This window comes from Mustela nivalis (assembly GCF_964662115.1).
Source record: "Mustela nivalis genome assembly, chromosome: 1".
Taxonomy (NCBI): domain Eukaryota; kingdom Metazoa; phylum Chordata; class Mammalia; order Carnivora; family Mustelidae; genus Mustela; species Mustela nivalis.
In genome coordinates, this window is record NC_139020.1 from 73,735,041 (window position 1) to 73,859,616 (window position 124,576).

At 38.6% G+C, this 124,576-nt stretch overlaps 2 protein-coding genes across 13 annotated transcripts; one reads left to right on the forward strand and one right to left on the reverse strand.

Annotated features, from left to right (window-relative positions):
* The first annotated feature begins 13,021 nt into the window (after positions 1–13,021).
* Positions 13,022–47,323, forward strand: GYG1 (glycogenin 1). The gene is given in 10 exon segments (XM_082682143.1): positions 13,022–13,354; positions 13,356–13,380; positions 15,729–15,864; positions 17,720–17,894; positions 18,187–18,349; positions 30,149–30,275; positions 43,204–43,423; positions 45,331–45,381; positions 45,642–45,854; positions 47,133–47,323. Coding segments are annotated over 9 exon segments (1,401 nt in total). The 5' UTR covers positions 13,022–13,024; the 3' UTR covers positions 45,816–45,854; positions 47,133–47,323.
* Positions 47,324–52,129: 4,806 nt separating this feature from the next.
* On the reverse strand, positions 52,130–106,716 carry HLTF (helicase like transcription factor). Of its 12 annotated transcripts, none has more exons than XM_082749804.1 (26): positions 106,474–106,716; positions 105,131–105,338; positions 95,685–95,851; positions 94,076–94,209; positions 93,203–93,300; positions 91,478–91,552; positions 90,707–90,898; positions 88,177–88,272; positions 84,239–84,314; positions 83,120–83,210; positions 81,488–81,567; positions 81,360–81,401; positions 80,435–80,521; positions 78,126–78,223; positions 72,477–72,620; positions 71,972–72,110; positions 71,167–71,302; positions 69,523–69,702; positions 64,007–64,131; positions 63,340–63,518; positions 61,435–61,560; positions 60,582–60,694; positions 60,084–60,264; positions 56,834–56,914; positions 54,122–54,293; positions 52,130–53,289 (listed from the first exon to the last, which is right to left on the reverse strand). In XM_082749804.1, exons 1-25 carry the CDS (start codon positions 106,491–106,493, stop codon positions 54,141–54,143), a joined length of 3,021 nt encoding a protein of 1,006 aa, XP_082605930.1. In that variant the 5' UTR covers positions 106,494–106,716; the 3' UTR covers positions 52,130–53,289; positions 54,122–54,140. The 12 variants fall into 12 exon arrangements, with proteins under 12 accessions (XP_082605930.1, XP_082605931.1, XP_082605939.1 ...); XM_082749805.1 differs by having other exon boundaries at positions 54,127–54,293; positions 106,474–106,713; XM_082749813.1 differs by having other exon boundaries at positions 54,127–54,293; positions 80,435–80,524; positions 106,474–106,713.
* Between the last annotated feature and the right edge of the window lie 17,860 nt (positions 106,717–124,576).

A 124,576-nucleotide genomic window follows, 5' to 3' on the forward strand; every position in this document is an offset into this window, starting at 1 on the left:
AAGCAGCCAATCTGAAAGATCAGTGGTTGCCCAGGTTCGGAGGAAAGAGGGATGAATTGGCAGACATGGAGGAACTTCAGAGCACTGAAACTGTTCTGTACAATATTGCCATGCTGGATACTTGTCCTTACACATATGTCCAAACCCATAGAATGTACAAAACACCAACACCACACCCTAATGTAAACGGTGGCCTTCGGATGATAACGATGTGTCACTGTAGGTTCCCTGATGGTAACAAATGTGGTACTGTGATGTGGAATGTTGGTAGGGGGAGGCTGTAGGTGTGTGAGGACAGGGGGTATATGGGAACTTTGTACTTTCTGTTCAATTTTGCTATGACCCTAAAACCACTCTAAAAAATAAAGTTTGCTAATTAAAAAAAAAAGGGGGGGATACCATATAACAAGATGTATAGGATGTTCCCCTTACATAAAATTGGGGAAGGAGTTACCTATATATTCATTTTTCTTATGCATGAAATTGTTACCTGTGGAGAGTAGGACAGGAGTTGCAGAAAGACTTTTCACCATAGAGCTTTTTATACTTATTTTTGAACCATTAAATACTTACTTATTCAAAATATTAAATAAAATAATTTAAAATATATGAAAATGGTCTATTCTATCCCTTTCAGTTGAAAAAAAAAATAGTATTGAAATACTGCCTCGACCAGTTAACTTTTTTTTTTTTTTAAGATTTTATTTATTTATTTGACAGAGAGAAATTACAAGTACACTGAGAGGCAGGCAGAGAGAGAGAGAGAAGGAAGCAGGCTCCCTGCTGAGCAGAGAGCCCGACACGGGACTCGATCCCAGGACCCTGGGATCATGACCTGAGCCGAAGGCAGCGGCTTAACCCACTGAGCCACCCAGGCACCCAACCAGTTAACTCTTTTTATCTTTTTTTTTAAACTGAGACCATCACACAATGGCCTATTTATCCTAACCCTAAAAATTTGAACCCAATTTTCAGTCTTCTTGAAACCAATAAAAGTATAAAGAAAACCTTAAGAAATCTCCAAAAGAGAAAAATCAAATCTTAAAAGAATGTGGATTCCGATATGAACCTCCACCATTTTTTCTCTTATCTAAACTTTACCTTAAACATCAGCCCATTAGTCTTGATTATTTATCTACTGTTTAAGGTCTTCACTGTTAAGCCTCCAGTCTTTAAGGCTCCACAGGCAGGAATATATTGTGTTTTGTTGTGCCGTGCTGGAAACGCCCAGCTGTCCTCGCCAGCTGAGCATATTCTTTGGAACTGCTAGTTGCAGGGCTTCTGGACCTTTAAGTAATTTTTCTTTTCACCTCAAAAAAAAAAAAAAAAAAAAATCCAGACACCTATTCTGGACAAATGCTGTTTCTTTCAGAACTGATTCGTGGGGTTCCTGGGTGCTCAGTCAGTTAAACGTCTGCCTTGGGCTCAGGTCCTGATCCCAGGGTCTGAAGATGGAGTCCTGGGTCAGTCTCCTTGCTCAGTGTGGTGTCTGCCCCTTCCACTGCTTGTGTGCTCTCTCTCTCTCTCTCTAACAAATAAATAAATAAATACAATCTTTAAAAAAAAAAAAAAAAAGAACCAATGTGTCCAGGAGATCTGTCAAATTCCTGTAGCCAATATGTTTGATACAAACTATTCTTCTGCTTGTCCCTCAGGTAGTCAGTACCTTTCCTACAGATATGCCTTTATGAGAGTCACATGCGGTACTCACAGACTTTCTTGAATTTGATTCTAGGAGGTGGCAGGGCAGCGCCACCTCTCCTTCCTTTGGGAGAACCCACTTGCCTTCAGAAAGGGTTGCCCTCAGCTGACACAAGCAGAACCTGCCAAAGAGCTCACATGCTGATTTTCTGATAGGCCCAGCAAGGTTAGATGCTATTACCGCTCTTAAGCTTTTGGCCAGGCCAGAAGCTGGGTGCGTCCCAATGATGTACCATGACCAAACATTTTGGGCTATAGCACCCTCTCTGGCGTAGAATGGTGGAGTATCAAATTCTGGCAACAGCTTTCAGCTCTGTAGTATTCAAGGAAGATCCTGGGCTGCTGGAGGGGTTTTCCTGATGCAAACTGACAGTGAGAAATTTTCAGCTCAAGGTCAGTCAGTCCACGCTGCACAAGTTTGGCTTACCCACCAGCCCTTGAGCTATTGATTGCAAATGTTTCTGAAATATTGAGGTTAGTGGACAATCATTCCTAAATACTTGCCAATGAAATTTAATGTGGTGGATACTTTAGAACATTTATTTTAAAAAAAAGATTTTATTTATTTACTTGACAGAGATCACTAGTAGACAGAGAGGCAGGCAGAGAGAGAAGAGGGGAAGCAGGTCCCTGCCGAGCAGACAGCCCAATGTGGGCTCAATCCCAGGACCCCAGGATCAGAGCCGAAGGCAGAGGCTTTAACTCACTCAGCCACCCAGGTGCCCCGCTTTAGTACATTTTTAAAGTTGTATAAATCCAGATAAAAAATGGAATCCAGATAAAAAATGATCTCAATCATCTGACCAAAAAAAAAAAAAAAAAACTGAAATACTTTGGGAACCAAAGATTTATCTAGTTATAACACAGCCCCCCTCAACCCCCCCCAAAAAAACCAAAATGAAAATAAAGAACTTCAAAGTTCATCAGAAGCAAAATTGGAAGCAGCCAGGAGCAATATGTTTAAGAGCTATGTAACACAAAACAGAAGTGGGAAGTATTTTAAAGCTTGAGGGCTGTATTGATTTGTTTGGAATAATAAAAAGTCTCTCATTCTGGCCTTATGTTAAAAAAAAAAAAAAGCTTAAGGGCCGCCTAGGTGGTTTAGTAAGTTAAGTATCTGCCTTGGCTCAGGGTCCAGGAATCCAGCCCCCCCCCTCCTCCCCCCCCCCCCCCCCCCCCCCGCCTTGCTCAGCAGGGAGCCTGTTTCTCCCTCTTCTCCCCTCTCCTGCTCTTTCTTGCTATCTTTGTCACTCTCTCTCTGTGTCTCTCTCTCTGAAATAAATAACCAAAATCTTTAAATAATAAAATAAAATAAATACTTTAAATACTTATTTGGAAAAAAACCCTTAAATATCTCTTGAAATTTTTAATTACAAGACGGAGTAAATTTCAGTTTCTACATAAACCCCTCTTTAATGTATAAATGACCACAAAAGCACTAGGTATTCATGGTTCTAAGAATTATATGTTACTATAATTGCTCTGTGGGCAAAATAGGCATACGTCAATGAATGGATCTTCTGAAAGCATGTTGCTTATCTTAATAAAGTTTGGGTTGTTTTTTTTTTAAGATTTTATTTATTTGACAGAGATCACAAGTAGGCAGAGAGGCGCACAGAGAGAGAGAGGAAGGGAAGCAGGCTCCCCGCTGAGCAGGGCTTATAATCCCCTGAGCCAGCCAGGCACCCCTGGTTATTTTTTTAAAAAAAGAAGTTTGTTTGGGGGGCGCCTGGGTGGCTCAGTGGGTTAAAGCCTCCGCCTTCGGCTCAGGTCATGATCTCAGGGTCCTGGGATCGAGCCCCATATCGGGCTCTCTGCTCAGTGGGAAGCCTGCTTCTCTGTCTGCCTCTGCCTACTCTCTGTCAAATAAATAAATAAAATCTTTTTTTTAAAAAAAAGAAGTTTGTTTTCAAATATCTTCAGTAATCATGTCAAGCAAAGCTGTACCCACAAACTGTATTCATGTATGACAAAAATACCTCCAGACACGGAATCTATTTACTGGCTCATGAAAGGCATATTCACACATCGAAAGTAAACAGTTTCCTAACCTCTGTGTCTCATCATTTTGTGTGCAAAATGGAGGTAATAATATCTCCTGCACAGGGCTGTCGAAAAGATTAAATGAGATTATGTATGTGGTACCTATTCCTTACTGTGCCTCATAAAATTAGCTCTTCAAATAAATGTCTCTTCTTAACCAGAATTTATTTTTTCTCTCTAATTATAGGTGAAATATATTGTCCTCTATAAAAGGAATTTCAGAACGGTAAAGATATTTTAGGAGTTTAGGACACTCAGAGAAGTCATTAAGCCTTTGTTCCGATGACCCCTCCCCAGAATGAGAGTAAGCGATAGGATCTATTCTAGAAGCTGCTTAGGAATTACTAAGAGTGAAGTGACATATGTCCTTTGACAGCAGCTTTTTTGGGACCTTGGAACCTTCTTGGCTCTTTTTCACTTGAACTCTGACTCCTTCTTTGCCTGCTGTGGGCTAGAACCTCTTCCAACATTCATCTATCTCCTACTTTCTGCCCCCTTTTTTTTCTTCTTAGAGATTCTTCTTCAAAAATCCAATACCTCATTGACTCCTCCATCTCCTCCGTGTCAAAAGGAGAAGCAGATGTGGATTGCCAGAACTGGCAATGAGTGTCTCTGAGGTCTCAAATTCTGAAGAATGCTCTGATTCCCACTCAAATTCCAGGAAGGCAGCACAGTTCAAGAAGCTCCAGACATTTAAAAAAAAAAAAAAAAAAAACAACTCCAGACATGTAGTCAAATGACCTTGAGCAATTTTCTTACCTCTCTGAGTTTCAGTTATATCATCTATAATACAGGGAAAGTAATTCTGCATGAACCAAAGAAGGCCATTTTCACCCAGTGGAAAAGAAAAAAAAAAAAACTACAACAAAAACCTTTTTTGTTTCCAAACATTGTGTTCAACAGACATCCCTCAACTTCACACTCCCTTTGGAGATTCAGGGCTGGGATCGAGCTCAGAGATGTGATGATCCTGAGGGACTGGCTGTAGTTCAGTAATGTAAGAGGGCTCAGGGCTGGGCAGCCTTTAGTTTTGTTGTTGTTGTTGTTTAAGCTGGAAGTTGAATGCTTTTTAGAAAAAAGAATAAAACTATTGCTTGAGTCACAATGGCCTTATAAAAATATCATGTAGGTGATCTGATAGGCTAGATGACCTGATAGGCTGTTTTGAAGATCAAATGCTATAATCCACAAGAGAGTATTTTCTATAATATATATCGTGTCCTAGATGTTTGGTGACAGTGATGTTCTTCAGGTAAAAGCCTGCAGTCCACAGATCACTAAGACTCTGAATCATAATGACTCTTGGGATCATCTTTTCTAATCCTCCTCAAATGAGACCCTAAGCATACACATGCCGGACAGTTAGAAGCAGATGGCATTGGCATGCTAAAGGAGGGTCATTCTCCAGTAACACAAGTGGGGACTTACGTCCCCTTCCTTCTCGGTGTACTATGAATGGACATCACATCATCTCCACAAACAATTTTATATAAAAATGATCACTTCCATTCTTCATGATCTCATCCAGTTTTTACAATGAACTTTGAAAGTCAACTGCCATTCTTACAAACTTACATATACAATACTACACAATCCAGTAATCCTGCTCCTTGTAGGGGTGCCTGGGTGGCTTAGTGGGTTAAAGCCTCTGCTTTTGGCTCAGGTCATGATCCTAGGGTCCTGGGATTGAGCCCCACATTGGGCTCTCTGCTCAGCAGGGAGCCTGCTTCCTCCTCTCTCTGCCTGCCTCTCTGCCTACTTGTGATCTCTGTCTGTCAAGTAAATAAATTAAGAAAAAAAAAATCCTGCTCCTAGCAGTTGAATATTCATGGCAGCTTTATTCATAAAACCCAAAGTAAAAGAAACTCAAATGTCCATCTGCTGGTGAATGAATAAATACATGTTGGTATATGCATGCAAAAGAATTCTACTCAGCAATAAAAAGTAATGAACCATTGATACTCAGCAAATAATAAACCTCAAAAGCCTTATGCTGAAAGAAGCCAGACACAAAGACTGTATACTGTATGATTGCATTTGTATGAAATTCTACAAAAGGCAAATCTATTTGCTCAGAAATCAGAGCTGTGTTGGCCAGGGACCAGGGTAGGGGGATGAGATTAACCACAAAGGCACTAGAGGGAAATCTGGGAGGTGATTGTGTTGATGGTTATATGATAGTATATATTTGTCAAAGCTCATTGAATTATAATCCTTTTTAAAATTTTTTTATTTTATTTTTTTAAAGATTTTATTTGTTTATTTGTCAGAGAGAGTGAGCACAGGCAGACAGAGTGGCAGGCAGAGGCAGATATATATACACACATATATGTGTGTGTGTGTGTGTGTGTGTGTGTGTATCCCCCCCCCTCCCCCCCGCCGAAGAGTTCATGGTTAAAGATGCTGGACAACTGTATTTCTGCTTTTTGACCACCATCATGTTGCTATTGTGTTACTGGTAGACTAAATAATAAAAGTAAGATTGAAAGATCAAGCAATTACTTTGTCTTGGACTAATTACAGAAGGTTATTCCCATGTCTGGATCCATAACCCTGAGTCTCTAATCTATGGAATCTTCATTTTACTGAGAAAGCACCACAAAACCTCTAGAGTCACCCAAATTGAGCTGAAATTTCATTTTCTGTGCTCTACTCCCACTAGAAACCTCTGATCATTTAATTATTTACTAATTAATTCCACATGCCTCCCCTACTTCCAAAGGATCTCATGCAACTTCATGAATAAGGCAAGCGTAATAATGAGAGTAAGTAATGCAAGTAAATGCAGGGTGCAGAGGCCAAATAACAAGAAGTAGCTGCAAATTTGCCATAAGCTTCTAAGTGGACCAAAAAAGGGGGAAGTATGTATAAATTTCAAAATGCCTATAAAATAAAGAAAAACAAAGTATTAAGGAGACGCAACATTCTTTCTGATTCTAAGACTAGGGTGAAAATTTTCCCATGGATCCTCTGAAAGAAGAACTTGTGTGACACAGCAAACATCATCAACAGCACATCAGAAAAGCCAAAGTGAGTTTTCTGTGGCATCCTTAGATCCACAGAAAGAGCCGAGAACATAATGCCGCTCTATGCAGGGAAACACAGCGGCTGTAGGGAAAAGGCTGGAGGGGACTGACTCTTGACTGCACACATCTCCTTTCACAGCTTTTGAATAGTACACAACCTGCACGCATAACCAAACCCTGGTTATTGCGCAGACTGGGGAAGCACCTCCACAAATTACTAGTTGTATAATGTTGGGTGAGCTCTGTGTCTCCAATCGACATTGGGGATTAGAGACTATCTACCTCATTTGATTGTTAAAGGTTAAATGATTAATTTTAAGGTTAAATGATTTAATATGTACAAGCCTAGCATCAAGTGAGTGATAGCTATTACTAATGATAATGCCAAAGTGGAGTTTGTAAAGGTTTTCTTGTGATGGAGCAAAACAATGTTGTTCCTTGTATAAAAGTTGATGATAATCTCATTTTAGTCAAGAATATAAATTTAGAGTATCTACTAGATATGAAAACCAGATGTGTTGGTGGGAATGCAAACTGGCACAGCCACTCTAGAAAACAGTATGGAATTTCCTCAAAAGGTTAAAAATAGAGCTACCCTCTGACCCAGCAGTTGCACTACTAGGTATTTATCCAAAGGATATAAACATAATGACTCAAAGGAGCACATGTGCCCCAATGTTTATAGCAGCAATGTCCACAATTGCCAAAATATGGAAAGAGCCCAGATGTCCACTGACAGATTAATGGATAAAGAAAATGTGGTGTGTGTGTATATATATATATAATATATATATATATATATATATATATATATATATGAATATTATGCAGCCATCAAAAATGAAATCTTGCCACTTACAATGACGTGGATGGAACTAGAGGGTCTTAGGCTAAGTGACCTAAATCAGTCATAGAAAGACTAATGCCATATGATTTCACTCATATGTGGAATTTAAGAAACAAAACAGATGAACATAGAGGAAGGGAAGGAAAAATTTAAAAAGAGGAAAACAGAAAAGAAGGCAAACCACAAGAGACTCTTAACTATAGGGAACAAATTGAGGGTTGCTGAAAGGGAGGGGGTTGGGGGGAAGGGGTACCTGGGGGATGGGCATTAAGGAGGGCATGTGATGTGATGAGCACTGGGAGTTGTATGCAACCGATGAAATCACTGAATTCTACCTCTGAAACTTATATGCAATATATGTTAATTAAATTGAATTTAAATACAATTTTAAAAAAATAATTAAAGATGAAAATTACTGGGATAAAAAAGAAAATCAGGTGTCATGACTGTGGGGTTTATGCAGTTAACAGACCTAGTTTGTTTGAATTTTGTTATGTGCTTTAAAAGGCAATGTACTACTGGGCATTGTTGAAAGAAATTAAGGAAAATCTAAGTAAATGAGAAGACATCTCATGTTCATGGATCAGAAGTTTTAAGTTTTTAAGTTGTCAGTTCTCCTCAAATTGACCTAAAAATTAAGTGCAATCCCTATAAAAATCCCGTCTTCCCTTATTGGAGAAATTAAAAAAGCTGAACCTAAAATTCATATGGAAATACACGGAATCCAGAACAACCAGAATAATCTTGAAAAAAGAACAAAAATGAAGGACTCACTCTTCTCAATTCCAAACTTACTACAAAGCTGCAGAAATCAAGGCAATGTAGAATTAGCATTAGGATAGACACATAGATCAATGGAATAGAATGAGTTCAGAACTAGAATTGTCACACTGATGGTCAACTGATTTTCAACAAAGGGGCCAAGACCATTCAATAGAGAAACAATGGGCTTTTCAATAAACAGTGCTGGGACAATTCAATATCCACATGCACAAGAAAGAACCTGGATTTCCACTGCACACGATGCACAAAAATTAACACAAAATGGATTATAGACCTAAATTTAAGAGCTAAAGCTATAAATCTCATAGAAGAAAAAAAAAGGGCAAATCTTCATGACTGCAGGTTAGACAATGGTTTCCTAGACATAATACTAAAAGCACAAGCAAAAAAGAAAAAACTAAATTGGACTGTGTAAAATTTAAAACTTTTATGCTAAAATACTACTATCAAGAAAGTGAAAAGTCAACAAACAGAATAAGAGGATATATTACACATTATTTACATATGTCATATATATATATATATATATATATATATATATATATATGACTCAGGGGTGCTTGCATGGCTCAGTTGTTTAAGTGTCTGCCTTAGGCTTAGGTCATGATCCTAAGGTCCTGGGATTGATCCCCACCTTGGGCTCCTTGCTCAGTGGGGAGTCTGCTTCTTCCTCTCCCTCTGCCCTTCCCTCTGCTCATGCTCTCTCTCTCTCTCTCTCTCTCTCTCTCAAATAAATAAAATCTTTAAAAATTTTTTAAAAATAAATAAAAATCATACATTATACAATATATATCTGATAAGGGCTTGTATCCAGAATACATAAAGAAACCTTATAACTCAATAACAAAAAATAGACTCAATTTAAAAATGGGTAAAGTCATTTCTCTAAAGAAAATATGCAAATGGACAATAAGCACATGAAAAAATGCTCAACATCACAAGCCATTAGGGAAATGCAAATCAAATCCACAATGAAATGCTACTCCAAACCCATTAGGATAGCTATAATAAAAGATAACAACATTGGTTAAGAAATTCTCATACTAATCAGAATGCAAAATGATGCAGACACTTTGGAAAGCAGTTTGGCCATCTTAAAATGTTAAACATACATTTAGCATAGGACCCAGCAATTCTACAGTTGGTATAGATCCAGGAGGAGACAAATATGTATTTTTAAAAATATACGTAAGTGTCAAGCAAAAACTTGGATACAAATAATGTTCTTAGCAGCATTATTTGCTGTATCTAGAAAGTAGAAACTACCCAAATGTTCACCAACATGTTTATTCATGAATGGTAACTAAAACATCATATATCCACATAATGAAATATTATTTGCCAATAAAAAGGAATGAAACACCGATACATGCCCTTACATGAAAGAACTATGAAAACACTAAGGTAGTAAATGAAAGAAGCCAGTACAAAAGACCACATATAGGCAAATCTTTCTAGACAAATCTATAGAGACAGAATTATTAGTAGGTGCTGAGGGCTGAGGGAGAGCGAGAATGAGGAGTGATTGCTTATGGGTATAGTTTTCTTTTGGGGTGATGAAATGTTCTAAAGTTAGATCGTGATGATATTTGCACAATCCTGTGAATACACTCAAAACCCTCTAATTGGATACTTTAAATGGCTGAATTCTGTGGTATGTGAATTATATCCTTTTTTAAAGATTTTATTTATTTATTTGTCAGAGAGACTGAGAGAACAAGAGAGCACAAGTCAGGGGGAGCAGCAGGCAGAGGGAGAAGCAGGTTCCTCACTGAGCAAGGGACTTGGTGCAGGACTTGATCCCAGGACCCTGGGATCATGACCTGAGCGGAAGGTAGGCGTTTAACTGACTGAGCCACCAAGGTGTCTCTGGATTATATCTTAATAAAGTTGTTGGGTCTTTTTTTCTTTTTAAGGCATTAAAAAAATACCCTAGTCAACAGGCCCTTGCAACTTGTGGAGTTTGAGATTCTAGCTTTCAAGTGAAGAATGAACAACTTTGGGCCTCCAAGGATAACATTTCTTGAATAAGCTTTCAGTTGGAGTTAGACGGGGATGTGATCACTGGCAACAATTCCAGGTACAGATTTTGTGTGTTACCAATTAAGGGCAAAATTTTAAGTAGTTAGTTAACTAGTTAGTTCCTGTGTCTGGGCAGATGTGGTATATTGATTTCATGGACCGCCCGTGGGAACTGTTTGTCTTAGGCCAGCAGGTTGCCCTCTGGAGTATATTTCAAGGTCAGTGGCTCCCACCATCAATTAGTGTGTGTTCTCAAGGGAATGCAAACTGATTTCAGCATTATCTTAAACAAAACATAATTAGGAAGGTTAAGTATCCTGCCAAAAAATTACACAATGCATTCCAAAGCCAACTAAAAATGAATTTTGGAACAACCGTGCTAAATATACACATTCAGCATGGGTTTAAATGGTTAATAGTCATGCTAACACTAAGTTTTTAGTACCCATGTAAGTTTTCTTTTTGAACTTATTTAAATCTCTCTTTAAGGATTTAGAAATTCTGCTACACAAGTTTCACTGGGAAAAAAGTTAATAAATTAAATTCTTAGACATCTGCCCCACTACAACATTGTCTGTCTTTCCTCTACATTTGACTCCTTCTAGCATGTTCAATCACCTTGCTATGCAAAATTGGTCCACAACCTGGACATCACCAGGGAGAGCCACTCCAAACTGTTGAGTCAGAATCTGCATTTTAACAGGATCCCCAGAAAATCTGTGTGCCCGTTTAAGTTTGAGACGCCTTGCTCTCATACCTAACTGAAACTCAATGTAAAACAGCCTCAGGAAAACTGGGTGGTGCGTCACTATTAGTAATCTCAATTGAGACATTGTAGCAACCTCAAAATCCCTATTTGATTGAGGTGGTGAAACCTATAAACGTTCTCTTACTGTAAATGTGCATAAAACACAGGAAAGAACGCTGTGATGACCACTCTTGCTTAAACATCCTGGATGATGGAGCAGAGAGGAGCTTGTTCTTAAGGAAATTTTCCCTCCTGTTCTAGTTGTCCCCAGATCTTCTGCTGGCTTTGCCCTTTTGGATCCAGCATCACGCTTTGTGAAAGCCCAGCCCGGACACTGCTGTCAAGCAGCAGGAGGTAAAGAATCATCAAGGGCAGGAGGGTTCCAGAGTGAAAGATGTACACTTCACTATTTCCTATTTTCTATATCAGTATAGAAAGAAGCAATTTAGACCTGGAGCACCACTGTTTTCCCTCACCCAGGTGGGTATAATTCACACACATGTGCCTTCATATTCCTTAAAGAGCATCAACTCTTCTGAACCCACAGGGTCTGAATACATGAACACCCCTCCATTGTACCTTTGCCCCCACATTTCCACTTCCTATAAATGAAGTTTATAAAGCTAAGTAACCAGGAGGTCTTTCCGAGCGAATCAGCGGTCTCCATGTCATGATGGGAGACTGGGAAGGAATCAAGAGAGATTTCTGAAGAATGATAATTAAGATGCTGATTCTTAGATTCCACCCTTAAGATTCTGATTCAGGAGGTTTGGACTAAGGACCAAAAATTAACATTTTAACAAGTGTCCTAAGCAATTCTAATGTAGGTGGTACAGGCCTATACTTGAGGGAACCAAGATAATGGGTTTAAGGATATCAATACCACCTTTGCAATCAAACACTTATTCTTATGCATCTGTTTCATTTTATTTTTAAAGATTTTATTTATTTATTTGACAGAGAGAAATCACAAGTAGATGGAGAGTCAGGCAGAGAGAGAGAGAGGGAAGCAGGCTCTCTGCTGAGCAGAGAGCCCGATGCGGGACTGGATCCCAGGACTCTGAGATCATGACCTGAGCCGAAGGCAGCTGCTTAACCCACTGAGCCACCCAGGCGCCCATCTGTTTCATTTTTGAACTGATGTTGTCAGTTTCCTATTTGGCCTCCATGCAGCATTTACTGAGCAACTGTTGTTGGCAGAGAATTGTACTACCTATTCCTTTCCTGGTATGTTTGGGCTGGGTGGAGGGGATGGGGAGACGAGAAGGGTGTGATCACAATAGAAAGCGATTTCTCAACTTCCTAGCAAAATGGCAAATTCACCTTTTCATGATTTGTGAAACAGATTAACCTAAACAACTATATTACTCAACCAGAGTTACCATCATTTGCTAATTTTTTTAGGGCACCAGCTACCTGGGATGTCCTAGCCTTACCGGTAGGAAGGTCAGTTCTGTAAACCCAACTGCCCACCTTCTCCCCTTGAAATGACCACAGACAAGTAACTCAACCTTTCTGTAACGCAGTTTCTTCATCTGTAAAATAAGGCTACCACCTACTTCGTGGGGATGTTGTAAGTAGTAAACAAAACCTTATCTAATGGATGCAGAGGGCTCCAAGAATTTGAACAATACAGTGAAGAATTCATTCCATTTTTCAGTCAAAGCTACAAGACCATTGTGAGAATACCAAAAACTGTTTCCAGAAGCTGATTTGTAATTCTCGGAGAAGAGTGAAATTTAAACCTTGTTTATTTCAAACAGTTCAAGTGAATTATCGTCAGTCGAGTGACCTGAGATTTTTATTTTATAGAGTTCTCTAACCCTTGGCTTCTTCGGGGAGTTTGTCCTGCTGATGCCACGCTCTGCCCCAAAGTTCCGTTCCAAATCCCCGCTTGAGGCGGGGATGCAGAGGCGCGAGGTCCCGGGCAGGTGCCCCTCGGAAGCTGGCCGGGAGTCCAGCGCCGGGGGTGGAGGGGCTGGGAGCGGACGGGGGTCGGCGGCCCCCGCCCGCGGCTCAGCGGGGAGGATGCCGGCAGGCGCCGGGAGCGTGCGCGGCCACGTGACGGCCGCTATAAGAGCGCTCCGGGCCCACGCTCGGCTCCCGCCGCGCCTCCTCGCTGGCCGCGCTCCCTCCCGGCACCCGGCTTCTCCCAGCCAGCAACCTGCGGCTGCGGCGGCCGCCCGCCCCCCTCGGCAGCACCATGACAGGTACGCGCCGCGCCGCCCCCCGCCCCCCGGACTCCGGCTCCTCGCCCCGCGCTGTGGCCGCCAGCCGCCTCCCCGCCCCGCAGCCCCGGGGGAGTTCCTGGCAGGACGAGGACCGCCGCAAAGTTGCAGGCTGGCTGCAGTCGGGCGTGCCGCTTCCTGCGTCAGCCGCTGCCCCGCCGCCCCCCGGCGCCGGAGCTGCGGCACGGAGCCCGGGACGCTGTCGTGGGGGTGGCAGCCTGGCGGCGCCGGGGCCCTCTGCCGAAGCCCCCGTTCCTGCTTCCGTCTCCGTGCCCTTCCTCCTGCTCTCACCGTGAAGGGCGGGCGGAGCAGCTGCGGCGGGGCCGGGTGGGGGTGGGGAGCCGGTTCCTGGGGGCGCCAGTCCCGCGCCCTGGGGCGCGGCGGGGTCGCTTGTTGGCCGCCCCCGCCTCCCGCAAGCAGGAACACTGGGAAGGGCCGGCTTCGAGGCCCGGACGGCGGCGGCCCCGGCCCGGCCCCGCTCCTCTCCCGGCCGCCGGGGTGCTGGCCGCCACGCCGAGCCTATTTTTAGGCCTTTGGGGCCGGGTTGCGGAAAGCTAGAGCTGGGCGAGCGCCCCAGGGGAGCGGGCCGCAGGCGGTGGGCGTGTGCCGGCTCACTTGTTGCAGGGGTTGACTCTGCCGGGAGTAGGGGAAGCTCGGAGATAATTGGTTGGTCTAACGATGTTGCTGAAGCTAATAGCGCGGTTACGAGAGCGGCTGAAGTGCCGAAAGATTGCAGATGTAGCCGAAGGTGTTCTTTTTTACCCAGCTGTCCCTGGTCTCTCCTGTTCCTGTGTAATGTTTGCTAGGTGTTCCAGTTTATGTTCCTAAGCATCTGTCCTGTCCCTACTTCATCTTGGACAGTATCCACATCCTTGCTTCCTGAAGCCCTTGAGTCCTCTTTACCTTATTAAACTTGAATCCAGGTTCCCCCAATCTGGACTGCTTTGGAGTTAAAACATTAATCCTCATCCCCCAGATTACATACTCCTGGGGCAGACTGTCTGAAATGTTGCCATCTCATCATGGGTTGAAGGAACAAGTCAAGGCAGAGATTGATGGGCACGTCAAAGGACAGGTTACTGTTCTGAGCTTTCCTAGGTGGGAAGCCGGTGCCCCTTGAGGAGTGGGGGACACCAGTCTCTCTACAGCTTAATTACTATCCTGTTCAGGAAGAGTGTCCTGTGGGATGTGAAGATACTCTTTGGTGTGTGGCTGGCTCGCTGGCTCCTGCTGTAGCCCCCTGACAGCCTACAACTTTCTTTGGCTTCTCCACGGAATTCACTTTGCCTCCATCCAGCCTCCAGATTGGAAAACGGGCAAAGGGAAAATGAGACAGAGCGTGACTTCATGACAAAATGTCCCAACTCCTGGGTTGGGCAACAGTGCCCCCAAGTGACCCCTGCCACTGTTTGATCCTAAGTATCCTGTACATTTGGATGCCCACTGCCTTGCTAGAATCCCCGCAGATAGAGTGGACCTCAGACTCATTCCAGGGAACCGGAGAACTGGAGGGAGGGGTAATCCTTGTATTTGCCTTCCCTTCTGGCAACTCGAGATTGAGTGTGTGTGTGTGTGTGTGTGTGTGTGTGTGTTGGGGGGGGCAGGATACAGGTTAGGGGTTGCTGCTTGGTTTTCCTAAAGAAAAAAAAAAGAAAAGCAAGTTTGTTAGTGGTTTTGAGGTGGTCCCTAAAGCCGGCTAACATGGATTGGCTGCTGGTTAGATAGAAGCACTAAAGAGGGAAGGCCTGTCTATCAAGGTGATATTTGAGCAGACACTCAGAGTGACTTGAGATGTGGTGGGTGGTGTGGGTGCCTTTGCTTCAGGTTGAGGAAACAATATATAAAGCCTGAGGCTTGGCAGAAGCTTAAGCATCAGAATGAAGAATATGGCCTCTGCTTTCAGATGCTGTCAATTGAGGTCATTAGTTGCATTTGTGCTTGGCTGAAAGTACTTGTAGGAAACAGAAAATGTGCTTCTTGATGGCGTTGTCACCTGTTAATTTCCTGAGGTTTACTTTCTGGTGTTAAGCTACTATTTAGTCTGAGAATTTTGTGTGTTCAGACTCTAAATTGGGTTTAATTTTGAAAGCTAATCAGCCTGTTGGAGATTGCCAAAGATGCTAAAGAATGGTCTTGAATCATTCTTAAAGTGGGCACTTGGGTTCTTTCCTTACTCCCAAAGAAGCTGCTCCTTTATTAATAGAGAAAGTTGATCTCAGAGGAGCTGATTTTGCCAAGTTAGTGGTTGAAAAGGGTCCTGGGGTAGCTTTTTCCAGGTAGGATATTATTAATAATGAGTGTGTTGTTGTTTTCTTTCTCTTTGTATTAAGATCAGGCCTTTGTGACACTGACCACAAACGATGCCTACGCCAAAGGAGCCTTAGTCCTGGGCTCGTCTCTGAAGCAGCACAGGACCACCAGGAAGCTGGCCGTGCTTGCCACTCCTCAGGTCTCCGACTCCATGAGGTGAGGACCTTCCTGCCGGTCTGTCCGTGGAGCTCTGAAGTCTTTATCCCATTTCTGGCATCACTGGGCATTGAGGCCATACCATTTACAGGGCTTGAGCACTAGGTGGAGAAAGATCAGAATTGCTGAGTGATGGATTTCTGGAGCTGAAACCTCTTCCTAGCTCTTGGGAACTATTTCAGCTGAGCTCCCTTCTGGAAGGTGTGGTTCTGATCCATGCTTTTACTGGTTCCAGCTGTGAGAAGGACCCTCCTGTAAGCAAGGCCTCTAGGATGACCTGAGTGAATGTTTTAGTCCAGGCATTCCTTTTATGTCCTCACACTCCACTTGCATTTCTTTCCCAAATGCAGAGGGGCTACTTTGTTTCCTGTTTCTAACCAGGGAAACCTCAGATGACCGAAAGTAAGTAGCAGTTTTCCCCACTCTCAGTTGGCATTTGTAATCTAAAGAACTGTATTTATCATTTAATAGACTAGAATATTTTCCAGGATTTTCTGAACTAGGGATTGTGTGAAGAAAGCACCCTGGGGGTGGGGGTGGAGTGGGGATGGGGGGGGGCACAAACTGCTGGTTGGTTGGGTTAGTTCACTTTGATTTGTTGGTATTAAACTTTGAAATATTTGATTGAACTACCTAGATCCTAATACTACAGAAATATCTGGGCACACTAGCAGCTCTGTAGGTGTTTGTTTTTGTTTTCCCATGCCTCTTAGAAATTGAAAATGCCCTTTTTGTGACTTTTTTTTCTCACAAGAAATGAAAGCACATGCCAAGGACCTCTGAAAAGGCTGCTGTATATTGGGAGATACTTCTCACACTAATAACCTTATTCAAAAAGGGTAATTTAGGAAAATGCACAAAAGACTGTTTCCTAAAGTGTACATTTTAATTTGTAGTCTGTTTAGTGAGGCTGTGTGCAAGAAGACACATGTAGTCTCCCATTCCTCCTCTACTGTACTAAATGGCTCCACTGACCATTTATTTTCAAAAAGCTGATGTTTACTGTGTGAATTGGAACATCTTTTTCTACAGTGTGGACACAGAATACAATACCAGTTTTGTTCTGCATGTTTCATATTGTTATAAATGTGTAGTGATGATGGGGCTTTATGGTATGTGTTCCCCTGCTCTGAGCTTAGTGTTCTATCTAAGTATACCTCCACTTAACCCACCTCAAGATTGCTTTCTAAAATAAATCTTGAGTTAATTTGGGGCCTGGAGAAGTGTTGCACCTCACAAACCAAAGTGATTCTCTCATTATGCCAAAAGTGCTAAGCATACTGTAAGTGTTGGTTATATTTGATTCTAATAACTGGCAGCTGAATAACCAAGTCCTTTAATGTCCTTTGGGACACATGACTCGCTGTCAACTGCTTCGGCAAAAATGGTTATTTATAGGCTTTATTGCAGGTATTATATGCACTTAGCATTTGTAAAACATGCAGTAATCGGCAGAAGTAATTAATGAAATACCATTGTTAAATACATAGGTTGTTGTAAAGATGTGCTTTTTTGAAAGGGAGTCAAATTTTGAGAGGTGGTTTCTGTAATTTGCCTGGTATTCAGTGATACAATAAACAATAGAAAAGTGCTGCTATAATAATGTATAAGACAAGTACTTTATCCTCACCAAAGCAATTTTTATTAGTGAAGTTAGCTGCCCATGCAAATTGATACAGTTTGGCCTGAAGTAAATTAAGACCACCTATTTAAGAGATTGTACTATATCAAAGTAACAGATTGCTCTACTAGTTGATGTGGTAGACTAATAAGAATACAATTTTACATTAGATGGGTTACTTGTTACTTATCTGAAAAGACACTAAGCGCTGTTTTCTGGATTTGATTTTGGCAGAAAAGTTTTAGAGACAGTCTTCGATGAAGTCATCACCGTAGATGTCTTGGACAGTGGCGATTCTGCACATCTAACCTTAATGAAGAGGCCTGAGTTGGGTGTCACATTAACGAAACTCCATTGCTGGTCACTTACGCAGTATTCAAAATGCGTGTTCATGGATGCAGATACTCTGGTGAGTGTGGCTTTGGTGACTGGAAAGATGTATATAGTAACTGAGACCAGTTAGGCATTTGAGGAATGCTCTCAAGATGTGCCGGTGAAGTTCAGATAAAACCACTCATTGAAAGTATCAGGTGATGGAGGAGACTGAGCCCAGGCTACCTGACAGCTGTCATCTGAATGGTTAAGATCAGCAGCAGATTGCATCTTTTGTGTTGGATAACTTAGGAAGAACTTAAGAGTATGCTGGGGCAGAACATTTCTGTAATGCTTTCCCTCCCACCTCCCTCCCCCCTTTGAATTAGGTCCTAGCAAATATCGATGATCTTTTTGAGCGAGAAGAATTGTCGGCGGCACCAGACCCAGGGTGGCCTGATTGCTTCAACTCTGGAGTCTTTGTTTATCAGCCTTCAGTTGAAACATACAATCAGCTGTTGCACCTTGCTTCTGAGCAAGGCAGTTTTGATGGTAGGTATCTGTTATCTTTATATTTGATGAAATGGTAGTAGCTTCTAGAGGCTGCTCTTCTCCAGGATCTAGTTGCTTTCATTCCTTGTGCCTGGAAGACAGCAGTGCATGAGGTGGAGAAAACATTTTCATTTGTGCTCTTGTTGGAAAGACTGTTGTGTGTCTATGTGTACATATGCATTTTTCTTTAAGTATATAAGATTGAGCTAAGAGACATTTTTATACACCTGACTTTAACCAGCTTCCTTCTTAGAGTGATAAATGAACCATGATTGTTCAAGAATTCAAAAGACTATTAAATCAAGAACTTTAACCACTGTCTTTAAATCTAAGTAAACTTAACTAAAGGAGCTAACAGGAGGACTAGTCATTGTTGTCATAGAAATTGGAGGAATAAACCTGATAACTTGGCTCTCATTCTCTTGGGAAGCATTGGAAAAAAAGATAGAAAATTAACTGATTAATCTCTCTCTCCAAATTCTCATTCCCTGTAAGGCTGCACATACGAGTGGTATTTGCAAGGTCAAAGAGTAGAACATTGGCAAAGTCAGCATCCATTTTCCATAACACAGAATCATATCTATTTACATGTATATAGAGAAAGGTTCTGACTATTCGTGGATTTAGGGTGCCACAGCCTTTGGAGAAATTTGAACAAATGAATTAGGTATGTTTCCATTTCAGGCCAGTCTCTGAAATAATAAATAATCTTTTTTTTTTTTTTTTTAACAACAAACTATCCCAAGACAGAACTAGTTAATGTGCAAAAGCAGCATTTTCTAAAATTAATGTTAATACATCTTTTGAATAAAGAAGAATGCCAGTTACATTAGAGAAGAAGGATCTGCTCTAAGAAGGGACTTACTCTCAGATACTTGACATTGTGGCAAAGATCCCTGAGCTCTGAAGCAGATTTTGGGCACCAGGAGGTTCTTTTTCTCTCTCTGCCCCTGTTCCCCCAAGAGCAGATCTGAGATTGCAGAGAGTAGATCTTTTGAAAGTAGCAGAAATAGCTTTCCTCAGTTGACAAAAGGTTTGTTCCTCAGTAAAGATATGAAGATTCATTTCTATTAACTAGTTATAAAGTTAAAAGGCTTAATCTCAAATTTAAACATTTTATTTATTTTTTTTAAAGATTTTATTTATTTATTTGACAGAGAGATCACAAGTAGGCAGAGAGGCAGGCAGAGAGAGAGAGAGAGAGAGAGAGAGAGGAGGAAGCAGGCTCCCTGCTGAGCAGAGAGCCGGATGTGGGACTCGATCCCAGGACCCTAAGATCGTGACCTGAGCCGAAGGCAGCGGCTCAACCCACTGAGCCACCCAGGCGCCCCTCAAATTTAAACATTTTAAAATAAAAGATTAAAAGTTTGTCAAATTGCTGAAGTTAAAACATTTTCAGCTATATATAAAACTGAAATTGTATTTGTTGTTGCTATTCACAGGAAATAAATTGTTTGATCACTTAACAAAGGATTTGGGATATACAACTATTGAAATGTCATGAAGAAGATTAAGAAAATTCAAGTCTCCATCTCATGTGACTATTTGGCTAGTTTAAACTCTATGCCAGGAGCCCTCACAGTGGGGTTGATTTGGCTTCCTAGGGGACAGACCTATATGGTTGTCACAACTGAAGGGTGCTGCTGGCCCTAGTAAGTAGAGGCTTGGGTTGCTGCTGAGAGTCCTACAGTGAATGCGGACAACCCACACAGTGAAGGATTATCAGGCCCTAGTTGTCAGTAAGGCCAAGGCTGAGAAACTTTGCTCTGTGCCAAGACCTTATATGCTCTACATGAGCAGGAGTGTATACATCATAATGAATGACGACACCTGATACAAAGTAGTCTTAACTTTAAGCACCCTTAAATAGGAAACTGTGTTGAGGTTCTACTGCGGTCAGGACCAAATGCAACTTCACTTCACTGGCTTATTTTTTTTTAGGTCCATAGAAGAAATGAAAGAGGTATTAGTACCTGAGTTCAAAACACTTACTCTTTATTTCTACTGCTTATACTAAAACCATGACCTTTGCATAAAAGGAAGGTGAGAGTATTTTTAGCAGAAGTCCATAGTTTGTCTTAACCTTCCTGTCAAAATAGAGCTTTCTTCACCTCCTCCGATCAAATTTGAAGGAAGTAGTGTAATCTGCCAGAAACTCAGCATAAATGGTCCACTCCAGTAAATAATTCACATTAGAAAATAGACCCAGCAACCTGAAATCGAAATGACTGTAATAGCATAGTCAGTCCAGTTTCTAATCTACAAGAGTACTTGGTTTTGTTGTTAAGAGTTTGGATACTAAACAGTAGTATGCCATGGCAAATTACCCAGGTTATAATTTTAGAATATAAAACTAATTGATTAACTGGTAGAGACCCCTCTGGATCAATCTTTGAGAATAAAGAGGGACTGGAGGAGTTGATGAATTCATTGTTAAGAAGCCCAGGATGTGTGGAAAGTGCTCAACTAGAAAGCACTTTCTGCTTTTTTGGGCCAGAATCTGAAACCACTGAGCGATTCTCTCTGTGCCTGGTAGCACATTTCATTATTCAGCAGCAGGGTTTCCAGGAGCTGGTCTTTCTATAAGGTGCTCCATTTAGCTGACTTGTTGGTGGTGAAGCATTGAATTTTTTTGGTTAATAGAAATGCTTAATTGAAGGAGTTGAAAATTTCAGTTATGCAGATTGAACTTACAGTTATTCTCAATATGCTATTTAAATTCAGCAGAAGAATAGATTAGCAGCTTTTAAGTGAAAGGTAGTTTTCCCTTTGTGTTGATAAGCTTTAACTTTGTTGTTGTTTTTTAAGATTTTATTTTTTTGACAGAGAGCACAAGTAGACAGAGAGGCAGGCAGAGAGAGGAGGAAGCAGGCTCCCCACTGAGCAGAGAGCCCAATGCAGAGCTTTATCCCAGGACCCTAGGATCATGACCTGAGCCGAAAGCAGTCTTTAACCTGCCCAGGCCCCCTGTTGATAAACTTTGCTTACCAGAAAAAGCTCACAACATACTGAGGGAGCTGTTTCACTCTAGAGGAGTTTACTATCCTATTGAATTAATACCTGTGTGACATAAAGACTTACTGGACTGACACTTAACATTTCATCATGAGCTACATCTTTTTTCCTTTTTTTTAAAAAAAATTTTTTTTTTTTTTTTTACTCATTTGAGAGAGAGAGAGAGACAGAGACAGAGCACAAGCTGGGGGAGAGACAGAGGCGGAGGGATAAGCAGACTCCCCGCTGAGCTGGGAGCCCACTGTGGGGTTCGATCCTAAGACCTGGAGATCATGACCTGAGCAGAAGGCAGATGCTTAACCATCTAAGCCATCCAGGTGCCCCTACATCTTTTTTTTTTTTCTAACGGCAGTAGTAACCTTGCTTTACTTTGAGTTTTCAGCAGTGCACGGTTTTGTTTAGATGTCCTGTCACAGGCACTGAGATAGGAACGTTTTCAGGTGTTTCACATTTTCTAATATCTGCAGATACTCGCCATCCCCCTCATCACCCAGTTTTACTGAACAGAGGGCTTAGGTTCCAGTATTTTTAGATTGGTATTAAAGGAAACCCATTTGTAGATGATTGTAGCTCAGTTTGAATATCTCCCAAGTCCTTCTTAATCTCTTGCATACGTTCAACAAAAACTATGGGGCCGGGTGTCCACTGACAAGCCAGGCAGGCTGCTGGTGGCTGAGTGTTTGCAGCTGCGTTTACAGCCCTTCTGCTGCAGAGGAATGTGGCTGGAATGCTTCTAATCATCAGCCCTCTAATGGCTACCCCTCCCCATGCCTCTGGCCAAAAGAATAACAGTACCATGGCCAGTCCTGCTAGATACCTTGACTTCTCCTTTCCTTCCAAATATATAGAGTATTAGAATTGACAGCTAGAGACCATGCACCTCATTCATGGCTGAATTCTAATTTTCTGTGAAGTGTCTAAGTTCCTATACTGTTATTTGTGTTTGCAGACTGTCTTGGCACTTATTTCATAACTGAAGTTACATGTTTCCTGGAAGTTGAACAATAGCTGTTGTGAAATATCTGCACACAAACATTTTATAGAATGTGACAAGATCAGGTTAATTTGGGGGTTGTTAGCAGTGAAAGGAAGCGAGGGCGTATGAGATACTGATCATCAGTTTTGTCTCTACATACTCATGTACAACAAGGATGATGCACTTGGCCCTTTAGGAAATTCACCTGAGTGCAAGTTGAGGTTTACTTTCTTTTCCCCTGCTACTCTAAAATATCCTAAATTATGGGTGCTTGTACAGTTGAAAAGTTTAGTGCTTGAGAATTGCTGTATGTTAAATTTTATCTGTATGTGTTAGTTTCAAAAACCTAGGGCAAAAAGAGGAATGTATATTTTCCAATTTGGAGGGGTTTTTTTTTGTTTTTTTGTTTGTTTTGTTTTAAGCTTTTATTTGTCCGAGAGAGAGCACAAGCAAGGGGAGCAGCAGGCAAAGGCAGAAGCAGGCTCCCGGTTGAGCAGGGAGCCCTACATGGGGGTGAATCCCAGGACCTGGGATCATGACCTGAGCTGAAGGCAGACGCTTAACTGAAGGCAGACACTTAACCTACTGACCAACCCAGGTGTCGCTGGAGTGTTTTGTTGTTGTTGTTTTTAAATTGGGGACTTACACTGTAACTTAAAAACACTAAGGTATTATTGGAGTAAAGAAATTTTGGTCAATAGTTGGATTTTCAGAAAGAAGAGGAGATAGTAAATTGGTGATTGAATATTAGGTATGATTTTACTTTAGGCAGAATCCAAGACCTGCTGTGAGGTCCTTATACCTACATGTTCCGTATTCTAAGTGGCCATTTAGACCCTTAAACTGTAAGATGTTTTTTTCTGTGCTTGCACATATAGTAAACCAGGAGAGTATAAGTTTTTTAAACTTTTAACAGAAAAGATTGGTGGTAAATTCTTATCAAGTGTAAAACTGACCCTAATGCTATCTCCTTTAATCTTTGTAGTTACTTAGGCTTCAAACTAGGCCTGCCCCAAAAAGGAATGAAGGTGAGAGGTATTTCTCAATACCACTTGTCTTATCCAACCCAAATCAGCTCAGAAATCCCAGTGTGCCTCCCTGGGTTGGCTGACTGGGTGGCTTCTCCCTTGCCCGCCGCCCGTGGTAGGCTTGCCTCAGCTGCCCCTACATGAGGCTGCTGGTGGCCTGGAGGGTACTTCAGCAGCTGCTTTGACAACTGCTTTCTTGCATTTATGTCATTTCACTGATAGCTTGAGTAGTAAGCATCTCGAATAAGTAAAAATGAAAAGTAGAAGTCACAACATGTAACAGCAAGACAAATGAGCACCCAGGTTTTTTCTCAAGAGCTATTTTTACCTCCTTATACCCATGAGTATTTCTTTAACTTAGCCATCTGTTTGTCTCTAGCCTTGTAACCAGCAGAGCTCATGAACCCCGTGAGAAATGGAGAAAGGGGAAAAGACTCACCTATTACGTGTGTACAGGCTCTTAAACTGGCCCTCCTCCTCCACTCTCTCCCACCACGCCTCACTTGTTCACGCACTCATGTGTTCATGCGGCAGACCGTTCTGGAGGGCCTGCTGTATCACTACTCTAGTACTAGGAGACTCTGGAGTCCCGTTCAGAACAGCAGCCTGGCCCAGTTCCTTAGCTGGTGGCAGAGCCTGGGCGGAACCAGACAGTGTTCCTTGACTCTGCGTCTGGGTTGTGTGTGTGGTTTTCCCCCTTCCCTCCCCATTAGTCCCTTCTGCAGCATTCATGACCATGAATCCTGATAGCGATACAGGTTGGAGGAAAATCTCTAGGACATGGCAGATTAATTACTTAAAATTCATTTCCCTAAGTAGAAAATAGCTGATAACATTCCTCATCCTACAGATAATGCAGTGGAGGCTCAAGTCTACTCTCTCTAGCTGATGGCTCTTCTCCCCGGAACCACAATATCTAGAAGTACTTTGCCTTTCCAAATCAGTTGCACAGTTAAGGGTCTTGCATTGTTTTCTGAGTCTGGAAGTATTCTTGGAAATACTACTTTCTACATTTCTTTCGTCCTCTTAGCATTTACATAATGTTAAGTACTAATCTGGGCAAGATGCTAAGTTTAATGACCAGCGATAGACTGGTAAATAATTCCGAGTTTTATCTCTGCCTCTATAAAGCTTATGAGACCTTACAGAAATGTAAGAACTAATTATTAAATTTTTTACACAACTAATAATGTAATTAAGTTATTACATAACTAATAATGTAATTGTGATTCTGATAAATTCAGAGTGCTAAGAGAATCTAGACTAGGAAGAACTGCCTTAAATTGAAAAAGTGAAATTAGGCCAAGAATAAATGTTCTCTTGCTTTTATACACTATCTAACCCCCTACCCCCACCTGCCTCTATGCCTACTTGTGAGCGCTCTCTGTGTCAAATAAATAAAATCTTAAAAAAATTATTTATTAGAGAGTACATGTGAGGGGTGTGCATGACTGTGGGGGCATGAAGGTAGGGGAGGGAGAAGCAGGCTCCCCACTGAGCTGGGAGCCTGACTAGAGGGGTGGTGGTGATATGCAGTAATAGTGAGACCCAAGCTCCAAGTGCCTAGATTTCCACCAGCCACCTGGGATTCATTCAGTGATCCTTGGTAAACCTCCTAGAAATATCCCCAAGATCTGGGCCATTCATAGACTATAATCCTTGGCATTTTTGCTGTAGGCAGAAGTGCTGATACCAATGTATAGTGGATGTCAGTTTTAACACAGCGAGTCACATTTTCATTTCAGTGCTTGCCTGTATCACTGTAAAGTATTAAGCATATTTTACTTTAAATTCTTTGCTTGGTACTTGGTCCTCTGCCCTTTCATTAGGTTGAGAACCATTTGAGAGCTAAACCTATCTTACTAATCATCCTAGCCAAAATGCCTATATCTAATTTATGTTACTTCAGACATTTTCTATAGAAATGACTGTGCAAATTGCATTCTCCAATTAAAAAAAAAAAAGTAATTCCCTAGAAGACTCTAAACCAGTGCTTCACATATTTTAATATGCAAAGAAATCACCTAGAGGTTAAAACATGGATTCTGATTCTGTAGGTCTGGGTTGGGGCTTAACATTCTGCCTTTCTGTCAAGCTCCCCGGTGATGCCCATGGTGCTGAAAACTGGACCGCTTTGCCTAGGATGGTTTTAGAGGGAGCATTCCTGTGGCTGAGCTGCTAGGGTTCATGTTTAAACCAGAATTGACCCACCCTTCCTGCTATCCAGAGGAGGAAGGCCAAGTGCCAACAAACTGTGGAGGGGCACAAAAACAAATGCACAGATTTAAAGACGGTACTCAACTCCATTTCTGCCTTACAAGATTGAGCTTCTGACAAATGCTGTGATGTGTCTATGGTTACCGGTTCATGACCCTGCTCAAAAGACCTGGAAAATACGGAGTGGTTGCAAGGTTATTACCGTACTTGGGCAGCCAGGTGGAAGGATGAGGCAGAATCTGATATTTGCTTTTGTTTGCAAAACAAGTGCCATGTGTCACTTGTCCCATTTCCTTCGGTCTCTCACCTGTGTTGCCACGCCCTGGCCTGTGCATCATAACTGCTGGTGATGTCTCCTAATCGTGTTTGTCAGTTCAGAGATGATGGAGATTAGAAGTGTCTTAACGTGTCAGAATAAATAAAGCTGCCTCCAGAAGTCTGATTGAATGTACTGGACTAGAAAGTCCTGGGAATTTTGTGGTGAAAGTTCAGTAGTCTTCATAGCATCCCTATATGTTTTGGAGTGTGGACATGCTGAGATTTGCATTCTGCTTTGAATTGTGCTCTACTTCAGGGATTTCTCAAAACACAGTATTGATGATGCTACATAGATTTTTCTGATGCAGTTAAAACATTTGCCTGACCTTGAAATGTGGAATAGTGCATTTGAAAAAAGATTTTTGAAATGCTAAACTTAAAAATCATGTAAAAAGCTACAGACTTTTAGGTGATGTTTAATTCTATTTTTAATACACAATTTTGGGCTGGAATTCGACCCTCTGTAATCACATAATAAGGTCGGAGGCCGTGAAAGTTGTATGCTCTGTGCTGTCCCCTCTAGAGGCAAGGTTCTTGTTGACTACATAAGGATTTGCCAGTTGAATGCATATGACTGACTCACACGTCTTCCCTGCGTGTTCCACCTCTTGCTGGTTTCCTGACCCACCGGTGCTGCTCCGCCCTGCTGTGGCACACGGCTGAGGGACCGATGAGGTTTGTAAAGTACCTGAGGGTAAGCAGAAACAGCCTTCGGTGGCCAGGGGCAGCTGGCCAGGGGGCTTTGAGGGATCAACAGGGCTGACTTCTGTTTCCCAGGATCATCCTGTCCGATTGGGAAGTTCTGCTTTACAACTGCTATTCTGACCTTTACGGAATTAGATTTCTTCATTGTCCTACATGTAGTCAGTTGTACTTTTCAGTAGAAATGCTTAATTTTTAAAAAGTCTTCTAAAAAAAAAAAAAATAGTAGAAAAATCTATATAGCATGATGCCTGATTTTCCGAAGTTCAGAAACAAGTGAAACTACCGATGTTGTCTGGGGATACATATGCACGTGGTAAAACCAAGAAATCATGACCATTAAACAAAACTTTTCATTAGTAGTTCTGGGGGATGGGCAGAGGGATTGGATTAGGTAGCCCACACAGATTTTAAATAGCACTGGTAGCATTTGAGTTCTTCAATTGGGTATTGGATAGAGTTTTATAATTAATGTTTTATAAACTACACATATACTTTTTTACAGTTTATTTTGTAATGAAGATAAATTAACAGGTAAAGAATATTTACAAAAGGTCTTGGCACAATCTTGTTCTTGTCCCTCATCTATTATTTTAAAATAACAAAAATACGGCCTTACTAAGGAAAAATCAGGGAGAGCATATCTATAACACCAGTCCCCTTATACAATGACTATTGTTTCACTTATTTTCTTCCAGTCTGAATGTTTATGTTTTTAGTTATGATAACGATGTCTGTCACTGTATATCTTTATATTGCTCAGTGGACTGATGGTCATTATAGCCCTTAATTTTAGTGACCGAATAATATTCCCACCAGTGTATGTAGCATAATGTACTAACCATTCCTCTTGGGTGGAATAGTCAAGTTTTTCAACTTCTCTGCTATTAGAGAACATCTTCAAGTTTCTTGCATTCGTCCCACAAATAGGTTGTATATGTGTAAGGCATTCTGCTATGTGGTAGAATTACAGTAAAAAGCAAAAAGCCATAGTCTCTGTCCTTGCAGAATTTAGAATCTAATGGCTAACAGTTCTTCATCATATTTTGTATTTTAAGCACATTAATCCTCAGACTTATAAAAAAAATAATTTTCAGAATAGTAGGTACACATGCAGTTGTAAGAAATAATACATAAAGTTCCCATGTATCCTTCACCCAGTTTCCCCATGATAACATCTCAATTCCACAAAAAGTAAATTGACATTGATACGATCCCTAAGCTTTATTCAGATTTCAGTAGTTTCAAGAGTTTGGCGTGTTGTGTGTTTGTGTATGTGTATGGGTTTTCTATGCAGTTTTATTACATGTGTAGTTTGGTGTGACCACAACCACAGTCAAGACAGAACAGTTCTATCACCGGGACCCCTCCTGCTTCTCATGGAGCCATGGCCGCTTCTCCTCCACTCTCTCCCCCTCTTTGACCCCTGACAACCACAATTATAAACTCTGTTTATAATTTCATAGTGTAAAGGATATTCTATAACTGGCACAGTAGAACTCGTTTTTTTTTTCATGCAGCATAATTCTCTTGAGATCCCTCCAAGTTGCTGTGGGTATGCATAGTTCTTTCCTTTATATTGTTGAGTAATGCTTCATTGTATGGAGACACCACATTCCTACACCTGTGACATTTGCACTATTTCCAGTTTTGTGTTGTTATGAATAGAGCTTCTACACACATTTCCTCAACTTTTATTTTGATGATTACATGCAAAAGGAAATTAGTAAGACTTCAGGCCTCTGTACCTCAAACTCCAGTGTTTATGCCCACATCTTGGGGTGTCTTTGTAGAATCCAAAGTAAGCCACTGATGAATGTTATGGTGTTTTGGCTTTAATATTTTGTGTTTCAAAATGTTGTCAGTATAGCTAAACTCAGTTTTTGTTCATGTAACTGGTGAAGTACATCCTACCCCCATCTTTACCATCCTTCAGAATTCATGAGGGTAAAATCCCAATTTCTCTGTTGAGCTGTTTGTCCCTTGAAGAATGAGGACCCATCTAAGCACCCAGTACAGAGAAGTTGCTCCACAGACATTAGTTCAATGAAGGCCTTTGATCCATAGAGTCGACTGAGGGTAGTAAGAAATGGTGAGATACACAGAGGACAGATAAGGTACGCTTGGACTTCAGACCGAATGTTTTGATCTTACTACTTAGTTCCAAATATTAAGTGTAATCTCCAGATTTTTAAAGTCTCTCTCAAAACCAGTGAAAACCAAATAATAATGAGAGGCAGTTGGGCCTGTTGTATATTTAAGAAGAAAACTGAGTCCTGGGGCAAAACAGACTAAGGAGGGAGGCAATCACTCAGTATGGCAGCCTTGTACTTGGGAAGAACAGGATTCTCCCTGCCTGCCATCTGCCGTAGACTGCGCTTACTTACCCACACACATGTACACAAACACACCACCACCACCACCACCACCACCACCCCCACCCCCCAAGCTGCTGTTTTGCTGTATGTGCATGTTTTCCAAAATCTCATGAGCCTAACCCAGAAAGGACATGAGTTATGGGGCAGAATATGTTTTGAGTTGGCACATTAACTTGTTTGGTTACTTGTGTGTTTATGATTTAGGTTAGACACTTTTAGTTCCTTTTGAATGAATGGCCATGGTTATCACTTTGCAAGGAAGGCATAAAGATCAGGAACCCCCAAGGGCTAAGCAGATGCTATGCTATATAGTCGTGGCTGACCTTGGTCCCAGTAATGACTGACCTGGACCTGTCCAGAGGCTTGGTCAGTGGTAGGAGAATGTACCAGGATGATGTGTCTTTCTGGGCCTCTGTCGATGAGCCAACAGCTGGGGCTCTGAAAGACCATTCGATTAACCCAGTTTGCTCTCTTTTGCTTTTTACCACCCCCGCCCCCATAGTCTCTTAAAGTCTAAAATCCTTAACTGGGGATAAAATCCATGTAGTCTGAGCCCTGTGTGATCTGGTCCCTTCCCACATCTCTGAGACCCACCCTTTCCCCTGCTGCAATCCAGGCACACAGGCCAGCTTCCAGGTCTTTCCACAGCCTCATGTTCCGCCCACCTCACATCTTCGGTACATGCTGTTTGTTCTGCCTGAAACACCATCTGGCCGCCTCCTCTTCTACCCCTGTATTTGTCAGCCTCCTCATGGACGTCTTCCTGACACGTCACGTGCTCTTGAGCCACTTCCACATGCCTCACAGCACCCAGCACTTCGCCACTCTCCTTCTCCTCTGTGGTGATGCTTATTGACTTCTAGTTTGCTGGTACCAGTGTATCCTTCCTCCTCCTGCCCTGCCCCTCATGAAGACGATGGCCATTTCTCTGTTCCCTGTTGACTCTCCAGTGCTTGGTTCCGTGTTCGGCACATAGCAGCTGCTCAGTAAATACTTTTGAATTCGTGAATTAACTCCGGAAAATGGCTTTAGTAGGTTTAACACAGAGTTTCTTATTTTAAAAATGGAATCCATACCTATTTTTAAAGATCCAGCTATGTGTTCCTATAAAATTATTGACCTGTCTCTGAAGTTTATAACAGTAATTCATTTCTTTTTCTTTCAGGTGGGGACCAGGGTTTACTGAACACATTTTTTAACAGCTGGGCAACAACAGATATCAGAAAACACCTGCCATTTATTTATAATCTAAGCAGCATTTCTATATACTCCTACCTCCCAGCATTTAAAGCGTAAGTGTAAATGGTTTAACTGCTGTTGGGGGTGGTCAGGGCAGGGGAATGGGTTTGGGGGGTGTCCCTCATTGTCATTCTGAAGGCAGTAGCAGGTGGAAATTTGGAGGGAAGTCTTTCTCATATGAGAAACATGGCTATGGTGGGGAAGGGCCTTGATATTACCAGTTACTTTGTTCGGAGTAACCCTGAGGGCACTTAACCACCTACAGGAAAAAGTTCCCGTTTGTTCTTGGGGTGCCACACCCTCTGTTCAATTGTCCCTCTGTCATGGTCATGAATCCATAGCGGGCACAAACCCAGCCTCTGCATCATAGTGGCTGCTGAGCTTCAGTTCCTGTACCTCTAAAATGAGGACGTTAACAGCTTTCTCTGTGGTGACTGTGGGGGAGGAAGCAAGATGCCGGCCACAGTGTGCGGTCCTTGTCCAGGGCAGGGCTGTGGAGCCAAGCTCCCTCATTCATATTCTGGAGCAGCTTTTTCCTGGTTGGTGACTGGTTCCTGAACTTCTGTCTCAGGAGGAGTTAGACTTGTTACCAGACTTCTCTGCCTCAGTGTCCTCCAAAGCTAGTCGTGATCGTTAAGGGAGGTAATCCTATGAGGTGGGTAGAAGAGGGCACTCAGTGAACAGTCACATGATTAGTCCTTTTAGTTGGCGATGTGGTCTAGCAGTAGGCATAATCTGTGAAGCCAGAAAGGCAGGGTGTGTTCTCACTCTGCCACTTACCTACTCAGTGGTTTAGCCCTTTGCCTCAGTTTATCCGTATGCAAAATGACAAGGAAAATCAGACCTACCTCACAGAGTTGTCCTGAGGACAGTGCGAGTTCAGACAGGCATAAAGATCTCAGTGGACATCTTGGTTTTGGCAGTATTGTTTGTGTCCCCCCGCCCCCCCCGACCCCCACGCCAGTTGGTTCTAATTCAGCAGTTAATACAGCCTAGTTGTAGGGCTGGTCTCACCGAACAGGGCCCAGGCCCTGTTCTTTAGCCTCTGACTCATTTGTGTTGCATGAAGATGATGATTCAGGTTTCTTGAGTGGCGGCCAAGCTGTCAGGTTGATCCTGAGACACAGCCGTGAGCAGCAAAACTCTTCATTGAATTGGGCTCGGCTCTACAGTCTCTGTTCCGCACCGGTATTCCTGAGCCAGTGGAAAACAAAGGGCCTTTCTCTCCTCATATTTCGTTATCCAGACTCCTCTCTTTACGTCTCCCACCACAATAATGAGTGCATCTGGCTTCTCGTGGCCGAAGTGTTTCCTTTTCTGTTCTTTTCTGGTCAAACTCTGTCAGCGTTCCCCCAGATAAGGATTATAAGTATCTTGTGTTCTTTCCTCCCTAACTATTCTCTGGCATATGTCTCCAACATATTACAGCCTCTTGATTGTCTTCCCTCTCTAGAATGAAGCAGGGAAACTATCAAATATACCAACTGTCATCTGAGGAACACAAATAGAACAGGATTCACTATCAAGGGGTGGATTTGGAAAAACATTTTTTTTTTTTTTTGGTCTCTCCGTCCTTGGCCTTGTCAAGTACCAGCCTGTCTTGACCTGGAAATAGGGCCTGATTCTTTTCATTCTTATTGCCTCACAACTAATGCTGCAGCTTTGAACGGTGCTCCCACAGACCATGATAGCTCCATCCTGTAGAACTGAATTTGTGATAATAAGGCGGTTGGTTAATGTAATTGACTAGACTCCGTTGAGCAAGCAAAAAGATGAGAGGGTGAAGAGGAAAGGATCATTAGTAGTGTGAGCAGTTCCACCCACCGTTCCACTTAATGCTGCCCAGTGAGCACATGTCCTGGGGGGAAAATGTTGGGGAGACGTGAATCTCATCTCCTTCCATTTGGTCTCCGTTCCCAGAGTTAACCCTAGTGTTCAGAGATTTGTGTTTTTCTTTCATGTAATGTGGCCCCCAGTGCCTAGCAACTATTTCCCCTGCAGGTCATTTGGACTCCATCTGATTTTTACCCCAACACCAAAATTGAACACACTGCACCTTTCAGTTGCCTGGTTTGCACAGACACGGCTTGCTTTTATTTTGTTTTGACAAGAACAAGAAGCCCGTAGAGCAGAGTGAAGGTTTATCATGGGAAGTGGGGATAGACTTACTTGCAACAACCAGGTCCCCTTTCTCAGGAACCCAATTTTTATATCCTCTAAATGAATTTCCTGGAAAAACAATGTGGGGTCTAAATGACCAAAATGATTAGGATGTTTCTTTTTCCTGGCTCAACAAATTAGTGCTAATTTTGGAAATCTCCTTGGTTTACTGCCATAATGCAAGGTATATGATGCACTCGGAGGCTGGGAGCAGCTCCCTCCATGAGCTGCCCTCAGCTGGCCCCATGGCCCTACAGAAGCTCTGTGCCTCTGTGCAGCCCGCCCTTGGGGGTGTCTGCTCTGCGCTTCTGTGGTAAGACTTCTCAGAGTGCTGCTTCTCTTACCCTGTTGCTGCTTATTTGGGAATGTTGAAACCCCATCAGAGAACTCCCTTTTTCCCTTCCTCTACCGGAAAACGCTTTTTTTTTTCTTGCAGAGATCCACTTCCAGAGACAGTTTTCATACCATTGGGAAGGGTGTAAAAGACAGTTCTATCCTTTTTTTGTTCCAAGTGAATGTCAGCTTGTGACCCAATCTTTTAAGCTGAAGCGGATGATCATGAACACTCGGGCTGCCATGGCTCCCCCACAGATCGCCCCGTGGACCTCTGGGAGCTTGTCATGAATGTGACACCTTGTTGCTGGGCTCAGTCACCTCAGGGGTCTCCAGGACCCGGTGGCCCTGTGGCGTGCTGGCCTCCCCTAGGACGGCACATAGGTGGTGGGAGGTAGAATGAGAGACCATGAAGTGCTTCGGAGCGACTTGGGCTTGGCGGAGCAAGTGAAAATTTGTCTCACCAGATCCAGGCAACCATGTGCCATGATGAGGTCACCAAGGCAGTATTTAGCTGCCCCAGAATCTTAGAACCATGGGCATCTTCAAACAAATGCTGCACTTAGGACAGTGTAGCCTTGTAGTTTTATGTGAAGTTTTTGCTAAAGGATGGCCGAATATGAACCTTACTTGGCAAATGAATTTGAGTCATGAAGGCAACATTTCTCATACCTTTATCTATATACCATTGGATATTGGAAGGAAACACTTACTAAAGGAAACACTAGTTTTATTACCACTGTAAGTGAATTCTCAAACATAGTTTCTGAAAAACAAAATTAGTGCTGTTTTCTGTAATAGGAGATAGTCTTTAACACAGCATAATTTGAGAGCTGAAATGCTTGATTTAGTAACTTTTAAGGTAATTTGTAATATATGAATTGAGAAACAAGTTCATAAATGTATTTCTTTTTTTTTTTTTTTAAGATTTTATTTATTTGACAGAGAGAGATCACAAGTAGACAGAGAGGCAGGCAGAGAGAGAGAGAGAGGGAAGCAGGCTCCCTGCTGAGCAGAGAGCCCAATGCAGGACTCGATCCCAGGGCCCTGAGATCATGACCTGAGCCGAAGGCAGCGGCTTAATCCACTGAGCCACCCAGGTACCCCATAAATGCATTTCTTAATGAAATATTTTGAAAGTGCCTACCATAATGTTTAGGAAATGGTAGTCTTTTAGTTAATATGAGTTTCTTTTTGGTTTTCTTCATCTGGAGGGCCTATTTTATTCATGTAGGTTAAAATCTGGCTTATGCATAGCGCTAGGCAAAATCTCATCAGCCTTTTTAAAAATCAGTCATTTAGCTCTATTTTAGTTTTCTACTCTGTCTACTGACTAAAACCTGTTTATGGCCTTTTGTGCCATTTAAATGGGCCCAAAGGAAAGAGAGTTCTCTGGTATTGCTTTAAGTTGCCAAATTAATTAACCCTATTGATTGACACCAGAGCTTATTTTGCCAAATAATTTCAAAATATTTTAACTTTATCTTTTTACTTGAGTTCAGATATGATCTTGAGTTCAGCCTTGTCCTGGTCTAGTCTCAGAAAGTGTGTCTAGAAACCTAAAAGATTTCTCTCCATTTGCTTACTGCTTTAAATTCTTCTGAGGATATTTGTATCCACTGTTCTTTTTCAGGAATGGGGCTTATTCACTAAGACCTCCTCAAACCTCTTTAAAATCAGTATTTTCTAAAAATGAAGTGAACATTTGGCATCCAGAATTCTGTGTTCATGTATTTGATTTGATTGATTTTTTTCCTTGACCCCTGAGATACCCTTAGGTCCAGCTCCCCACTGTAACTGTTGTCACTGAAGTCATAGTTTTCTGTTTTCCTTACTTTCACACTCTTAACATCTTCACTTAAAACACTGAAACCTCAGAGTTTGGATTTATCTTATTTCGTCAGCCGTCTGTTTGTCCACTCACCTGTTTGGTTGGATGGTTGGTGGGCCTGCGGCACGCAGGGGCTCACAGCTGAATGGGGGTGCTCTAGTTTAATCAGCCTATGACTTCCTACATGTGGAGAGTTGCCCGGATGTCACGTGGCATGGTCCGTCATGATTTGAGTGTGAGAGAAGAATCCAGCAGTGGTTGCCCAGCTGTCTTATTACTTCTTTGTGGGTGTCAGGAATCCCTGTTGGGCCCCAGGTCCCCCAGTGTCCAGCATGGCCATCTGGTGCTTCCAACCTCCTCTCTGCTTATCAGGTGATGTGTCCTCTCTTCTTACTGCTGCCTGTTCCACTCCCCTACTTCACTTTTATCACCAAGGGGAAAGCTTCCCCATCAGACCGAGCCCAGCCATTAGAGGCTGCCCTGACGGTGGGCCAAAAAGGCATGAGGAGTGGTATCTCTGGGCAGAGGTCCAAGTGAGAAGTGTCCTCAGGGGGAGATGGAGCTCATAGAAGGGGAGAGGCGGTGGATTGAGTAGAAGACCTACCATCTTCCAGATCTCAGACTGCTGGGCCACACACTCTCTTTCTTTGTCCCACAGATACGTTCTGTCTTCCTTACAAAGTTTTCTTCTTTTTTTTTTTTTTTCCCTAACTACTGCTTAGAAATCAGGAAATTTCACCTGAAACCTAGATTTTCAAATTCTTTTGAAAAAAGGTATTTGGAGAAAGATGTCCAGTGACTGTTAAACATGTTAAAGGTTTGGGGCCTTAAGTAGTTGGGAAGATGAGGCCAAGCAGGTGTGTGGGGACAGGGTTTGACCAGAGATGGATTGAATGTATCCAGTATGGGATGAATTACATTTGACGGGTGTGTGATGCATCCATGGGAAGATGGGGAGTAGGTGAGTAGATGCAGGAGTGGGAGTTGAGGAGAGAGGTCTAGGTGAGACAGACCTTTGGGACTGTCAGCATAGATGTGCTGTTTATAGCCATGAGACAGGCTGATGTCACCCAGAGAGTGACTGTGATAGAAGAGTCCTGAAGACTGAGCCCTAAAACAGGAAAGTGTGGAGGAGCAGGGCCCTGAGACCGAGAACAGTGAGGCAAGAGGAGGCCCAGGAAGGTGAGGTGCTGCACAAGCCAGCCAGAGAGAATGTGCCCGGCGGGAGGGAGGGACCCATCTGTATCAGACGATGTTGTTGAGAACTGGCTCTAACCTGGAATGTAGAGGTCACTGGGTGACCTTGACAAGAGCATGTCTGGTGGAGTGGTGGGAAAAAGCCTGATTGAAATGCATCCAAGAGAATGGAGAATTGGAGACAGTGAATGTAGAAAACTCTTCTGAAGCATTTTCTTTGAGAGGGAGCAGAAAAATGGGCTGGTGGCTAGATTGGGATATGGGATCCAGAGAGAGTAGCAGAAGTGGTTTTTTCGAAGGTGGGAGATGTAAGAGCATAGTGGTCTGTTGATGGGAATGGACAAGAAGAGTAAGAGAGGGCGCTTAACCATGCAGAAAGCTGAAGGGGGCCTTTTTGAAGTCTGGTCCTGGAGTAGCTGAAAGGACGTGTGTCCTGGAGCACAGGTGGAGAGGTTGGTGTCAGGTAAGAGCCAAGACAGCTTGGTCTTGTAACGTGAAGAAAGGCAGAGTATGTAGACACAGAAGAAGGCAGGTGGACATGTTTTTTGGTTGAGTGAATGGTTCAGCAAGCACCCAGCCGGAGGGATGGAGATTGACAGGGTGTCCCTAGGAAAGTCTCCATGGTGGCCTGGAGTCATGGGGTGTCCTTGGCCTACTGGGTGAGGACAGGCCACCCTGACAGGGGCAGTAGTCGACTAGGTCCTCGTCGAGGTGGTTAAAGTCCATGCCTGAATATTGTTGTTCTGATGTCCAGGGCATGAGTGGGAGGGTTATTTAGCTTGAACAGGGGAAAAGTCAGGGGGGATCTGTGATGGCCACAGTTCTTTGCTGCTAGGTGGCAGCTATCTTTTGGTGATGCGACATGTGCTCGCTTGTGCTCCGCGGTCCCGACGCTCAGCAGATCCACCACTCCTCTGCGCGGCCAGCCCACCCCTTTGGCCGCTGTGCTCATGACGCTTGGTGTAGACCATGAGTAGCTGGGTAAGAGGAGGAATTTGAGGGTGAGAGAGGAAGGGGGCTGACTGGCAGTAGGGAAGGGACTGTGCAGGAGAGTGAGGCTGAGGAGGTGGCGGAGGCGGCGCAGGAGTGAGCGGCCTGGTGCAGGGGAACATGCGTCATGGAGGTGGGTGGAGGCCGGCTGACCCCCACTGCTGCATTTCCCAGAGAAAGGTCTCACAAGCCATGCTGTGTTTCTTCTTCTTGGCTCCTCATTGAACATCCCAGATAAATTGCTCAGTGAGACGTAAAATGGCTCCCGTACGCACTGTCACGGGGTGGTTACGTTTCCATTCTGAATACTTCTGTAGTCTCAGCCACACGTTACCAGCTGCTGAACTAGTCATGAAAATTCTATCTGATCTTTTGGTAACACCAGGTCACAGGGATTATTTTAACGGCTAACATAAGCAGTATTATTGCTGGCTCAGGTTCAAACTATGTCTTGTGATCTGGACGTCTCTTTTGAGATTCTATCAAGTTAAAATTAGAACACTTATTTTAAGAGATGTATGCAAGCTGAGACAAATCCCCATTACTGGGTCAGAATGAATGGCTCTTAGTAATTTAGAGACAATTGTAATATGTACCCAGTGTTGTTTTGTTTTTGTTTTTGTTTTTTATTCCTGGCTGGTAATTTGGTGGATAAATCAGGCAGTGAGTCAGTGAATCTTCCCGTTACCCTTGCTCTGGGTCGAGGTCAGTTGAACTTTATCTTTTGACATCAGTATTTCCCCTTCTTATTTGTCAGCTATTTTGCCTTTAGCCAGGCAACATAGATTCTGAGTGGTACCTCTGTGTGGCCCATGGTGAAAGAGCCAAAACAAGAAAAATACCTTGAGTTTACTTTCTATAAGAAATATGCCCGAATTTGTATTTAGGCTAAAATATTCTTGTAAGCAAAAAAGTGATTTCCCTTTTTACTTAGGACCTGTTCTTCTATTTCATTTTGATACAGTTATTTTGGATTTTCAGGATTAAGAGATAAAAATAATTACATGAAATTTATATGTAGATTAATTGAAATTCTAGATACAAAAACAGTGAGACCTTTTGCTCATCTTTTTTGCAAACTGTTCTATTATGAAAGCTAATAGAGCAAGCCCTTCAGGCTACTTTGCTGTGTAAGTAAATACTGTTCTGTTTGCACAGTTAGAGCATAGTTATATAGTTTTACCCATATAACTCACACACCTTCACAGAAGGTGGCCAGTGTTAGGCCTGACAGCATCCCTTCTACCAAGCCAAGGGCAGCCCTAGGTGCTCTCCAGAACATGGCTGTGTATGACGACCTTATGTCTGTCTTCTCTTCGCTCCCACCTTCCTCTCAGAGCCCCATGTCTCCCACCTACCAGCTGCCTTCCTTTGCACCCTGCCCCACCCTCCCACCGTCAGTGGGCTTGTGGGCTGGCCAGAACGTTCCATGTTCAGTGACTCAGCCAGGCCTGTGCTTCCCGAAGAATCCTTGTTCTAACACTTGCTTTTCTCCTACCCCGACTCATTTCCTTAGGTCAGCTTGGTGTGTGGTAGTTAGGTTAAAGGAATACCTTGATCCCTTAAAAAAGTTCCCATCTTCACTGTACAGAAGTCGGGGGCTTGGACCCCCTACTTGGACCATGGCCTTGACCCCATGACCTCTGAAGCCTGCACGTGGCTTCTTTATGCCCCACCATCTTTCTTACTTCCTGTCTCCTGCAGCCCCGCATCTCTCCACTGTCTCCCTCCCGAATCCCCATGAGCACTTTCTAAAGTCAGTTCCTCAGTCCTCCCAGCCGCAGTGGAGACCTAGTCACATTGTGCATTTTATGATTTGTTTTGTTTTTGCCAAAACTTGGGTAGCTGTTGGGTGGTTATGTCACATCTCCACCATCCCACTCGCTCTCGTTCCTCCCCCATCTCACTGGCACCAAGGAATTCCCTGGCTTCGAGCACAAAGGGCCATTCCATGCACATTTAGGACCCCTTATGACCTCTGCGTCTACCTCAAACAGGCTTACTGAGGATTGTCTTCAAAGTAAGACTGCTCAGTCTAGGAAAGGACCCTCCAGTGGATACAGTTTTCTCGGTGGTAACAGTGGAATAGGTAAAGAAGGTAATCTTGAGGAGGAAGGATCCTTCTAGCCACAGAGGGTGTTGATGATTTAGATTAAAGAGATGCTCAGGGACCATGGCTTCATGAAGGTGGAGCCCAGGCCTGAGCCCCAAGTGAGGTGCAGGCTGTGGACTGTCCCCAGATGGGGTGTCTGTGGACATGGCAGGGGGAAGGCATTGAACCATATGGGGTGGTCGCTAATCCGAGGTTGCACAGGCCCCTGAGCCACCGTGGGGCACAGACGGACCCAGAGACAGAAGTGTCCCCTCCTGCCGTCAGCTGAGATGGGGGTTCTGTCTCACTGGGCGGTGTTTGCAGCTCTGCAGTGGGCCAGACCATCATGCCCTTCTTTGCATGAGCTCTAAAGGCCCAGTTCCAGGAGCGAGGTGCTGGAGAGGAGCTGGGTGGCCCTTACACCCGGTGTAGCACAGTCCACGTAGGGGTCAGCTACTGATCCTAAGCGCCACCATCCATTTCTCGTTCTCCCCACCTTTCCCTTACCTTAGTGCAAACTAAACCCTTGTGAGAACAGTCTGTCTTGGGCAGTGCCAGCTTGCCTGTTTTGTAGCTTTCTTTCCTATCGGTTACTTTCTTGCTCTGTCCTTGACTATATTTGGAGTATTTCCAGGGCTCATTAGACACATCCTTTCCACTCTTCAGATTGATCGTCTGTAAGCAGGGAATTAATCTCTCAAGTAACAGATGCACTCTCAGATGACGTCCTTCCAATTCTGGGAGTGTCTTTCACTGAGAGCCTAGCTGTGGCTAAGAACCTTGGCTCTGGAACCAGACTGCCTCTGTGGAAGCCCAGCCCTGTCACTCACCAGCCGTGTGATCTTAGACAAGTTATTGAACTATTTCATGCCTTGGTTTCCTCACATAGTTGTTTTGGAGATTAACTGGGATATAAAACATGCACTTGTCAGCCAGTGTCTCGTCCACATAAGTACTCAGTAGGTGTTAGCTCTTCTGTGACTCCTGTTGAAGCGTGTGCAAACTGTCGGGAAGCAGGTTAGTTCAAGAAATAGTGTTTATGTTCTGGCCACGTCTTATTTTAATTAGCATCGTTACTCTCCTATAATGACTGTAGGACATTCATTCATATGGCAAAATCATGGATTGAAACCTACCAGTCAGTTTTATTCTAGGAGGAGCAAACAAGTAGTCTTGCTCCAGGCAAAATGAGTGAGGAGGCAGGATGTCTGAGAAGGCGGAAGCGAGTGCTCTGTTCTGGTCTCAGGGGGGTTGGTATTGCAGACAAGGTAGGGCCTGCCAACCCCCAAAACACACGCAAGTGTCCGGTCTCTGGGATGGGTCCCCCCATCACCACTGGAGCGTTTGTTGAAGGCTGTTTGTTACCTTCAGCTGCTGTCTTTCCCAGGTCTTTGCTGGGCCCTGTTCCGCACAAAGCCTCTTCTGAAAATCCGCACCTGCACTCATGGCTTGGGGGTTCATTCCCGTAGCCCCTCGTGTCAGCATTGCTGGGTCGCCCTGCTTGTTACTCATTTGTGCTGTTGTTCCTTATTTTTATGTTAGATGACTCCTTTCCCTGTTTGGGTGAAAATCTTTTGGGGTCCTGCACTGACCATATGTAATAGTTGCTTATTTAATTAATAGCCCTGTGTGCACAAATTTTGAGCGTTACCCTTTAAGGATAAAACTGAGACTACTGTGTGTGTGTGTAAAATATGAAATGAAGAGTCAGCCTGGGAATTTCCAGTATCTACTTCATTTTCAGAAGAAAGGCACTGTGGTAGTGTCCATCAGTCTTGGGAGGAAATTTACAGGAGGCTCTATTTTTCTTGCATACTTTTGGAGAGTGGCAGAGTGGTAGGATTGGTAAGAGCGCAGGCTTGGGAGAAAGGCAGAACTGTACCAAATCCCTTTTCTGCCACCTAATGGCTGTACCCACCGAATAGCTATGGGGCTCTGGCTGACCCCCTGGCCTCTAGGAGCGTCTGTTAACACGTTTGTAAGATCTCCCTTTAGACTGTTAATTACCCACAGTCACGCCCTTAAAAAGGTTTGGGCCCAGGATGCCTGGGTGGCTCAGTCGGTTAAGTGCCTGCCTTTGGCTCAGGTCATGATCCCAGGACCCTAGGATGGAGTCCTGCATGGGCCTCTCTGCTACTCAGCAGGGATCCTGCTTCTGCTCCTGCTCCCCTGACTCATGCATGCTCTCACTCACTCATTGGCTCTGACAAATGAATAAAAAAAATCTTAAAAAAAAAAAATGGGGCCCTAAACATAGGAAACTCTCAGATAATGATAGCTATGTAATGGGTCTCTGGCATTTAAAAAAACAAAACAAAAAAACTTTAAAAGATCAGAAAGGCTACAGGAATAGTTTGCATTATTTCAGTCTGTACTTCATGCTCCACCACTTTGGTTGCCTGTAGGATAAATCCACTAACATCTGACATTCGAACCCAATGCCCAGGGATCCGTCCCATTTTTCCTTTTCCCTATCAGAGTTTCATCTTTGGCTCCTGTGGGAGTACCCTCGGTCTGACTCTCATATACTACCTGATACCTGCTCTTCCCCTACCTAGAACTCGTGGCACTCCAGCTCCTGTCTGTTGTACAAGCTTTAAGTCATTGCCCCACAGAACTGACCTTTCATGACCGCCCTGCCTTTGCATTCCCGGAGCATTCACTGTTCCCATATTTCTTTTGGAACTTGTTGTATTCACTTTTATTATGTGGCTTTATGTACATAAATTTCCTTCCCACTAGAATGGGACCACCCCTAACTCTTTTTAAGAAATTATGAAATATAGTATATAAACAAAAGGGTATATAAATTTTTTTTTGTTTTTTGTTTTTTTACTTAATCCAGGCTAAGAAATGGAACACAACCAGGGTGCCTTGCTGGCCCAGATGGTTAAAAATTTGCCTTCAGCTCAGATCCTGATCCTAGCATCCTGGGATCGAGCCTCACATGAGGCTGCTGGCTCCGCAGGGAGTCCGCTTCTCCTTCTCCCTCTGCTTCTCCCCCTGCTTGTCCCCTCTCTGTCTCTCTCTCTCTCCATATATATATCTGTCTCAAATAAAAAAACATTTAAAAAATTCTTCAAAAAAGAAAAAAATCAAACACAACTAGTACCTTAGAAGCTGCCTTGTCTATCCCTTCCCCATCACAGCTTCCCCTTTCCCACAGAGATGACCAACATCATGACACATCTATTGATTACAGTTCTCTTTTTTTTTTTTTTTTTTAAGATTTTATTTATTTGAGAGAGAGAGCATGAGCAGGGGGAGAAGCAGAGGGAAAGAGAGAGGGAGAAGCTGACCTTCCTCTGAGCAGGGTGCCTGATGGAGGGCTCAGTCCCAGGTCCTGGCATCATGACCTGAGCCGAAGGCAGATGCCCAATTCCACTGAACCACCCAGGCCCCCCCCCCAGTTTTCTTGTCTTTAAATAGTACTTTTTTTTTTGTCTTGCCCTGTATAAGTGGATTCATATATATGAATTTCTATTTGAATATTTAATAAATTCATCCATTTGCTATATAATGTGTGTAGCTCTAGTTGATTTTCACTGCTATATTGTATTCCCTGATCTGAATATACCAGAAGTTGTCCTTTAAGAATGACAAAATAGATAATCTTAAAATCTCAGTGACATTCAATAGTAAGTATGTCTTTCTTGCTGGTTTGTTGGTGGCAAGGCTGGTGCAGCTCTGATGATCTCAGCAGGCTTGGGAGCTGGGCCATAGGTTTGATTCACATCCACTCCATGGGTCTCATGCATTCTTCTGCTGACAGAGGTCCCTCAGAGAGAAGGCAGGTTTTTGTTTTGTTTTAGACACACTGTTGCTTTCTCTCCTCCATTTCACTGGCAAAGGCAGGTTCTGTGAACATGCCCAATTAATTATCAGGGTGGCAGGGAAGTGTACTCCCCCGTGGAGATTGGGAAAAGGGGTGAACACTTGCTGAACAAGCTTGAAGATCCGGTCACTCAGGTGGTTTATAGTTCTGTTTCAAACAGTGCTGCTGCTATGAACATTTCGGCTGTGTCTCTGGTTCCACATGGGAAAGACCTGTCGGGTCTGTTCGTAGGAGCTGAGCGTCTGGGTCAGAGGTGCGAGCGTTTCCAGTGTCACTAGGTTATACCAAATGGTTTTCCAGGTGGTTGTGCCTTTCCTACCACAGTGGATTGGTGTTTGGTTTGTTGCACTGACCCACTGCTACTTTTGGATTTTTGTATATATTTAACGTACAACTGAATAATTTCAAAAATAGGTCTAAAAATTTTTTCAGTAAGCTCAAGTTCTTTTCCAACCACTATTTCCAGTGGAAGGTGCATCGTTAAGGCTACAAAACAAAGTGCTCAGAATCCACTAATGGTTTCAACTTGTGCTCTCTTGGCAGATTTGGTGCAAATGCCAAAGTCGTTCATTTCCTGGGACGAATCAAACCATGGAATTATACTTACGATCCCAGCACAAAGAGTGTTAAAAGTGAGTCCCATGATCCAACCATGACTCATCCAGAGTTTCTCAACCTGTGGTGGGACATCTTCACCACCAGCGTTTTACCTCTGCTTCAACAATTTGGCCTTGTCAAAGACACCCACTCATACCTAAATGTGGTAGGTTCTGTTTTTTTCTTTCAGGCAATTTAATGCTGTAGTTTTTAAAACTTGGTATACTGATAGAGGTAGTGTTTAGTGGTACTTTAAATGGAAGTGGTATTTGTAGCAAAAGGAAATGTCCATCTTACAGGGAAGGAATACTGTCCCAAAGACTTTGTAGATTTTGTGGCAGATTTTATTAGATCTGAGTGCGTAAGAAAGGACTTTAGAGGTTTATATGTATGTATGTGTGTGCGAGAGTGTGTGTGTGTGTGTGTGTGTGTGTGTGTACACATATATATCTGTATCTAGGATGTACAGAATTCTTGGCCCATTATCCTAAGATTCTGAGATTATTCCTAAAGTATAAAGAATGTCTTATTTCAGATTTTAGAAACTACAAACATTTAAATAGACATATTGTTTATTTTTGCTATCTGCTTAGAAGAATGTATTTTCAGTGAACATTACAGTAACACATGAAAACAAACACTTGCAAAAACAAATACATTTATAGTGTTATTTTGGTTTGCCATCCTTCTGCTCTTAGGGTTACATAGAATCTTGAAAAAGAAGTCTCCTTATAAGAGGACGATGGCATTAACATTTTAACAGCAACTTGCTTAGCCTCTTCCAAGTTTAAATGTCTTCCTCTGAGGTTTGTTCTTTTGGAAGCATTGGAAGATGAGAAGTTACACTTCTCTGCTACATATTAAGATACAAAGAACAGAACTGAATGGATGAATTACAGTCGAGTCTAAGGTTGTAAGAGATCCTTTCTTCGCCATGGTAGAGATTTTAGCCATTTCACTTGGTAGCACTTGTACCAATATATAAAAAGGAGAAAGGGAAATGTACACTAAGATTCTTATTTTGCTTTACATGGACCATGAAATAATACTTTGTATAGTACTCAGAACATTGCCTGGCATAGTAAGTGTGTAAGGAATGCTAGCTATTACTATGTAACCCTTAGGACTACTGTCAAGTAGGTGATACTGTTATTATGTCCTTTTGTATATTAAAATTAAGTGAGGCTTAAAGAAGTAACTTCTCTTAGTGATAAAACATATTCATCAAAAGCAGAACTGGGACGCAAATCTAGGTCTGCAAGACTCTTACCTTCCAAACAATATTATGAAACAAGAACTTTGGAAGAGCCTCCCAATATCATTGCTGTTCAAGTGGAAGCAAAGGCAGGGCTAATAGAGGGTTAGGACTTATGTTGATTGAGCTGTGAAACCTCCCCATGGAATCTGCCCAAGTATCTTGGAGTTTCAACATATTTAAACATGTTTATATATATATATACACTGACCTATATATAGCAACAAAAACCAATAATCAAAAATTTTGTTCTCCCATTTTCTCTGTTAAAAGCAATACCTGTATGCATTCATTCGCCTTCCTTTTTCTCTATTTCTAGTACCTCCTCACCTCAGAGTTTTTTGAAGGATAGCTTTGATATTCTTCTACAGTCAATTGAAGTTAATTGCCTTTCTATAAGTAATGAGATTCTGATTGAATGTAGAGTAGGTTTGCTCCATTTCCTGCACATTTCACTTGTTCCTTCCACAACCCAAGGACTGAGAATTATGAACTAAGGGAAGGGGATGGGAATTTAAACAGCTATTCAAGACTAAGCCAATCAACACGAGCTACGAGAGTAAATGCTACTTGATAACAAGCTTGAACAGGCAGAGAAGTTTGGTGCATAGTCTCAAACCATTTAGCTCCCACTTTTATAACATGACAACTTGTGTATGTGGTGTGGCTCTCTGGTTAGATGCTTTCTGAAGGTTAGCCTCTGAGGTATCATTTTGTTTAAGTTCTCAACCTTTCAGAGCCCACACAGATCGAGAATTGATCGTGAGACTGTGTTCCCTTGTCTGTCCATCTTACACTTTCTAATGAACTGTTTGCAGCTTTCAGACTTGGTCTATACACTGGCTTTCTCTTGTGGCTTCTGTAGAAAGGTATGCAGAACTTAAACATTGACCCTAATTTACTTTGTTCTCCCAATGTTTTCACTGAGTCAAGAAGTCTTCATTTCGTTAGGAATAAATCATGACCCTTGTATTTTTGTGTCTTTTGTTCGTTTCGTGTAATACTTTTCAGTTTTTGCTACTTTGCATGATAATTCATCCTGGCTTTTCTCACCTTCAACTTCTTGCGTTCTTTAAAACAGTCTGATTTGCAGCTCTCAAGGAGTCTGTGATTATGCTCTCCTTTTTAGGAAGGTGTCTCAGGAGCCGTATCACATCTGTCCCTTGGGGAGATCCCGGCTGCAGCCCAGCCTTTTGTGTCCTCAGAAGAACGGAAGGAGCGGTGGGAGCAGGGCCAGGCTGATTACATGGGAGCAGATTCCTTTGACAACATCAAGAGGAAACTGGACACTTACCTCCAGTAGAAACACTGCCTTTTTCCCATGGACACATCCACTTCACAGGCACTTGTTTCTGATATTTAATATCTCGAGCTGGGTTAGGAAAGGTCTGTTACAGTTGCTAGAAGCTTTGCTAGAATTCATCAGATAAGGGGATTTTGCAAGACAACAGGTGAGAACTGGGCAAAAGTTGTGAAGTAGCAGTTCTGTTTATGTGGACAGCGTTCTGCTTGTTAACCCTAGGCTTATTCATTACTCAGCTCTTGTCGGAAATTCTTAATTTTGTTGACGGCCAGCATACGTGGTAAGGGAGAGTCATGCTAATTAAAATGGCTGTTATCGACTCTAAAAATGTGCCAATATGGCTCTAGATCAGTCTCTCTTCAGATGGGACAGGGTATCTCTCTCTCGCTTGCACTTTCATTAGACCTGCATTTTATTTAGAGTGGCCCAGAGACTGCCAGAGTGATTGTGATTCTGCTTTCAGGTGAAGATATCCTGTAACATTGCTGAGTGATTCATAAACCTATTGGCAAGCGGCGTTAACCCATTTTATTTCCTAACTGTAGTGTCTGAAATTGTTCACCAGTTTTCTGTGTACAGTAAGGCAGCATGCTAAAATGCTTTTTTCAGTTCTGTGTATCTGTAAAGAGCAGTGTGTTCTCTGATGGTTACCTGCGGTGGCACCTTGTATGAAAATAAAGGCTTTTTGCCATATTTTGTTTGTCTAATTAAGGGATTCCCACTCCCCTTGGGGAAAAAAATGTATTAGGTAGTTTTTCATAATCTGTAGAATTTGTCAATGTTTTAAAAAACCAGCATAAAACTTGACACTTGGAATTGGTTTCTAGATATCTAGAAATAGTTCAGTCTAGTGTGCTCCAGTGATGGTGATTTATCTGTTCTGTCACTCACACTGTCTCTCCATATCAAGTGATGTTCAGATTTTAGAAAATACTACAATGCTAAAATCATCACAGGTTCATTGTCAATCTCTGGACATACTTGATCATCTTTCCAGACTTCTAGAATCAGTACTGGAACCAGTGACTTCTAGTGTTTCTATCCATGAATTAAAATGATACACGTGTAAAGGATATTTATTAAATGTATAGAGGATTCTAGGTTGCAAGGATGGCAAGCCAGGGAAGGGCAGGATCCAAAATGACCTTTTAAAAGTGATGTGAGTAATTACTCTATTGGAGGAAAACCAACCAACCAACCAGCCAGCCAACCAGGAGAGAAGACCAGGACCAGAAACTCGAGAGGTTTAATTGGGCAGAAGCTGCAGTGGCTTTTGTGACCTAACTAACCTGCAAGGTCACCCTTTTATTTCCACAGCATCCTACTGGTTACACGAGTCAGCCCTATTCAATTTGGGTGCAAATGAATACACAGGGATACAGAATCCTGGAGGCAAGAATGATTAAGGGCTACCTTGGAGGCAGACTACAGAAGAGCTCAAGAAGTACCTGAGGATTTACCTAAAATTGTAAAATATCAAATAAATGATTTCTGAGGATAAACTACGATTGGGTGCCTCTTCTCAAATTATTCCTAAATCCAAGGATCTCCATGTTGGGGGCATTTATCAGGATGTAACCCCATCATAAGTCGAGAGATGGGTATATAAAATAGGAAACTGGTTTCCTGGTATCCTCCAAAGGTAACCAAAGTGATTTTGGGGAGATTGTGTTCTTAGCATCATTATGAATTACTGAATTTTGATGTAGTTGGTGACTGTTCGTTGCAGTTATTCTTAAAGATGATCTAATTGTTCTACCTTTATGATTTACATTTTAAGAACACTGCTTTTGCAGCTGGTGGAAAATAGTTTGAATTGAGGACAAGAAGAGTTGATGGGAAGGACAGTTAGTTTACACTCAGGGTCCCCGACAGAGACTGTGGTAATCTAGCATACCTTTCACCAGGATGAAGGCAGTGAAGTTGCTGATGGATTGGAAGTGAAGAGTGAGGAAAAGGAGTAACTGAAGATGAGGGGCTTGAGCAACTGTGTGAGTCTCCAGCCTCGCTGCTCCCTAAAGCATTGGAGACTTAACTGTAAGTAGTTTTTTATGCCTCATCACTTAAAAATTGATTCAGTAGGTCTCGGTTGAGGCCAGTTACTCGGCGCATTGTCTCTGCTCCAAGTAACTGCCAGGCAATCCAAAGACTCCAACCCAAATAACATTTGAAAACCACCTGATACATTAAAGTGGTATTTATACTAACTACAACGGGGAATGAGGTTTTTAGCAGAAGATGCATGAAGAGGTCAGGAGGCTCAACTTCTAATAATGAAAGTGAAGCCTTTCCAAAAGATAATCTCAGTTCTTTGAGGGATATAGAAAACATTACCATAAATAACATGTGTAAATATATTTGTATAGTATTTATCTTTTTAATGTCACTGAGACTTGGAGCATTAAGCTGAAGTCAGATTTGGCATGTCCTTAAAATGGTCTGTTATGGTTTACTTTTTTCTTTGCTTATTATTACAAACACACAAATGGATTACAGTCTTTTTATACTTGGGTTATTTGATTAACTTATTTCTCTGGTTTTCAGATGCTGAAATTCAGTCTCCTTTAAATAATATGTAAGAAAGCAAAAGAGGAAAGTTTACTGGGCATTTCCATCTCAATTCTGTCAATCCTATGATGTATATATGGTATACACATTATCGCAGATAAGCAGAGAATAAGGTAAATAATCTGTAGATTTTGATTCAAATTATTATACTCCAAACCCCAAAGCTATGTTCTGCATTTAAAAAAAAAGTATTGTCAAAAAAAAAAAAAAAGTATTGTCACATAGTGAGATCAGAGAAACCTCTCTATGTAATGAGAATTACAAATGCCAGAAATCTGGGGAGTAATACAGTGCGTAATAGAAGACAAGTTTTCATTTCGCTATGAAGATAAGGACCGGGGTTTGAAAGAGGAGTTGGGAAATACCGTTTACAAAGGCTTTCATTAAATAGATTGCCTAAAATTATAATATAAAAATAAATTGATAAAACTCCAGGGTAGAATTTGTTGTGAGATTTGGCTGGGACTTTGATTCAGCTTCTCTACACAAGAAGCCTCTGTTACCCTGTTTTCAGAGGTTTTATTGGCCTAGAAGAGGCACAAATTCTATTACAGGACTATGCTGTGATATTGTGATGTATTCAAGGTCAACATACACCTGTATGGGCAAAGGCTCTCCTTTTCCACTGGGTCAAGTACAGTTGGCCTTGAACAACATAAGTTGAACTGTGAGGGTATACTTAACACATGAATTTTTTTAATACAGTATTGTATTTGATTTTAATAATTTTTCCAGCTTCATTATAAAAATACAGTACACAAGACCTGTATCTATGTACATGTTGAGTGTTATCAGTAAGGCTTCTGGTTAGTAGTAGGCTAAATTTTGGGGGAGTCAGAAGTTTTATGTGGATTTTCAATACAAACCAAAAGCACAGAGGGGGTCAGCTCGCCTAACCCTCATGTTGTTCAAGAGTCAACTATATAGGGATTTACCAAAGGCTGCTATTTTAGGTGATCAAACAGTTTTTTGGCTCCTGGGTCCCTGGTTGAGATTAACAGAAATCTTTTCAGACAACTCTACTGCCATGCAGTATGAAATCTGAATAATTAAGTGTATTTTGGAACTCTGTCTGTATCACAAGATTCAAAGCCTTTTTTTTTTTTTTTTTACAATTGAGAAAAGGTTATCCAAAGCATCAGATTTGGTATGTGTGGGGGAATCAAACATATCACTTGGTGTTTTTTGTCTTAATACTTTCTGTCCCCCCTCCCCCCTTTTTTACATTGTATAAGCAATAAAAGCTCTAAAGTGAAAAAGCTTACATAATTTAAGTAAATACTTTTTGAAGGTTATTAATGTTTTGATTCCAAAAGGGTGATAGATATTCCATAGAAAATAGCATATAATGTGCATAAAAGTATCCAGTTAAGAGGCTGAGAAGTCACTGAACTAGGCTAACAGATTTCTTCCCTTGATCTTTTAAAGGATATGCCTTAATTAAGGTGAAGTACTAACTTTTCCAACTACAGGGAGCCTAAAATACCAAGAGTCACCTAGTAAGATGTATAAAATGGCAACAATAACTCAGATTATAAGAATATTTGTAGAGGATCAATATATCATTTCTTTTTAATCTTCTTGTGAACAGTGGTGGATAGAATAGCCTTTCACTGTAAGACCGATTTGCCCACACAAAGGTCAGATCCATGCCTTTGGGGATTAACTCCATGCTTAATCAATGTCTGTAATTCATGCCTAATGTGAATGTTTATCTTAAATCTCCTTACTTAAACCTGCAAGAAGCCTATTAGGTCTCCTTCACTGGAACCTTTCTCATGAAATAGTTAATTTACCTTTTCTTTACCAACATTGATACCAGGGCAAGTTTTCTTTAAAAACCTACGGGGGGCGGGGGGCACGTAGGTTGCTCATTGGGCTAAAGCCTCTGCTCTCGGCTCAAGTCATGATCCCAGGGTCCTGGGATTGAGCCCCGCATCTGGCTCTCTGCTCAGCAGGGGCTTGTTTCTCTTCCTCTCTCTCTGCCTGCCTCTCTGCCTAGTTGTGATCTGTCAAATAAATAAATAAAATCTTAAAAAACAACAACAACAACAAAAAAAACCCCAAAACCTACAGTGGGGGTGCCTGGGTGGCTCAGTGGATTGAGACCTGTCTTTAGCTCAGGTCATGATCTCAGGGTCCTGGGATAGAGCCCCAAGTCAGGCTCTCTGCTCGGCGGGGAACCTGCTTCCCACCCCACCTCTGCCTGCCTCTCTACTTGTGATATCTCTGTCAAATAAATTAAAAAATCCTTAAAAAATTTTTTTAAAAAGCCTACAATGTACTAGTAGGAGAATAGCCCTTTCCTCCCCTAACAAAAAAGTAAGTTAAGCATTCAGGAAGCTGTATCCTGGTTAATTTTATCTGCTTTCATTTTTAATTAACTAGAATGCTGAAAACACCACAAACTTACTGAAAATCTTCCTGAAAGTATTCATATCTCTTCTTTAGTAAGTACAGCACATACTTAAGAGTATATACTCTTTGAGGACTCTTACTATCCCTTCTGATCACACCAAATATCCTCTTGTAATAGTCTAGACCATTTCATGTGAACACATGTCCTACAATTTTTGTTCACCAATCTAAAAAAATCATTTTGACATTTGATAGCCTTCTAAATGAAGTCCTGTAGCCTTAGTTATTATAAAGTTTTCGGACACTTGGCTGAGGTTAATGGAGTGGCCTGTGCCATATACGTTAAATTACAAGCATTATTAAAATTGTGTTCTTTTCCTATAGAAAACAATTTCCATAAAAAGTAGAAATGGATTTAAATTTGTCAGAAAACTCTTGACCAGGAAGCCTGAATAGGGGATTGGAAAAAGATTTAAACATCCTACATTTTAATCAAAAATCCTGATAGTAAATCATTTGCCCTTTCAAATGAAGTAAATTATTGTGGGTTCATATAGAAGACTATTGTCTCTTATTACATACTAGAAATATGAATATATTAACAGGGAAAGAAGACATCTGCTTACAAGTTTTCTAATCAACAGTTTTCCCTTTGAAGTAGGTAGTACTGCAGGGAAGCATCCCAGTCATTATTCACAGTGACCAGTTTCTGGCTCTTCTTATTCACAAGTACTACACAAATGAGGTAGCAAATTCCAGAATGTAGAACCTGGTTACTACATACTTCCTAATGAGGGAAAATTGTATTATAACTTTTGCAAGTATTTTATAGCTAATACAGCTAAAAACTTAAGGTTAAACAACGGAGTTATTATTAAGCCAAAGCTGATACTTGTCCCCGTGTGTCTAATGAATCTTCCAAATTCTAATGAATAGAATTTTGGCAAGTACTATAAAGAAAAAAAACACCAATGCCTTGGATTTCCCCCAACAGAAAACACACACTGCTGTGAAGATGATAATTACATTGGTACTCACTAGTAATAAATTTTCCTGATTTACTCCTTCAATCCTAGATTAGAGCAAAATCTACAATACAGAGTGCTATCTATTAATACCACTACATAGAAGTATTCTTTTTTCCTGGTATATGAGGAAAATAACTGGAACCAATGTTTTAGAAGATCAAGGCACTTCAAAATATACACACTCTGTTTTCTAAGCAAATTCAAATTGAGCAAAATAAAGGGCTAAGAATAAACTTGTTACAGTACTTTTTAGGTACTGTCAGTAAAAAACAATTGTGTAAAGTTGGTATCTTCACAGAAGTATGAGATTTATAAAAATTTTCTTCAAGGAAAAAGGCACAAAAATTATGGCATAGAAGCTGATTTTTAAAACTTTATTGATTTTAAAACAAAATCCAGTTTGAACCACAAGTGGGAATACAATATCTTCAAGATAACTTCTAAAACTATTACTCTACATAATGATGAAACAGAATTAACAGTAGAGCAGAATACGAACTTTTCATTTTAGTGGTTTATATATATTCTTAGGATGAATTTTAACACCATTTAAGAGGACTGTACAAAAACAGGTATTTTTTTAAATGACTTGCCAAATTTATCATTATGAATGCTTAAAAATGCAAGTCTGTAAATGGGTAAAGAAGCAAGCAAACTTACAGTGAGTTTGCAAGGCTTTGCTTTTGTAAGCAAGAGAAGTGTGTATATTTTTGCTGAAAATTCTTTTTGTACTTAATCTCATGGGAGTATTGGTATATAGAAATCCACATACTGTATTTCATGAGATTTTCATCAACCTGATTTTTTTGTGTGTGAAATGCTAGTTCTACAAGGTAAAGAAATACCCTATTGCTTCTAATGCTAATGGACCAACCCCAATTTCTGTTCCACTCTTACCCATACAGAAAGGTCTATTGATCTTTTAACCAGCCCTCTGCCTTACCTGCTACCAAAGAGAAAAAGGGTTGGAAAGATTCTTGCTGTCTAATCCACTGTTCCCTTGGGAGCACAAGACCAAGCACAGGGAGGGGAGAATTTAGCTGTTAACAGATTTAGCACGTATCTAGATGTATGCTCTAGAACACAACACTGCCTCCAAGCTCACCTTTAAGTCCTTTCTTAACACTATAAGTAAAATGAAAAGTGTTCTTAAGTCTCCATGGTCAAACAGGAAGCTTCTCCTGTACAGTAATCTTTCTTTGGATTAAAAAGTTCCCCTTAAGGAAAAACATCACTAACGTGATTGCCAATGTAGAGCTTGTTTAAATGTGACTCAAAGGGTCATCTAGAATGCCATAACAACTACTGTGTCTGATTATTAACAAGAAAAAGAGGACTAATTTTATAGATAAATGTAGGGTGAAATTACTGAAGTTCCAAAATCAATGTCTGATTCTAAACACCGTAACAAAGAAATTTTTCCATTCAGGATTAAGATGTCTTTAAGAGTTGAAACGATTTTGGAGGTCATCCAGCCCAACTTCCATCCAGATATCACGCCTCTCACATATAGTAGTCTTCTGAATTATAAAAATTTATAAAGTTATTTTTTTAAAAAAAGCTACATAAATAAAAATTATTTCTATATATAGAAATATCTATTCAGCACTTCCATAATTTAAATATTCAAATTAAACTGGGTAGAATTGGTTCCTTCTCACCCCTACAGACTGTATTTACACACTAACACATTGAATTACATTTAAACAATAATAGTACTACTTCACTAAAAATGGAGAAAAATAGTATTCTAACACAGTCCCTAATATTTTCATAAACATAAAAACTGCAAATTACATATGTGAATTAGATCTCAAACTGTTAAAAAAAAATATATAAGTTGCTAACCTGGACTTCAGTCTCATTTAAGGTTTGATTCTGGAATGCAAATATGGTTTTTTAAAGTAATAAAATCTCTTGTATATAGTCTACGTATTAACCATTTACAAGGACTGTAAATCCATCACATCACAAATGGAAGGCTCTAGTGATTAATCAGATGTGTCCAACACAGAAAATAACTCTTTATTTGGTCAAAATTATAAAAGGTTTGACCTTATTTGAAATATGAAAAAGCTGAGTACTTGAAAGATATGAAAATACTCAGCAAAGACACTATGAAAAGCTGAATAACAAAGTAACTTTCTCAAAAAATTATTTTAGGCCACAGTATATAACAGAACTTATTGCTATTTGAAATATTAAAAATAGGTTCATATATAGAGGAGATTATCAGTAATACTTTACTAATATAAAATAATACACTTCTTTTAGAAGACATACTCTAGATCTCATTTCTAAAACACTATTTTCTCATTTCCAAAATTTCAGTATATATCTAATCAAACTGACCTTACCAAAATCCCACAAATTATAAATCAATTAAAGTTCTGATTTCATTAATTTTAGCTTGTTTCATTTCATTAGCATTTGTTTTCTTAGTTCCAAAGGCTCCCGCAGCAAGTTCTCTCTTTGTGTTTTGTATTTTCAGCATATTTTCTTCAACAGAATCCTTCACAATGAACTTAAAAAAAAAAAAACAAAAAACTTTTTAGGTCACAGTATTTAAAATCTTCAATACGAAAAAACGAAAACTTAAGACAGGTTGAAATGTTAGTCCACTATAAAAACTTGCTTTCTTACAGTATATTACATAGATTAACCAATTTTGAAAGCTATTAATCTTTATAATATACATAATCTAATATCTAATAATTTTTTCTCAATATGCAGTAAGCATATTTAGAATACAGTAGAATAACCAGAGCTGAGCACTGCTTTCCCTCATCACTCATATGGTTTTCTTATATAAAGAATATGGCTGTAAGGCCTTAAGTTACATCTTAAGAACAGCACCAAACCAGCAAACTTTATAGGCAACTCTGTAACTGGAATACTTGCAAGATAAATTTAGCATTATATTTAAATAGCCAAATGAGATTCTCCCAGAAATGCAAGAATGTGCCTTTATCTGGTTTAATTTAAAACATGGAGTAAAGAAAAACAGACATCTTCTCAACTGATGCTTAAGAAGCATTTCTGATAAAAACCTTGATTAAAAAACCTTGATTAAAAAAGATCTTCATTAACCTATAAATCAATGTCCCTTAATCTTAAGTGTATCCACTGGAAACTTACCAAGAACAATGGAGTCACAATGTAAAACAATAAAAGGAACAGTTCAAGAATTACTACTATGACTACTATTAGTCAACACTGCATAGAGGTCTAGTTACTGTAATAACAATACATTACTGAAATACATAAAAGACCAAAAAAAAAAAAAAAAAAAATGAAGACTAAATTCTTGTATGGGAACACTCCTTACTCATAAGGAGTGTTTATATATATTTATAAAAATCATTCTCGGGGCGCCTGGGTGGCTCAGTGGGTTAAGCCGCTGCCTTCGGCTCAGGTCATGATCTCAGGGTCCTGGGATCGAGTCCCACATCGGGCTCTCTGCTCGGCAGGGAGCCTGCTTCCTTCCCTTCCTCTCTCTCTGCCTGCCTCTCTGCCTACTTGTGATCTCTCGCTGTCAAATAAATAAATAAAATCTTAAAAAAAAAAATCATTCTCAAATTAATCATAACTTCAATAAATCCAAAATAAGATTTCTTAAATGAGATCTGGTAACCTAAATCCAAAGCTCAATTTAAGAGTAAGTAATTGTATTAACAAATTTCCAAAAAGAAGGGTAATGAGAGCGTACTGCTCTGCTAGATACAAAAGCATACTTTAGAAAACCATAGTAAATTTAATAGTAATGTCCCAGGAATAGGAAAAGAAATCAAAGAAATAGAAACACAAAGTCTGGAAAGAGATTCACATTAATATATACAAAGTGACATTTCAAATAAGTAGAAAAAAAAGATATACTTAAAATTTTTGAAGCTTTTTCATGAAAAAACACATCCAGTTCAAAGAGTTTGAAATAAACCATTTCTAATGTAACAAAATTTAAAATCAGTGTATAAAGGAGTCTTTTACATTATAAAACTATATTTGTACTTTATGAAAACTGGGCAAAAAAACAATTTACTGAAAAAAATATTAACTGACAATAGATTAGTGAAAAATAAATATGCTCAAGGTCTTAGATGTACAGAAATTAAAGGAGCACTTTTCTGACTATTACATAAGCAAAAATTTACATCATTCTCATACATCTTTAAGTCTGTTTAGAAAGCAAAGTTTAAAGAATCCTAAATCCAGAATTTAGTTTTCTTTTTTTTTTAAAAGATTTGAGAGAAAGCCCAAAAGGGGGAAGGGGCAGTTGGGCAGAGGGAGAAGTGGACTCCCCACTGAGCAAGAGACCCAACACACGGCTGGATTCCAGGACCCTGAGATCATGAGCTGAGCCAAAGGCAGCCGTTTAACTGATTGAGCTACCCAGGTACCTCCAGAATTCTAGTTTTCTTAATCCTGAAGAAGTACTTGCATATAATATAATTCTCATTATGGAACTGTTTTTATTAGCAAAATATTAGACTGGCTAAATTATGATATATCTATATATGATATTAAAAAGAATGGGTTTGTAGAATCATTAAATTCACAAAGTATAAGGGTGGTTGCTGAGGGCTGTTTCAAATTGAGATGAAAAAGTTCTAGGAACAGATGATGTTGAAAAATTACACAACGGTGTGAAAGTATGTAATGCCTCTTAAGTGTACACTTTGGATAAAATGGTAAATATTCTGTATGTTTTACTATGTTTATATGTACTTTTATGGTAGTGTACTTACATGGGTGGTTCCCAATATAGACTGTTAAAGGAGCAAAGTATGCTGCAGAATAATAAAGGGCGATCTTACTTACCTTAAGAGATATTTTTAAAGGAGAGACATATACACAAATGAATCTATGTAAACACTGAGATGGAGACTTTGAATAACATGTAAAATTACTGATAGTAGTTTCCCCTAGAGGAGATTAAAGCTGACCTTCATACTTTGTTCTGCCTAATTCTACTGCAGTCTTTCATAATAATATATTCATGCATTATTTGTATAATCTTAAAAACCTCATCAACCTAATTTTAAAACAGATGGCTTAAAAACTCACTTTTGTGATGATAACTTCTTGCTTCTGTCCAAGTCTATGGCATCTGTCAAAGCACTGATCTTCAGCAGCTGGATTCCAGGCCTAACAAGAATAGGATTGCTTTATTACCACCCTGATCTGTGAGTGTTCTGCCCAATTCCTTTCATTTCAGTATTACTCATTCACCTTTTACTGACTCAAGATTTTTCTGACGGAATTCAGAAACTGACCTAAATGCTCTGGGGGGAAAAAATATACCCCACCCCCAACTATGACAGGCAGGTATTCCTCATTTCACTGCACTGCTTCTAGTATCTAATACAGTGCCTGATACGTAGAAAGCAATCACCCAATACACAGCAATCACCCAATGCTTAAGTAATCAAATAGTACCTTTTCCACTTTAAAATTGATCTATGTCTGTTTAACAAAGAAAAAAAAAAGTTACAATCCTTAAATGACTTAATTTATGTCAGAAAAGATGTAATTTATTCCATTTATGAAAAAGTGTTCTCCCCTTTTGCTGATCTTTTTATTCTTTTTCTTTCACTTTCTTCCATTTGTTAAATAAAAGCACAAAAAAAGCTTTCAGGAGTAATCAAAAGTATTAAAAATTAAAGGCTTTGTTGATGTAATTTTCTGTATCTATATTTGAATCTGACTTTAAAATTGAACTAAAATAACATTAACTCATTAAATACAAGTATTATCATGGGGACTGTCTTAAAGTGAAGAATGAAACAAGCAAAGAAAAAAGCAAAACGATACAGAGTTCTTCTGTCTAGAAAGACAGGAGTCAAGTGGTTTGGAAATAACTATAATGAACTACACCAAGGTTAGCGATCATTAAAATTTTAAACTATGGGATGATTCTTAAAGGATGTTTAAGACAAAGAAAACTTTATACAGCAAAATACCACCTGAAAATGTAACAAAATCGCAAATGCCTATGTTGATGACAAGTTTATAGTGTGATTCATACTTAGGCTGTTATTTTCTTCTGTTTAAAGTTCCACTGATAGATACCTGGGTGGCTCAGTTGGCTAGGCATCTGTTGATTTTGACTTGGGTCATATACTGGGGGTCGTGAGACTGGGCCCCACATCTGGCTCTGTGCTGAGTGTAGAGTCTCCCTCCCATCCCTAGCTCTTAAAAAATAAAGTTCCCATGAGCTCTAGAGAAAAGGAGATTTTACTATTATTGTAATTTAAGTATTGAGTGATTTTTCATATTTCACAGTCAGATTTTAAGAATATACTTAGCTTACGATTTTCTAAAAGTATCATATTTTATGTATATTCTGTATTTCATGATTTAATACATATTGAAATTGTTATTACCAAGAAGAGCCCAGGTACACGTTCCTTTCTGTTGTCTTCTATTTTATCAAGGAACGTTCTAGTGAGCGGCAATATATATCTAGTATGACTACCAAGAGTCAAAATTTTTTTTTAAGTAGGCTCATGCCCAGCATGGACCCCAATACAGGGCTTGAACTCAAAACCCTGAGATCAAGAGTAAAATGCTTAGCCAACTGAGCTACCTAGGTACCCCTACCAGGGATCAAATTTATCTCATGATAATATAAAACTGATAGCTTCCATTTTCAGCAGTACTGATGAAGGAAGGTAATTAACTTTATCAAAAGACCAAAACTAAATATTTAAAATACATCTTAACTCTAATGCAACATCCCATGAAAAGGTAAAATATTTTCATGAATAAAGTTTTTTTGATTTAATCTTATTTTCCTGGGATCTGGCTTTCATTTTAAAGGTAGAAACATTTGAAGTGTTCAATGAAAATTTACTATGAAATGCTAAAACATTCTAGCAGTTTTTTTAAACTACTAAAGAGTACAGTCTGTGATTGGCTTTATAATACTATATTTGGTATTGACAACCTTTTCTGTATCAGATACTAAGATTATAACAAAAGAAGTAATTTGGGAATTTGTCCAAAAATCATATAAGATTATCATCAGGTTAGTTAATATAACTTAATATGTAATTATAATGACTTTTTTTTTAATAATAACCATAAAATATTAAAACTCTAGCAAAGATTTAAAACTTCATCCACAGAACTAAGGCAAGAAAATACAATAGATCACTGCCATCCATAACATCAGTATGAAATCTGTGAATGTTAAAATGTGGTTCTGTTCAGTATTTCAGTTGGGGAGGTTACCCCCAGCTGAGCAAAAAGGCCTTGGTAATGGGTGCATGCATGAACTAGCTAGCCTAATCAGAATAATTTGTATCTCAGTGAACTATGTTAACGAAATTTTCTGAATTTCAGGTAACAAGCTAAAACTACAAATCTTAAATCTGTGAATCACAGAAATAGCAAATAGGGTTGCCTCTGGCCCTGACACAGTAACCCAGTGCGAATTAGAAACTGAATTGAATTACTCCAGAGTGCCTACAGCACTATGTGCTGTTAGAAGAAGGTGCTGCTCTATATATGCTTTTCTTAGGTCAGTTCGGTGAATAAAGTTCAGAATGAATTTTAGCTCCCACTAAATAGATCTGTATTGTACAACTACAAGTGATCTGTATTAGATGCTAAAATTTATCCAAAATGTTCATTAATGGCTTTAGTTTCTAAAACTGTGATGCTGGACCAACTCCACCTGAATCACCTATGATCTTTATAAAAATGCAGCTTCCTGGGTCTCATGCAAGAACTCCTTAATCTCTGAGCACAGAGGTGAGAAATTGTATTTTACCTAATTTTTTGCACATTAAAACAGACCATTAAAATCACGACAGTAACTACGTCTACCTTGTTTATAGCCAGATTCCTGGTGCCTGTAAGACTCCCTGACACAATGCAGGATTCACATTATTTGTTGGCCAAATGAATGAAACCACTACACTTTCTATTAGTTAATAGAAACTAATTTTATATATGGAAGCAGAAAACCATAGAAATTAAGAACATGGAATCCTGGTTTGCATATTACTGCATGAGGTTGGGCAAGTTATTTTATTTCTCTCTGCTTCAGAGAAGTAAAAATAAGGACAATAATAAAATAAGGACAATAATAAAATCTCATAAGGATCCATTCTAGAAATATCCTAGGGATATTGTGCGAATTTCAGTTGGTGTACGTAAAGCACTTAAAGCCCTCATTACACATTTACTAAGTTACTATTTTTACCAAGAATTTTCACAATCAGTTACAACTATGATGGTATTTACCAAATAGTTTATTTTTTTTTTTTTAAGTTTAATAACATACCAAAAAGTCAACAGAATTACTTACTGGATCCATTAAAAACACTCGAGAAGCTGCAGAAAGATTCAGACCAACTCCACCTGCTTTTAAGGATAGAAGCATTATGGTTGGAGATCCTGCTTCAGTGTTTTGAAAACACTGAATTGATTCAACTCTTTTCTTCTGTGCCATGGAACCATCCAAACGAGTAAACACAAATCCAGAGGCTCTGTGGAGGGACAAAAAAGACAAGTAACACTTTCCATTTGATTAAAAAAAATGTAAGTAATTACAAATCTGTTCATTCAACCAATTCTTCTACTCATTTGACAAATATATACTAACCCATCTACTAACATGTCATGCTCTGCTCTTTTTTCTGATAAAGTCAGGACTAAATCTTTAAAATCCTATGCTCCCAGGCAATATTCTTTATTGTGATTCTGTCATTTTCGATAGATGAAATGAATATAACTGGTAAAACAATTTTTGCTAACCAAATCAAAACACACAAAATCCTTTCACTCAAAGTGAGAATAAATTTACCTGAGTGGTGTTTCAATTAAAGACAGGAATGTTGTAAACTGAGAAACAACTAAACTTTTTATGTTGGGATTCTTCTTTCTTAAGTCAATCAGTGCATGCATTAGAGCATTAATCTGAAAAAAAAAAAAAAAAAAATGAGGACATCCATTAGATTCTATTTTGAATAGGCAAAATACATACAACTTTTTTTAAATTAGGAAAAGAACGTTCCTGCCCCATTATTTCTCTAAAATGCCAAAGTCAAAGAAAACTAATGTTTTTAAAATCTAAGATTGAAAGAATGCACTCAAACTGAAGCTCCTTTCCTCTCAAACTCACCACTAGATATAAAAATGTTAACACCAACATAGTATATTCTTTTTTTTTTTAATATTTTATTTATTTATTTGACAGACATAGATCACAAGCAGGCAGAAGGGCAGGCAGAGAGAGGAGGAAGCAGGCTCCCTGCTGAGCAGAAAGCCCGATATGGGGCTCGATCCCAGGACCCTGGGATCATGACCTGAGCCGAAGGCAGAAGCTTTAACCCACTGAGCCACCCAGGTGCCCCCAGAGTATAATATTCTAATGATAGGGTTAAAAGCAGAATTATTTTAAGACATGGTACCCTTTTAAAAAGAAAAAAAAAAAAAGATTATATTAATTAGAGGGGGAGAAAGAGCACAGTGGGGACAGGCAGAAGGAGAGAGAGAAGGAGCCTCCCCACTAAGCAGGGAGCATGACATAGGGCTCGATCCCAGGACCTGAGCTGAAGGCAGAGGCCCAACTGACGGAGCTACCCAGGTGCCCAAGACATGGTATCCTTTTATAAATGTAAAACAAATACTCAAATATTTGCCCATGTGCATTTTACCTTTGAACTAGATGTCCATTCCATATTAGACTTTTTCTCAGTGTCACATGCCAATTCTTCTGGAGGGCATTCTAATAAATTGTCTCCATGTATATCATTTCTGCACAAAGGACATTTAGCATGTGGCTGTATAAAAGTGAGATATAAGTAAAGTTTATCAGAGGAAGATAAATTTCCCTAAAATTTTCAAAAAGATGATAAATTCTATATCCTTAATAGCTAACACTTTCTTAGACTTTTTATTAGATTCATCCATTTAAGATAAATTTGTACATGCTGAACTCCAGGCAGATTCCTATGTGTTAAGTGGGACTGGGTAAAAAAGGGAGCTAAAGTATGGTATGTGATCTTGACTAACAGCAGGAACTTCAAACAAGTATTATAATACAATTTGCTCTGGAACATGGTCTGAACTCCAGAGGTCCACTTATAGTGGGATTTTTTTCAATAAATATAGCATAGTACTTATATATGATAATATATATTATGTATAGTATATACATATATATATATATATAGTACAAAATAAATGGATATTCTCTTATCATTTTAGTATTTTCTCTAGCTTACTTTAAGAATACCACATATAGGGGCATCAAGCTGGCTTAGTTGGGAGGAGCATGCAATTCTTGATCTTGGGGTCATGAGTGTGAGCCTTACATTGGCTGTAGAGATTAGTTAAATAAAAACTTCAAAAAGTAAATACCACATATAACATAAAAATATGTGTTAACTGTTATTGGTAAAGCTTCTAGTCAACAGTAGACAGAAGTTTTATAGGAGTCAAAAGTGATATGCAGATTTTCAACTGCACAGGGGGTTGGCACCCCTAACTCCTACATTGTTCATGGTGAACTGTACTATTTGCAGACAAATAAAGAAACCATGAGTAACAGTATCTTGAACCTAACTACAATACAGCATGCTATTTGGAATGGTTTTTTAGAAGAAAAAAATATCCTTCTTAATGGCTTATAAAGCTGGTGTAGACCTGTTAAATCCTATCAGACTCATTTAAAGCAGTATTTGTTGTGTCCATTTGTACCAAGACATGCTAATATGTCCTACATTACTATATACCAAATACCGTTACCAAAAAAATAAAAAATAAAAAAATAAAAAATCTGAAACTGAAACAATGTTAAAAGTATAGTGCCGTTACCTTTAGGGAGCAGGGAGAAGGTAACTGATTAGAAGGGGACACAAGCAGACCAGGATAGTAGTCACATGGATGTATTTACTTCATAATTCACTCAACTGTACAATCATGACTTGTGCATTTTTTTCTATACATATACCAATGAAAATATTTAAAAACAAACAAATACACCTCTACCTCTGCTGAAGAACTGCTTAGAGGATTATTCCACTTCAAAAAATTATACCATACATAAGAATCCAGGCCTACCTTATCCAATAAACAAATGAGACAATTAAGCCCTTGAATATGGTGAAGCCAAACTGAGATATTTTCTATGTGTACAATATCACCAGACTTTGAACATTTAAGTTAAAAAACCATGCATATTATGTCAGTAATTTTTATGTTTTAGATAAATTAGATAAAAATGTCATTAACTTCATCTCTTTCTACTAGAAAATTTAAAATTACCTTTGTGTCTCACATTATTGATCTATTTATTAGACAGCAATGATCTTACCAACAGAACTAGGATACTAACTGATCATGCCTCTAAAAGTGTACTGTCTTTTCATGTTTCAAAGAGCTTAATTATAAGAAATATATCAATATGAAATACTGACATACATAATTAACCATAAAACATGCACTGGTAAATCCAAGTGCAAAACTCTTTAGTTGTTGGACTTAGGTTTCATTACACTCAAGAATAACTAGTGTACCACTCTGTCAAACACTGAATATGTACCTAGTACAAAACTAACCTGCTCATTCTGAATGACTTGGCAAATACAGGGTTTACAAAAGACATGCGCACAATGTGTTATGACAGGAACTGTTAAAGAATCCAAGCAAATTGCACATTCTTCATCAGAACCTGAGCTCAGAATTAACTTCATCTTCCTTATTAACTTTTTCCGTAGTTCCTCAGGTGTATCATTTCCTAGAGAAAAGGCTGAAAAATTAATATCACAGCAAGATTTGTAATATGATTAGACAGATTTGTAATATGATTAGACAAGTTCATCTTATATAGAGAAAAGTTTTACTTGGGTAGTCTTTATTTAGGCTTCCTTTATCACAGGAGACAAACATGATTTAAATTTAAAGAAAATTCAAAAGCTGAAATAGTAGCTAACCCACGTAATGCATCTTACACAAAAGCATCATTACAATCTGCACATACTACCACAGAAAAAAAGGCAGATCCAATTTGAAACAATCACCTAAGAGTATAACTGGAAGACACCTGGAAGACATCACTATTATTCCATTTCATTGGTAAGAATTTGTGAGTATATTCCACTTATGTCCTATCCTAAAAACAATGTCCATTTGACAAATAAGACACTATAGGCCATACAAAAAATTTCATTCTGATTTAAATATTCTTGACAAATATAATAGTGTAAACAAATCACATCTACTTACCTGAGGGACCACTGGAAGACACTGCATTTGTAAGAAGGTGAGTATGACAACAAATCTGCCGCAATCTAAGCAAAAGACCCAGGACATCTGCATAGTGCGCAAGGACAGTGCCTTCATTAAAATACCTAGGGGTAAAAAATGTTAAATATTATGAAGGCCTCTAAATATCATTCCCTATTCTAAAACGGTGGAATAAAAATGGCATTGTTCTTTTCTCTGGAAATCATGTCAAAACTATCTTTAATGAAACCACAAGAGACTGTAACCATAAAGCAATATATATCAGAAATGGCTGCCAATTGCAAAAGAAGTTGGATAGGAAGATGCTGAGAGACAGGACTCCAGATCTCAAACAGCTGCCAGAGAACAATTCTTCAAAATAGAGGGCAAGCCCTGAAGGTAAAATCAATATCCTTCATGTGCAAAAACAAAACCAGGGTGCATGGCTGTGGTCTGAACTTACATGGACAAGTTTTACATCAAGGCGAGAAGGCAAGCTAAATAAGGAAACATAGCAAACCTACTGTGTTTTCAGAAAAGATTATAGGCACTAGAGTCCACATTATAAAGAACCCTACAGCTTCTGATCTTTGTTGTGTAAGCACGAATAAAACCGGAAACAACTCAGCTATAACCCTGAGACATAATTAACAAGGATACTTCCTATTAGTCTGGGACACGCTATGCCTTCTCACCCCTTTCATATTAACCTCTTGCAAATAACTAAGCCAGAATTCAAGATACTCAAATATAAGTAATAATCAGCAAAGAGCAATGGAGAACAAATGGCAGTGAAAGAATACTCATCAAAAAATGCTGCCATAAAGCAAATAAAAATTATGAGCAAGGATACTGCCATGATTTACCATCACAGCGAAATAACAGAGATGAAAAATGAGGTGGTACAGCTCAGTAGTGTAAAAGAGAAAAGTGAACCATCAGAAAAATGAAAGCCACACTGAAACCAGCATAAAAGAGACAAACCACTGTGAAAAAAAAAACGTGGGAAACATAAGAGATAAAAAGAAAAACAAAAACATAAGAATAAAATTTTATCTATGGAACAAAGAACATCCTACACACATGAAGATAAAATAATGGAAAAGAAAACATTTAAAGAAAACCTGATAGGAAAGGGAGTGGGGTGGGGCGGGGGAATCCAGATTTAAATGGTATATGTTTCCAGAAAAATAAAATAAAATCAGGGTTTTCTTGGGGCGCCTGGGTGGCTCAGTGGGTTAAAGCCTCTGCCTTCGGCTCAGGTCATGGTCCCAGGGTCCTGAGATCAAGCCCCGCATCAAGCTCTCTGCTTGGCAGGGAGCCTGCTTCCCCCCCCTCTCTCTGCCTACTTGTGATCTGTTAAATAAATAAATTTTTTAAAAATAAATAAATAAAAATCAGGTTTTTCAATAGAAGTAAACCAGAACAATGACAGTACAGGCTTCTGAAGGAAGAATGGATGATTCAAATACTATATACTAAGTCTATCACATACTTAAATATATTAAAGCAATTGAAAAAGTACAGCTTAATGATTAGGAGCACAGACTCTAGAGCTAGGCTAAGTTCAAAACCTGGCTTTGCCAATTTAACTGTGAAGCTTTGGGTAGGTTTCTTAACCTTTCTTAACTTCAGCTGCTTCATCTTTAATGGTGGCATGGTAATAATACATACCTCATAGGACTGTTGTATTAAAAGAAGCTAATACATGGAAAATACTTAGAATAGTGTCTGGATTATGGTAAGTAATATATCTGTATGTGTGTGTGTATGTGTGTGTATATATATATATATATATATATACACATACTAGTAATATTAGTATATTATTAGAATATGTATCCTATACATATTAGTAATACTATGTCAACAATTCTAAATATTCAACAGTATAAAGGGGCAATATAATATAAAGGTTGAACTTATAAGCTCTAGAACCAAACTGCCTGAATTTAAATACCAGCTGTCATTCACCAGCTGTGCAACACAGTACAAGTTTCTTAACTACTCTGTGCTTCAGATTCATCTTTAAAATGTGGGTAATCCTTGTGCTCACTTTTTAAGATTACTGTTAACTAATACGTATAAAAGCACTTAGGGGGCTCGTGGATGGCTCAGTCTGTTAAGTGTCCAACTCTTGGCTTAAGCTCAGGTCTAAGCTCAGGTCATGATCTCAGGGTCCTGAGATCCACCCTGTGTTGGGTTCTGTACCCAGAGGATTACTTTAGATTCTTTCTCCCTTGTCCTCTGCCCATCCCCCCACTAGCACTTGCATTAAATTAAAAAAAAAAATTTTTTTTTAAGATTTTATTCATTTATTTGAGAGAGAGCACAAGCAGGAGGAGTGGCAGGGAGAGGGAGAGGGAAAAGCAGGCTCCTGGATGAGCAAGGAGCCCAACGCAGGGCTCAATTCCAGGGCCCCAGGGATCACTACCAGAGCTGAAGGCAGACACCTAACTGAGCCGCCACCCAGGTGCCCCTAAATAAATAAAATCTTTAAAAAACACATATAAAGCACTTAATTAAATGCATTAACACCTAAAAAGTGCTCAGTAAATGTTACTAAATGTACTACATATTAAAAAGAATAAAAATAACCTATTTTCTAAGGTTTCAATAAAGTTATTCTTCTCAAACTTTTCAAACAGAATAACCTTTACAAACAGTCTATTCCCTGGCATGGTCACTTATTACACTAATAGTCAGCACTTCAGTTTAACAAATTCCTTTTGAGTACCAGATAATTAGAGCAGAAGCCTCCTCCAACCTCATTAGCCATTCCTGTCTTCTTTGTTAGACCTGTTCTCCAACTTCACTCATTCTTGGTGATCTCATCCAGTTTCATGCTTTAACTAACCATCAGGTGACTAACCACAGGTGACTTTCAAATTTACATCAAGAACATTCCATGAATCTAACCTTGTATCTAACTCCACTTAGATTTCTAAGACATCTCCACTTAGAAATCTCAGAGGCCATCATGCAATCAATGGGTCCAAAACTGAACTGATCTTCCCTGAAAAAAACCTCTGTTCCTCCCATAGACCTAGTTCTGCAAATGGTAATTCCAACCTTCCAGTCACACTTATGTGAAAAATCATGCTGTTACCTTTGACTCCTCTCTCTCACTCCCCATACCACATCAGTCAGGAAGTTCTGCTGGCTTTATAACAGAACCCAACTGTTTTTCACCCCCTTCATCACTACTACTACTGTAGTGAACACGTGATCTCTTTCTTTATTGCCATTCATCCCTATTTATGCCCTTACTGCTAGAATATCAATCTTAACACAGCAGCCAGTGATCCTTTTAAGATTTTTTTTTTTTTTTTTTTTTTTGACAGAGAGAGATCACAAGCAGGTAGAGAGGCAGGCAGAGAGAGGAGGAGGAAGCAGGCTCCCTACTGAGCAGAGAGCCTGATGCGGGGCTCGATCCCAGGACCCTGAGATCATGGCGGCTTAACCACTGAGCCACCCAGGCGCCCCAGTGATCCTTTTAAAATATAAATAAGATTATGTCACTCTCCTGGGTTAAAACCCTTCAAAGTTTTCTAATCTAATAAAAAGTAAAATCCAAAGTCCTTGAAATATGTGCAATGCCTTATGAAACTGTCATGTACTCCCACTCCAATCTCTGACATCATGAGATCCTGCTCATTATTACCCAGCAACACTTCCCTCTTTGCTATTCTTCAAGCTCACTGAATATTCTTTCAACTCAGAGGCTTTACACTTGTGGCTCCCTCTGCCTGAAATGTCTCCTAACTCCACTCTCTTTTTAGATCTTTTCCCACATAGACTCTTCTCAGTAAGGTCTTCACCATTTTCCATTCCTTTTCTCTGCTTTAATTTTCTTCCATCAAATTTTATTTTTTAAAATGGTCTGTTCCCCTCCGTTAAAATATAAACTCCTTGAGGGCAGAGATTCTTGTCTGTTTTTTTAATGCTATATCCCAATATGTGTTACACAGGCACATATTACATTTTGGTTGACAGAATGAATATGAAGAAAATTTCAAACACCACTGAGATTTTGAACTCTGAAATCACTTGCTTAGTTAGAACAATCTTTTTCAATCTAATTCCTGTTAAACCTGCTTTGTACTCTAGTGAAGAATTTGAAGATTCCCCTATTTTCTCTGCCCTCTTCTGCTTTCACTTCTACTCATTCTGGTACATGGGCACTCACATCGAACATGTTCTTGCCTCAAATAGAATTTCTTACCTTCTACCAATCCCCAATCCCTTTATTATCTACTTCATAATTCCTATTCCCAAGATTTCACGTGCTGTTTGGAAAGTCGTATTGACTTCTACATATATCCAATACTACAGAAAGCCTATTAAGCCCACATTAAGAACCTTACAACTTTTTAGAATGGCTGTAATCCTGTGATCTTCCTCAACTTCCCATCACCTTTCCCTGTAGATACACTTGTCTTATATTTCACTGACTGTACTCTTTACAACCCACTAGGCTTCATTTTTCTCCACCAATTTGCTTTATTCTCTTCTCTATCTGTAGTCTCTTCCATGGTCTCTCCTCAAAGCAGTTTACCCAAATAAAATGCAAAAAAATTGATAGAGCAACCAACTATCAGTCCTATGTACCAGTCTTACTTTCTTCTTCCTTCTGCAAACGTCATGAAAAATGGTCTCACCCTACCTACTGCTGCTACTTCTTTGTGGTCCACACCTCAGTATTCTGGTGAAACTATGCTAAGAGTTTATACCGGTAACTTCTGAATCACCAAATTAAACAGCTTTTCTAAGTCTCTAATAGTATCATGTGATACTATTAACCATTCCCTCTTTCTTGACTATGCTTTCATGGGATTCTCCCAACAGTTTACTTTTCTTACTAATTCTGTTCTTCACAGAATCTTCTACGGTAATTTCTCTTTGTTTTCCTATTTCTTAAATATGGGCATTCCCCAAGGTTTTGTTCCTTAAATAGGTTTATTATCTCTCGCTATATATACTTTTCTTTTTTTCTTTTTTCTTTTTTTTTAAGATTTTATTTGTTTATTTGACAGACAGAGATCACAAGTAGGCAGAGAGGCAGGCAGAGAGAGAGAGAGGGAAGCAGGCTCCCCGCCAAGCAGAGAGCCCGACGTGGGACTCAATCTCAGGACCCTGAGATCATGACCTGAGCCGAAGGCAGCGGCTTAACCCACTGAGCCACCCAGGCGCCCCGCTATATATACTTTTCTAAATGTTTTTATCTATTCCCCTGATAGCCAGGAATAGAAGCAAGCAAGGTCTTCTCACTAGCCACTCAGAACTTGCCACTTCATGTAAACTTTTAATTTTTTCCTAACTTAAGGAATTACTCACCTGTAAATTATAATACTATTTCATTTACTTCAACTAATTTGTAAAAAGAAATTTAAATCAAGAGGCAAGTTATCTTTCTGTATACTTCAGACTTTCCTAACATTTCTAAGAAATACTATTCAGTTAAATTGGAAAGAAAATAAAAATTATTTTCTAAAATAGCTTTCTTTTTTCCATACCTTCCAATAGTAGCTCTGCCCTCATTTTTCACAGACTGATAAATTTTTCTTTCTTCATCTGAAAGTGTAATGTGCTGAATAAATACTTTACGTTCTGGTAACTCCAAAACAGGTTTTCCTTTGATTTTGCTAGTCTTTGTTCTTCTTAGGGTAATATTTTTAATTAGGGATTGTAAGCGCCTAAGTCAAAATAAAATAAATAATTACATAACCTTTTATTTATATAAGTTGATTCAACAAGAACAAGAAAGAATAATATATCACTACTATTTAAGAAGCAAAGTCAAGTTTTTTTTTTAAAAAGATCCCTTTGTTTTGAGTCTTATCCAATCTGATAATCAGAAATATTCTACCAATAGAAAAATATAACAATAATGCATTCATCGCCCTCAATTCAGTACCTGTCACAATTTAATCTTCTTTTATCCTGTCTTTATTTTTCTTAGCTTCTCCTTCTTTTTGTTCTATTCATGAACTTATTTCTCACTTCTGTCAACTATATCACCTAATATTCAACATTCACATTCTTAAGTACCTACACAAAGTACAAGGCATTATACTAAATATCATAAAACAAATATGTGGAAAGATCTTATCTTCAAAAGAAATTTTCAGTAATATAAAAACCAAAGTACAAAAATAATTTTGACAAAGATGCCATAAAAAATTCAAACATGATGTGACAGTTCAGAAGAGGGAGAAATGCCTTCTGGGTTCTACAATCTTTACACTGCCTTCTCAACATCAGAAAAAAAGGAGGCACATCAATTCTTTACAGAAAGAAAGGTTTTTAAGGAAAGGTTTTTCCTGACACTGAAATATAAATACAATTTCCTAAATTAGAATTTACACAGTTGATTCTGAGAATCAAGACAGTTCTATAAACTAGGCTGGTGGCTGTTGAACCTTTTTCGCTATAACCACAATAAGAAACACATTTTATTCCATCCAGCAAATATATATATATAAACACATACACATGTAACAGAAACCTTTCACAAAATAATGTGTGACGATTTAAATTTCTTTAAATCATCTACTATTTCATTTTCTTTTATAATGTTTGATGCCATCTTTATAATGATTTTACGACCTGCTAATGGATCCCAAACTCTAAAAATCACTGCTCTAGGCAAAAACCTTAAGCCACATATTTACCCTGTGAAATAGCTACCATACCAAGCTAAATTTCATTTATCTGTCTCCATGAGAAACAACTTTCTTTCTTAAACTCTTATGGATGCCCGTGTATGTCATACCATTCAATTACCACTATATAAAAGCTACATAAGTTGTGAAAATTTAATGCACATTAGATCCTCAGAGCATACAGTTTTTCCTGTCATTGTTTAATTAATTAATGGTGATTTCAAGGGCAACAGCAACACACAAAGACTACAAAGCTCTGCCTTTCCTTTCTGTTTGGCTAAAATCAAAGAAAGGGAAGGCTTATGTTTTAGTGGTAGTTAGAAATTCTTGTATCCCCAAACAAGAATCACTAGGCTCTGAGAGCCAAAGACATTAAGCTATAAATGCTCTTGGAAGAAAGCCAACAGTGGAGTTAAAATAATAAAGTGACAATTGGTTCAAGCTGCTTACAGTTATTTGTTGCCAATATTAATCAGTTTACATGAGATTACTTACCTAAGTCCTCCTTCATCTCCCATTGTGACAGGACGTTGTATTGTTCTATGCCACCATTCTCTATCAAGAAACGGTTTAAGTTTTAAAAAGGAAAGAAGAGACCACAAGTCCTTTAAAGAATTTTGAATCGGAGTACCTAAAAATAACAGAAAACTGTTGTAACTCTATAGTGTATCCATTCAGAATATTCATCTCACCCAATCAGAGGAAACAAGAGTTGAAAATGGGCATTCTGCACCAGGAACACCCACTAACTATCAAGGTATAACTATAATCCATTGTTAAACATATACGCAATCTCAAAATGAAGTTTTGCTATAATTTTTGCTCTCACCTGCCATACTAACAAAGAAAAAGACCATAGGTCCAGTAAATTCAACTTTCTCCTTATCCAAGAACATTTGTTTATTTGATTTTAAATCAGCAGTACTAGCAAGAAGGAAAAATGAATCTGAGTTTACACTGTCTTCCCCATGTCCTAGTAGAGGTGCACAAGTAGCAAACAGGCCCGGCTTCAAGATAAGAAACAGAGAAATCAAAATTCTGATTGGAGAATTTAAGTGTTTAATGAATTTCCAAAGTTCAAAAAAAAAGTCTAGTGATTTGTTCCATAAACTGACTATAATTCAAATGTTGCCACAGCATAGGCAACTGTGAAAAACAAGTCAAAATACTTTATTAAAAGACTTTCATGATTAATTATGGACAAACTTTATATACATGTGAAGTTTACAAAGTTACCTCACTAAAACTTACTTAATGATACATATTTGAGAATTTTTAAAAAAAAACATAACATTTTTACCTGTTAATACCCATCTTCTTTCTGCTTCTAAATCAAGTACAGCTTTTGTCTGCTGAGCATTCGGATTTCGGATGGCATGTCCTTCATCCAGGATCACTCTTAGCCACCTTATGCTATGTAATGGACTATCACCTTTAGTCTGAAATAAATGTTTCATGTGAATTAAAAAACACAGGAAAGTAAAATGGTACACTTCATGTAATTTGGTAAACACAAATTATTATTCTTTAATATCAACACCCACTAGGTGGGAGATAGTGCTTTGAGCACTATATACATACATCATTAAATGCCCAAAAGCTTATGAAGTATTATTTACTCCTATTTTACAGATGAGAAAACTGAAGCACCAAGGCTGGGAAGTACATTGCTCAAAGGACCACAGCTAGGAAACAGCAGGGCTACCATTTAAACCTAGAATTTAAAGTCTGAATTTTAGAACACTTTTGAAACCTGAAGCTTACTTCTTATATTCAACTTCTGAAATGAGTCTTGGTATACTTACTCCGTAGTCATGAGTTAAAATGTTGTATGTAGTCAAAACAATATCCTGTTTTGAAAGCAAGGCTGGGTCTCTTATACGATCAGGACCATAATAAACATAAAAATTCAAGTGCACATCTGCTTTTATATGTTGTCCAAACTGGTCCTAGAAGAAAATTAGAAATATTTAGAATAATAAACAGATAAATAAAAAATAATTTAAAAAGTTTGATAAACTACTGTCCTGTACACAAATCACTACTAAAATTACATAAAATCAAGTTTCCTACAATCTCAGCTAAAATAACAATAGTAACAATACTAATTATTATCTTGTCAGGAAAATGGATATATATGCAGAAATAATGCATTACATATTTTTTGCTTAACCCTACCAATGAGCAGCCACTTCACTTTTAGGAGGAAAAATAACCAAATTTCTTAAAACTGTAATTATTTTTTTCAATTTAGTATTTTAACAGATCGGATCTTTAATGCTTCTAGCTAGTAAAGTTTGTAAAATCAAAATTAAACTGTAAAAGAACAAGCAATATTTTCAAGAATGTAGGCAGAGATTCAAGATAGTATCCACTTTCATTCATTTATCACAGACTTACTATTTACCAGGTTATCAACAGAAAGGTAGTAAAGCTAAAAAGAAAAATAAGACCTGGGGGCGCCTGGGTGGCTCAGTGGTTTAAAGCCTCTGCCTTCGGCTCAGGTCATGATCCCAGAGTCCTGGGATCAAGACCCACATCGTGCTCTCTGCTCAGCAGGGAGCCTGCTTCCCTTCCTCTCTCTGCCTGCCTCTCTGCCTACTTGTGATCTATCTGTAAAATAAATAAATAAATAAATCTTAAAAAACAAAAAACAAAAAACCTGGTCCCAGCCCTCTCTGAGGACATGATCTGTTTAAAACACTTGCCTTTTTCTCTCATATCTGAGAGATTCTGAGCAGGGGGTGGGGGGAGAAATCATGGTTAGATTGGAAAAAAATAAAAAGGATACCAGAGAGGGGCGCCTAGGTGGCTCAGTCAGTTATGTGTCTGCTGTCAGCCTAAGTCACGATCCTGGGGTCCTGGGATCGAACCCTGCATCAGGCTCCCTGCTCAGCGAGGAATCTGCTTCTCCCTCTGCCCCTCCCCTCCCACTGCTTCTGTGCTTGTTCTCTCTCTCAAATAAATAAAATCTTTACTTAAAAAAAAAAAAAATCAGAAAAATAAAACGGAGAACCCATCATATGAAAGATGATAAATAAAGCCCTAATGTACCAGAAGAAAGAAAAGAATGGGTAAAAGATAACCAAGAAAAAGGGACTAATGGCACTTGAGGACTAATTAAATATGGGATATTAAAAAAAGGGGGGGAGACAAAGAAGACTCTCATACTTTAAGTGAGTGCCTAGAAGCTATATGATAAAGATATAAATAAGTTTAAAAAAAGAAGGGGAAAGTGGGTATAAAAATGAGAAAGAAATGGGGCACCTGGGTGGCTCGGTCAGTTAAATGTTTGACTTTGGCTGGCTTAGGTCATGATCTTGGGGCCTAGAACCAAGCCCCATGTTGGGGGTTTGTGCTCAACAGGGAATCTGCTTGAGATTCTCTCTCTCCCTCTCCATCTGCCCCTCCCCTAGCTCATGCTTTCATGTTCTCAAATAAATAAAATCTTAAAATGAGAAAGAAATAGTATTATTATTTTAGACATTTAAAATTTTTGAATACTATACAATGACTGGATATGTAAATTAGAAATATTTATTTATTTACTTATAAAGATGTATTTATTTGAGAGAGAGAGAATGTGCAAGTGGGAGGATAGGCAGAGCGGGAGAGAGGGAGGGGGAAAGAGGAAAAGAGAAAATAAATCCCAAGGAGGCTCTCTGCCAAGTGCGGAACTGATATGGCTCAATCCCAGAACCCCCAAAGATCATGACCTGATCAAAATCAAGAACTGGACAAAACAGACTAGGTCACCCAGGTGCCCCTACTAGGAAAAGTAAAATACTGGTCTGTAATACAATGGAGAGATGGACTTAACAAAGTTATCAGCAGATAGTACATGAAGCTACAGGAATGAGTAAGATTTTCTAAGAACATACATAATGAGAAAAGGAAGTTAGGGCAGAACCTACCGGAGCAGTATTTAAACTGTGGGCCTCTTTTTATTGGGGTAATTTAAAATATTGCAGCAAATAAAAAAATAAAAATAAAGCATATGTGGCAGACTTTTGAAATTTTTGAATCTTGTTAAGTAAATGAAATTTTTGAATCTTGTTAAGTAAAATTTTCCTGTTTCAAAAACCATACCACGCTTTAAGGTGGGGGTGGGCAGAAGAAGGCAAACTAAATAGAAACCATGGAAGAAAAAGAGTGGTCAGAAAATTGGGGAAGCAACAAAATTGGGTAGGGGAGGGGGAAAATAGCAAAGTTTAAGGATGGAATATGGTGTTGATTTTTTAACTTGTAATTTATGTTCATTCCCTTCTTTACACAAAGGTTTAAAGATGGCTTATAAAAATAAGACATAACAAAATGCTACAGAAAGAAAAATAAAAGAGCCCAGGAAAAGAAAAAGGGAGCTCACTCAACATGGTAACAATGAGATCCCTGAAGGCCTTCACAGTTTCTACCGAGGGTGGGAGCAAAAAACCAGACTATTAGGGTGGGCTGAAGAGAGAATAATAACTGAAATAGTAAAGGCAAAAATACTAAGAAAGAGGATAAAAGATGAAAGAGTAAAGGTGAAAACTTACAGAATTTTATTAAGAAATCTGGTGAAAAAGAGAAATAATTCAATATGAGAAAACTGAGTCAATGGGCTGCCTTGAAATGAAACAGAACAAATCTGTAGCAGGATTAGACCTAGAAAAAAATTAACTTTCTAGAGAAAAAGAATAATAGTATTGAGTTTCTAGTCACTGTGCTTCAGTTTGTGTGTGTGTGTATATGTGAATAAAATATGTGTTATTTCATTTTCTCTTGGGAAGATAACATGTCCAAATATCTAGAACAAGTATGTGCTAGAAGTGGGATTGGTATCTTACACCTTTAAATGGACTCTCCCCTATCTAAAGACAAAAAAAAAAAATGATAAGGTAGTTCTACCAGCTCACTAGGGTGCTATGACATTTATGACATTTATTTGGGGGCTAGAAAGAGAGTAGCTTATTGAAAGATTGCAAAATTCTAATTTTTTAAAAAGATTTTATTTGTTTACTTATAAATAAATAAAAGAAAGAGACAGTGTATGTATGCGCACATGAGCAGGGGGAGGGACAGAAGGAGAAGCAGACTCCCTGGCTTAGCAGGGAGCCTGACTCAGGGCCTGGTTTGGGACTCCAGGATCATGACCTGAGCCCATGGCAGACAGACGCTCAACCAACTGAGCCACCCAGGCACGCCACAAAATTCTAATTCTTGACCAGGAATCCAAACAAGCCCAACCATTCCTCATCCTTAAAAATCAGTTTTTTCTATAATCTCATTTAGGCAAGACTTTGCCAAGGAGTTTCCTTTTGAAGCTTCTATTATCTAAAATTTTGTTTTCCACATACAAAATTATAATGAAATACTGATGACCCATTTTTTTTTAAAGATTATATTTATTTATTTGAGAGAGAGACAGTGAGAGAGAACATGAGTGAGGAGAAGGTCAGAGAGAGAAGCAGACTCCCCGTGGAGCTGGGAGCCCAATGCGGGACTCGATCGCGGGACTCAATCCCGGGACTCCGGGATCATGACCTGAGCCGAAGGCAGTCGTCCAACCAACTGAGCCACCCAAGCCTCCCCTGATGACCCATTTTTAAAATACATATCCCCAAACCAAGCTCATAGTTCTACTGTTTATATCCCCATTAATACTTGCAAACCTCACCTTCAAACTGTCATTCTAGTACATAAGTATTGGCCTTCCCAAAATGCACTACATTTCTTAAGAGAATACTTCTGTTGGAATAAAAAAAAAAAAAAGACCGAAAAGACCAAGAAAGAACTAAACCGAGGAAAAATGACACACTAATCAGAGGTTAATTAAAAAAAAAATACACCAAAAACTTAAAAAGAACAAGACAAGAGTATGTAAGAGTCAAGAAGAAAGAAGCATAGAATCTGACAATTAGACAATAACTACTAATCTTTTCCAAAGCAATTTAGAGAAAAAGTGGCAGAAGCCAGATTCCAAGTTAAATAGTAAATAAAAGCACAAAGTGGAACTTAAACCCCAAAAGATAGGACAGCAAAGGAAAGGATAAGAGCAGCAACTTAAAAGTGAGATATAATCAAGAGGAAGTATTCAAAATTAAAAAAGATTCTAGAGCGCCTGGGTGGCTCAGTCGTTAAGCATCTGCTTCTGGTTCCGGTCATGATTCCAGGGGCCTGGGTATTGGGCTCCGTGCTTGGCGGGAAGCCTGCTTCTCCCTCTCTCATTCCCCCTGCTTATGTTCCCTCAGTGAATGAATGAATGAATGAATAAATTAATATATAAAAAACAAAAAAAATAAAAAAGATCCAAGTATGTTTCATGAAAAAGTCAGTGGGAAAAGACTAACCAGACAAGAAAAAATAACAGATAAAATGCAAAGGTGGGAAGAGATGGAATCCAATGTACAGACCTAAGGTAATGATCTTAAAAAGACTAGGACCTCTTCCATCTCTGAGATTAGAGGAGGAAAGGTCAGGAGAGATGCAACAACCTTGGACGTGGCAAGAATAGAAGTTCATGTCCAGCAGTCTTTCTGTTCACAATACTTCTAATAGAGCCATTATTTCATTTTAACATGCAGCTTGAAGCTCAGACTGGAAACCTAACCAAGCTGCTCCTTATAAATAATATATCAAGAGGTTCCATTCCAATGTAATATTTTAGAGTAGAAAAGCAATCTGGAAAGAAAAAAAAAAGTCTTCTGGTGGGTAGCCTTAAAAGCATAGGCTCTAGAATCAGTATGTTGGAGACTATATCCTAATTTTGTCATTTATTAGCTGGATGATCTTAAGCAAATTACTTAATTACTGTGTTTCAATTTGATCACCAGGAAAGTGAGAATAATGGTTGTGAGGACTAAATGAGAAAATCAATTAAAAGAACTTAGGGAAAAAACTGAGCTTAGTAAATGCTACAAGTTGTTATACACAGAAGTTAGTGTAGTTCTTAGAAAAGAGTTTTCAATAATTTGTAAATATAGCAACCTTAAAATTATGTATCTTTCCTACCTTGTGGGACAGAAATGGCAGAGGAAGAAGTACAAACCTAATCTTGATAATAATTAAAGATGTTTCCTTCTTGGGGCAACTGGGTGGTTCAGTGGGTTAAAGCCTCTGCCTTCAGCTCGGGTCATGATCTCACAGTCCTGGGATCAAGCCCCACATCAGGCTCTCTGCTCAGCAGGGAGCCTGCTTCCTCCCCTCTCTCTCTGCCTGCCTCGCTGCCTACTTGTGATCTCTGCCTGTCAAATAAATAAATAAAATCTTTAAAAAAAGATTTCCTTCTCTACTATAAATCTTCAAATAATTACTTTTATTCAGCAAATAAAACCCTAATTCACCTAACAATTATTTTAACTTAACGTGCTGATCAAGCTTATCTTTCCCAATGAATGACTCTAACAGAACACTTTTTACTATACATGACTAAAATATAAATTATGTCATATTTTTAAAAGGCTGTCAAGACTTACAATCCAGTTGCTTAACACAGAAAGTGGGCAGATGATCAGTGTTGTTCTTGATCTCTCTTCAACATCAGTTTTCTTTGAACCCTCCACTGCAGATGCTCCTGAAAAGAATGAATCAGTTGAAACAGTCTTTAGTTTTATTCTCATATATATGAAGTCAATAAAGAGATGACAATATATGCCTTCATGAAAAGAGAAAATAGGAAGAATTAAAATGAAGTAGATAGACTACTGTTTCCAGCCATGATGACATAATAGGAACTAGATTTTACCTTGTCAATTTATTATTTTTTACCTTGTCCCTTTAAACAACTAAAATCCAGACAGTGCTTACTTATAAGGGGAGGTAGAGAATTATGATTAAGAGTAAATACAAGGAAAAAGTTTGGAGTATCTCCTGATATGTATTTAAGTTATTCATTAAGATAGCATTTGTTTTATGCAGTTTTTGGAATCTGTACAGTCACAACCTCATGTAATTTCCTCCCACACTCTACTAGTGACAAACAGGATACAGCAAAAGTGGTGGTATACCACTTCTGAGATTAAGTTATAAAGGATGCAGTTTCTGTCTTGGGTGCTCTCTTCCTCTCTCTCTCTGCCCACTCCCTTTGGAGGAAACCAGCTGCCATGTTGCAAGAATACTCAGGCAGCCTATGAAAGGACACACTATAATTTTATTTTCCATTCCCCTACTGGACAGTATTACATTACTTCCAATATTTTTTTCTAAAGTAACACAGCAGTGAAAACTGCTTTTTCATGTGTCCTTCTACATATCTAGATGATATATCTATCTTCATTATATCTTGCCTAACTGCTCTCCATAGTAATTTACTCCCATCCACAGTGCATAAGAGTTCCTGTTGCTGTCCAATCTTGCCTATACACGGCACTGTGAGGTTTTTAAATGTTTGTAAATATAACAGGTGAAATGGTATCTCTGTTCCTTTAGTTTTATTTTTACAGTGACTGACTCTATCTGCACAGCTTTCCCTATGTTTACTGGTTCTTTACGTTTACTTTCCTTAGAATGTGCATTTTTATTCTTAGTGGCTATTCCCCTACTGGACTATCTTTTTCCAACTGATTTGCAGAGGTTTCTTTTACACATTCTAGATACTAATCCTCTGTTTAAGTTACACTTAACCAGAAATATCTTCTTCAGTCTTATCATTTTTCACCTTGTTTATGTTACACTTTGATGCATGATCATTTAAAATGTAGGAGAATTTTATCAATTTTTTATGACTTTTTGTGTCTTATTTAAGAAAGCACAATCATTTCTGTCTCCACTCACTGATTTTTGTTTCTATTCTGTTTTTCTTTCAGAAATGTGGTTACTTTTTTTTTTCACAGCTATGACTTTAAAGTTTTTCTCTTCTATTATAGTAGAAGTTATGTTATGAGCCTGCAAGAAAGAACTTTTTGAGATGAACTTAATTATATCTGAATTCTAATTTTACCTCAAAAAAAGAATTCCATGTTTCTTAAAATTTCTAAAATTAGGGTTAAGAGTATTCTATCTGAAATGCCTATATTTTCAATTCAATTAATTAATTCTCAGACCAAAAGTTAGCTCTTTTTTCATCATTCTGTGTTGGGCCAAATATCATCTCCTTAAACAGGACCCTTTCATCAACCACTATTTCACTATCCCCCTTTATTTTATTCACAATTCCCATTATTTAAAATTGTATATTCCCTTGTTTATGTTTTCCCATCATTAGTCATAAACTTCATGAAAATAGACTTCTGCATGGTATATCCCCAACATGTAAGATATAGGAGACTAAGTTAGAGATAAAATAACTAGACCCAGATTTCCTTAACCTTAGGGTTCAAACTCTTTCCTTCTCAAATATTTAGATTCTTATGCAATGTTTTCCTCTGAACTACAAAATACAGAATTATAATAAAGATGACTAACATTCATAAATGAAAAACAAATTCTACTCATACCAAGAACTGAGTCTTTATTATAATTTAAATAAATTCAAATAATTTAGCTTTTAAAGAGCCATCAATTGCTCTGGGCCTTCAGTAGAAGAAAACATTTCTGTTACTCAGATGATTTAAGGACCCCTTTTCCATCTATTTTTTACCTAACTAAAATAAGTAGAATTAGAAAAGGTACTAGGAGAACATATAAACATGCACTTCCAGGAAAAATGGAATTATCTTTTTCTTTTCTCTACTTTCTAAACTTCTTGTACATGTTCTCTTAACTGCTGTCATTAAAACATTTTAAAATTGAAAAACAAAGTTTTAAGTTGAAAAACAGAAGCTAAAAAACCATGAAATTTACTGACCCTTTTTCAACATTCTCCTTTTTGTTGTAGGGGTAGATGAAGTAAGTGCACATATAAACTCTGTATCTTCTTTAACCTTAGAAGATCCTGCTGAAATAAAACCACAGAATCATTAAGATATTTGGAAACTTATTCTCTCCTATGCTGAGGCACAGGTACCTCCTGAGAATAGAAAATAAAAATAACACTTTCATACTCCAAATCTTAAGAGTGTATATTATCCAAAGAAACCCAAAATATCTGGTGACCAAAATTGTTGACATAGCATATCATTCCTGCTCAACAAAGAAATGTAGTCACTTGTCATAAAGTGTTACTTCTCTTGAGGAAAAGATGTGAAAGCAGGAGCAACCATATACAAAGTGATTCAGCTTCCAGGTGGAAGGATATTTTCAAGGAAATGGATGTTTGATTTCTAATGATGAGGCTGCCAAATTTTCATATTATCAGCTGGTGGTAATGAGTAATTTTCCAAATATAATATAATTTCTCAACTAATTAGTAATACAGTATGATCTAGTTTACAAGAAAAGAAAGAGTTATGTTTAAAAGGTATAGGAAAAAGTAATGATACTCACTGGTTATTTTTACATCTATATGACAAAGTGAACAGTACTAACACCAAGAAGGAGCTCCCACCCAACTTTTATAATTAAAATTTATTCACATAAGGTTTTAGAGGAGTCATTTAATAAGTAGTAAAAATTACTTTGTTTAAAGTTAGTTTAAATATTTCTGCTAGATTTTAATTTGAAATTAATATTTCAATTTGCCTCATTTACCACCCTTGATAAGTGTAAATGGCAATCAAGTGTAAGACCTATTACCAAAGAATCCAAGATAGATAAATATAAACCTATGGAGTTTTACTTTAAGTAATCCTTAAGTGTAGATTATGGATACTGAGATTTATATATATATATACCTTTTACTCTTTTAGTCTCAGACTGTGGATTTTTCAGTTTCCCTACAACAAAATAAAACACAAAAAGAGTCACACTAGGAAATTAGAATGTAAGACACATTATCAAAATCAAATCCATTTCATACTACCTTTCATCTTCTGTGGCAATTCACTTATTTCATTTTCCTCTGAATCACTGCTTTCAGTGTGCTGGATAGCAGTTTTTCTTCTAAAATAGAAGTATACACAAATATTTTCAAACCAAAACAAAATGGGATATGAAAACATCGGTTTAATACATGCAGTATAAATGCTTCTGTGTTGCCTGTTTATCTTCTGAAAAAATTTCAAGGAAAATTTGACAAGTGTATGCAAAATCTGCTAAAAGCATTTTGCTTTTATATGCAGATGCATTTACTACACAAAATACAGTACCACTATTATTAAATTTGAAAAAGTCAATCATCCTAAAAATAATACTCATTTTTAATACTGAGCTTAATATTTGGCAATTCAAACAAAACAAAATATCTATATAAAAGTAGAACTAAAAAGTAACTCTTGTCAAAAGAAATACTTCTAATATAATGAAATGAGCAGCTAAGATGCAAAAATGCAATTCTCTTACAATGAAAAATTTTATGTATTTTGTGTAGAAACACTACATTACAGTGATTAAGCACCTAAAAATAATGGACTTTGGAGTCAGACTGTCTAGATACAAATTTCTATTCCCCTACTTATTTGCTATGTGACTTTAGGGAAGTCACTTAATATTCTTCTATGCCTGTTTCCTCATTTGCAAAACAGAAATAAAAATACAATTCACTTCATAAGATGTGGTACTATATGCAATGTCCCTAAAACAGTGCCTGTTGCACAGTAAACGTACATGTATTAACTATCCTATGTGTGTTAGTTATTACTTTTTCCTCCACGGCCTCATTACTATTTCCATGTCCTTTATATCTTATTTGGTGAATCTAACAGTGCTGTTCTCATGCTAGTGGTCAGTTCAGAGTTGTAAGATTTTAGATCTATATGAGAAACTGAGGAGTCCTGGATTTGTGCTCAGTTTAGACAGGTATTAATGACAGAAAACAATTAACAAAGCCCCAGTTTTGAGATCCTTACTGGACTAGCTAATACAGACTCAGTTTTGTGGTCCCACCTACAGATATTATGGCAGACAATATATAAAAAGCCAAGTATGTAGACCTACTTCTGAGGGTAAATGAAATTTATAAAGTTAACAGATTCAAGTTAAGATCAGAGGAGCATTATGTATTTTATTCAAATTCTCCCTCTAGTTTACATTAATATAATACTCTCCATAAAAAACCTCATCACGTCTTATTTCTAAAGGTGAAATGACAACTGCGATGAGCAAAGAGCGCTTCTATCAAATCATCTAATAGCGGTCTGTTTTCATCCCCTCAAAATATAAAGAAAACTCTTCTAAAATCAACAACAACAACAAAAAAAACCTTAGGAGCTAGATCTTAGTTCCTATGTGAAAGAAATAGAAAAAAGGTAGTAGAAAGATAAGTAATTATTAACTACCAATTCACTTATTTCATAGATTAGTATTACTTTTCTTCACCTATAAAATGAGAACACCTACCTGCCTAAGTCAGTGATTTTGGAAGTTTCAAGTAACAGAATGAATTTGAAAGAACTATATAACTGAGATAAATGGTTATATTTCTCTCCTATATCTAAGAAAATGGAGAAAGAGTTTAAACAAACATTACATACAATCAAACCATAGGAAAGTTTACCTTTTAGGGCGGGAGCTAGACAATTCTGACTTGGGATATTTATTCTTTCCCTTGACATCTGAAATACTGGGTTCTCCACTACATCTAGATCCTTTCATTTCAAAGAAAAGGACAAATATACAGAGTATTAGTAAATTGTCTTGACCACTAGCAGTATCTTTAAAACCTTGGTTTTCCAAATCAGTAGTTCAACTTTTTAAACATCTTCACTCTTGTTCTTTCAATCGGCCAGCTCCTCTTTCCACCCACTCACCACAAAGGTCTACACCATACTGGAACCTGTGCTTAGACTCTTAACTCCTCTGACTCCCAGATGATGATCTACTTCACTTCACAAAGAAAATTGAATGCTATCTTCTATAAACTGCTAATTTTCTTACATTTTATTCCCTCAATTATCTGTATTTTCCATCAACCTTACTTCCTCCTTTCCTTCTAATGTTAACTCACCTATCTATTCTCTTGATCCCTCTGCCCCCACAGAGGCCTACAAATCCTCTACATAGTACCCAAAATCTCTTCCTATCCATGGATTTCTTTCAATTGTGCCTTCATCTCCAACTATTTCTCCATTTCTATTTCAAACTTAGCAAAATACATAATAAATAACAACTGTTATTTCCAAGTCTTCACCTACTGATCTTAAAATGTTTTTGGTTTTGCTCCACTCTAACCAATCTTCAAAGATTAATTTTGTGAACTTATTGCTAAATCAGCTATGTAACTGCTAAATCCAGAGATCTCTTTTCAGTTCTCCTCTACTTCACAATTTGGCTCTTACCTATCTTTCTACCCTTATCTGCTATTGTCCGTGTACATTACAATTACCATAAATTTCTCTGAGGTCTCAGAACAAAATATGCCTTATGTTCCTATTGTTTTGTTTTTACTGCCCTTTCATGTAATTTCTTCTCAACCAAAATGTTCTCCTCAGCTTCTCTAACTGGTGTACAACCACCCAATTGCATCGTGACCTCCTTGATGAAATTTTTCCTACCAGTTCCCATGAGATTTTTAGAAGAGATCCTAAAATTTTTACATATTACAAAGCCAGAGCGCAATTACATCATCAGACTGGAAAAATGTAAATACAGGATCATGTTCAAAAGTAAACTTTACCTTTGATTAGTCCATCTGCCTTTTCACTGGTATTGCTTCCTCCAAGTTTCATAGATTGATCGTTAACATTACACTCCTGGATGAAAAGGCATATTTCTTACATAGCACTGCTGTCAGTTTTAAATAAACTTAAAATGTATCCTTTATATTGCTTTACTTTACATATTAAAGATTACTTAGATTGGTACTCCATTCTGGAGCAATGCGGGGAGGTGCATTAAGCAAAGAGGAAAAAATAAACAAATAGATTAAAAATGTTTTCACAGGTATCTCAAAAGAGAACTAGTTGGTCTTTACCTGTTCAAAAGGAATACAAATAGCAAAACTCAATTATAAATGGCATATAATTACTGTAAGAAACATTAAGCATGAAATGAAAATTTACTTTAGAATTAAAAGGAATTCTCAGACTACTAACTTTTAGCCAAGAGTCCCTACTCAGTAAATAACTTATCTTTAATGAGGCTGCCACTGCCATCTTTGGTCTCCAGAATTGCCAAGGTGGGTAGACACAAGAGTACAGGTTTCAGAGTACCTCCTATCATACTCTATTAGGGATTTTCTTGCCAACTCTGACTTTTTCTTTTTCCCTTCATGTATACGCCTTTGTTTCAAAATCTATCAGTGTACATATAGAATACATGAATACCAAAACTTCTGTAGAAGTAAAAATTTACAGTTCTTTGTAAAAATATTTTTACATGAGTCTGAAAGGGTAGAGTTCCTCTAATCTTTCTTTCATTCTATAGGTACAAATGACAAAGGCCAATTGGGGTGAATTTAATTCTTCCCATTAAAAAAGAAAGGCAGGTGATTAAGTCATATCAAGTAGAGACTAGGACTGGGGGGCAGCAGGAGTACAAAGTAATTTTTGCTGAGATTGGGATAAGAAAGGATAATTTTAGTATTAAAAAAATATAATTTGGGACGCCTGGGTGGCTCAGTTGGTTAAGCAGCTGCCTTTGGCTCAGGTCATGATCCCAGCGTCCTGGGATCGAGTCCCACATCAGGCTCCTTGCTCCGCAGGGAGCCTGCTCTCCCTCTGACTCTGCCTGCCACTCTGCCTGTGCTCGCTCTCACTCGCTCTCTCTCTCTCTGACAAGTAAATAAATAAAACCTTAGAAAAAAAAAGGAAAAAAAAATATATAATTTGAAACATCTTCTAAAATCCTACAAGTTTTACTAAAAATGTAGATGAAAAGATCCATCCCCTTCTAATGGTATGAGTCTAAATAAGCTGAAAATTTTAAATATAACATATCTAGAAATCATGTTAAATAGTTATTTTAAGTAATTTTTATTTGTATTTTTTCAGAGCTGAGGATATTTTAGTTTAATCAATATCAAATATTTACATTAAGACTGTATAGGCATTATAAAATTAACACAGTGCAGTCCAAAATTGCCATTTTTATCATAACAGTATTACACCTTTCTTTACTTTTTTCACAAGCTCGATAAATGATCTGATTTTTTTCTCCAAGTTTTCATTTAAATTCCAGTTAGTTAACAGTATATTAGTTTCAGGTGTAGAACTGAAGTGATTCATCACTTAATATACAATACCCAATATAAGAAACTGATACTAAAATTACTTTTCATCAAATGTTCTATGTACTCCTCTTTAATAATTAGTTCAACCATTTATTAAACAAATGAAAAAAAGAACCTAACAGTTTATCCAGAAATAAAGGATGCTCATTACTTTTTTTTTTTTTTAAAGATTGTATTTATTTAGGGGCGCCTGGGTGGCTAGTCATTAAGTTGTCTGCCTTCGGCCCAGGTCATGATCCCAGGGTCTTGTAATCGAGCCCCACAGCAGGCTCCCCGCTCAGCTGGAAGCCTGATTCTCCCTCTGCTTGTGTTCCCTCTTTCGCTGCATCTCTGTCAAATAAATAAATCAAATCTTCAAAAAAAAAAAAAAAAGATTTGATTTATTTATTTAAGAGAGAGAGCAATAGATCATAAGTAGGCAGAGAGGCAGGCAGAAAGAGGGGGGAAGCAGGCTCCCTGCTCAGCAGAGAGCCTGACAAGGGGCTCAATCCCAGGACCCTGAGATCATGACCTGGGTTGAAGGCAGAAGCTAAACCCACTGAGCCACCCAGGAGCCCCTCATTATTCTTTTATATGAAATGCTTTTGCTCAGCAAGTTTTTTCTACACAGAGTTCAAAATTAAGCCTTCTACAACATCCAAATCTATCAAGTCATATTACACTCCAAATTAATGGAACTTAAATCAATGACATTTCACTCTATAAGCTTGGACTAGCTAAATCTATTTAAAACTGTAATATTTTTGTTGCAATAAATTCTTGGAAATCACACGTTCAGCCTCAATTTCAATAAATTTGAAAAAGCAGAAACACTAACACCTTCCTCCTACATAACACCTTAAAGGCATGGCTGATTTTCGGGGTTGGGCGGGGGAGGCCTTATTGGTAATAGATAATTTTTTAAGCTAATAATTGCTACTGAAGCTGAAAGTTGTCTTGCGTGGTAGTGTTCTGTTTTAATAACAAAATGTAAGAAAAACAGGATATAAAGTACCAAAACTACTCATGGTAAGGAACTGAATCCCAGATATTTGACAATAGAGTTAAACTCCAACAAAAGTACAAAGTAGGAAATGCAACCAAGGTGCAGAAATTAATAATACAGACTCTGAATAAACAGTGGCAGGAAACTGATACACAGCCTCTTTGAAAACTAAAAAATTAGAAGAGCAGTAGTTAAAAAAAAAAGTCAAAAATTAAGTCAAAACACGTAAAAAAAATTTTAAAAAGAGGTATTTTATATATGCTTTTTGCTGTTATTCCCTACTTTAAGTTATTTGAATTTTAAGCTGAAAATGGAAAATAACTGTTTCATTCTAATAAAATTTATTTTTTCCATAAAACTAATTCATTTTTATTCTTAGAAACTGAGTGAAGTATGTTTATATGCGATATGTAAAAAAATATATAAAAATTAAGTATCAAGAAGGTCACCCATAATGTTATCATCACTAGGACATGATTGTCACTATGTATGACTACATTCAGACTCAATGCATACATAAATACACCTTTCTAAAATGAGACCCAGGGGACCTGGGGAGGTCAGTCAGTTAAGTGTCCACCTTTGGCTCAGATCATGACCCCAGAATCCTGGGACTGAGTCCTGCATCGGGTTCCCTGTTCAGCCAAGAGTCTGCTCCTCCCTCTCCCTCTGCTCCTTCCCTAATTCGTGCATGCTGTCTCGCTCTCTCTCGAATAAATAAATGAAATATTAAAAATAAATAAATAAAATGAGACTCAACTCTATTCACAAATTTGTCCCTGGCCTCTTTTTTTTCTTTTAACTAAGAAATATAAAAATAAGTGTTCTTCAAAAATAGGATTTTATAGTTACAAAATATTAAATTTTAAGGCTATATAATAATAGAACTTATTGGGAGGAGTTTCTTTTCTGCCTTAAATAATGCATAGAGGAAAAAGTCTGTACTTTTATCTCTGGAAAAAAATTGATTTCTGATGATTTACTTACTTCTTTATTTTTTAAACAAATTTACTTTTTTAAGTAGGCTCCATGCCCAGTGTGGAGCCCAACACAGGGCTTGTACTCACAACCCTGATGTCAAGATGTGGGCTAAAATCAAGAGTCAGATGCTTAACTGACAAAGCCACCCAAGCACCCCTCTGATAACTCCTTTACATAATTTCTCTGAAATGGCACTACTGAGTCACAGATTATAAGCGCTTTCAAGATTCTTGATATATATTACCCAATTACCCCCAAGAACACAGTACCCAACTTTCATTCTTACAGCAACACATAAGAGAGGCCATTCATCATTTCTCTAAAAACACTGGATATTATCAATTTTTTGGCAAATTATTTTTTAATGACAAAATTAAAATGAACCAGGGACTTCGGGAGAAAATACACTCAACTTTACCTTCTTCAGCTGACTTTTTTTAATTCTTTCAATAGGAAGAGGTTTGCCATCATGGAAGTTGGTAAGAATAACTGCAATGGCTGTCAGGGTTTTGCCCTTTAAAAATGTTTTTAAAAGACAAATGGTCAGATTCTGAAACCTAGTTAACCAGAGAACATTCCAAAACCAATTTTAAAATCAAACGGGTAAAATCATATAGCATTCAAGGTCACAGAAGCATACTATTGTATTAAATAATCTACGTATTAATAAAAAGTATTTTATTGATTAAGAAATGCTTTCCCACACTGTATTACTAAGAATTATTAAATGGTTTACTCTATAAAATACTATAAGCATCCCTGAGAAATGTCATTCTACTGAAAGACTGCTATTATAAGATGTTTAACCCTGAACTAATAACTTTATCATGAAACTAAAACTTTGCTTGCCAGGTAGTTCAGAGCTAATTAAATGATTATTAATTCCAGTATGCACATAAGGTAATTTTATTAAGTTTCATTTAAAGATCACTGTTAAGACTCAAAAGCTTTAACTTATCAACAAAGCATAAACGACATATTTCTTGTGCATTTTTTTTAAATAGAAGCATGTAACTTTTCATTACTTTCCATAGCTCAGTTTATAATTAGCAATACAGAAATAACTCTTTGGCAATTTTAAAATAGTTAAAGCAACAGTTTTCTAAAGTGTAGCCCACAGGTCCTAGAGTTTCCCAGGACCCTCTCGGCAGCATGTACAAATCTGTTTTCAAAATACTGCTAAGACCTTATTTGTGTTTTTATCTATAGTAATGCCACAAAAAGGAATTATGGACAAAACCACCGGTGCCTTAGCATGAAAACAAAGCAGCTGGCACTACATCATACTAGTGGTCATTGTATTCTTGGCTGCCACATACTCACATATCACACACAAAAAAATCTACTTATAAGAATATTCTCTGAGAATATTCTTGATGAAGCAGTACACATGACTTTTATTAAATTTTACCTCAAGTATATATGTAAATATTCTTAAATATAACAAGATGGGAAGAGCACATCAAAATACTCTTGTTCCACACCAAAATATGAGGGCTATCTAGAGAAAAATGACTTGTGAGACTGAGGTTATAAGCTCAACTAGCACCATGCATCACTATTTTTACTTAAAAGAATGACCAACAATCAGTTATTCATGACTGAGTGGCAGACGTTTTTAAAAAATTAACAAAGTACAGCTATTTCAAGGGAAAATAAGTGACAGATTTGTTGTAAGTGACAAAATCTGAACCTTCAAGCAAAAATTAAAATGTTGGAAAACTTGTATCTGGGGGTGCCTGGGTGGCTCACTGGGTTAAAACTTGTATGTGACACCATGAGCACAGCAGCTTCCCAAAATGTAAATGCCTTTCTAATAAGATTAGCAGTACTATCAAAGAATATAAATTTTTGATACTATATAATGAAATGTTATCAACATCTGGCAGATCTGTGTAACTCAATGAACCAGTATTTTCCAAATAAGCAATGACTTATGTTATAAAATCATGCATAAGCGCAATATTCATTCATTGTGCAAGCTACACCAATGGATTTTAATGCAAGAGAGTACGAAAAGCTCACTCATACCATTTTTAAGTTCCATGTTGTAACTGTTATCCTTTAATAAACTAATCCTTGCTTAATTCTGTTGTACCAAAGAATTACACACAGTTATCTAAAAAGACTATTAAGATATTCCTTAGGTTTCCCAACTACATATCTGTGTGAGAACTAATCCTTATGTACCTATATCAAAGCACCTTATCAACAGAATGAATGAAAAAGCAGTTATGAGGACTCAGAATTCATCTCTTGGGCCAAACATTAAAGAAATTTGCAAAAATGTAAAACAATGCCAGTCTTATCTAAATTATTTTTGTTTTGGAATAGTCCCTTTTCATTTAAAAATATGCTATATATGTTAATAAGTAATGAGTTTATTGTTTTTAAATTACTAACTTCAAAATTTTTACTTTAATAATTAATACTATTAATATTGATATAACCCGCAAATATAAAAAGCCCTTTGGGACTGTCAAAATTTTTTTTAAGAATGTAATGGTTATTGAGACCAAAAAGTATTAAAACTGCTCATGTAAGGAATCACAAATATATATTTAATACTCTATATATCATAATACTGTGAGAGAATACAAACAATTCCATATAACATTGTTGTCTTTCCCTCCCTTTTGTAAAGATCCATGAAAGATAAGCTACCTCGAATTTCCAAAGAAAACTGAAAGTACATTCATACATTATTGTATGAATATTGTATTGTAATACAATATTATATTAATTGTACCTTAACAAAATAAACCAAAACAAACAAATAAGTATAACCTCATTTTAAGTTAAAGACATAGAGAAAATTATTCTATACTGAAAGTGAAATCTAGTCCCATACTGGCACCAACATATTCTTATCTACTTCAAAATTACCTTCTATAAAATCTTAATTACAAAATAAAATTTTATGAACTCAAGAAAAAAAAAATAATTACCAAACCCATATCATCAGCTAAAATTCCTCCATGAACGTTTTCTGGTCGGTCCTTCTCAGAAAAATTTGTTATTGTGTTATAGTATAAGTCATTTCGTTGTTCCCAAAATGGCGGAAGGTCTTTACTGTTTTCCCGTGAAACCATCCAAGCTAGAGCTTGTTTTTGATGTGGAAGCAATGGTGTTTCAACAGCCTATAAATAAAAGGAAGGTCTTAAATAGAAATAAAACCTGTCTTTTTCTCCATGCAGATTCTGGAAAACACTTGATCTTGTACTAAAAACTACACAGATTAAGATCGTATTTAAAAATTCCAAATAGTTCTAAATAAAAAGTATTGGGGGGTGCCTGAGTGGCCCAGAAGAAATCAGGCCAAATCAAAAAAGAGAGGTAACCTGGGGTCTACACACCATACAAAGGCTCAAGCCCTACAAGCAGGTAAAATATGGTAACTACAATTACAAGACAAAAAGGTTAACAGAGATAGGTAGAGACAAAAAAAAAAAAAAAAAACCCTGATGTATTTGTAGACTGATTTGAGAGGGTTAAGTGTCTGACTCTTGATTTCAACTCAGGTCAGGATCTTGGTGTCATGGGATTGAATCCCACTTCAGGCTCCACACTCAGAGTCTTCTTGAGATTCTCTGTCTCCCTCTGCCTCTTCTCTCTATCTCACATAAGCATGCTCTCTCCCTTTCTAAATAAAGTATTTTTAAAAGTTAAATAAATACATATATATATACATAAATAAGTAGAAAATATTGGTTTAGTACCTCAGCTGGTTCCATTTCATGAGTTTTATCATCTTCTTTTAAATCTTCAAACAATTTGTCAAATTCTGTTTTAAGCTACAACAAATAGGAACAAGAAACATCATGAAACAAACCAATTAAAATAATTTCACTTAATTCAGGGCTTTCAAATCATTTAATTAACTAAAAGATATGAATACCAAAAGGTACCTAACACATTTTTTGAGTTGCTACATTGAAGGCAGAATGAATAAATGCTTTAGGTTTACTAGGAACTGTGTTACAATCAAAAGAATATACATGAGAGGCACCTGGGTGACTCAGTGGGTTAAGCATCCACCTTCAGCTCAGGTCATGATCTCAGGGTGTTGGGATCGAGTCCCGCATCCGGCTCTCTGCTCAGCGGGGAGCCTGTTTCTCCCTCCCTCTCTCTGACTGCCTCTGCCTACTTGTGATTTCTATCTGTCAAATAAGTAAATAAAATCTTTAAAAAAAAAAAAAAAAAAAGAATACGAATGAGATAAATCTAAGGTTTGTCACAGCTCTGTCACAAATCTGTACATAACACTGGGCAAGAGATTTAACCCTTATTGCCTATATCTCACTCTTATAAAATGAAAGGGATAATTTAGATTTAGAGTGTCTCTAAGGTTCCTTCTGCCATTGCAATTCTGTGATTCTATTAATTGTATTCAAAACATTCTGTCAGATCCTACCAGGTACATTTATTTGACTTTTTTCCCAAGTTAATGTCCCTTCATTTACTATTACTACAAACAACTTGCTATGTGCTGCAAAATATTAATAGATGATTTTTATCTTATGCTAATTTAGTTGGTTCTTTAAACTGATCTAATCTAATTCTGTAACAACATGTGTTATAATTACTTTTATAAATAAGCACATGACTACAAAGCAGTAGCCCAGAAGAAATCAGGCCAAGTCAAAAAAGTTAGAGGTAACCTGGGGTTTACCCACCAGACACAGGCTCAAGCCCTACCAACAACAAGCAGGTAAACTATGATAACTACAATTACAAGACAAAAAGGCTAACAGAGATAGGTAGAGACAAACAAAACAAAAACTGATGTATTTATAGACTGATCTCCATTAATTTATTATATATTCTTTTTTCCCAAATTAACTTAGCCTAATAGTATCTTAGATTACAAATTAGACAAAGTAAGTACTACACTAATGTCTACGATTTAGAATTTTTTTTGCATCCCATTTGCAAACTTACTGAAACAAGTTTCAAGCTTAAATTTTTTAAAATATTTAAACATTTAAAAAAATCCAAATAATATAAAAACATCAAAACATACTAAAACATCCCATGCATATACAACAATGCATGCGTTTTAATATATGTACAAATGTGTATGCATTCCTTATCACTGCTTTCTTTTCACATAAAAGTTTTTAACATAGGCACGCCTGGGTGGCTTAGTTGGTTAAGCATCTGCCTTTAGCTCAGGTCATTATCTGAGGGTCTTGGGATCCTGCTCAACAGGGAGTCTGCTTCTCTCTCCCTTCTGCCCTTCCCACCTGCTTATGCTTACCCTCACTTGCTCTCTCAAATAAAGTCTTAAAAAAGTTTTTAATATATATTCTATAACATGTTTCATAACTTAACATACCCGAAGATCACATATACTAGCACATACATATTTATCTTATTTTTTAAAACACTATCTTCAACATTTAAAATTCACTTTTAGATTATAAAATAAAAAAGCAGCATACCTGCTCAGTTGTCATCTGTACTGCAGCATGAACTGGCATACTATAGCTTGGTCCAGCTCTTCCAGAGCCCCAACTACTTTCTAAACTGAATCCTAAAGCTGTAATTTACAAAATGAAAAGAATAAAATCATCAAATGAATTATCTTTTAGTGACTTTTAGAACTTATGTTTGAAATATATTTAAAAGATTTTTTAAAAAACTAAAAGTCGGGGCGCCTGGGTAGCTCAGTGGGTTAAAGCCTCTGCCTTCCACTCAGGTCGTGATCCCGGGGTCCTGAGACCAAGCCCCGTGTTGGGCTCTCTGTTTGGCGGGGAGCCTGCTTCCCTTCCTTTCTCTGCCTGCCTCTCTGCCTACTTGTGATCTCTCTCTCTGTCAAATAAATGAATAAAATCTTAAAAAAAAAAAAAAACCTAAAAGTCATTAAAAAATACATTGTTAAAATAATTTCACATTTTTGAACAAACTCTTGCCAAATAAATATTAGTTCTTCATTTCCTATTGGGAGATTCTTTTTGTCTTTTTCAAAGATGAAGTTTAAAATCAGTGATTTCCAGATGTTATCATTGAGGAAACCTAGGGAAAGGAATACAGAACCTCTTTGTACATAGTCTGTGTTGTGTGTGCATGTTCACACACACACATACACATGCGCGCGCGTGCGCCCCTTCCTATGAAGCTATAATAATTTCAAAATAAAGAGGAAAAAAAATCAGGTATTTCCTTAAAACAATTTCTGAGTTACAACTCAGAGCCTTCAACACACAAATCAGTTTAGCCAAACAAACTCAAATTATTTCTCAAGAGAAGAAATGTTTTACAATTCCTACATCTTACAATAGCAAAAAAAATAGGAGCTTAAACTCTAAACCTACTTTTTGGTGCAGGACCCAATTTAAATCCATGCTTCTTCAACTGATCTAAAACCGCTTTTCTATGTTCTTCTTTTCCCCAAAAAGTCATATGGAGAGGCATGGTAAAGGCATTGTTTGCACCAAAAGGAACGACCCTATTATATTTAAGAGAAAAAAAAAAAAGAAGAGACAAAATTAGAAATGTTTTATTTTTTACTTCCATTAAGAATGTGACTATTAAATACTATAAGCATCTCATTCAAATTTTGCAAGGAAGTGAAATAAGAAGGAACTATATGGGCAAACTAGAAAGACAGAAGTAGTACAGAAACAGTATCAACAACCATCACTTTCTGTTCCTCTGTTTTTGAAACAGAAAGAAGAAACTGAAAGATAGAATAAAGCAGGGTAACCTATAATTGAGATTGTAAGATAGGTACAATAGTAAGTTTAATTGGGGTAGAGCTTTCACTAACAGAACCACTGAGGGTAGCAACCAATTCTGGGAGAATGGGAAATAATTTGCAAGAACTACATCTGACCCTTAACAACATGGGGGCACTGACCCCCTATGCAGTCAAAAATCCACATATAACCTTTGACACCCTAAAATCTTAACTACTAATAGCCTATTGTAAGCCTTACCAATACCATAGTTAATACATATTTTGTAGGTTATATGCATGAGAGACTGTTTTCTTAAAGTAAGCTAAAGAAAACATTCACAAAATCATAAAGAAGACAGAATACGTTCACAGTACTATACCGCATTTATTTTTTAAAAATCTGCATTTAAGTGGACCCATACGGGTCAAACCCATATTGTACAAGGGTCAACTGCATTTTTGACCCAGGATTCACTAAAAATTTATTCTCAATATCCAAAAAATTTAATGAATTGAGAATGGAGAAAACAAGTGAGAAGACATTACTCAGTATTTATCATCCAACATCACCTTTTCATATTCTAAACATTCCATACTTAAAGTTGAGCTCACAGACTAAATGCCTAGAAGAGAAAAAAAGGTAACCAAGGAGACTGGGAGTTTTAAAAAAGGAAGGGGTGGTAGAACTGGGAGCGTATAGGCCTTGCCTAAAGTAGCAGCTGCTACTCTGTTCCAGTCAACTGATATCCTGTGAAAATGAAGGTCAGATCTTCCATTTGTCAAGATAAATCTATATAAATAATTTTTACATTAGGTAAAAAATAAACTTGTATAAAATGCAGAATATCCAGATATTTGAATATTAGAAATGAATGAAAAATTACAAAACACTATGTAGGCAAAATGAAACCCACTTACATATGATCACAGGCTACGAGTTTACAACCTCTGATTTAAACACGTTTAAACTCCCAAATCGATGCACTAAAAAGTTTGGACACATGGTGTGGACCTCCTAATATTTGAGCCAAAGTCTACTATTCTCCGTGGTAATAATTTAGTAGAAAAGGGAATAGTTGTTTCATGGATGGGGTAGTAGAGGCAGATAGGAAAAGAATTAACACATTTATTAACACACAATAAAGGCATAGTGATAAAAGTTGTAAGGGCAACTATATAGCCTCTTAACAAATTCAAAGATCACAACTTCTAATTATTAAAACTAAACTCTGAAAATACATTACCCTTCAATCTGTGCCAATTTGTTGTCCATGATATAGGCCAATGCAGCTGCAAGATCTTTCTTTAAATGGCCAACCTGATTTCCATTTACATTGTTTACTTTAATTGCATTCTTATCATAGGGATTATTGGGCTCTCGTTGTAATGCAACCATTTCATTATTATTAACCTAATAATAAACAGATAATATTATAAATAATAAACGCAATAGGAACTTTCTTCATTAAACTTTTCTGGGCTTCCCATTTATTTTTTAATACTTAATAATAGCATATAAAAATGTATATTTTATTAGGCTTATATTGTATATTAACATAAAAATATATTTTATAATATTTTTATAGTATTCTTTTAAACTTACATTCACTGGAAAGTTAAAAGATCCTTGATATCGGCATGATACACTCAAAACAAAATAAGAGTCACACTAACATTTTTCAACATCATAACTTCCGAAAACAGGTGATCTTTATTGAGTGCTTATCATATGCTATTGTTCTAAGTATATTACATAGAATTAGAATTTACATCCAAGCAAGCTGGTTCCTAAGTGTGATTTCTCCAGACTCTAAAAAGGGAAAAAGTTATTAATTCTAAGTCAGAATGGAACAAAATTAAGAAAATATATCCAACCTTCAACTCATGCCATTCTGATTCTACCAGATTAGAAATTGCCTGAAGGTGACATCACTGAAAACAGAAGAGTTAAGGACTTTTGAAAATTCTCTCTTCCATAATGGCAATGAAAAAAATGGCAGAAATTTTCAGAATCAACTTTTCCAGACATCTAGAAAACCAACCAAAGGACTGCAGAAACCTGAAGGGTGTTAACTGGAGAAAAACAGCTAAACATCAGTGTTCTAGTCCCTCTCCAGCTCTCAGCTGCATGATAGCCTTTAAAAATAACTTGCTAAAAGTCTTGGTGCAGTCTAGCAGTCACCAAAGGGAGTGCAATGAAACAGAATCTTTCACAGATTCATTCCCAAAGAATTGTTATTATTTGACCTGTATGATGGTTCTCCAGAAGATCTCCACGTGCAAAGTGATTTCTATTTGATCTCTGAGTGCATCCAATACAAAAAAACCTTCTTCCTTGGGTGGGTATTTATCAGAAACAATTTTAAAGGCAGTGGGTAATAGATGGGGCAAACAATACAATAACCGAGAAGATTAAAAGGAAAGCTGGGGACTAAGATGTCCATCTTTGAATGGCTTTGAAAAGCTCCAATGGCTTTGAAAAGCTCCAATACATTTCTGGGAATGTACAAGGCCATATTCAAGCAGAGGGCTGTATGCAAGCCTGGGGCTGTGCATATGATCAGGGATAGACTTCCTAAGCTCACACCTCTGACTACACTTGCGGCTCTGAACAAGCAGGACATGAATGTTAAGGAAGCGCTGTCAACTGAAGAGTGCCCCAAATGCATATAGATCCCCTCATTTAGTAAAGACTGAAAGACTGGTATAATTATAAGCTGACTACTAAGTTAACCAAATGCAGACATCAGTAGATTTTACATGGTTAATTCAGGAAAATCATTAAACAAGCAACAATTAGCAAAATCAGCAATAACAAACAACCCTGGAGACAGAGAAGAATATCTAATTTTTACTGTTGCCACATTATTTAAAATGTCTCCTTTTCAACGACAACAACAACAACAAAAGACATGCAAAGAAATGAGAAGGTATAGTTCACTGATAAGAAAAAAGCTATCAGGGGCGCCTGGGTGGCTCAGTGGGTTAAAGTCTCTGCCTTTGGCTCAAGTCATGACCCCAGGGTCCTGGGATCGAGCCTCATGTCGGGCTCTCTGCTCTGCAGGGAGCCTGCTTCCTCCTCCTCTCTCTCCCTGCCTGCCTCTCTGCCTACTTGTGATCTCTGTCAAATAAATAAATAAAATCTTAAAAAAAAAAAAAAAAAAAGCTATCAACTGCCCGTGAGGAAGCAAAGATGTTTGACCTACTAGGAAAAAAATTTAAAGTTATGTTCAAAAACCTAAAGCAAACCATGTCTAAAAAACTAAAGGAACGCACAAAAACTATGTCTCACCAAATACAAAGTCTATTGTCAAAAAGTGAAGTAAAAAAAAAAATTTTTTTCACTAGAAAGGCTCAATAGCAGATATGCGGAGGCAGAAATATTAATGAAGTTGAAGACAGGTCAATTAGATAGTCTAAGAATGGTTAAAGAGTCTGAGAAATAGAAAGACAAAAGATGGAGAAACATGAACAGGCCTTAGAGATCTGTGGGACAATAGCAACCGTATCTAAGATACACACCAGTCTCAGAAGGAGAGGAGAAAAGGGTAGAGAGGATATTTGAAGAAATAATACCTGAAAACTCCCCAAATTTGATGAAAAACGTTAATCTACATATCTTAGAAAGTCAACAAACTCCAAATAAACTAAAAGAGATCTACACCCAGACACAGCATAATTAAGCTGTGGTAAAAAATGCTGAAAGCAACAAAAGGAGAAACGCCTTATTTATAGGGGGATCCTCAATAAGGTTAAATATCTGATTTCTCATTAGAAAGCATAGAGGCCAGAAGACAGTGCAATAACTTTTCAAAGTGCTTCCAAAAAAACTAAAGCCAAGAACTGTATATCCAGTAAAACCACCCTTCAAAGGTATAGGAGAAATTAAAGACATACCAGTTAAACAAAAACTGAGAAATCACCACCAGCAGACCTGTCCTATAAGAAATATTAGAGACCTACATCTGAAATCAAAGGACTAGACAATAACTTGAATCTACGCAAAGAAGTAAGGAAAAGTAATTAGGTAAATATAAACAGTGTAATTTCTTTTGGTTATTAACTTTTTTCTCCTACCTGATTTAAAAGTGCATAAAACAATCATAAATCCATGTTGATGAGCATTCACTGTATATAATCTGTATGTTAACAGCACAAAGGAATGGGGGATGAGGGAAATAGAGCTATCTATAAGCAAAATTTTTGTATGCTATTAAAATTAAATGGGCACTAATCCAAACTAGATTTTTATGAATTAAGATATTAACTGTAATTTCCCAGAGCAGCAAATAAGGAAACAACTCAAAATATATAGCCAAAGAAACGAGGAAATTAAAATGGCACACAGAGAATGTTAACACAAAAGATGGCAGTAATGCAGGCTAGACAGAGAGGTCACATATTGTATGGCTCAATTTATATGCATTGCATACAGTAGGCACATCCATAGAAGTAGAAAATAAATTAGTAGATACCAGAGACTGAGGAGAGAGAATAATGGCGAATGATTTCTAATGCATACAGGGTTCTTTCTGGAGTGATGAAACATTCTGGAACCAGACAGCGGGGACAGTTACATAACCTTGTGTATAAAAACCACTCAAATCTATGTACATTTAAAAAATGGTGAATATTGGTAGGGGTGCCTGGGTAGCTCAGTGGGTTAAGCCTCTGCCTTCAGCTCAGGTCATGATCCCAGGGTCCTAAGATTGAGCCCCGCATCGGGTTCTCCGCTCAGCGGGGAGCCTGCTTCCCCCTCTCCCTCTTCCTACCTCTCTGCCTACTTGTAATCTCTCTGTCTCTGTCAAATAAATAAATAATTTAAAAAAAAAAAAATGGTGAATATTGAGACACCTGGGTCACTCAGTTGGTTAAGCGCCTGCCTTCAGGTCAGGTCACTATCCCAGCATCCTGGGATCAAATCCTGCATCATGCTCCTTGTTGAACAAGGAGCCTGCTTCTCCCTCTGACTGCCCTTCTCTCTGACAAATAAAATCTTTAAAAAAATAAAAATGGTGAATTTTATGGTAGTGTTTATCACTTTTTTAATTGTCTGAAAAAGACAAGGGAATGCTGCTTCAAACCACCACCAAGATCTGTCTACTGATTTTTCACTATAGCCTGACCAATCAGATTATCAGATACTCCTTCTCTAGTCCTTTGGAGATATTCATAAGGCATAGCTCTATCCTCTCCCAGTCCCATCCTCTCTGCCAATGCCTGCAAGCCTGATATTTTTTTACACAAAATTATGCAAATCCCAGGAAATATACAACCTCAAAAAGGCAAAAAGAAAACAACCAATATATTTTAGATTTTATCTCAAACAAGAAAATTAGGTAAGTTTCTTTTATTGTAATAAATTATCACTTATTAAAATTAGGTAACTGTCACTTACTACAGACGTAAGTAATTACTGATAGTAGACAGTAGATAGATAGTAGAAAGTAATTAATGATAGTAGAATTTAAAATAGAATACATATAGGCCAAAATGCTAGAGACAACAAAAACAAAGAAAACAAGACCTGAGCACCAAGACAAAAAAGGACATATTAAAAAAAAAAAGATTAAAAACAATAAAAAGAGAATTATGACTACTTATAACAGTATTTTTAGAATAGGAAAAAAATCATCTATTTTATTATAAAATACTTTGATGTGTCAAGAAATAAATTTAACCATAAACTTTAAAAAGCACGTTAAAAAAAAAAATTAGCAATTCCTGGGGCACCTGGATTGCTGAGTCAGTTAAGCCTTAGACACTGACTCTTCAGCTTAGGTCATGATCTCAGGGAGATCCAGCACCACACAAGGCTCCACACTCAGCAGGGAGTCTGCTTCTGTCCCTAGCTCTCCCCCTGTGCAAGTGCAGTTGGAGGCACTTGCACGCACGTGCGGCTTTCTCTCTAAAACAAATAAATAGGCTAAATCGGTTAACCATCTGCCCTCAGCTCAGATCATAATCCAGGGGTCCTGGGAATGAGCCCCACATCAGGCCCCCAGGATTCTTACTCAGCGGACAGTCTGCATTTCCTTTTCCCTCTGTCCTTCTCCACCCCTCCCCAACTGAAGCTCTTTCTCTCTCAACTAAATACAATAAATAAAATCTTTAAAAATAAAATAAATAATCTTAAAAAATAGCAATGCCAACTTTTTGTATCAAAACTTAGGAGATACAACTAATATAGTACTTTGAAGAATGTTTAAAAGATTAAAAGCTATTTTTTTTTAAGATTTTAATTTGACAGATAGAGATCACAAGTAGGCAGTGAGGCAGGCAGACAGAGAGGAGGAGGCAGGCTCCAAGCTGACCAGAGAGCCCGATGTGGGCTTGACTCCAGGATCCTGAGATCATGACCTGAGCCGGAAGCAGAGGCTTTAACCCACTGAGCCACCCAGGTGCCCCAAAAAGCTATCATTATTTTTTAAAAATATTTTATTTATTTATTTGACAGAGACACAGCAAGAGAGGAAACACAAACAGGGGGAGTGGGAGAGGAATAAGCAGGCTTCTCACTGAGCAGGGAGCCCCATGCAGGGCTCCATCCCGGAACCCTGGGATCAGGACCTGAGCTGAAGGCAGATGCTTAATGACTGAGCCACCCAGACGACCCTAAAAACTATTATTAGTAAGGTTAAAATGAAACATTCAAATCGAAAACCTAAAAATAAAATAAAATAAACTTCAGGAAAATAAGATAACAGATACAAAACAGAAGGAATGAAGAAAAATAACAACCATTAAGAAAAATCCAAGAAAGGTTGTTTGAAAAGATGAAACTTAAATCTCTACCAAAACTAACTGATAAAAACTAGACACAAATGTATAGCACAAAGAATGAACACAGTCAAAATATTACTAAGCACAACTCTGCAACAAGAAGTATGAAAATTTAGATGATTTTCTTTAAAAATTTAAATTGCCAAAATTGACTATTTGAATTATGCTGAGTTTGAATGAAATGAGAATTAAAAAGTACATAATGTATGATTTAATGCATATAAATCTCTAGAACAGCCTAAATTAACTATGAGCAACAGAAATTAGGTTGTAGTTGTAGGGCAGGTAGAGCAGAAATGAACAAGAAAATACAACCAAACTTTTAGGGGTGATAGAAATAATCTACATCTTGCCTAGAGTGGTGATTATCATGTATTTATCTTTCTCAAAACTCATGGAATCATTTACTTGAAAATATGCATATATTCTCATGTAAATCCCATCTCAATAAAACTGCAAAAAGTTGAAAATAATAATTATGCAAAGTTAAATACCTCAATTTTTATTATATTCTCACAATAGTGATCAATCCCAAAATGACCCATCAATAAGGAAACTAAAAATATGATATAGATTTGTACTGACATGAAAAGATAGTCCTAATATTCTACCAGGAGAAAAAAGGGTGATCACTATAACATACTAATAACGATCATATTTTTTAACACATAATATGATTTCAATTTACACGCATATGTTCATAGAGTGAAGTGTGAAAAAATAAAATGAATAAGTTATGGTCCGGGATGATAAACTACAGGGAGATTTAGTGTTTTTTCTTTTAGCCATTTAAAAATAATGAATATGTATTACTTATAAAATAAATAATACATACTTTAAAAATAAAAAAACTTAAGTGATGATTACTTTTAATGGGTTCAATATTTTTATTAGCTTATTAATATCATGGAAATTATTCTAACTCAACAAATAGTAAATGTTCTAAAATCAGAAACCATAATCCAGTATTTCACAATGGCTTAAAATAATTTAGAAAACAATCAAAGTTTTGAAAAAATAGCACAAATCAGAAATAGGCAAGCTCAAAGATTGATATGAGAACTAAAGAAGAGATGGACAGGGATGCCTGGGTTCCTCAGTCAGTTGAGCGTCTGCCTTTGGCTCACGTTATGATCCCAGGGTCCTGGGATTGAGTCCCACATCAGGCTCCCTGCTCTGTGAGAAGTCTGCTTCTCCCACTGCCTGCAGCTTCCCTTACTTATGCAGGCGCGCTCTCTCTGACAAATAAATAAAATATTTAAAAAGAAAAAAAGAGATGGATAGGACATTGGAACTGATAGATTTCAGGAAAAAATTAGAAATGAAAAACTATTTCAGAATTAAAAACTAGAAGGAACACAAAGTGCACAGACCTTGCGGATAACTATATGGTAAGGGAAATAAATGATGAAAAATTAAAAAGTGAAGAAGTTTGACAGAAAGGAATTCAGAGGGCAAAAGATATGAACAGACACTTCTCCAAAGAAGACATACAAATGGCTAAGAGACACATGAAAAAATGTTCATCATCATTAGCCATCGGGGAGATTCAAATAAAAACCACATTGAGATACCATCTTACACTAGTCAGAATGGCCAAAATTAACAAGACAAGAAAGGACAATTGTTGCAGAGGATGTGGAGAAAGGGGAACCCTCTTACACTGGTGGTGGGAATGCAAGTTGGTGCAGCCACTTTGGAAAACAGTGTGGAGATTCCTTAAGAAATTAAAAATACAGCTACCCTATGACCCTGCAATTGCACTACTGGGTATTTACCCCAAAGTACAGATGTAGTGAAAAGAAGGGCCCCAATATTCATAGCAGCAATGGCCACAATCCCCAAACTGCCAAAAGAGCCAAGATGCCCTTCAACAGATGAATGGATAAAGAAGATATGGTCCATATGTACAATGGAATATTACGCCTCCATCAGAAAGAATACCCAACTTTTGTGTATCAACATGGATGGGACTGGAGGAGATTATGCTGAATGAAGTAAGACAAGCAGTGAGAGTCAATTATCATATAGCTTCACTTAGTTGTGGAGCATAAGAAATAACATGGAGGACAGTAGGAGAAGGAAAGGAAAAGTGAATTGGAAGAAATCAGAAGGGGAGACAAACCATGAGAAACCGTGGATTCTGAGAAACAAGCTAAGGGTTTTGGAGGGGAGGGAAGTGGAGGATTAGATGAGCCTAGTGGTGGGTATTAAGGAGGGCACCTGTTGCATGGAGCACTGGGTGTGGTGCATAAACAATGAATCTTGGAACACTGAAAAAACAAAATTAAATTTTAAAAATGTTAATATAATTTAAATTTTTTATAAAAAGGATTTCAGAGACAGCAATAGACATATACACGGACACAGATATATGCAGAGGAGATCTAATACATAGATGGTAGAATGGAGTCCCTGAAAAACAAACCAAACACTTAAAGCTATAAATAAAGAAAAAATAACTGGAACAGAAAAAAATGAAGTTACAGGGCAATCATAAGACCTTTCAAGATAAGAAAAAATACCCTTTAGTTATGGAGGCAAAAATACCCAATTCACTTATATGGGAGAGAAATCATATTGTCATCAGAATTCTAACCAACATTTTATGCAACATCAAAATATCACATAGCAAAAAATGGGTCAAGGACTTTGTATTTAGCCAAACTGCCCGTTAATATAAATATCACAATTAGAAACACAGAAAAACTTAGGAAATCGTGTTCTTTCCTAAGAAATTTCCTAGCAACACATTTCAAACAATTACAAAATATTCTAAGAAGCTCCAATATAAAGAAAATATAGGAGGTGTGCCAGGTGAGGTGGCTCAGTCAGTTGTCTCTAAGGGTCATGAGATCCAGCCCCTTGTGGGGCTCCACACTTGAGCCTGCATAAGATTCTCTCTTCCTCTCCTGACCCTCCCCGCACATGCTCTAGCTTGCTCTCTCTCAAAGAAAAAAGAACTATAAAAAGACATTTTTAAATAATCAAGAAAACTGATTATTAGTTATTAGATGTAATAAGGAATTACTAATATTAAGTATGAAAATAACAAAGTTTGAATTTTTTTACAGAGACATACTGAATTATATGAATGTGAACTGATACAGTAGAGATTTTTTGTCCTAAAGGACAAAAGAAAAAGTGATGAAAGAAACGTGAGAAAAATTTGTTATATTTGGGTATATGTATTTGGGTATATGGGAGTTTGTTATACTATTCTACTCTTATGCATGCTTAAAATATTTCGTAATAAAAAAGAAAACTAGTGACACATCATCCAAATAACGCAAAAACATCCACATAACCATAACAAAGACAACTTCTCACCAGCTATGAAATCATGTACTATCTCTATCTCTCACACATACACACAATGCAAAAAGAGAAACAGTAAGATAGACATAGGGAGAAAAATTAGGAGACAGGTAGTCTTACTACAGAAAGGGGAAAAAAGGACCTAAAAATAGACAATTCCCTTATCTAGCAGGAATTAATCTTCCTAAATTAAAAACACTGAAGTAGAGAAATGCGGTAAGGAACAGAAGGGGAGAAAGCAAAGAACTGACTTGGAAGTTACTCTACAAATGTACCCCAAGTATCTGCTTTCTGGGCCAGTCATCTAACCCTCCGAAGTTTTAGTTCTTCAGTTATAAAAACGGGATAACAGATGTTCTATCTACCTTTGAGTCATTACAGCTATCAAATGAAACCATACTGGAAAAAGTGCCCTGTGTATTACAAGCAGAATATAAATGCAAAAGAAAATTAGTCATTAAATATTTGTTATCTCTTAACCAGATACATTCTAATTAAAGTAAAATAAGTAGTAATTGTACATATCACCTTCAAATTCTTTTCTAGGTTAATAAGATAAATATATTTCAACTTAATATGTAATACTCACTACTCCTGTGTAATAGCGTAGTCCAACTACATGACCTCTCAAAGTTCCAAATAAAACTGAATCTAGCTCTTCATCACTAGTTAGGAAGTCATCTGGAGGTATAATATCTTGGAATTCAAAACGGGGAAAGAAAGTTGGATATGAGAGGCGTGGAAAATTTCCATGGGTTCCGTATTGGACAGTCTGCAAGTACTTCCAAACAGGATCTCTATTAAAAAAGAAAAAGCACAAGAAAATGATACACCATTTAACCAAAGACCATGTTATATACACAGGCCAAAATGTTTTCTCTTTTTATTTCGACATGTTAAATCTTTAGAGGGAACTGTTATATAAAAAGATCGACAGAGTGCTACTATGGGTAAAGCAGGTATTGGAGTGAGTGGGGAAGGTCTCCAGGAACCCTACCTGCTCCCTAATGCCTCCTCTACCCACTGAGTACTCAAAATGAAAACTCCAACAAGGGCTCACAAATCTTTTTCCTAGTGATGATAACCTATTTAAACTAAAATGTATATGATGTCTGTAATTCTAATCACACACCATATTTCAATAAAAATCGAACTAGAAAGGACTTGCAAATATGGAACTATTATTATATGTGAAGCCATCTATACGGTTACAGATAATATGCCCAGCATCCACTATTTTAATTCTCTCCAAACAGAACCCTTATTCAGGCATCCAAATCATACCTTCATGGGAAGATGACCTCAAGCCTTCCATTCCCATTGGTTTAAGGGTACCCTCAATCCTTTCATGGATAACTGTTCCAGGAAGAGGCGTGTGCACCAATTTGGGAAATGAAAAATAAGGGGAAGTCCATTGAGGGGCTTCCTGAAACTTTCCTAAAAACAGACGGAAGCTATTTCCCCGCGTTTTCCTTGTACGCTCCGCATACCTCTGGCTCCATTGCAAATACATATTTCCAGGTATGTACATGCACATAAATTCTAAGCTACCTGGGGACAAGGGCTCTCTTAATTGGTCCTTTATTCTGAGCACACCGTCTAGCGCACATTGAGCATCTAACGGGTGCTCACTGAATAAAGCTCAGATCAGGACCCATGTTAAAGAGCGGAGCTTTGAATCCCGGGCCCCCCAGAATCCCCCCATAACCCCTGATATGCCCAAGCCCTGGCATGAGGCTCGTCTGAGGAGCCTCCCCTCCCCAGCTAAGGCAATGCATTTATTTCTCCGGCGGTGATATGAGCCACCAGCAAGACGAATATAAGCTGCACCGGGAACGCGAGAACTCGAAGGGAACGCAGGGAAGGTCAGGTTCATTTGGGGACGCCAACAGGCCGTTACCCCCTGCGCCCCACCCCCTTCGCCCCCTTCACCTCTTGAACATCCAGGACATGGCGCTGAGCGGGTAACGAACGGAACGCTTGGGCGCCCCAGATAGCTCTCGAGCCGCCTCAATACGCCTCCCTCCAGGCCCCACAGCCGAGAAGCTGAGGATAGGTTCCGAGCGCCGAAGGAAAAGCGCTCTGGTGGAAGTGAGACGCCGCGAATCTAGTCAGACGTCGACGCCGTCGCCTTCTAGCAACAATCTAAGAGACCAGTGACGCTTTGTGACTGACACTGGCAAACTCCAATCGCGAGGAGAGGGCCTACGGAAATAAACCAATCAGAGCATGGAAGGGAGGGCAACTCCGCCCCACGCAGGGATTCAAAGACTGTAGGGGGTCCCGGCTGCAGGGGCGGTTCCATCCGGGTTCTTCCCCGCCCCCGAGGCGAGCGCGCGGGAAAGCCACGCGGCCCTAGGAGTCAGAGTGGCGTGCGGGCGGTGTCTGCGTTTTCGGTTTGATTCCCAGCTTCAAACGCAGCAGAATGACCCTCCTTTTCCATTGTTTGTCTCAGACCCATTCTTCAGGCCTGACCTCATCCTGCCTCATCCTTACCTCATCTCATGTGACCTGTACCAGGATTTTGCACTGAATAAGCTCCGCGATTTTATGAGCCCTGGAGCGACCAGCGAGATACTTTATTTCATTTCCTGGGGTGAACCTCGGGTGATTGCCCTCAAACTATTCATTTTAAGTGTCACTAGCGAATCTATGAGACACAACGAATTCAGGAGACTTTAATTGGAATTTAGATTTACAGGGTCCCCCCCCTCCCGCTTCCATTTTCGTTTTTAAGGAAAAATTCATTTCTAGCAGTTGTTGATAGCTGGGAGTGATGAGCAGGGCCGGGTACACCTGAGGCACGTGGCTGCCCATGTGAATAGGTGGAAAGAAGCTTGTTTTCCTTCAGGAACCATAAGAGGAACGGAGCTACACAGTTGGCTTTTGAGTCAGAGGAGAATCAGAAAATGTACTTTGGGGGGTTGGCTAGCGGGCTGACTGCAACCAAGAGGCTGGCAAGGCTGAGCTCTGCAGCTTGGGAGCCCAGAACAAGCTAATTCGGCTGACCTTTAAAATGGTGCAGCAGCAGCACCACAGTAAGAAGCTGGTGCTGGTTTTGAACAGCACTTAGGCCCTGTGTAACTGTCAAAGAAGAATGAAAAGATCAAAGAGGAAATGTATCTGTGAATGTGGTCAATATTGGCACTTGCCCTTCATAGAGTGGTGCTTTTTACACTTCCTTCAGCAGAGTATGAAGAGTAGTCAATAAGATAGCTTTTTGAAGAGGCATTTGTTCATTTTCTTAAGCTATCATCTGTGAGCATGAACTAGCAATGGAAAGAGAAATTGAATTTGCAGCAATTTATTCATTTCACTAAACAGAAGGAAGATGATGAAGAAGATGAAAACAGTGGCATTTCAAATAATATTAATTTACTTTCTTCTGGAACAATTAGATAAATGGCAATATAGTTCAGTTTTTGGTGTGCCAAAATCTAAGTAAGATTTTGGAAAATATGCCAGAAAGCACCCAGACTGAAAATGTTGTATGTGTAAAATCAATGAAGAAGCCATGATCATTAGACTGAAAGACAAAATTGCTAATATGAAAAGAGAGGTAAACCCAACTCCTTAAGATCTGTAATTACCGCCCCATTGTTAAAGAATGCAGATTAAGGTAAAAAAAAAGTGCCATTTAAAGTCAACTTTTTTGACATTAAAGTCAACAATTTTAGTGTCTTACATTGTTTTACATTTCAGATTTAGCAGCTGAACAGTCTTTCACTTAGTCATGGCACAAAGGGGATGGTGGTGAATGTAAGAGCCGGATTCCATAGAAATTTAGGGTCTATGATAGAGTTTGTATTTTATTTTAAATGTAGTAGACCCTCAATTGTTTTCAGCAAGAGAATAACACTGTGCGTTAGGCTTTAAAGAATCCATTCTGGCAGCCATGTGGAGATTATAGGGAAAAAACAGAAGTAGGCTGCTTAGTAGATAATTAGGAAACAATTGTGTCCAGCTAAGAGATAATGGTAGCTTGGAAAAGGGAGATGATGAAGCTAGAGAACCAACACAGTGTGCTGATGGATTTGGTATGGATGCTGAGGAAGGGGAAGGAATAAAAAATTCCTCCAGCCGCTCACTTTCCAGTCACAAACACACTTTCTCATCATTACCCGTTTATGCACATTAATCATGTCACTCTCCTGTTTGATGCTGTGAGCTTGAAATCAAAGAATGGCAGGTGTGACTCTTTATAATCTGTCCCCTACCTCCCACTCCTATCACTTCCCAACCCAGCCTGCCTATAAAAGCCTTCACTAACTTCTCTAAAAATTATATTTAGATATAATATAATATTTTCATAAAGACCCACAAGGCCATTCTCACACCCCACAAAATTAATGATAAATTGATCTTTGGTATCTTCTAATAACATAATCAAATTTTCACAATTGTATACAAAAATTTTTTTAAAAAATAATTTAACAGAATGGAATTTTGAAACCCTTGGCAAAGAAAACAAGAATCTGAATTTCCAAAAGGCCGACTGTAATACAAAATATTCCAAGTTATGTCCTAATAGGTTTGGAAGAATATATGATGTTGTGTGTTTGCTTGTTTGCTTGTTTTATTCACCTGTAAGGAGATAAAGACAAAGTTCAGTGGAAGAGGAGAATTTTCAGGAATAACATAGTAGAGTTCACAGAGTAAATCTTTCTTAAGTGGATCTCAGGGAAAGAGCCTGAATGCCATCACCCTAGACCACAAAGGGAAGGATAATAGCCCAGTAATTTCTGGGGATCCCATTAAAAAAAAGACAGCTATGCTTCATTTTCCAGAGTGTAGCCTCAAGGTTCTGCAAATCTTAAGAGTCTTAAGAGATCAGAAATGTGCCAGGGCAATAAAGGAGTAAAAGCTAATAAGGTGGCTCTGTTAAGGAGCTCAAGGGCAGCCTTTCAAAAGCTTTTCATAATTCCCAGTGAGCCTCCAGCACTGTGAAGGTTCAGTAGTTGGTACCTGCTGAAGGTGAATGGAGCCCAAACATAGCCTATAGGGTAAGAGAAAGGAGAATGATTCTGAAACCTGTATCTAATTGACTTTAAATCTTAAAATGCCTGAGCAACCTGGAAGTGACTAAATTAAGTTACCTCCCATTAGGAAAACTGAAGGTATAAGATAAATTAAATTCAATAAAAAAATACAAAATTTCATCTTTGTAAATGGAGTCAGTGATTAAAATTAATACATACTACATATCCATACACATACACCTCTCAGTGACTTTACATTTATATAGTTATAGCAGATACCTCTAGCTGGTTGACTTAGGAGGTTTTCATTTTCTTCTTTTTACTTACATGCATGTAAAATTTTCTGTTTTGAACATGTATTGCTTTTCTGTAACAAGAAAATAATGAAAGATATAAAGTATAATAAAAAATATGAAGTTTTCCAAGTTTTTTTTTTTAAGATTTTATTTATTTATTTGACGGACAGAGATCACAAGTAGGCAGAGAGGCAGGCAGAGAGAGGGGGGGAAGCAAGCTCCCTGCTTAGGAGAGAGCCCGATGCAGAACTTGATCCCAGGACCCTGAGATCATGACCTGAGCCGAAGACAGAGGCTTAACCACTGAGCCACCCAGGTGCCCCTCAAGTTTGTTTTTAATTAATGTTAACCTTAAAGAAAAGTTGCAAAATTACTACAGAATGTTCCCTCACATCTCTTACCCTATTTCTTTTAACATACACAATCACAGTACAATTATCAAAATCAAAAAACATTGGTACAATACTATTTCTAACTTTTTTTTTTAAATAAGAAGACAGAGGAAATGATGGAAGATAAAATCTTTTGTAACTTAGCTATTTACAATGGAATTTTCTCAGATTTAATCAGGACCACAACAGATTCTGAGGCAGATTTCTGGGTACAACAGCTGGTAGGGCAGAGGAAGTAATATATAATGAATACCAAGTAAAAGTCTTAATAATATGATGAATATCAAGTGCCTGCCTTTAAATAATAAATGCTTATTGCCATTACTATTATTGTAATAGAATTATTATCTAATTTTCTCTAGCACTTAACAAGAAGTACAGTTGACTGAAGCTTATTTCCTGGTGCTCAGCAGCTGAGTTATTCCCAAATACCAGAATAACACTGTTTCTAGAAGCCAGTCATTTTCTCAGGTGTGTGTCCTTGATCATACTGAATTGTTTCATCAAGAACCAGAAGACACTCTGATGCCAACTCCCATTCTGAGAAATCTGTGGTGTTCCAGATAACAAAGGACTTTCCCAGGAGATACCAGTTTCCTCCTCCTTTAGACCTTGACTCACTAAGTGCTCCTACTCAACAGAAGACCAGAATTTGCTAAAGAATCAGGGAATCTATCCCTTGGGATCTATCCCTTCCTTTGTGTCCTACATAGGACACTTTCCCGAACTTCAGGAAAGCACAATTCCGAGCCATGGAATTATTTAGTGTTCTTGTCACCATGGCCATGGTTAAAGATCTTATTTTATTTTTTAAAAGATTTTATTTATTAATTTGACAGAGAGAGAGAGAGACAGGGAGAGAGGGAACACAAGCAGGGAGAGTGTGAGAGGGAGAAGCAGGGCTTTGGGCTGAGAAGGGAGCCTGATGCAGGGCTCCATCCCAGGATCCTGGTATCATGACTTGAGCTGAAGGCAGATGCTTAACAACTGTGCCACGTAGGTGCCCTGAAAGCACTTATTTTAATAATACTACAAGAATTAGTGAATGTTTTTCTGTCTTCTTTATAGCTAAAAAATTAAAAGACCAAAACTTCAGCTCTAAATATACTTTGGAAATTTTCAAAAACACTTTTTATAAATGTGAGAAATTTCACTGTATTAGCCAATCAGTTTAAATCATCAGTCATAGGGCACCTGGGTGGCTCAGTGGGTTAAGCCACTGCCTTTGGCTTGGGTCATGATCTCAGGGTCCTGGGATGGAGCCCTGCATCCGGGCTCTCTGCTCAGCAGGGAGCCTGCTTCCCTCTCTCTCTCTCTCTGCCTGCCTCTCTGTCTACTTGTGATCTCTCTCTGTCAAATAAATAAATAAAATCTTTTTAATCAATCAATCCATCAATCATCAGTCATCATCATAATTTACCAAACTACTGCATCCTACAACCACAGGACTATGGTTTGTTAACCCAGAATTAAGGCTTAACTTGCCATTTCCAAAAGTCCTTTAAAACTGCAAAATGTCAAACACATTTCTCAAATTTAAAGAAAAAGTATTTGAAAAGATTTTGAGAGGAATTTAATCTCCTGACCTAACAGAATTAGAAATTCCAAAAGATTCAAGTTCATAAACATGAAATTTTAGGGACAAAATATATTAATATCCTGCTTGAACTGCTAATTTTGTAGTATTTACAAATAAAATTTCCATTTCTCAAATATTTTTAGATAAGATATTGGGTCAAAAAGAAAGTCAGATGTAACCCTAGGTGAACAGGTAGCACCCTTAGGAACTGGGTGTTTGCAGTCACCACTGTGTACTTGAGTCTGATATATGATATAAACTAGCATGGTCTTATATCCCAGTTTGTGCACTTTATCAGGCTAGGTTGGGCAGGTTACCCTGGGGAGTGCAGAGAGTTGGAAGAACTGCTCTCAGTGTACTCTGAGAATAAAGCCCATTATATCTGACTGCTTCTTCCTCCATAGCCCCAGGATGTACTTGTAAGCACCCACCTTCCCTGAACTTTAGCTAAATTGCTGCCACCAGATGAAAAGGAAAGAGCCTTTCTACCATATTGTCTTTTGGGTTCTTCTTCAAATTTTTTTGTACAAAGTACTAAGTAGGATAGTTCTCAATCTTTTCCCAAAAATCCCTTTGTTATTGAAAGATCACCTAGAACTTTATTCAGGTTATTATTATTATTATTACTTTTAAAGATTTTTTTTTTTTAAATTTGACAGAAAGAGACACAGTGAGAGAAGGAACACAAGCAGGGGGAGTGGGAGAGGGATAAGGAGGCTTCCTGCCAGGCAGAGATCTCAATGTCAGGCTCAATCTCAGCATTCTGGGATCAGGACTTTGAGCTGAAAGCAGATGACTGAGCCACCCAGGTGCTCCTTTATTCAGGTTTTTAATCGTTTTTAATTAGCTTTTAACAAACTTTTACATTTTGAGTAAAAATAATTTTTAAAAGCTTTTTAAAAATCTATACATTTTTTTTTTTAGGAGCTACGTTTAACCCTTTTTTTGACACCAAAAATAGGTGGATAAATATTATTAGCTTTGCCAGGGGTTCCTGGCCTCAAGCCAGGAATTATAGAGATCTATGTGCTAGACACTTGCATATACACATGCAAAAATGAATAGTACGTGATAATATTAAGAATAAAAGGGCGCCAGGATGGCTCAGATGGTTAGGCAGCTGTCTTTGGCTCAGGTCATGATCCCAGCCAAGGTCCTAGGATCAAGCCCTACATCGGGCTCTCTGCACAGCAGTGAGTCTGCTTCTCCCTCTCCCTCTATAATCTCTCTCACTTTCACTCTCTCTCAAATAAACAAGTAAAATCTTTTAAAAGAATAAAAGACAGCGGGAAGGAGATGCCTGAGTGGCTCAGTCAGTTAAGCGTCTGCCTTCAGCTCAGGTAATGATCCTGGAGTCCTGGGATCTAGCCCCACTTCCGGCTCCCTGATCAATGGGGAACCTCCTTCTCCCTCTCCCACTGCTGCTCCCCTGCTTGTGCTCTCTCACTCACTCTCCCTGTCTCAAATCAATAAATAAAATATTAAAAATAAAAAATAACAAAAGGATCATGTCGGTCAGTTAAGCATCTAACTCACTCTCAGCTCAGGTCTCAATCTCAGGGTTGTGAGTTCAAGCCCCCACTGGGCTCCACACCCAGTGTACTTTAAAAAAAAAAAAAAGAATAAAGGATAACTAACATATGGTCTTTAAATACACAAAAGAAAAACTGCATGTCTTAAATGGTTTTATAAAGCAGCAAAGTAAACAAAATGAGATACAAATCACTAAACTGCAAGGAAAATTAACAAAGCAGAGTAATGGAGATAAAAATACCATGCTCTGGGAACTAAGAAGCGGTGTTTAGAGGCTTCATGAACTGGGAAGCAGCTAAGCTGGAGGAAAATGACAATTTCATTTTTTAAAAAGATTTACTTACTTTAATGAGAGAGTACATACACAAGAACAGAACAGAGGGAGAGAGAATCCTCAAGCTGACTCCCTCACTGAGTGCAGAGCCTAAAACAAGGCTCTATCCCAGGACCCTGGGATCATGACCGGAGCTGGACATTTAAATAACTAGGCCACCCAGGTGCCCTGGGGAATGACAATGTCAATGGGTGGGTTGCAAAGGGGTCTTTAAAGCTGGAGAAAAAACAAGTCAGAGAAACAGCCAATTTAAAATATGATTAAGTGCTTATTGTGGGTAAAAGAATGTCTAAAAGACTGTATAAAACAGAGAAATGAAAATCTCACTCAACTAAATCCCAAAAGAATGCAGTTCTGAATTTCTCAATATCAATTTAATATAGATTCTGGGGTGGACTACAAAAATGACAGGAGATTAAATATTTTCCTAAACACTAAGACTTGAAATGCTTTTTGTTTCATTAATTAACCAAGGGGTTATCCTGCTGTCCACCACCCAGGTATCTTCCTTAATGAATATTGTCTCTGTCTAAAACAAACTATAGATCTTTGTCAACTTATGGGCTTATGTCTTGATAAACCCATCCCACGTTGAAAATGTCTTAAGTTGAAAATGCATTTTATACACTTAACCTACATCATCACTTAAACCCAGCCTTACCTTAAACATGCTCAGATTTGTTAGCGCACAGTGGGACTGCATCATCTAACAATTTTATACTAAAGTGTGGATTATCTCATATAATATGTTGAATACTGTACTGAAAGTGAAAAACAGAAAGGCTGTAAATCAGTATCAGCTGATTACCCTTGTGATATCATCGTTGATTGGAAACTGTAGCTCACTGCCCCTCACTGCTGCTGCCGCCACCCAGTATCACGAGAGAGTATCATACTGCGTAACAGTAGCCCAGAAAAAGACCCCAATTCAGAATTTAAAGTGCAGTTTCTACTGAATGTATACTGCCTTTGCACCACAGAAAAGAGAAAAAAAATCATTAAGTCAAACTATCGTAAATTAGGGATTGTCTGTAAAGCTAAAACAGCACAAAACAAAACAAACACAAATCCAAAACAAAACTAAAAGACCATCACAGGTCTCTTTAAGCCCTCATAATTGACCTGTGCCCCCAAAGATTTCCTTTCTTACCCCCTCCACATTAAACACACGCAAATGCCAGAAATCCACATCAACCTAAAAATCTTACTGTACTGCTACTGTAAAACCATATGTTATTCTCCTCCTCCTCCTACCTATTTAAAAAATATTCTCATTCAGAGAGCTAGGGGATCATTACAAATATTACTGCTTTAGATTTCTATTCTTTTTTCTTTTTTTTAAGATTTCATTTGTTTATTTGACAGAGAGAGAGAGCGCGCACAAGTAGGCAGAGCTGCTGACAGGGAGAGGGAGAAGCAGGCTCTCCATTGAGCAGAAAAGCCTGATGCGGGGCTTGATCCCAGTGCCCTGGGATCTTGACCCCAGCGGAAGGCAGAAGCTTAACTGAGTCAACCAGGCACCCCTAGATTTCTATTCTTAAGGGAGTTCAAAGTCCCGAAACACAATAAAATTACATATTTTCCTTCATTACTGAGGATTATCCCAAAGGTCGACATTCTAAATGCTCATTTCCAGATCCCAAAAGTAGTGTAATGTTCTCACATCATACAACTTAAGGTAACAACTGAAAATATACACAAAGACATCAAAAGTCACAAAAAAATTGGAGAACCTGAGTGGCTCAGTCATTCAGCATCTACCTTTGGCTCAGGTTATGATCCCAGAGTCCTGGGATAGAGCCCTGCATGGCTCTCACTGCTCCCTGGGAAGCCTGCTTCTCCCTCTCCAACTCCCCCTGCTTGTATTCCCTTTCTCACTGTCTCTCTGTCAAATAAATAAATAAAATCTTTTTTAAAAATTAAAAATAAAAAAAAAGTCACACAAAAGAGTCAATAGTAGAAAAAAAAGCAAAAGCAAAAACAAAAACATAAACCCCGCCCCCCCATCTAAACGTGGCATCATACTAACAGGCTAAACTTAACTAAAGACACAAAAATTTACTTGTTTTACTTGAACTATGGGCATCTTAGGAAGTACTCGAGAAATTAACAGTTTATTAAAATAGGGTAAAAATTTCAGGTGGGAGGAGAAAACTAAAATCACATTATACTCGACTAGAAGCCTTGGCCCTGGCTGTACTCCTTGCCAGGCCCCTGCCTTAAAGTCAATCCTTCACCTTTCATCTCCAACTTCGTTCGCTCTGGGAAACCTCTCTCACCTACTTGCTTCTGCTCAGCACAGCCATTACAATACATGCCCTTCTACTCACACTATTTTGTCAGTTTGCTTGTTAGCCCTTCCCATATCGTGAGCTCTGGAATGAATAAACCCTTTCCGGTAGGAAGGTCAGACTGAACCTCGATTAAGAAGCCGAGGGACGAACAGTCGCCGTGCCAGCCATGCAGCCTTCAAGCTGCACCAATCCAAACCCCAGATGACACCCAGCATGTGCCTACTTGGCACGGGAGCTAGCATCAAGGTCCAGAGCGCATTGCTCATGAGGAGTTGGGCATGCGTGTTTGCAGACCAAAAACTACTAATCCCAGAATCCTCTGGGAATGCATTTTCCTTATCCAGGACTATATTTCCCAGAAAGCCCTGCAGGCTTCAGTTAGTGTTTGGAAGCTCTTCTTTCATCAGGATACAAAGGGCGGAATTAACCGGTGTGTTGGGGGTGATTCCTTCTGCCACGGGAGCCAGAGCCACGGAGACACTCCCTAGCTTCCCCAGGATGGCTTCAGCGAAGCCTGTTTTAGACTTGTCACAGTTTGTTAGACCATGGAGTCATTAGAAATTCCAAGAAATCGACATTTTGGAAGGAGTGGAAAGGGGCGGGAAGACAGCTATACCGAACCCTGCTTTGTGCCAAGCAACGGCAGATGGCTTAGGACTGCTAGGTCTTCTCCACTCACACTGGCAGAGATGGTGTCTTTTTTTTTCTTTTTTTAAAGATTTTATTTATTTACTTGACAGAAAGAGATCACAAGTAGGCAAAGAGGTAGGCAGAGGGAGCAGGAAAGCAGGCTCTCCGCTGAGCAGAGAGCCTGATGCGGGGCTCCATCCCAGAACCCTGGTATCATGACCCCATCAGAGGTGGGGAGAGGCTTAACCCACTGAACCACCCAGGAACCCCCCAAGATGGTGTCTTGGTCCCCAGAAGCCCCATCTCCTGGGAGTCACCCTGGTGGCTACCAGGCATCTGCTGCAGAAGTCTTGGTAGGGACAGTGGAGCAGCTGGCTGTTTTCCATCTCAGTCTCGTTCCCCCGGGAAACTACTTAAAGGGGACCCAGACCTTCCTTCTCCCCTGTTCCTGATCTTCAGTTCCACTCCATTTCTGCTTCAGAGACTCAATTCTGCCAGTTTATGTGCAAGAATCCACCCCACCCCTTCTCCCCACCTCCAGTACCTAAATCGTCAGCCTCTATATCCAACACTGATATCCTCCTTTCTCTCAGACTCTATAGTCCCATACTTTTTGCTAGTATCCTGACAGCATTTAGTGTTACCTCATACTGAGCATGACATACTGAAGCATGGCTTCAGTTTCCCTGCTTGATATGAAGCCCCTTGGACTCAGGACAGAGAAAAGATGTATGTATCAAGATGAATCATCGCCTACTGATGATGGCAACACCTTCCATTATGCCTTATTCTCACTTGTAAAATGGAGAGTTATTATCCTTAACCAGAAGGCCCAGTCAATGACTTTCCTAGCCAACAGTGAAAACTTTGCCCTCTACTCCAAAGAAGAAACAGAACCCTCAGACATAGAAGAAAGAAATTATTACTTCTCTGGTGGTGCTCGCACTGGGAATTTAAGATGAGGCCACTCTGGGGAGGATGACTTTGAAAGGAAGGGGAAGTTGGAGGACCAGTTAATTTCAGTTCCACAGAAACCAATGGTTTTCTTATGTGTGCTCTTGGTTAGCTTACTTCTGAGACCTAAAGTTTCCTTTCTAGATATATGTGTTTATGGTAGAGGGGCACAGAAGTGGGGGATAGAGCTCATTGACACCTTTTCCCAGTGTTTAAAACATTCTTATCCCAAGTAGATTATTTTAGATTCTAGTATCACCACCAGGGGGCACTATTGACTGGCTGAAGAGCGCTTCGTTTACAATTTGAACAGCCTTGTTCACTGCCGTCATAGTTTTTACAGGCATTACTTAGAAAAATGAAACAAGGTCCCAGATAAAGGCATCGATTTATTTAGCACCATAAACTCACAAAGAAAACCAGGCTGTTAAGCCAGAGGTTCCCAACTTTGTTTCAAATTGGAATCTTTAAAAGATACTGATTGCTGGGGCGTCTGGGTGGCTGGTCTATTATGGGTCAGCCTTTGGCTCAGGTGGTGATCCCAGGGTCCTGGGATGGATTGCCATGACGAACTCCTTGCTCAGCAGGGAGCCTGCTTCTCCCTCTCCTCCCCACTCCTCCTATCTCTCACTATCTCTGGCTCTCTCTCAAATAAATAAAATCTTTTAAAAATATATGCTGATTCCTGGGCCCTGTCTTCAAATATTCTAATTTCCCTGATAAGGGTCACAGTGTGGGCATCAGTACTTTTAGAAGCTCCCCAGTGATTCTAATGTGCAGTAAAATGTGGGAACTGCAGCCTTAAGTCCTCTGCTCAGTTTTAAGAAAGGAGTGGGATGTGGGGTTTGATCCCAGGACCCTGAGATCATGATCTGAGCTGAAGGCAGAAGCTTAACCCTACCTTCCAGAGGTTAACCCTGCCTTCCGCCTGCAGGTGCCCCAAAAGCACAAACTCTTAAACACCGTGCTATTCCACTCCCTAATCCACAAATAGTGAATTTTTTCCTTTTCTCCCCACTTGATCTATGTTCCCTCCATTAGTGTTCACACCCATTTTCATCCCCTCTCCATTCTCCACTCTCACCTCCAAGGCCTACATTTATGGCCATTGTTCATTTTCAAGTCACTCAAGTTTCTAGTCCTACATCACACTGCGTACTCGGAGGAGTTAGGAAGATATAAAATTTTCTTACTATGTGGCAGGCCCTTCACTAAAAGCTTTATGTATATTATCTCAAATGAAGCTTACAATAACAGTGTTGCCGTTGAAGAAATCAGCTTAGTGAGGTAAAGTAACTTGTTCAGCCGTTTGGCTTGGTTTTAGGCTGTTTGTCCTGACTTTACTCAGGGCATTTCCATTTGTCTTATAGGTCCCAGTAAGTATTTATCGAAAAAGGAGCACCGCAGTGGCTCAGTGGGTAAAGTGACTGCCTTCCACTCTGGCCATGATCCCAGAGTCCCAGTATCTAGTCCACATCAGGCTCCCTGCTCAGTGGCAAGTCTGCTTCTCCCTCTGACCCTTTCCCCTCTCCTGCTCTCTCTAACTCACTCTCTCTCAAATAAATAAGTAAACAAATTTCTTAAAAGAAAAAGGGAAAAACGGAAGAAACAAAGGAAAGAAGGAAGGAGGGAAAGAGGGAAGAAAGAAAAGCGAAAGACATTTCCTCTGTTAAAGAGGATGGTTTCCCAACTTTTGCATCAACTTGGATGGGACTGGAGGAGATTATGCTGAGTGAAATAAATCATAGAGTCAATTATCATATGCTTTCACTTACTTGTAGAGCATAAGTAATAACACGGAGGACATTGGGAGGTGGAGAGGAGAAGTGAGTTGGGGGAAATCAGAAGGGGAGATGAACCATAAGAAACTGTGGATTCTAGGAAACAAACTGAGGGTTTTGTGGGAGAGAGTGGGGGTGGTGAGCCTGGTGGTGGGTATTAAGGAGAGCATGGACTGCATGGAGCACTAGGTGTGGTACATGAACAATGAATCTTGCAACACTGAAAATATTAAATTAAATTTAAAAAAAGAAAAGGACTAAAAATATATGCATTCATGTAATACATTTACACTTTTAGGACATAATTTGATAGAATTCTAATCATGCTTATTTTTTTCAAAGTCCTAAACTAACATGATAGCAAGGTACAAGACTATCTGCCTATGAACATGCTGTGTGTGGATAACAACTCCGTAACTGAGCCATTGCTATCATTTTCATGTGTTTGTATATATGGTTATATTTTATAAACTTAGCTCATCTTGGAAATCTGCATTTACTCCATAACTCAGAGAGACTATTCATGGACATAACACAGTTACGTCTTATTTATGTTTTAGTGAATGAAGGTGAAAGGAAAGTAGTCTGAATATTTGAAAAACAAAAAAAGGTATTATTAATATTATAGAACAGGTCCAAATTCCTTTAGTCTGAACCTGAGTGAAGAGGTGGTTTTCCTAACATCATTCCACCAGGATGAATTCTGAAGCACCATTTCCCTTTGGCTTGTATCTTTTCCTGGGTATGTATCTTGTGTTCCCAGCAAAGGAGAAAGCTCTATGTTTCACACTCCCTCACTTCACTCAGCACATTGGCTTGTATGTCATAGATGCAAAGAATCAACAGTGCTTTTAGATATGGTTGACACTTCATCTTGCCTACTCCCCTCACTCTGCAGCTGTGGAAACTCAGGTCTAGGGAGACTGAAGGTTGGCACCAAGACCACCGTTAGTTGTAAAGCTGGGATTAGCATTGACTATGGACTGAATACTCTTGGCACTCTTCCAAACTCAATAAATATTTGTTGATTTGTGGGTCGATTTATTTTAATGTCAAAATGACCTGTATTGTGATTGGTACATTATATATGTAGAGACTTGAAACTATTTCATGAGGTAGTTACCGCCATAAATAATTTTGGGTTGTAACACCCTTTCAGATTCATGCAGCCAAACAGTTTGCTGAATGGTTCTCAAAGTTTGGTCTGGAGATCAGTAGCATTAATATTGCCTAAGAATTTATCAGAAATGCAGTTTCTCTGGCTACTGCAGACTTGCTGAATTGGAAAGTGGGAGTGAGGCATAACAAAAAGTGTTTTAATAAGTGCCCAAGGAATATCTGATGGACGGTCAGATTTGTGAGCCACTGGTTTAGTGTGAAGTGTCTGTTTGATTTAAGAAACATATATAACCATAAGAGACTCTTAATCTCAGGAAACAAACTGAGGGTTGCTGGAGGAGAGGGGCGTGGGAGGGATAGGGTGTCTGGGTGATGGACATTGGGGAGGGTATGTGTTGTGGTGAGTGCTGGGTATTGTGTAAGACTGATGAATCACAGACCTGTACCTTTGAAACAAATAATACATTATATGTTAATCAACTGAATTTAAATTAAAAAAGAAATATATAACCAATGAAAACTCTCTAAAGATTTTGTATAATACTCTTTTTTAAAAAAACGCAGATATCCTATTTATATATTACCTTGATTAGGACTTGTCTGGCCCAGAAATAAGAAAATGGTAACTGAAAATATTTTGTCAACAACTCAGTTTTTACTATAAAAACATTCTCCAGAATAAATCTATCTGAAAAGATAAGGGATTAGACTCTCATGACAAAAGCAGTGCAAGGCCAGTAATTGCAGGTTTATGTGTTTAACAGGTACATCCTCTTAAAAAAATTAATAGGGGTAGTTCATAGAAAATTCTGTTAGTTCAGAGCTCATAGAAAAATAATGTTAACTCATGAAATAGGTATATTAATACTAGGTATAGTTAATTTATATATGTTTGCCTGTGTGGGCAAAAGGGAATATGTACTTAGAATGTTTGAATCTGAGAAGTCTGTGATTATTTAGGAAACAGTTTTCATACAATTTCATCAATAACCTAGCTCAGTAGAGGATGCTACTAATTCTTTCAAACTAGGAGTCATTTTACATAAGGAAATTCCAAAAGAGGCTACTCTTGAATAAGATAGAAGCTGAGTGAGCTAGCATAACCCAGTCTGGAAGTCACCAGAAATGTATATTGTCCCTTTGAGCAAAGGAAGCATCAATTCCATTAGCCCTGCCTTATTGGTAGCGCTAAAGGTAGTGATGGAAATGTATGTTTGTATGTGCATGCATACACATGTGTGTGGCATTAGGTATAAGGAGAAATTTTCTTTAAGGAAATTGGGACCTGTAGCCCAGAGGAATATTCTGAGAAGCTTGTGAGAAACTGCAACCTTGAGAAATCACCCATTTTGTTATTTACTGTTACTCCCTGTTTGTTTTGTTTTCCTAGGATTAGTTCGGAGCAAATATATTCAAAATCCAGAGTACCAGAAGATTTGATTTTAGTAGTCCTATGGGAGAAAGAATCCCAAGGCCCAAAGTGGGTAGGGAGGTATCCTAGCGACAACACTGGCCTGGGTGGGCCTCAGTGAAGGCATTGGCATGAACAAACCAAAGGGCCCATGCAGATGTTCTCTTGTGATCGTGCGTGACATTCGGAAAATGGGAGTTGTAAGGACCTATTTAGCCAGAGCGATTTCATCTCGGTTAAACGGTGATTTTGTTATTTATGCAGTAAAACTTTAAATGACCCTGTCCCCCCAACTCAGGGGACTTACTTAAAAGCAAGTCCGGGAAACTAGTAAAATATGGTCGACCAGTCCCAGGTAACAGCGCCCAAATACAAGGGCAGGGCAGATCAGGTGGAGATAACAGAGCCCGAAAGCAGGGATGAGTCAGGCCAAGTGGAGACATCCAATCAGTGGAGCATGTGCATACTGTCTCCCTAGCTACCAAGGAGTGTGGGCCCCGCCTTTTGGGCGCCTTTTGGGTGCCATTTCTGCCCAAGGTGATAGGCTAGTTCAAGTAGCTACTGTGGGGTGAATTGTAATTCAATTGGCCACCTGTGTGTGACCTAGTATGACTGTGCAGCTTTCTCTGTGTGTTGCAATCTCATTGGCCACTTGTGTGTGGCCAGGCTCAACCACATGGCCTTTGCTCTATAGAAGCTTGTCTGTGAGGCTGGGAGTGGCTTGCCCTCTTTGGAAGAGGCAGCCCTGAACAGTTTGATTCTCGATGGTTGGCTTGAAATAAAGCTTTGCTTGACCTTCGCTTTGTATCAGTCTCGCTCCTTTGATCACAGACCTAACAGGAGTAAAGGTTGGCTTTGGTGGCAACTCGGACATACAAGCAGTTGCTGCCCGGCTTTCTAAACTAAGTATCATTCATCCTTTCTTTAAAGCCCATAACAAATTCTGAATACCAATACACCTTGGGTTGCTGTATTAAAGCTCTGCTTTAATAACACTTAGTAGTTTACATTTCTAGAATGGTTTTTCCACCCTTTTGCCCTTATGAGTTGCTCTCTTTAAGCAAAAATCCACAAGAAGACATGAGGTGATATATCAGTAATAAATTCTGGGCTGGGATATTTTGTTCCTTTAGATAAGTTTTCCTGAATGAAAATTCCCAAAGGTGCTCTCTGGACATTCATGTTTTTTAAAACATGAACAGTATGGATGGTTTGACTTCTATATTTTTAAATTGAATGAATAAAATAACTATTAAATAAAATGTCCCATTTAAGCAAAACAATGTGAAAGACCCTACACGTTTTTTCAGTGAGGAATTGGGACATAGAGGAGATTAGATGAGCATCTGCTGTGGATAGTCCCATTTAAGTCACACACTCTACTCTGTGCTCAGTGGATCTGGAAATATTAACAGAAAAAGGAGGAAAGTCATGGAGGTCAAAGAGGGAGACCAACTCTCTGTTACAGCAGAGAATTAAAAGGATTGCACATTACGTGGAAGGGGCTCAAAAATGAGAATGGTGCAAAGAGGCACTGCTTTGCATTCTTCCCGGTCCCCGCCTTGATATGTCTCTAGGCTTATTATATTCACCAATCCTGTAAATGTAGAAACTAATCTCCAACTTTGCAGGCTGCAGAACAGCCAATCTAACTTCATTCCCCCTTTCCAGTCTATTAACCAATGTTGGGATACCAGCAAATAGAAGGGGCACCCATAGCACAAGAATGGGTTGATCGATAAATGAAGTGCACGGAATGATTTTGAGAGCAATTCTACATTTCTGTAGAAGCCAGCAAACTGATACAAACATTAAAAGTAGTAAGGTTCACTTGAGTAAGAGATTATGATCTTTCCATCACGTTATTGTCTGAGTAACAGTCGCTGAATGCTGTAACTTTGCACATGCTGGGTCTAAATGCCAGACCATCTGTGGAGATGAGGGATGCCCCATAAGGTCCTGGCAGTCTTCCGAGAGAGCTCTGCAGCTGGAACCCACTTTTGCTTGAGGCTTCTAAAATTCCTATAAATAGCAAAGATTCTATTAAAATAATATGTCTTCTATAGGTGCCTGTGTGGCTCAGTTGGCTAAGTGTCCAACTCTTGACTTTGGCTTGGGTCATGATCTCAGGGTCGTGAGACTGAAACCCATGTAGGAGGATATTCTCTCTCACTCTCCCACTGCTCCTCCCCACTGCTCTCTCTCTCTCTTTCTAAAACAAAGTAAAAAAAAAAAAAAAATGTCTTCTAGAGTTACATTTGTGATTATGACTCTTGCTTTCTGCTCTGCAAACCCATAAAGAAGAAAAGTGAGTCTACATGGTCTGGAGGGTATGTTTCACAGAATGTCAGGGAAGTAATATTAGGGAGGCCCTAAAAATCAGCGAGACAGTAAGTCATGGCAAGATTTGGGAACAAACTCTAGGTGCAGAAAACAGTAAGTGATAAAATCCTAAGAGAACAAGCAGGGGATTTTTAGAGAACACAGAGAGGACTTCTGTGTCTATGGCACGATGGAAGAGAGTGGTAGGAAATGAGGTGGGAGAGAGATAATGAGGTTGACCAGATAATATAGAGCCTTGCAGGCCAAGCCAGGAAATATTAGTTTTGATCTGAATATCATGGAAAGCCACTGGAATGTTTGGAGTGACACTGTTTCTCTTTTATTTAAAAAAAATAAATTAAAAAAGCATTTAGAATTTTTAAATATTTTCCAGAACATAGCAAATATCTT

What these genes read in the sequence shown, in the direction of transcription:
- HLTF (XM_082749807.1), bottom strand. Translation starts at nt 106,493, where the DNA reads ATGTCCTGGATGTTCAAGAG. An exon ending in AAGGAGAATGTTGAAAAAGG is followed by an intron (nt 78,224 to 80,434) that starts GTCAGTAAATTT and finishes CATTCTTTTCAG; the next exon opens with GAGCATCTGCAGTGGAGGGT. An exon ending in AATGGACATCTAGTTCAAAG is followed by an intron (nt 60,695 to 61,434) that starts GTAAAATGCACA and finishes TTTTTTTTTCAG; the next exon opens with ATTAATGCTCTAATGCATGC.